Raw genomic sequence first — 144179 nt, 5'->3', positions numbered from 1 at the left:
CATATACATACTGTATACAGTACAGTTTGCATACGGTAATATGTTTATGTTACACGATTAAAAAATAAATAAATAAAAATGAAAATTCCAGCACCAGCTGGAATCAAACACACAAGCTGCCAGTTGGTAGTCACACACCTAGACCAGTAGGCTACAAGACAGCTCACGTGATCAGGCAGGTGAAACAGCCCTACACAGCCCTGCCGCAGTACACGGATATAATCATACCGTTATTAAATTCTTTAGATACGCGATTCCATATTATATTCCCTTTTAATCAAGTTCTAAAAGTATGCTTGTTGACTCCGGTATCACGTTAGTTAAAGACTTCGAAGCTTACAATGTTTAGGGAGAAATGGAATACCAGTGTGTATTTTTCCTTGTGATATTTTAAGCTCTAGTTGAATGATAGGTGTCGCATTTTAAATCATTTTTGTAGCTAGAAATTATGAAACGCCCTGTTAAAAGCAAGGAAGTTTTTATGCCCGTTGAAGTAAAACAAAATGCCTGACAAAGTATGGCTTGGACAGATTCCAAGTGCTTGTACAAATGTGCTAAAGAAATTATACTTTGAGTATACAGCTTGTCCAAAGTCATCCATTATTAATACTATTAGTAATATCTTCAGTAAAGGCTTTGATGCATAAATATTTCTGATAAAGGTAGGTTGTGTACTTTTGTCCAACTGAGCAATCTTGCTTTCATAAAATATACCAACATTTTAATGACTGATGATTAACATGCTGTAATACACAGTTCAAAATTAAAGGCTCAAATGCTGTACATGAGAGGTTAAGCTCCCCCTGGCGGTTTTACAAGGCGACGCCGGATAGTTAGTCACGTGACACACGTGAAATGCGTGATACCGCGTGATGCCCTGACACGCCCACCGGGGTATGCCGTGAAATACCTCACCCATTTTGAATGGCTGCATCTGTAGTAATGGCGGCGAAGTTCATTTTTTATCCTCTTTAAAAGAATAAGGACGGGCTGGGGCGAGCTCCATTTACCACTCTTTCAGCTAACCACCGAACTCGCGAACTGATTACACTGCAGAGCCACAGGCGCCTCGCTTTTCTCCATTCTCTGGGTAAGGGTGAAAAAAAAACTTTGCTGGTATTAGCTGGCCTGCTGGGAGTACCTCTTCTTCACTGATAAGCACGATTTGTGTTTCATCTTTCGCAAGCTGTATAGATTTCTTTCAAAACAAGTTGTTCCAGAAAGGAAACGAACACTTGCATTCACCTGAATTAAAAGGCATGGGATTTGCCCGTAAGGATAAATTCTGTACAGTAAGACAGGAAGAGAGGCACCGCTGGGAATCGGACCCAGGATCTCTTGTTTACTAGATAGGCACTTTAGCCAACTATTCACAGTGCCAGCAAAGTGCTGTCCTTTGACAGCCACTTGGACACTTCTCAACTGTGGGAAGTTCCATAGTTAATGATCAAATTCACTTGCATCCTAATCAAAAGAAATATTAAGAAACTTTTTCTGATACCAGTTTCATAGTGACTTTGTAGGTGACATGTTCTTTATGAGAATAATGTTTTGTATGCGATCAATAACAGCACCAGAAAAAAATACCGGAAAGAAATGATCTGTCACTAAGGAAATTCATTAAATGAAGCCAAGACATAATCAGAAAATCTATATCAAGGAAATGTTAATCACTTTACATGTTCTTTAGCGTTTATATATATACATACTGATAGACTGTCACGATTATAGTCCCCCCTCCTTAAGGGTGCTACATCCCTTTCACTTGTCTTCATTCTGTGCACCTGCTCCCTATCCCCAGCCCACCTTAAAAGCCAGGTGCTGACGCTCATCCGGGCTCTGCTCTGATTTCCATGTCGTGCGAGTCCGGGACCAGGAAGCGCCTGGTCCCGTTAAGGTTTTAACCTCTGTTCCCGTTCCTGTTCTCCGTCCGCCGGTTCCGACCCGGCCTTCGTGGTTTTTAATCCTTCTTCTGATGGATCTCCTGGTTTTGGACTTACCCTTGTGTTTTGGATTTTCCCTAAGGAGTACTCTCGGATTGTTCGCCTCGGCCACACCTCCCCCGTGCACCAGCGCACCTTGGACACGCCCCCTTGTCTTCAGCCCCGTTTTCCTGCATGACGTTTCCCTAGTGTCTCCCCACTCCGTCGGACTGTCCTCCGCATAGGGTCCGGAAAGAACTGTTCGTTACATAGACATTCAAGGCATTCTAGTCGCTGTACTCTAAATGAAATCACAGTACAGTACAGGACATGCAGTGAGGAGCTCACGCAACGAATACTCTTGAACGCAACAAAAGTAATGGCACACGGCACATCACGTCCGAGTTTAGTGACAACTACCTCAGAGATTGAAAGCTGGGTAGTTTCAGATCACTTTCGATCTTAGTATCGAAGTGCCGTCTCCCACATAACCGATCCACAGAAGAACTGTATCCAGAGGTGTTAAAGAAGTCGAGATCTCACCATGAGAGGGGAAGCATCTCAGGAAAAGCAGGTGCATTCGGTTCCATAGTCATAGCGCCACTGTCGGACAAGAGCAAAAGCCACCCGGCTTCCTCTGGGAAAGTAATGAGACAAAGAGACAGGGCATAGTGGGTTGTGTGGCTGAGTGGTCTAAGGTGCTGGATTAAGGCTCCAGTCTCGTTGGAGGTGTGGGTTTGAATCCCACTGCTGCTAGAAGTTTTTGTGTTACAACCACCAAGTGGAGCAAAAAGCTACTTTATCAGCTTAACATCAAAGCAGGGAGAAAAAAGTGTTTCTTCTTCTCAACACAAATTCTTGTTTCCACCTTCAGCAGGGAAGTTTGTCTACCAAGATCACTTTTGAGTCAGTGCAAATCACAATGCGCCCTCAATTTTAATGTCGGTTGTGCTCCTATTATCTGTGAAACGTTAATGTTCTGCATTTTCAAGTCGAGTCATCCTCAGGGGTAGAGCTGATTAAGTCTTTCCGCATAGCGCTCCATCAGAAATAACTTGTCTAAGTTCCAAAGAGATTGTGGGTTTCACTTCAAGCAATCACAAAGCATACCTCACATGTCAGATCTAAATGGGGAATTTGTTGGTTACAAAGCTGAACGTTTTTCCATGTTCTGCTAGAGTATCCACTGGCTTGCCTTTATCAGCTGTCTTGGAAAGATAAGCTGTGCTTCGTCTCAGGAAAAATCATTAGTACTGTCATTTTATTCTGTGCATATGGCCGATATTTAAAGTATATAAAAATCACGAGTTCATAGATTTATCCAAATATCAACGGCACCTTGTAAACCTGTGATAAGAATTCCTTCAATCCAATAGTTTCACTCCAGGGAAAAGGCAGGGAAACATAGAGAATTCTTATTTAAAGACAACATCCGTATTGGATTGCATGTCAGCAGGCATCACTCAGAATTCCTAATATGATTTTGAATTCAGTTTTGCAGTTCTTTAGTGTTTTACTACTTTCAGAGAGTCCTTTATTGACCTTGCTGAAGCAAAGAAGCGACATAATCACAAATGTGACCAGTTTTTCTGCTGTTTCTGGTTAATAATGATTATTATTTTGTATTTTGATTAGTATTTTTCATAGCGTTCTTCCTCAGCTTTTAAGTTATTTGGTGAGCAAGAACCACTGCGAACGAGTCTCAATCAATCAAGAACACATACGGTACTGCTGTCCTGTGTACAACTGCTTCGTCCTAATTGAGCTTTTCAGTGTTGAAGAAGACGTTTCCAATTTCGATTGCTGGTTTCAGAGGATGTGCTACAAGATCACAGATTCATTTGAAAAGATTTGGAGATGTATTGGCTGGGATTCAAACCTGGCTCAATTGCATGAAGGCACCTATACTCAGCAACGAGAGGAAAGGAGAAGGGGCCAGAGGTAGTGTGGCTGAATTGTCTAATATGCTGGATTTTAGGCTCCACTCTCTCAGGGGCGTGGGTTTAAATCCCACTACTGCCTAATGTTTTAAGACCTTACTTCCTGAGATTTGTAATATGGTCAGTAAAAGCACTTTATGTAAGTATCTCTTATGTCAGCGCTACAAGTCACTTACTGCTCCACAGGTCCGGGGTTCAATCCCTGGCATCTTCAGGTGTTTTATATTACTGTACTCACATCGCAATCTTCTGTTGAGTGAGAACTCTTTGCTCGTATTCATAGAGAGCCAGGTATACCTTTTGAATCTCACCCGGGATTTCCTGAGAGATCATTCAGCGAGCGAGTCCTCCCTCTGGACACGGGACTGAGCTGAAAGCTGCACGAATTCCTCACTGCGCGTCCTCTACTGTTACAGGTGGTCCAGAGTTAATGTGCAGCACAGTGACATGAACACTTTGAACTTTTTCTGTATGTGAAGGAAAATGCAAAAGAGCATGTAAAGTATTGATCACATAAAATATCCATGGTACAACTCGAGAAAAAACTGAAGCACAAAACAACGACTTTTGATGATTACAAGAGATTCAAGAAACACAACCGTCCACAGATGGGTTCGGAATCTGAACGCATAAGTCAAAAGAACAAAAGCGAAGTAAACTCTCTTCATTGTCTTATAGTTTATGTAATAAAACAATGTTTTTCTTTCTTTATAATTTCTTACTGTTGATAGACGATTTATTGACTTTTAACAGAATCACAACTACAAACATTTGGGGTTCAACTGTTATTCACATACTCCAACAAAGAGAAATGTTAGTGTCTTCCAGTGTGTGAGACAATTTCTAAAAAAATTAAAAAATAAGTTATAGAAATTAAATTGTTCTACTTTTTAGGCTTGCATAGTCTTATTCATATTTCAGTTAAGCCTTTTCTTCTGTAGTAATTTCATTTGATATTAAAATTAGTCCTGATTTACAAGAATTTTGTAATAAGTTTCAATTTAGGAAAATTGTGCCCAAAAGCTACCAAAACTGGTAATGTTCACATAATGTGTAATGCAAAAGCAGCAGTTGGGGTGGGAAACAAAAGGCATTTCTTGGTATGAATCCTAAAACTTCATAGATGGCGTTCTAGGACTTCTCGCTTCAGATAAAGCTGTTAATACATCATAGATTTCTACTCAATCAATATCTGCAGTGTTATCACTACCGAACGATAATTATAGATCCAGGCAATAATTCATGAGTTGTTTGTTAGAAAATTGTTTATGGTTTTTTTTAAACATATTTTCAATACCAGACAAAAAGTCGAAAGTTTCAATTTCATGCAACTGATGAAATCTCTCTTCGATGGAAGTTATAAGTACAGTACATCCAAAATACTGCGGAATCAATCAGATTTACATGTTTCTTGTGGATCCAGAAGATCATTTTGAGACTCAAAACATGCCTGTCTTTTCTTTTTTCGAGGACGAAGGAGTAGCAGCAGGAGTAGCAGTAATGGCAAGAACGTGTTTAGAGTTCAGCACTTCTCATTTCTAATGCAGAGCCATCGACTCGGAAAGTACCGCACGCGATAAAAGAAATTGCAGAATTGGTCTGTTCATGCTGCCTACACGCTTTGAATTGCTGGCATTTTCTGCAAGCGTTCCTTTCTGAGGGTTCATGAAATTCCTCACATTTGAGCCAACACTAAAATATTTCATTCGGGGTCGCCTAATTCATAGTGCAAACCGAATCTACAGGGGAATGCTGTGGCACATGAAGCCGTTTGTTATTCTGTTGTGAGGTGTGAGGGGCGGAATGCAAATCGAGTTGGTGAATAGAAAATGAAACAGGAGTCACTTCTTGAGCTACGAATTCCAAAAAGTATGAAAACCTGTGCATTTTAACAGTGCAGAATACTCACAAATTGCACTGAGTTGCTTGCTTTCTTCTGCTGCTTTTATATTTCAGTCATTCACTGTCAGCTAGCACTGGAACAATTCAAGAGAGGTAAAAATGGAAGCTGTCAGGGGTGGGATTTGAACCCACACCTCCATTTGGAGACCAGAACACCCAAGCCAGCTGGAAAGACACATGTCCTTGAGTCTGGCGCCTTAGACCACTCGGCCACCCTGACAATCGAAAGCAAGTGGTGTGCTGAATGCACCAGTAGTTGACTAAACTGAGTTTCTTCCCTGAAATGATTTGCTTGCGAAGACCCAAGTTGCCTTGAATGGATCTTGGAAATCAAATATACGGATGGATTGTTATTCGGTTGTGAGTTTTGAGGGGCGTATTATAAATTGAGTTGGTGAAAAGGCGCTTTTTGTTAGTCTGTCGGGAGGCTGCACAAGGTGTTTAGAGGGAGAACTTCTAAAAGGCAGGCTCTCTATGTTTAACATCAAGAAAGATTTTTTTTTCTCAATGGAAATGCTCTTTGGCGCTTTCAGCTTTATGTAGGGAACAACGTCTGCCGAGACCACTTTTGAGCCAGTGCATATGGTAATGTGCCACCAAGTACATTTAATATTGGCTGTGGTAGCGAGCTGCTTTTGTTTGTGAAGCTTTTACTTCTTTAAGCTGAATCATCGGCAGGAGTAGTTCATTAAATCGTTGCTCATTGCGCTCCATCAGAAATACCTTGTCCATGTTCAAAAGAGATCAGGGGATTTACTTCATGCTTTCACATGGCATACCTTACACGAAAGATTTAAATGGGGAATTGATTGTGCTTCTTGATGTTGTTCCTGTGGTTGCCTTGGTTACAATGGTGAACGTTCTTCCACGTTCTGCTAGAGTATCCACTGGGTGGGCCTTATCAATTGGCTCGGATAGGTCATCAGTGCTCCGTCTCCAGAAAAATAATCAGCACTGTCTTTTTTCTGTGCGCATGACCGTATTTTAAAACATATAAAATCACGAGTTCATTGATTTCTCCAAATAACAACAATACATTTTAACCCTTCAATCCAATAGTTTTACTCCAAGTGAAAAGCAGCGCAATATATAGAGAGATGATATTCAAAGATTTCAACGTTCTTGTTGGATTGCCTGTATGCAGATATCGCTCAGAATTGCTAATATGATTTTAATTCAGTTTTTCTCTACTACTTTCAGAGTCTTTTATTGACCTTGCTGAAGCAGAGAAGTGACATAATCACAAATGCGACCAGTTGTGCAGCTGTTTCTGGTTAATAATGATGAATGCGAAATAAAAAACAGCTCCTTGCACTAAGAGCAAGAGCAACCAACGCGCTCGCTTGTTGAGTTGGGTATTTTCCGAGCTACTCTTCCTTAGCTGTGTAGAGGTTTGATGGGTTTACTGAGACAATTATTCATTGTAGCAGTAATCACGAGGTGGTTCGCTGTGGTTTTTAGAAAATCAATCGTCAGAACAACTAACAACGCACACATACATGTTCAATACACGAGATACAGTTATTAATATAAATTGTGCACCAAACATATACCAGTCTGCCTGGATACAAGCGGCAGACCTTACTGTGAGGATTATCAATATACAAGGAATATAATCTCGAAGAGATGCAAACACAAAGAGATACACAACAGAGAATATATGTCAATATATATCGTTCGGTTACCAAATCGCTAATCAGTGTTATTTCCCCTGTTACTCTAAACTCGGAAGTAAATGCAATACTCGTGAATTAAATTGATAACAACTTGTGTTGAGGTACAATTGAATTCTCGAGACGCAATGTAGGACATGGGGTTTACTTATCCACTGTGTATGGATTTGGAATTTCCCGGCACGAACACCAAACCAGCTGACAGGCTCTGTTGCAGCCTTGGTTCCAGTGGTTGTCCAATGGGCGTTGTCCCGGCATCCTCTGGCTACCGGCCAACCAGTAGAGGTGCAGCTCGGAGTTGGACGGGCGGAGGAATCTAACTGCGATGCGCAGGGCAGTCGTTGCTCCGAGGGGATCTACCAGCAGTCCGGCTGGCTAGTAGAAAGTATCTATGCACAGAGTGTGACCGCAAGTCCGCACAAGTCACTCTTTTGCCCGGGAAGAAGCTGGTTCGTTCCCGGACCAGCGCTGCTACTGAATAAGCTATTCAGGTTGTCGACGAGGGTCCAACTGTAGGCTGCCGTTGATCAAGCGGAGCATTCACGTTGGTAGAATTCTGAGTACGTACGGGATCCTCGGCCTCGCGCTTAGAACAAAGTCCAAGTCCCAGTGCAGACAACAGCAGTTATCATGTGATTGTCTCTGAGGATGTGCGAAAATGGCCAAGGAGAGCCCCGATCTGAGGTTGCGCTCCCTTTTTAACCAAGACACAGATGTGTGCTGATTGGTTGAGATTTTGGCGGGCATTGGAGACCCACGTGGTGTTACCACGCCCTGCCAATCCCTGATTGGTTGATCACGGTGAGATATGAGTCACTTACTCTTGACACTTAGGAATGCAGTCCAGATGTCCATTCGGCACTCCCTAGACAGATAGGCACCAATGGATGACCATTGATCATAATAGCCAGGCTAAGCTAAGTGCATCCCCGTTTGGGAGCTGTCCCTTATCAAAAGAAAATATCTTAAATCAGCCTGCATGAATACTTTCTCTGTGGCTGCACCACAGAGATGGAGAGTGAGATGGGGCCTCATTTAGGAAAGCACAGCAACGCTTAATTCTGTCTTATTACCAAGTATTGCTGCTACAACTGCTTAAATTCAAACTAAACAGGACTATGGGAATGAGATTTGATTTCGAACTGGGATTTAAATAAATAGGACCACTGCACTACATTGTGCTTTATGTAAGACAAAAGGTGGGCTTCCTGTGTTTTCGATAACTCAGTTGTACGAGCGGAGGAATATAGTGGAAACAGCTGGGAACTCTTTGCTCTCTGGTTTGAATCTGGCTGGAAGAAAGGTGTTTTTTATGTTCTTTAATCAAAAAGTGAAAATGTATCTTTCACTTAGTTGTCTTATTTTCTAGGCCTGTAGACTCCTCACTCTTCCTAAAAGAAAATGCTGCAGATAATGATACAGTAGTTGTCAGAAGTTTAGTTCAGTGGTAGAGCACATACAGGCTGTATGTGGTTGTTTTCAATCGCCGGCGTCTCCACTCTGGATTTCTTCCTAAGCGCGATATCTTTCCTTACTTGTGTGTGAATTTCAGCGCGACACATAAACCCTTTGTCTGTTTTATAAAGATTATATTTTAAATCAGTTAAAACAAAAAAAGTACCAATTACATACATGTAGAAAACACATGTATCTAATTTGAAAATTTGGGCAATGTATTACTAGTAGTGGAGCTGAGCTCACAGAAGAGCAGTTGATATTGTTAAACCACGTATTATTTTTAAATGACGCTACTAAGCACTGGCACGGTGTTTGTGCAGTCCTACCCAAGCTTTCTATCGACTGGATGAGTCTCCTGTTCCATCTCCAATTCTTTCCGCACATTTCACCTGTTTCACCACCGTTATCATTAGACTATAGCCACTAATACGAGAATACTGTTCTGAAAGACTGTCTTAAATAATAATGTTGAAAAGGTTAATGATAAGAGTTTTTTTCATTAAGGTAACCATACATTTGCCTGTATAGTACAACTTATTATCTGTATCCGCAAATCCCCAATATTAATGCTGTCTCCTGAGAAACAGAAGTGTAGAGTCAAATAATATTACAACAAATCTATTCAATTAACACCCCTATGTGAACGAACACATTTAAGACTTACACCCCTTTTAAATATGTATTTCCTTCATTTCAGTTCTCTCCCCGGGATACCTGAAAATTCATTATAGTATAATAAAGTCTGTGCATGCATTACCTGTAATACAGCTACTAATATAGATAACTTTAAACTTCATTATTAAGATATTACACTTTTATTAATAAAATATGTATTGATAAAATTCCTTGTGAATAATTGTAGTGTCTGGAAAGCAATTGTTCATTACTTAATGACGATATTATTTCCACTACATTCAGGACAGTTCCAATGTAATCTATTGTTCCACTTCGTCTGCTTAGTCTCCTACTTTAGTAACATCTAATGGGGAGCAGCTGTTATTTTAGGTTTGTTGCAATTGAGAACAGGTTTGCTACAGAGCTGCTGACAAATTTCAGCAGCCAGTTTGTTGCAACTGACCCGTTGTAGCTACCAATCAGAAAAAAAACCAAACGCATCAACTTCAAAAGAGAAAGAACATTAAAAACAAATCTGGGGAACAACATAAACACAGAATCTAATGCAGAACTTTATCAAGTCTTCAGTGCTCCTCTTGTCTCAGTAGACCTCTCTCATATATTTGTGTACAGGTCAACTGGAGGTACACAGCTGTAATTTAAGTAGGGAGCTGCATCACAGCATGCGTGGGCTGCAAATGGAAAAGTATAGGTTTATTCCATGCTGAAAATAGAAGTAAACACAACGTTTCAGCTGTGGAGCCTTCTTTGATTGTGACTCGAAATAAATCTTTACTTGTTCGTTTGATGTTAATTTATCTCCATCAAATACCTAAGAGTATCTAAACTCGACAGTTGCTCTCAGTAGCTAAAGACACTGCTCCAGGTGAGGCTTGAACTCACAACCTCGGCATGACTGTGCTGTGCACTGCTGTATAAGTACCACGCACTGACCGATTGTGCCACTGGAGCTGTGCATCTTGTGTTCTTCATACAGACTGACGCTGCAGAAACACAGGGTGAAAACGGTTTCGGTTGTGGATCCATCTATACATGGGGAACACTAAAATAGCAAGGAAAATACAAGAAAAGAAACTGAAAGAATTGTGCTAACAGCAAAGGGGAACTGAGGGAGGTGGTCAGACAAGTAAATCAGCCTGGCAGATTATTTGTATCGACAGTTTTTGAGTCAATCAGCAAACAGATTTATCTTCATGTGCCTTAAACTGTGCAGTTTGTATCTTCGCTGTAGATAGGTTTCTTCAGAAGTCCGGTAAACTGACAATAATGGAGAACTAGCTGACGCACCCCGTCGTGAAGACCCTCTGTAAGGTGATTACACGTTTCAATTTCAAGTCGCCTCCTTTACACTCAATTGCAGCCCCGAAACTGAGAGAAAGCATGAGAAATGGCTTCAATTTCAATGTGAAAGTGCAGTACAGGCTCGATGGCTTCACATCTCCAATCAATCAAATAAAATTGTAGTAAAGCGATCTAAATATGACTCTGAAGTACTAGGAAAGATGATTATTTTGAGCGTGCCTCCAAGGGTCTGCTACGAGGCTTAAGTTGGCTTCTTATTCGCCAGCTTCTTATGCGTGTTTTTCGTTCCACCTTAAATGGTGCTGCTGTGATGTTATGTCGCCTTTCGCCTGTAGATGGCTCTCTTCGATCAGTACTAATCCGGCTGGAATACTGTAGACATCTTTACTGAAAAGGAATATCCAAATAAATAGCGACTGTCCAAATTATATTTTTGTATGGAATAGATTTCAGAAAATCGCAAACCAATTTTAAAAACTCACCACAACACGGACTTACACTGGGAAAAGGTGACTGTACTTTCTGCTTATTGCTACGGCCTTCCCCCCGATTATGAAAATGTCTCACAGTTCTGACACCGATGTGTGAAAGACAATGTAACAGACTATCAAAATCCTGAAGTACAAGAAATTTTAATGCACCAGTTTTTTAAATATGACCCTCTGATCCTGGGATGTCAGGATACATTTCGAAAAAGTATGGCACGAATTGCAAGAATTGCAATGGCACAAATTGTTGAGAATATCACTGACCTTGCCGATATTTGCAGGGGATACGAATGTTTTGCACATGTTGAACTACAACACGTAAAAATTGAGCTTCTTAGTCAATATCACCGGGAATGTCCAATAATGACGAACATCAGTAGCTTCAAGGAAACTTAGACTCGCACATGGAGTTTTATCTTCGAATGGAGGGTGGGAGAATTCATTTATACTCTCGTTGCTCATTAGCTAAACTATTTTAAAAATATGACACAGATTTGTTTGAGAAACTTGTAATCGCCTTAAAGAGAGTCTTCTTGAAGATGTGCACCAGCTAGCTCTCCACTGTCAATTGACAGGACTTTAGAAGAAACTGTTCTCATACAACCAACATACAAATTACACATCTTAAGGAACAAATCCGTGTACTAAATAACATAAAACTGTCGCTGCAAATTATCACCAAGCTGTTTTATGTGTCTGACCACCTCTTTCCTACTTTGCAGCGAGCACAAATCTTTTTGTTTCTTCATCGCTATTTTACTGTCTCTTTCCCCCATGTGGAGATGGATCCACAGCCGAAACTTTAGGTCAATTCCTGTTACTCTGTCTGATTGAAAGAGCTGTATTAAAGGCACTCCCATCTCTGCAGGAAAGTTATTGCTGCTCTCAACACAATATACTGCAGCCAAATATAGCGATACTGTCACTGCCTGTGGGCCACGTGTTCCTACTGTCAGTCTATTATGTCATGTTCATCCACACCCAGAAACATTACTGCTGGAGCATAAGAGTTATATAGGCGCAGTCCATAGAGCAAGAATCTCTTAATCTCAGAACTGTGGGTTCAGCCCCCACATCGGGTCCCTCTGTGTCAATTTGATCCCCCAATCCTTCTAGCATGACCTGATGGCGTAACAGTGATACCCAGTACCCAGCGAAATTCAGCTTTCTTTCCACATCGGCCGAACAAGAGTTTGTCTAAATCGAGGGAGATCTGCTCACAAGCAAGTATTAAACACTTCAGCATTTACTGTTCGAATACCACACTTTGTCAAAACACTGCCGCTTCTTAAGCTAATAAGTAACGGTTTTTGAGCACGCATTGTATTGTTAATGCTTATATTAAAAAAAGCATAAATTCACATAATGGAATTTTGATGGAACAAAGTAGTCCAGCCCCTTTACAACATTACATACCCACTGATTAAAGCTTAAAACTACAGCAGCAGGAGTAACAATAATGGCAACAACATGTTTGGAGTTCGGCATTTCATTTATTCTGCGGAAACATCGTATCGGAATGAACTGCCCGAGATAAAAGAGTAATTGCTGCTTCAGATCGTTTTTACAGAGCATTGCGTTGTTCTGTTCATGCTGACTACACGCTTTAAATTTGTCATTTACTACAAGCGTTGCTTTTCCGGGTTTTTCTGAAATTCCTCGCATTTGAGCCAGCACTAAAATATTTCATTCCCGTCGCTGAATACATCGTGGAAACGGTATTTGCAACCGAATGCTGTCACACATGAAACCTTTTTGTTATTCGGTTCTGAAGTTTGAAAATGAAAATAAAAAGGGGGTCAGTTCATAGGCTTGAAAGAAGACAGGGGTAAAGTTAGCTCGAAGTTCGAAAACGATTTTGGCACGCCTGTAGCGCTTTCACGAAACCTCTTAGAGTTGCGAGAATGCTTGTTTTGTGTATAAAATACATTGTGGATGCTTTCTCAGCCTTTACTTTTTCGTTTTTATGACATTTTTTTGACCAAGCACGAATATTCTTTTATCCATATCTTCGCAATGGAAGCACAGAACGCCGTCAAACCAAAAGCATTTTAAAGACCACGACTTGTGGATATTTCCACACTCTTTACATCAAACTATCAGTGAGCTAATTATCTTTTTTTACACCTCCGGTTTTTCATCGATGCGTAATTACGCACGAACTGGAACCCGGGGGACCGCTGTGTGCACACGTTCACAACGCGAGAAATACTGTTCAATACGGCTTCGTGCGAAAAACCCGTATATGACCATAGGAAGCAGAACAGCGCAGTCTCCCATTACCCAGACTGTAAGCACGGGAATAAAGCTTTGTTTGATTTCTGAAACCCTTCCTTTACGCCCTGTTTTCATTCAGGTAAGGGTCAACTATATTGAAAATACTACTGACAGCAGGAAGATTAAAATATTCTTTACTCAGCAGCTTATTAAAAACAGCTCCCATGATGTTCAAACCGAGTTTTTACACAGAACACTGACACAGCTTTGCATTCTGAATCTCTTTTTCTCATGCTTTTATTTAATATGGCACAATGCACTGGGATATGGGTATTCTGTTCACAAACCAATAGCATTTAAACCACAGCACCCACAATGCTGCAAGTGTTTTGCACACTAAGCAGGTCCTCTGACTTTTCCCAGCTTTGTTTTGGGTTGTGGAACCTTTCTTTATATTTTTTAGGATTTTCTGAAGATAACACTACAGGTAATACACTGGGACAGGTGGGTCAACTTCATGGCTCAATAGCATTTCAAATACAGCACCCACACTGCTGTACCCAAGTGTTTTACACATCAGACAGGCCCCCGAACCTCGTACAACCTTGCTGTGGCTGTGGCCCCTTTCTTTAATTTTTTTATGATTTTTTGAAGATAACACTACAGGTAATACACTGGGATAGGTGGGTCGTCTTCATGGCTCAATAGCATTTCAAATACAGCACCCACACTGCTGAAACCAAGTGTTTTACACACCAGACAGGCCCCCGAACCTCGTACAACCTTGCTGTGGCTGTGGCCCCTTTCTTAAATTTTTTATGATTTTTTGAAGATAACACTACAGGTAATACACTGGGATAGGTGGGTCGTCTTCATGGCTCAATAGCATTTCAAATACAGCACCCACACTGCTGAAACCAAGTGTTTTACACACCAGACAGGCCCCCGAACCTCGTACAACCTTGCTGTGGCTGTGGCCCCTTTCTTAAATTTTTTATGATTTTTTGAAGATAACACTACAGGTAATACACTGGGATAGGTGGGTCGTCTTCATGGCTCAATAGCATTTCAAATACAGCACCCACACTGCTGAAACCAAGTGTTTTACACACCAGACAGCCCCCAGAACCTTATACAACCTTTCTGTGGTTGTGGCCCCTTTCTTTATTTTTTTAATAAGAATTTTAGTTTTTTAATATGGCACCATTAGGGCACCATTACAGGCGGTACATGGGGATTGGGGGGTGCTATTCATGAGTCAATAGCTCTTCAAGCACAACAGCCACAGTGCTGCAACCAGGTGTTTTACACACCAGACAGCTCCCCTAACCTTATACAACCTCGCTTTGAGTTGTTTAACATTTCTTTCAAATCACTTGGGTTCATCAATCATTTGATCATTTTTCAGCGTGGAATAAACCTATTACTTGTTCCTTGGAGATTACCATCTGCTGATAAGATATGATCGCTATATTGACCATATACAATTTCTTGCATAAGGAATTCATATTTTGCATACACCGATCCCCCCGGAGTCCCAAGTGATTCTGGTTTTGGAAAGCTAAAGGACAATGAGCTTCACGATACCAGGGGGACAGTGGGTGGTCAAGTCTCCCCTAAACAATGGATCTTGTCAGATTATGATGTCAGTGCATTTAATAAATGTTGTTGAACTCTCTTTAGCCCAAATACAGAGGAGCCCAGACCCAGAATGTTACACATACTGACAGAGAGTGATCTCATTATGTGTGTTTGGATTTTAACAACTATTTTTATTGTTTGCTAGAACCAAAACAATCTATGTTAGACATTTTCATCTTCAGCCAAAAATACAAACCTGTGTACGTAGTGTGGTGCAGGTTCTTGTCCCATCCTGCTCTTGGTCCAGGTTGGAGGGTTGCACCGATTCTGAATCTTGTTAGCTGGTATGGATGGGTTTGGGGGTGTTGATACCAGAGTGGTCCAGGAGGGGGATTCAGGTGTCTCGGGGGCATTCTTGTTTTTCTATGAGTTCAGGTTGATTCTGTTGGTTCTGTCATGAATCTCCCCCACGCAGGCAAGCGCTCCCGCATTCCCTCGAGCTCTCCCCATACCAAACGTGCACATGTCAATCAGTCCTCTACTTAAACCCTCATCTGTCCCCCGGTCATTGCTCACGATTGAGATTCTCTCCTGGAGCTTACCTTCTAACTACGCCTTTGCCTTACTATGACTTCTCCCCTGGACCTCGACCCCGGTTTTCCGACAACTGCTTTAGCCACTCGATTTTGTACCTTCGCCTGTTTTACGCTTTCTCGGATCCTGACCCCAGCCTGTCTCTTCATTTACGCCTCTGCCTACCGACGCAACTTCTACGCCTTCCCGGACTCGGGCCCCTGCCTGTTTATTCCGACTACGCCTGCGTCTCGCGCCAACCCTACCAAGGGCACCGCATTGGATCCCTATCCTCAGCAGTCAGCCCCTGCGTGACAGGTTCTGAGTGTCTTGGTTACATCCGTTTGTGTGTATAGATGAAAAAGCTATTGAAGAGCACCCCCACACCCCCCACCCGTCTCGGTGGAAGTTGCCATGTTCAAAAAATCCTAAAAAGATAATTAAAGTTGCACACAACAAAGCATGACTGTGAAAGGTCAGGAGGCCTGCCTAGTGAGCACAACACTTGATTACAGTCAAAAAAACAATTAAAAAATAAATAAATGTTCCACAACTCAAAGCGAGGTTGTATAAGGTTAGGGGAAATGTCTGGTGTAAAACACCTGGTTGCAGCACTGTGGCTGTTGTGCTTGAAGGGCTATTGACTCGTGAAGAGCACGATGTACTATCCCCATGTACCGCCTGTCTAATGGTGCCATATTGAAAAACTCATAAAAAAATAAAGAAAGGGGCCACAACCACAGCAAGGTTGTATAAGGTTCTGGGGGCTGTCTGGTGTGTAAAACACCTGGTTTCAGCAGTGTGGCTGTTGTATTTGAAATGCTATTGAGCCATGAAGATGACCCACCTGTCCCAGTGTATTACATGTAGTGTTATTGTCACGACCACCAGCCAGCGGAGATCAACACGTAAGCGAGCCAATCAGCACCAGCAGCGGATTACTACTAACAAGCGCCGCCGCACGAGTTAACACACCTGCAATTGCTCTACCGTGCGGCACGCCGGGTTATTTATACCATTCGTACCTGATTCCCGTTGCTCGGTATTGAGTTCTCTACTTGTTGCTCAGCCTAGCGTTCTTACCCCTCTTTTGCCTTCCTGGAATTCTGCCTGCACCTTTTGCCTTCGGACTTCGGATCTCGTCTCGCCCCTTGGATTGTTTGCTATCATTGCCTGTTTTGGATTTGACCCTGTAGCTCTCTTTTCGACTACGATTCTGTCTCACGTTTTGGATTGTTCGCCACCAGTGCCTTTACCGGTTCTCGACTCACCTTCGCCTTCGGACTACGACTCAGCTCCTGGATTTGCTCGGTACGTTTACTTACCTCCCTGCGACTCCTGCATCTGCATTGGATCCTTTTCACCTCTACAGAGCAGCGTTACAGTTATCTTCAGAAAATCATAAAAAAATAAAGAAAGGGGCCACAGCCACAGCAAGGTTATATAAAGTTAGGGGGCCTGTCTGGTGTGTAAAACACTTGGTTTCAGCAGAGTGGGTGCTGTATTTGAAATGCTATTGAGCCATGAAGACGACCCATCTGTCCCAGTGTATTACCTGTAGTGTAATCTTCAGAAAATCATAAAAAATTAAAGAAAGGGGCCACAGCCACAGCAAGGTTGTACGAGGTCCGGGGGCCTGTCTGGTGTGTAAAACACTTGGTTTCAGCAGAGTGGGTGCTGTATTTGAAATGCTATTGAGCCATGAAGACGACCCACCTGTCCCAGTGTATTACCTGTAGTGTAATCTTCAGAAAATCATAAAAAAATTAAAGAAAGGGGCCACAGCCACAGCAAGGTTGTACGAGGTCCGGGGGCCTGTCTGGTGTGTAAAACACTTGGTTTCAGCAGAGTGGGTGCTGTATTTGAAATGCTATTGAGCCATGAAGACGACCCACCCGTCCCAGTGTATTACCTGTAGTGTTATCTTCAGAAACTCATTACAAAATAAAGAAAGGGGCCACAGCCACAGTAAGGTTGTATGAGGTTCGGGGGCCTGTCTGGTGTGTAAAACACTTGGTTTCAGCAGTGTGGGTGCTGTATTTGAAATGCTATTGAGCCATGAAGACAACCCACCCATCCCACCTGTAGTGTTATCTTCAGAAAATCATAAAAAAATAAAGGTTCCATAACCCAAAACAAAGCTGGGAATAGTCAGATGACCTGCTTAGTGTGCAAAACACTTACCTGCAGCATTGTGGGTGCTGTGGTTTAAATGCTATTGGTTTGTGAACCAGTGCATTGTGCCACATTAAATAAAAGCAAGAGAAAAAGAGATTCAGAACACAAAGCTGTCAGTGTTCTGTGTAAAAAATCGGTTTGAACATCATGGGAGCTGTTTTTAATAAGCTGCTGAGAAAAGAATATTTTAATCTTCCTGCTGTCAGTAGTATTGTGAATATAGTTGACCCTTACCTGAATGAAAACAGGGCGTAAAGGAAGGGTTTCAGAAATCAAACAAAGCTTTATTCCCGTGCTTACAGTCTGGGTAATGGGAGACTGCGCTGTTCTGCTTCCTATGGTCATATACGGGTTTTTCGCATGAAGCCGTATTGAACAGTATTTCTCGCGTTGTGAACGTGTGCACACAGCGGTCCCCCGGGTTCCAGTTCGTGCGTAATTACGCATCGATGAAAAACAGGAGGTTTAAAAAAAGATAATTAGCTCACCGATAGTTTGATGTAAAGGCTGTGGAAATATCCACAAGTCGTGGTCTTTAAAATGCTTTTGGTTTGAAGGCGTTCTGTGCTTCCATTGCGGAGATATGGACAAAAGCATATTCGTGCTTGGTCAAAAAAATGTCATAAAAACGAAAAAGTAAAGGCTGAGAAAGCATCCACAATGTATTTTATACACAAAGCAAGTGTTTTTGTAACTCTAAGAGATTTCGTGAAAGCGCTACAGGCGTGCCAAAATCGTTTTCGAACTTCAAGTTAACTTTACCCCGGTGTTTCCGCCAGGGAGTAAAAAAAAAAAACGCACTATGGTATCTCAGAATTGTGACTTAGAATCTCAGAATTGCGACCTAAAAACTCAGAATTTTGACTTTATATCTCACATTTGCGACTTTGAAATAGCCCATATTTCATTGTCTGTCCTTTTGTTACTGTAACGGATTCTTGTGCCCTCGCCGCTCCCACCCTGCTTCGTGCCTCACTGTATTGGCTCGAACCCAGGCCTTGCTAGCTGAGGTAAAGAGGAGTTTATTTTTTATAAGTTTCAGATTTAATAATTGTGAATTCCTCTGGATGTGAAGTGTCTATTTCTGTATCTTATTTCATATTCTGTCTCCGTTTTTGTATTTCTGGTGTTTCAATATATTTTTTTAAAAAAGCCCACCGGCCACTATTCCATCCGGGTACTATGGAAGCCTCACTGGCGAAAATGGGATTCCATACAAAATAATGTAATTATTATTATTATTTCTTTTTTTCATCATGGAATAAACCTATTACTTGTTCCTTTGCGACATACAATTTGTACGATCTGGTTGCAGTGATGAGGGCACCGCTCTCCCCTGCGCATAACAGGGATGCTGGCCGCCGGGACTAAAGAAAGTGTTCTTTAGCTCAGCTGGCAAGACCTGGGCTCGAGCCAATGCAGTAAGGCACGAGCTAGAGTGGGAGCAGCGAGGGTACAAACCCTAGAACCCGAATCCGTCACAATAACAAAATGACAGACAATTAAATATGGGCTATTTCGAAGTTGCAAATGTGAGATATGAAGTCGGAGTTGTGAGTTACTAAGTCGCAATTCTGAGTTACTTAGTTGGAATTCTGCGATACCATAGCACGTTTTTTTGTAACTCCCTGGCGGAAACGGGCTTTCATACATTTCAATTAGTCTGATCAGTGTAGGACAAGTTAATGTAGAATCATTACTATGTCTGTCTCTTGTTTGTATATAAATGAATGTCTTTGACAACTTAATGTTAGCTTTTAATTTAGTTTTAGTTTTACGATGTAGGTCAGGCGTTGACATATGCACGAGCATACGAAATGTCTCACTCCTGATTCAGCTCATGCTCCATAGGAGAGAAGAGATTCCTCCTGCTTCTCGTACAATCATATCAGAACAGAAGCCCGTGTCGCCCAGCTCTGATTCAAGAGCGACTCGCATCTTCAGCCCTCTTTTTATTCGTGATCCTAATTGTCTTTAGTTATGATCAATATTGAACTTTTCCTAAATAAAACGACAATAATCAAACATGCAGGCAGACGTTTAAAAAGTATTAGGAGCTGACAGGGTGCCCCTTTGGAATAGTTGTCAGAAAATGTGAGAAAAGGAAAGGTATGTACAGTAAGCTCTCACACACAGCATTAGAGATTGGCATCTGATTGGAAAAAAAACTACCTGTCTCCCCAGCATTTAACGGTGTTGTTGTTTTGATTTTACATATTGTTAGCATTTTAATGAATTGTTAAAAGATTGATACACAAATCGCTAAATAAGAAAACGTAAAAACCCTAGCTGTAAGCAATTGGCCATTCATATTCCTGAATTTTAAATCCCTGTGTTTTTCTGTATCCGAATGCCTGGTGCAGCTAATTTGAAAGCGGAGTCTACGATTTACTGTATTGCAGAAGCGTATTGTTGCCACCAAGGAAAAAAAATCCTGAGTTTACAGGAGTAAAAGAGGAAACAAATGCAAACACCGTTTAGAAAAAACACACGTCTCAGGCCTTAACCATGACAAGGACGGGATTTGAACCAAGACGAGCAGAGCACAATGGATTAACAATCCATAAAGTGACTCCTGATTAATTTTCTTTTCGCTTCCTCGATTTGTAGTACGCTCCTCAGTCCTTACAACCGATAAACAAAACGACTTCATGTGCCACAGCATCCTGCTGCAGGTACTGTTTGCACCGTGCATTAGGCGAACCCGAATTAAATATTTCAAATATGTGAAGAATTTCATGAAAAAGATCACAGCCAATGTCAGCAAATCGGAGCCTGTAGGCAGCTTCAACAGAACAAAACGATCTGAAGCCGCAATTCTTTCATAGAGTGTATTGTGACACTCTAACCACGTTGTTGCTATTACTGCTACTTCTGCTGCCGTTGCTTTTAACTCTACTCAGCGGGCAAGTAAAGTTGTACAAGGAATAGACTACTTTGAGCCGTCCAAATTCCATAATGTGAATTTAAGCTTTTTTTTAAATTAATAACAGCATTAGTAATACAATGCGTGCTCAGAAACGTTACTTATTAGCTTATGAAGCAATATTGTTTCGACAATTTGCGGTCTTCAAAACGTAAACGCTGAAGTTTTTATACTTCCTTGTGAGCAGATCACCTTTGATTTAGAAAAGGAAAACTTACTCCCCTGTTGCTTTCATTGCAATATCTGAATCGAGACCCAAGCGCTAAGAAAGCTGAAAAACGCAGAAGTAATAAACCCGATTTTAATTTAGATACACATTTTCTAATGCAGCCTTCATTACAAGACAGTTTATTTCTCGAAAGCGTGTTATGTAAAAAAGAGAAAAACGAAAATATATGGATGACAATATTTAAAAGATGAAGATTTTACTTTTGAGAAATTGTCATTTTATGTATCTAGACGCTTTTCAACCACTGGTTTTAGACCTTTGCTATGCTTCCTGAATCATTTTCAGTGTTATAAACTGGGTGTGGAGATAGCGATCACTTTGTAGAGCAGTTGATAGGCTGGAGCTGTTCAGACTACTCGTTATTTCTCAAACGCTTCCATCATTTTTCTTTCACGCTAGGACGCGAGTGTGTTCATGTGTTTGGTTTTCGTTTCACTGATTCTCATTGAAGATTTGGGAATTAACGAAGAAAGAATCAGTAGCCAGGAAGGCAGAAGCTTTGGTTCTCAACGATCTTGAAGACACGCCCATGTAGAGCAGCGTGTGATGATTTGTACTACAAAAGACCAAGTGCTCAGTGACGTCTGCGTTTACCGTTGAAACTTTTCATCTCAGGTGCAAAAGCAGTTCTGTTAAACAAAGCTGAGTGGCGCAGCAGAAGCGTGCCGGGCCCATAACCCAAAGATCGATGGATCAAAGCCATCTTCTGCTATACACGTTTTATGCACGATTGATAAGCATACCATCAGTTTAATGACGTGCATTGAAACTGATTTCTTCTCTCGTGTGTGCAAACTTCACACTTACGGTGCTCTTTAATCTTTACAAATATGCAGATGCCCAAATGTTTCTTTGGTTGTTCTCAGATCCTTTATAGATTCCTCAAATCCTTCAAATAAACATCCATATCAGCACAATTATGTTTATATATTTTAAAATTAAGGGACATACAACAAAAATATCAATGTACATTTGTACTGTGCTCATTTAATAATGATTGTCAAGGATTGTCAAGCTCTCCAACAACTCTGTGTTATAATTTTAAAATATTTATGCTAAGGATACACAACGGGTGTATAAGGCATTCTAACTACAGCCAGCTGAAGATAAAATTCCACACGTGAAAATGGTTTAAAACACGCACATTTCCTGCAAAGTTCAAGAGGGCTTTTAGCGGAGATTATGTTTACATCGAAACAATCCGAAGCGCGTCCCTGACCACCAGCCCTTTGTTTAACAGCTGTACAAAGACACACTCTCGTGTACAAGGAAATGTTGTGTTTAGCAGAAGTGAGTTAACATGATCCGCGACCTAATTTACCAGAGCAAATACTCACCCAGCAAGGTCTGCTTTACTACAAAAGAGAAGTAGAGTGAAAGACGTGATAATTTCACGGCATTGTGGAAGAAAACACTTTTTTCTTTGAATTCTAAATCAATCAGAATTTCAGAGCGACACATAAACGTTTTCTCTGTTTAAAAGTGAGATTTTTTAAAACTGATAAAAATGTAAAAAACGTTTCTCACTTAGAAATTTTAGATGGGGTGGTGTATTACTAGTAGCGGCGCTGAACTCACCATGTGCAATTCAGTTATGTGACGGGCAAATGGTTTAATGGATAACGTGTCTGATTTCGGTTTATACGATTGTCGATTCGACTTCTATCGGTGTTGTGTGATTTTAAATCAGGCTCCTCAGAAATAGATGTCCGTTATGTAAATGAACCGCACCTGAAAGCAAACGTTGGGTCTGGTTTCCTTTTTTTCCTGCATGCAATAGCAAATCATTACAAAACAAGGACGCTAATGTCCAATAGCGTTAGTCATTTAAGTAAACATGAATATACTGTAAGGTGTTAGTACATGGGAGTTTCAACCACAATAAAAAAGGGCAAATTATAATTACAGGCTTCAGACAATTTTTCATACAAATGTGACCAAACACTCCCTAACTTTTAGGTTTGCTTGAACCTGTAATAATAAAGAGGTCTGAAACTTCCATTCTCTGATGTTACTGTCTCTAAAGCCAGACGTGATGTTTTGCGGATATGCAGTGTGTCTTTCCTCTTGTCGTGTTCAAGATGATTCGCTGCATAAGCTCCTGACTGGGTGTTCTGTACTGCGCTGTTATTTCATTCAGATTACCTATGTGGTGTACAGATAAAACCCGACTACGTGGTGTAATCTCCAGGGTCGGCACCAGCAGCACCTGCAAACTCCTCAGCTGACCTCGACGTGATTTGAACACGCAACCTTCTGATCTGGAGTCAGACGCCCTACTGTTGCACCACGAGGTCACTTGTGACAAGTGCTTTTAATTCACCCAAAGAGAACAATCAGCGTCCCTGAAAACGATTTTATTCATTCTCTCTTGTGAGGAGCGCCACTCTTCCAACGAGGGTCTCTTCTTCCCAGACCACAGATTATTCTTTCCGCCCGGCTCTCTCACAGAGAGCAGACACACCGTCTCCACTGATGTATTTACTACATCTATAGATCTGACCCCCTACAGCCCCGGTATTCCTGGACAGGATATTTACCACCAGCCTCGTGAACTTCTCATCTTGACCTCTCCCAGGAGGAGCACAATTAACACAGAATCCTCTCTCCATTTAGCAAATAACACAAAACACTGTTTACCTGTCAAGACAGAAAACCGGGCTGCTCCAGGTGAGGCTTGAACTCACAACCGTGGCATGACTCCACTGATCATGTCATTTTACAAAGCCTGAACCAGGAAAGCGACTGTAAGTCGAGCAGTTATGGCGTTGTTTTAATACTTGCCTACTCTTTCAATTTTTCGGTCAAATCTTTTATTTGGGAGTACTTTCAATTGATGTTAATCCTTGTCCCGATGCACGATTCTGGGCCATGGTGCATCTTGAATAATGTTCTTATAGGCTTCAGTTTGGAAAAGTGCGCTCTTCAGAAGCTCCCGAAACCGCTAATGGTTACATAACACTTAATGCAAAAGCAACGTTCGGGTTTGAAAAAGAATATTACTTGCTATGAATACAAACACTGTTACAGGAGGCGTGTTAGGGCTAATTTATCTTAGATCATCAATTCATCTTACATTTCTTCTCCATCTATATCAACAGCGTAATCCCTACTGAGCGCTAAAGGCAGGTCCTGGCAATACAATCTTCTTTAGAAAACATTTTTCAAACTATTTCCACTACCATACGTAAAGTGAAAGATACTGATTGCATGCAACTAATAAAATCTCTCTTCCAGGGATGTTGCAGCTAGATACAAATTACAATCCAAAATGTATCAGCTTTAAAATTTTCTTTTGGATCCATAAGACGATCAGCATAAGACTCAAAATATACCTGTGTTTGATTGTACAGCATAGATTGTACAGCATTTATGTTTATATTTATGTTAAAATCAAGGTAAATATATCAAAATATCAACATCCAACTTCACAGTGCTAACGTAACAATGCTTCTCAAACAATTCCGCGTTGTATTTCTAAACTCTTTAAGCAGAGGACGCAACAGGAGTATAAATGATATCTCCCGCCAGTCAAAGATAGTTTTCCATGGGTGAATATGGTTTTCTGGGAGTTGCGATGTTGGTCACTATTGGACTTCCCCAGTGATATTGACTCAGGCACTCAACTGTTTAAGTGTTGTTGTTGGACACAAGCAAAAGACTCGCATTTTCTGCAAATATAGAGGGTTAAGGTTTCGGTTTTAGCGGAGACAGTGTTTACATCGACAATAATAACAAGATCATCCCTGGGTGGGTTCAAACCACCAACCTTTCAGTTAACAGCTGAACATGCTCACTGATTGCACCACAGAGACTGTTGAGAGAGGCTTTTCTCCATTCACATGCAATTGCTTGCATTTTCATGCCAACCGGCAAGATTTCTTCTGCACTGATAGCCAAGAATTAAATTTCATTTTTCACAAGCTGTATGAATTTTTTGAAAAACAAGTTGTTGCAGAAAGGAAATGCATTCATGCATTAAACTAAATCAAGCCCTATGTGGTTGTGTCACAGTAAAGTGAACCCTATGGGCGAGGAATGTTCCTGCTTCATGTCCGACTATGCCACCTAGCAATACAAACGGGGTGCTAGGGCCCCTCTACATTACCACAGGTTCTTTTTATCTCCCAGAATCACCAATGCTCACACAGACCAGCGACAAGCATTTGTATTGTATAAGTGCCCTTTTTATTTTCCAACTACATTCACATTCACTGTCACCCAAAAACACAATGAAAACTGTATTCACAGCAGCAAAAGGTCCTTCCCAGGGGCAGCAATCTTTCCTGTAAAATACTGAAGAGAGGCTACTCGAACGTTTCTACTTAGTACCTGTAGTCTCTGATGGCCCACTTGAAGGAGACGGGTATCGCCTAGTCCTGTTCCCCAGTCTCCATTCAGATAATGATAGAAATCCTCTGCGGGCTGTATTACATTCCCCTCAGTTTGAATCGGCTAGCTGTGCCAGTTTCCTTGTTCCTCACCTTCAGGTGTTAAATGTCTCTGTACAGTACCTCTGTTTCAATGCCAATGTCTCTTGTTGTCGTCAGTTACTGAACCAGTAGATCCTTGCCTCCAGGTATTAGAAGTCTCTGCAGAGTACCTCCGGGGTCTTGCACTCTGCAGCTTCCCTTGTGCTGCCTGTGTCGTGTCCAGGGTCCAGTGGGAATCGGGAGCCCCCTCTGTTCTGTCTCAGGTGTTTGTATCCCACTCCTTAGCCAATCCCTTTCAGGGAGTTTTCCAATGTCCCTGACAGAATCGGATTTGCCCAGTATTTTTCCAGGAGGAAGCTTGTGTTGTTTGAGGGGTGTGGGTGTGCCGAGCTAGGTGTCATGGGACCTTATCAGTTCACCCCTTGGTCTGGCTAAAACTGGCTCAGCGACTCCTCACACCTCCAAGTCTCGATACCTAATTGTACCTGCTAGGCGGTATTCATTAGGACAACTGCAGTCGCCTCCCTTGAGTGAGAGGCAACATTGACACCATTATGGAAATCAACATAACCTAATCAACCCCAGCCTGTTACTGCCTCAATGACCCACATCCTGTAACACTAATCAACATAACCCACTCAATCCCAGCCCGTGACTGCCTCAATGACCCACATCCTGCAACACAAGCTTCACCTGGAGCACAATGGCTGTGTTTTCAGCTATGGAAACTTACCGTTGACTTTAAGTCGGTGTTTGTGTTGCTTTTTCTGCTCGATGGATCTATATTAATGCAGGCACACATGCTTCCACGGCAAGTTATTTTATTGCTGTTCACAAACCAACACACTGCAGACACCTCTGATACTCTCACTGCTTGTGGACCACGTGTTCCTGCTGTCAGCCTACTATACCAAGTTCATGCAGATCTACAAACATTACTGCTCTAGTACAGGAGTGAAAGATGAAACGAGAGGTCACCCACTTTAAAAAAGCACATTTGTCAAAACTTAAAATCGACAACGATGGGATTCAAACCCACATGTGCAGAGTATAATAGATTAGCACTCTATCGCCTTAACCACTCCATCACCTGGTCACAGAAGTTAGCCTCCTGACATGAGTTAGTGCTCAAGATGGTCGTCTTTCCTCTACTCAAGGATCATTTTCCTCTTCCACCTGCGATTTCACCATTTTCCTTGAAGATGTCAAACATAAAAAGCGCATTGAGGTCCTTGGACTTAAAAAAAAAGAAAAAAAAACATAATTGAGTAGTAGTTTATGTGGTAATTTCAGGTACAATGTAAGAACTTAGTTAACTAGTCCCACAGTAATGTAATGATAGGGGTCCTATCAATAGAAAAAAAAATACATGTAACCCGAAAACACGACAGCCACAATGCGAGAAGCCTTCCGGGAACCTAGGTAAATCACTGTAGTAGTCTAACTACTACAGAAAATACAATTTAAAAAAAATAATTAACGGAACAATTTCAAAACAAAAAGAACATTACAAACAAATCTGGGGAACAACAAAAACACAGATTCTAATGTGAGAGCTTTTTCAAGTCTTCGGTACCCCATCGTGCTCCCTTAGTCCCAGTAGACCTCATTTATCTGTATACAGCAGGGGGTCCACAGCTGATGGGAAATTAAGTAGGAAGCTGAGTCAGCATGCGTGGGCTGCAAAGGAAAAAGTATAGGTTTATTCCATGCTGAAAAGAGAAGGAAATACGACGTGGACCCTTCTTCGGGTGTGACATGGAATAAACCCTTTACCTGTTACACTGATGTTAATTTAGACCGGAACTCCAGCAAATACCTAAAAGACTACAATCCCACTACATAAGGTGTTAAGGACAACCTATACGTAGCAGCATCTAAACTGGTTGCTTTCAAAAGCTAAAGACCTGCGCAGGCTGACGTTGCACAAACACAGGGTGAAACACGGTTTTGGCATGTTTTCCGTCTCTGCCTGGGGGGGAAGGGACAGTAAAATAGCAAGGAAAATACAAGGGAAGAAAATGAAAAAACAGTGCTCACTGCAAAACAAAATTAAAAAGAACATTAAAAACATATCTGGGGAACAACAAAAACACATAATCTAACTGCGAGAGCTTTTTCAAGTTTTCGGTACTCCATCGTGCTCTTCTCGTCTAAGAAGATATCTCTCATCTACCTGTGTACAGGCCAGCTGAGGGTCCACAGCTGATGGTAATTTAAGTAAGTAGCTGTGTCAGCATGCATGGGCTGCAAAGGAACGAGTAAAGGTTTATCCCATGCTAAACAACGTTTCGGGCAGTGGAGCCTTCTTTGGGTTTGGTACAGAGTAAACCTTTACTTGTTTCATTCATGTTAATTTAGACCTGATCTCCAGCAAATACCTAAGAGCACCTAAACTCAAGAGTTGCTTTCAGTAGCTAAAGACACAGGCTACACTGCTCCAGGTAAAGCTCAAACCTCAGCATAACTCCGCTGGGCGCTGCCGTATAAGCACCACGCACTGACTGATTGCGCCACTGCAGTTGCATGATTTATTTTCCATGCACAGACTGACGTTGCACAAACACAGGGTGAAACAGGGTTTCGGCATGTTTTCCATCTCTGCGTGGGGGGAAAGGGACAGTAAGATAGCAAGGAAAATACAAGGGAAGAAAAAGAAAAAAATACTGCTCACTGCAAAGTAGGGAGAAGATCCTGGGTTTCGGTATTTTGTTTTATCGCGCCCTTTGTTCCTCTCTCCAGTGCCCCCTGCCTAAAGTGACGCTTCCCTTTCTCAGCCTGAAACACAAGCGAGGCACAAGCAATGATCCCTCCAGGTTTCTGTAGTGTTGCGGTTATCACGGTTGCATAACACGCAAAAGGTCCCTGGTTCGAGACTGGGTGGAAACAGACTCTTCTTGCAAGCCCCTGTACTTCATTGAGGTCTTGAGCCACCAGTCATTGGTTCCCAATGTATTTCCGGTGCCTTCATGCACTCTTGTACCAAACGCACGTTTCTTCTGTACGCGGAGCCGATCATTTGCAATTTGGCTGTGCCGACAGACCAAGACAAGCTCTGTCGGCTCAAAAGCAACAGAAAGATTAGCATCCAGCGGGGGCCTCTTAGTGAGCCCAAGATATCATCAAGAATCGGCTCCAGCAACAGGGCTGGGCGCATTGTTCCATTCTCCGACCACTCTCGGTGTAAACAAGTCCCTCCTGCTCTCTGCTTGAAATGCACTTTCCTGCGTTTGCTTTGGTGTAACTGGCTTCCCCTGCATGGGTGAATGTGCAGAAGATCCTTAGTAAGTCATTGAAGAAAACCGAGAAGAGGTCGGAGTGGCCTCTGTCATTCATCAACGATCCAGTCAGGCAGTACTCCTCTGTAAAGCGCCGTTCTTTCACATCGATTGGCTTTTTTTTGCCTTCATTCGTGCAAGTAGTAAAAGCAGACGCCCCTATTCTACCGTGACCCGGATTCGAACCAGGGTTGTTGCGGCCACAACACAAAGTACTGACCACTATACGATCACGGCGAGTTACCAAGACACACGGGGCAGGTGGAAAAGGCTGTGTTTTCTTCGTGTGACATAATTCGGAAAAGTCCTGACTTTGCATTTCAAGTGAGCCCCAGTATACATCGACCCTTGAGTGACAACTCTCTTGCGTGTTTTCTCATCTTTATGTAGATTGGACATTTCAGCATTTCGCGTCTGAACGGAATACACAAACGACCAACTCGGAATGACTTGCCTTTGACGCTTATCAAAGCATTCTTTGTGCATCGAACAGACCCACTCACCTCTTAGTGTGGCGGGATCTGCACAGTGCATGTCGCAGCGCTTCCTGCTTTCACTTCAATGTGCTTCCTGATGTCGAGTCGTGTGCCGTGCGGAGGCTCTGAAAGCGAGAGCAATGAAAAGGTGCACGACGCTGTGAAAGAAAACAGAAGTGAAAGGCAGTCCTTTCTCTAAGGAGGTGAAAGAAAAGCTACTCCCCGTCGGGGAATCAAACCCCGGTCTCCCGCGTGACAGGCGGGGATACTTGCCACTATACTAACGAGGAAGACATCGCACGCTCCGACACCCGGAATCGTGTCCCGACCCAGCGTGCTGGAAGGCGACGCGTGCTGTGATTCCTTTACGGAGCAGAAATGACAACCGTGGAGCCGAGAGATCATTTCAGCATTTCGCGTCTGAACGGAAAACACAAACGACCAACTCGGAATGACTTGCCTTTGACGCTTTTCAAAGCCTTCTTTGTGGACGACGACTGCGCCGCCTAGGAGATACAAATGGGTTGTATAACTTTGAACTAGCAAATGGAAGAGGGCTAAGCCCCCTCTCTTTTAGTCCAGGTTCGATCTGTCTCCCAGAATCACCAGGGCGCACGCACACACACACACCCTTGCCGTTGAAGTGCTCTGCTTCATTTCTAAGAGCAACTCAACATTCACTCCTACCCCGAGTGCAGAAAAGACAGCGTCCGCAGCAACAACAGCTCAGGTCTCTGCACAGGAGCTAAGCTGCCCCCATCTCCTCTGCTCTGCGGCTCCTGCAGAGTGGAGTCCTGCCTGGAGCCGTGTTTGCAGGCGGCGGCTCCCCGCGCCCTGTCTGTGCGTTGTGTCCAAGAGCTCCTGGGAGGAAGAGAGAGCCCTCCCACTCGGGGGCTTTTCCACGGTCTGTGTGAGGAGGGGCGGGTGTGTCCAGTAGCTTATCGAGCGGAAGCCTGGGGCGGCGGAGAGCTGTGATCGTGCAGACCTTGAGGTGTCACCTCTTTGTATGCTTTCCCGCCCCCCCTCCGCCCAAGCTCTGCTCCAAAGTAGCCCGGCAACCCCTCACACCTGCACGTGTCACAACCTAAGGTGTGGTCATGAGACGCCCATGGGGTGTCGTTCTGTTCTTGCTAATTGTTTCCTGCCCGTCGCAGGCAGGAGTCCATGCGAGGAAGATGCGCTGGACAGAGCTCAGAGGGCGCAGCTGGGTGGCTTTCCTTCTGAGTGACGTTCCTGCAACACTCTCCCGCTACTCTTGGTGCGCTCATGCCGCAACACAGGAAGGCTGGAGCAGGTGGCTGTGGGCTCGGCGCACCGCCGAAATAGCTCAGTTGGGAGAGCGTTAGACTGAAGATCTAAAGATCCCGGGTTTCGGCATTTTGTTTCATCGCGCCCTTTGTTCCTCTCTCCAGCGCCCCCTGCCTAAAGTGACGCGTCCCTTTCTCAGCCCGAAACCCAAGTGAGACACCAGCAGCGGTCCCTGCAGGTTTCCGTAGTGTAGCGGCTATCACGTTCGCCTAACACGCGAAAGGTCCCCGGTTCGAGACCGGGTGGAAACAGCCTTGTTTTGCATGCTCCTATACTTCACAGAGGTCTTGAGTGACCGGTCATTTGTTCCCAATGTATTTCCGGTGCCTTCGTGCACTCTTGTACCAAACGCACGTTCCTTCTGTACGCGGAGCCGATCATTTGCAATTGGGCTGTGCCGACAGACCAGGACGAGCTCTGTCGGCTCAAAAGCAGCGCATCACCTGCAAAAACAACAGAAAGATTAGCATCCAGCGGGGGACTCTTAGTGAGCCCAAGATCTCATCAAGAATCGGCTCCAGCAACAGGGCTGGGCGCATTGTTCCATTCTCCGACCACTCTCGGTGTAAACAAGTCCCTCCTGCTCTCTGCTTGAAATGCACTTTCCTGCGTTTGCTTTGGTGTAACTGGCTTCCCCTGCATGGGCGAATGTGCAGAAGATCCTTAGTAAGTCATTGAAGAAAACCGAGAAGAGGTCGGAGTGGCCTCTGTCATTCATCAACGATCCAGTCAGGCAGTACTCCTCTGTAAAGCACCGTTCGTTCACATCGAGTGGCTTTTTTTTGCCTTCATTCGTGCAAGTAGTAAAAGCAGACGCCCCCATTCTGCCGTGACCCAGATTCGAACCGGGGTGTGGTGCGGCCACAACACAAAGTACTGACCACTATACGATCACAGCGAGTTACCGATACACACGTGGCAGGGCGGAAAAGGCTGTGCTCTCTTCGTGTGACATAATTCGGAAAAGTCCTGACGTTGCATTTCAACTGAGCCCCAGTATACATCGACCCTTCGACACTCTGAGTGACAACTCTCTTGCGTGTTTTCTCATATTTATGTAGTTTGCTTGCATGATGCCGGGAACAGTGCGGTTGTTCGCACCCATATGGTCTAACGGTTAGGATTCCTGGTTTCTACCCAGGCGGCCTGGGTTTGACTCCCGGTATGAGAATGTGTCGGCTTTGCCTCCTGCTTCCCAAAAGATCAGCACCGTGTATGAAGGAACTGCATTAAAACTACTTGAACGTGCAAAACGTGAGCAGGGTAAAGTTAGCTTGAAGTTAGAAAACGATTTTGGCACGCCTGTAGGGCTTTCGCAAAATCTCTTAGAATTACAAAAACACATGCTTTGTGTATAAAATACATTGTGAATGCTTTCTCAGCCTTCACTTCTTTCGTTTTTATGACGTTTTTTTGACCACACTCAAATATTCTTTTGTCCATATCTTCGCAATGGAAGCACAGAACGCCTTAAAACCAAATGCATTTTAAAGACCACGACTTGTGGATATTTCCACAGCCTCTTGTAGTGGTTTGATGGGTTTACTGAGACAATTATTAATTGTAGCAGTAATCACGAGGTTGCTCATTGGGGCTTTTAGAAAATCAATCGTCAGAACAACTAACAACGCACACACACGGGTTCAATACATTTATTAATATAAACTGTGCACCAAACATATACTAGTCTGCCTGGATACGAGCGGCAGACCTTACTGTGAGGGTTATCAATATACAAGGTATATAATCTCGAAGAGATGCAAACACAAAGAGATATACAACAGAGAATATATGTCAATATATATCGTTCGGTTACCAAATCGCTAATCAGTGTTATTACCCACTGTTACTCTACTCGGAAGTAAATACATTACTCATGAATTAAATTGATAACAACCTGTGTTGAGGTACAATTGAATTCTCGAGACGCAATGTAGAACATGGGGTTTACTTATCCACTGTGTATGGATTTGGAATTTCCCGGCACGAACACCAACAGCTGACAGGCTCTGTTGCAGCCTCTGTTCCAGCGGTTGTCCAATGGGCATTGTGTCGGCGTCCTCTGGCTACCGGCCAACCAGTCGAGGTGCAGCTCGGTGTAGGATGGGCGGAGGAATCTGACTGCGGCGCACAGGGCAGTTGTTGCTCCGAGGGGATCTACCAGCAGTCCGGCTGGCTAGTATAAAGTCTCTATGCACAGAGTGTGACCGCGAGTCCTCACAAGTCACTCTTTTGCCTGGGAAGAGGCTGGTTCGTTCCCGGTCCAGCGCTGCTTCTGAATAAGCTATTCAGGTTGTCGACGAGGGTCCAACTGTAGGCTGCCGTTGATCAAGCGGAGCATTCACGTTGGTAGAATTCTGAGTACGTACGGGATCCTCGGCCTCGCGCTTAGAACAAAGTCCAAGTCCTTTTGCAGACAACAGCAGTTGTCACGTGTCCCGATCTGAGCTTGCGCTCCCTTTTTGATCAAGACCCAGATGTGTGCTGATTGGTTGAGAGTTTGGCGGGCATTGGAGACCCACGTGGTATTACCACGCCCTGCCAGTACCTGATTGGTTGGTCAAGGTGAGATATAAGTCACTTACTCTTGACACTTAGGAATGCAGTCCAGATGTCCATTCGGCACTCCCTAGACTGATAGGCGCCAATGGATGACCATTGATCATGATAGCCAGGCTTAGCTAAGTGCATCCCCGTCTGGGAGCTTGTTCCTTATCAAAAGAAAACATCTTAAATCAGCCTGCATAAATACTTTCTCTGTGGCAGCACCACAGAGATGGAGGGTGAGATGGGGCCTCCTTTAGGACAGCATACCAACGCTTAATTCTGTCTTATTAACAAGAATTGCCGCTACACTCTACACCAAACTATCAGTGAGCTAATTATCTTTTTTTAAACCTCCGGTTTTTCATCGATGCGTAATTACACAAGAACTGGAACCCGGGGACCACTGTGTGCACACATTCACAACGTGAGAAATACTGTTCAATACGGTCAATATGACCATAGGAAGCAGAACAGCGCAGTCTCCAATTACCCAGACTGTAAGCACAGGAATAAAGCTTTGTTTGATTTCTGAAACCCTTCCTTTACGTCCTGTTTTCATTCAGGTAAGGGTCAACTATATTGACAATACTACTGACAGCAGGAAGATTAAAATATTCTTTACTCAGCGGCTTATTAAAAACAGCTCCCATGATGTTCATACCGACTTTTTACACAGAACACTGACACAGCTTTGTGTTCTGAATCTCTTTTTCTCGTGCTTTTATTTAATGTGGCACAATGCACTGGGATAGGGGTATTCTGTTCACAAACCAATAGCATTTAAATCACAGCACCCACAATGCTGCATGTAAGTGTTTTGCACACTAAGCAGGTCCTCTGACTTTTCCCAGCTTTGTTTTGGGTTGTGGCCCCTTTATTTTTTTATGATTTTCCGAAGATAACACTAAAGGTAATACACTGGCATAGGTGGGTCTTTTTCATGGCTCAATAGCAATTCAAATACAACAGCCACACTTCTGAAACCAAGTGTTTTACACACCAGACAGGCCCCCGAACCTCATACAACCTTGCTGTGGCTGTGGCCCCTTTCTTTATTTTTTATGATTTTCTGAAGATAACACTACAGGTAATACACTGGGACAGGTGGGTCTTCTTCATGGCTTCATGATTTTTTTACTGTAATCAAGTGTTGTGCACACAAGGCAGGCCTCCTGACCTTTCACAGTCATGCTTTGTTGTGTGAAACTTTAATTCTCTTTTTAGGATTTTTTGAACATGGCAACTTCCACCGAGATGAATGGGGTGCTCTTCAATAGCTTTTTCATCTATACACACAAGCGTATATAACCAAGACGCTCAGAACCAACAGAATCAACCTGAAGTCATAGAAAATCAAGAATGCCCCCGAGACACCTGCACCCCCCTCCTGGACCACTCTGGTATCAACACCCCCAAACCAATCCATACCAGCTAACAAGACTCAGAATCGGTGCAACCCTCCAACCTGGACCAAGAGCAGGATGGGACAAGAACCTGCACCACACTACGCACCCCTCAGACCTGTGGTCAAGGGCTGGTGGAGTAGGGAATATGATCAACGAATTTCTGAGGTTTTCTAAACTCTAAAAAAAAATGAGTTGGAATGACAATATGTGGTCAACACTGTCAAACAGAGTCCTTGGAGAGGATTGCCCCAGCAACAAGAAATGGTTATCAGTGATTTGGCATGAAGATAGAAAAAAAGTAAGAACCCAAGTGCTTAGGGTGCAGAAAGAGGAGAGTATTGGTAGGGATTCCAAACCAGATGACAGTACACAATCTATAGTCAGTATTTCAAGTCAAAGTGAGGGACATAGTTTGGAAGGCAACACAGAGCTCAGAAGTTCATCAGAAGATACAAAAGATGCATGGGCAGGACACGGCAGCACAGACAGTGGTGACATGTTAGAGGGAGAAAAAAATTCTGTGTAGAATCAGAAAAAAAGCCTGAAGAGCACAGTGAATATTCCCAGGGGGCAAGCTCGTCTGGGACGTCACCTCAGGATAAAAGGGGATTAAGAAAGATTATGTCTCTGCCTAAAACTTTCAAAGTATGTCTAAAGGCTGAACAATGGAGAAAAATAGCACCTCTAAAAGGTACATCTAAACGAAGACGACCATGGACCCAGATGTTATATAGCGAGTTCAGGAAGATAAATCCTTGCTGCCCAATAGCCTTCAAATACCAATACATCAGGAAAGAGAACAGCAGAAAAAAAAACTTTCTGATGATAAAAGCAGTCTGTACCTTCAGGTCCTGCAATGTAAAATACATAATGACAACAAGACACAAACCAATGGGCAATGATGACATCACAATTGATGTTGTGCAAGTAGGGCAAATACAGCACAGTAAAAGGGAAACAATTTCAACAAGCACGTCAGCCTTATCGTCGAAAGATTGCCAGTGCCCTCACAAAAAGAATCAGCAATGTATACTACAGGAACCTGAGCAGAACTCCGCTTGCTGAAATTGCAGCAGGCAATTTATCTAAACCACTAACACAGAATGTCCTGAAAGTCATTTCATCAGAGTTCAGGAACAGTAAACGCATTCACTATGATCCAGTGATTGAATTACATATGGCACAAAAATATATGAAAGCATGCGACTTCAACACTGTCCATTTTTCAGGATATATACAGATTTTGCAGTTAGACACATTTGCTGCCTATCTTTACACAGAACAGAGTATGTGAATTCTTATTGCCCATCTAAAGATGAAGGAGAAAGTCAGCCTTTACCTGGATGCGACAGGAGGGGTAGTCAGAAAAATTCCATCGGAGAACAAAATAATTTTGTAATACAGTCTTACGTTACCTGGAGGTGGAAAAGAAAGCCTCCATTACCAGTGTCTGAAATGTTGACAACTGACCACACCATTGTCAGTATAGAACGTTGGCTACGTAAATTCATGTTTGACATCTCAACATGTACTACCAAGAGAGTGCAGCATGTAGAAACTGACTACAGCTGGGCCCTGATTCATAGTGGTTTTTTTGCCTTCAATGGGGACACCAGTATACCATGCATACTTAAATCGTGCAATGAAAGTCTGCCAAGGCAAACTTAAGTACACAGAACTTCAGATGTTCACTGTTCTGCACCCTTGCTCTGCCCAGGTCATAAAGGCTGTCTCTCAAGCAATTAGTAAAAAAACAACAGACAAAGCACTGCGAGACTTTGCAACATTTTCCTTTGCCATCCTGCAAAACAGCACAACTTTGAGTGTCTCCAGAAATGTTTTCAAACACATGTGTATTGTACTCTCAAGCAGGAGGTTCACAACTGAAGTCCAATCTAGTGTCTGCCTCCTTAACGCTTACATTTCTCAAACAACCACACCAGACCAGATGGAAAAGGAAGCAGAAGTCAAAGACACAGATGAGGTACTGTACCCAAACATGAGAGGCAGCCTGGGCTGCTCTCCTTTCGCTGTGGAGTTCAAAGGTATTTATGAAGACAGCATATCAGCTCAAGGACATGATGACTATGGGACACAACACAATGTGAACCCCTATTTCTGTGAAGACATAATTAGATTTCTGTTGCAAAGATACATGGCATTATTTCCACTGTGGAGTGGAATTTTGTTGGGTGACCTGACAAGATATGCTTCAGACAGCAAAAAAGACATATCAATGTCAGAGGTAGCACAAACAAGACCCACTAACTGTCATGTTGAGACCTGGTTTGGCATTGTCAAGCAATCAATACTTCAGCACAGGAGGAAACTGAGGCCAGCAGAGTTTATTACGATAATGAGAAAATCCCTCTAGGGTGGTACAGAGAACATATAATCCAAAATGATCTCCCCAAAAAGGTTTTGATGGCACCATTGATCACCACTAAGACACGTCATGAACATGCACAGGAACAATGGGCAAAGAGAGCACCAGGTGTAGGCAAAGAAACAAAAAATAAATTCAACAGCGCAACACAGAAAATTCCAATCCCCCAAAAAATGAGAAAACAGGAAAAAAAAAGTTAGCAATAGAAATATTGAAACAAGTGAAAATTCGCCAGATGACAGCAATGGCCTGCAAGTACAGCAGGGGAAAGCAGGAACCACAGAATGTAAAGAATGGCAGCACAAAGAAGAAGGGAAAGTGTCACCCAAGCAAGCTGCCGTGGGCATGACTGAAGTGATCACACCACACTGTGATGCATGCCCCATCTCAAAACTTATAAAAGAGAAAACAGATTTCAGAAAGAAGGTAGGATTTGTATTTCAAATATTTCTCTGTGTGGACATTCACTTCTTTTTCAGAGCTTATGAATGTCATCTTCTACTACTGTAGGTGTTCTTTGTCATTTCTCTCTAACTTGTTATACTTGTTGACAGTGGTGTATAATCTCAATTTTCGTTATGTTAGCTCCTGTGATCTCTTGTGTATGCTTTTGGCTTGGTTCACGCCCTTTGGAACATCAATCCGAGTGAATTAGTGGTTGCAGTTTTGCCATCCATGCGCAGTGCAGACACATATATTCTCAGACACTCGGAGTTTGTGTCTCTGAAACCAGATGAGTGGCTCATAGGCGAGGTAAGATGAAAGTGTTTGATTGCATGCATTTGTTAAGGTTTCTGAGCTTTTGTGTAATCAAATGTGTGTGAGTGCATGAAATCACATCTTCTTCAATTGTGTTTGCTTTTTCCATAAGACCATTGAGTGTTACTTTCAAGTAGCGAAAGAATCCATGGACTTGGGGAAGAAGGTTTTCCTAATGAACCACTACACAACTGGTGTAATCATGAGTGGGAATAGAGAGCGCATGGCTAGACAACGTTTGTCCAAGGTAAGGACATCAAACACAAATGTTGATGGATTACATTAGTGAGGGGCAAACATGGTTTTTCACTAACTGATGATTGTTTTATCAATAGAGAAACAAGGGGAGCTACAAGCAATCAAAACAGGTCACAACTGTGCCCATGGTGCTGCCTAAAGAAACTACCTTTATAGTCAGAAATCAAAATTCAAAGGTAGCACACCATCCCTGTGAGGCAGCCTGTTGTACTAATCTTGTCATTCTTTTCATTACAGGTCAACTTTGAAAACTATGAAGCCATTATTACCTTTTTTAACACTGGTGTCCACTGGAAATTGTTGGTAAGTGTGGTGCAGGTAATCCAAAACAGCGTAGGTTTATAATTACACCTGGAACCATTACAGTTCAAGTGATTATCCTTGTTGCATCTAAAAAAATTACAAAGTCACAATGTATGTGTTCCTCTCCTGTTAAAAAAGGTGGACATTGATAGTGAGTGTCTAAGGCAATGGTGACAGTGCACTTTTCCTAAATTACAGTGCCTTGCGAAAGTATTCGGCCCCCTTGAACTTTTCAACCTTTTGCCACATTTCAGGCTTCAAACATAAAGATATACATTTTTTATTTTATGTGAAGAATCACCAACAAGTGGGACACAATTGTGAAGTGGAACGAAATCTATTGGATTTTTGAAACTTTTTTAACTAATAAAAAAATGAAAAGTGGGGCGTGCAAAATTATTCGGCCCCTTTACTTTCAGTGCAGCAAACTCACTCCAGAAGTTCAGCGAGGATCTCTGAATGATCCAATGTTGTCCTAAATGACTGATGGTGATAAATAGAATCCACCTGTGTGTAATCAAGTCTCTGTATAAATGCACCTGCTCTGTGATAGTCTCAAGGTTCTGTTGAAAGCGCAGAGAGCATCATGAAGACCAAGGAACACACCAGGCAGGTCCGTAATACTGTTGTGGAGAAGTTTAAAGCCGGATTTGGATACAAAAAGATTTCCCAAGCTTCAAACATCCCAAGGAGCACTGTGCAAGCGATCATCTTGAAATGGAAGGAGTATCAGACCACTGCAAATCTACCAAGACCTGGCCGTCCCTCTAAACTTTCAGCTCAGACAAGGAGAAGACTGATCAGAGATGCAGCCAAGAGGCCCATGATCACTCTGGATGAACTGCAGAGAACTACAGCTGAGGTGGGAGAGTCTGTCCATAGGACAACAATCAGTCTTACACTGCACAAATCTGGCCTTTATGGAAGAGTGGCAAGAAGAAAGCCATTTCTCAAAGATATCCATAAAAAGTCTCGTCTAAAGTTTGCCACAAGCCACCTGGGAGACACCCCAAACATGTGGAAGAAGGTGCTCTGGTCAGATGAAACCAAAATCGAACTTTTTGGCCACACTGCAAAACGATATGTTTGGCGTAAAAGCAACACAGCTCATCACCCTCAACACACCATCCCCACTGTCAAACATGGTGGTGGCAGCATCATGGTTTGGGCCTGCTTTTCTTCAGCAGGGACAGGGAAGATGGTTAAAATTGAGGGGAAGATGGATGCAGCCAAATACAGGACCATTCTGGATGAAAACCTGTTGGAGTCTGCAAAAGACCTGAAACTGGGACGGAGATTTATCTTCCAACAAGACAATGATCCCAAACATACAGCAAAATCTACAAAGGAATGGTTCACAAATAAACGTATCCAGGTGTTTGAATGGCCAAGTCAAAGTCCAGACATGAATCCAATCGAGAATCTGTGGAAAGAGCTGAAAGCTGCTGTTCACAAACGCTCTCCATCCAACCTCACTGAGCTCGAGCTGTTTTGCAAGGAAGAATGGGCAAGAATTTCAGTCTCTCGATGTGCAAAACTGATAGAGACATACCCCAAGCGACTTGCAGCTGTAATCGCAGCAAAAGGTGGCTCTACAAAGTATTAACGCAAGGGGGCCGAATAATTTTGCACGCCCCACTTTTCATTTTTTTATTAGTTAAAAAAGTTTCAAAAATCCAATAGATTTCGTTCCACTTCACAATTGTGTCCCACTTGTTGGTGATTCTTCACATAAAATAAAAAATTTATATCTTTATGTTTGAAGCCTGAAATGTGGCAAAAGGTTGAAAAGTTCAAGGGGGCCGAATACTTTCGCAAGGCACTGTATTATTGTGAATACTGCTGTGTAATGAACAGACAACCAAACAAGTCAAAGTGTCATGTAGGAAAAAAAGTACTGTTAGGTCATTTCCTGACTGTCTTTGCCGAGGTTTGCAAAATATTAAATGTTAAATAATATATAAATATAAATATTATATATATAAAATATTCAAATATTAAAAACCTTTGTTTAAACAACATAAAACTCCTGAAACTGCCTGTGTGTCTGGCCCCACATTAAATGCAACTTCATGTCTGATGATGGGCCCTTTGTTTCTTGCAGTATCTGTATGCTCCATCCCAGAAAGTCTTTGTGGTCGACCCTATGGGGAGTGACGAGATGGGAGACTCCACTGCAGCAGCAAAAAGGTTCAGGTAAGAAATCAAGCATTGGTTTCGTGGTGAAATTCTGCAGGGGCACACATACATTTCAGGTTCAAGTTCAGCATGACAAATATTTCCTCATTTATCAATAACCTATTGTTTTGATTCACAGGGACTTTTTTAAGATGCGAAGGAATGTCCTAGGAAAAGAAGACTGGTTGAATATCAACTGGCACCCAAGCGTGATTGGTCACACCAGGCAAGCAGATGCCTCAAGCTGTGGGGTCTTTGTGATGCAGGTCAGCATAACCTTTCCACGCCGAAATTTTGGACTTAAAACTATTGTATGAGAGATTTTTAGGGAAATAATTGCAACAAACTTTTGTCTGTTAGATGGGCGCAGACATCATTAACAATTTCCCGGATATTCCAACATATATCAAAATAAACAGCAGTGCCAAAGAAATGAGAAAGTTGAGGGAAGACCTGTCAATCAGAATTCTTGAGGCTTCAGGTATTGTACCATTTGATCCTCATTGCCTACTTTTCTTGGTGTATATTATTTTCCTGAAGCATGTTCTCTCTCTGTAACAAGTCTGGATGAAAAAGATTCTCAATTTATTTATATGCAGAACTCATTTGGGTGTTCTTTTTGTACTATATAACACAGTGATGAAAAGTTAATTAAATCACATTTCACACAGTTAAAATTCAATGACACTTTGGCCTTCGTCGTGGTTGACACAACCATTGTCTGGGAAAAGTGTGGGTCTAAATTGCCCATAGTGAAGCAAAGCAAACTGAAACATGATAGCTGTGTGATCATGTGCCCCCTTAAAATCATAGCAACACACGCTGACACAAAAAAGGGTAACAGGTGTTGACAGGAGTATTCTGAGACATGACAATGTGCGGTTTAAGAAGCAGTAGAACACCTAATCAGGAAAGTGCATACGAAAAGGTCTCTATCAAACTGTCTTCAATTATGCAACAATGATCTGTAGATAACATTGGAAAAATCAGTCTATTTGGCATGTTTATTATAGCTCCTCTCCAGGACATGTGCCTGATGTATGGAGAAACACCGGTGCGGCAGACAAACTGGGTAAGTGAACATCATCTCTATCTGTATGTGTAATGTACACACATACTAACAAAACATACCATTGAAATGTGATAGCTGAACTGATATAAGGTTTACTGTCCGTGTAGATTCAGTGTGACAGTTGTGAAAACTGGTTCCATGAATTGTGCATCTCAAAAGAAGAGTATGAAAGCGCAAAGAATGAAGTAACATGGATATGTACATTTTGCCAACCCCAGTTTGGTGAGTATGCTCTGCATGCAAACTATCACTATGAAAGGGTTTTTTAAGCAGGACATGTAGTTTTAGATTCAGCAGAAACATACAGTAGGATGACATATTTCAGTGGACGTTATAATTGTTTGCAAAGGAACAAGTAATAGGTTTATTCCATGCTGAAAAAAAGAAGAAAGAGAACACAACGTTTCGGCCGTGGAGCCTTCTTCAGGTGTGAGAGAGACAGGGCAGTAGGCAAAGGTAAAGTAGCGGGAGAACAAAGGTTGGGAGGGAGGAGGAGTGAGAGGCGGGAGCAGGGGACAGAAAGAGAGGCCAATCAAGAGGTGTGAAGTCAGAATGGGTGCAGAGAGGTGTGAAATGAAACTTCCAATGAATGGAGAAAATTTAAAAGAACAGTAATCTGTCGTTAAGGGAAGGGAGAATGTGTGATCCTAACTGCAGAATAATTTTAGTTTCGGTGGTCTTTCTGATGTATGAGTTCGGAAAACCGTCTTTGAGAACACAGACGGAGAGATTAGTGTGGTCGTGGCCGTCAGAGGTGAAATGAGAAACAATGGGTTTGGAGAGATCTTTAATCTTCACAGCCCTGACGTGTTCTCTGAAGCGGTCTCCGAGTCTCCTTCCTGTTTCTCCAATGTAGATGGCTGGGCACTTACTGCAAGAGATACAGTAAATTATAATTTATAAGTAAGTTATAATTGTTTGTTATTGTTAAGAAGTTTGGATTGCAGGCTTGTCTTCTGGCATTAATGGTTCTATAAATTAGAGATAACTTTTCAAAAAACACACCAAAGAAGGCACACATAAAAGATTACTGATAATCTGTGCAATTTATTACATGACACAGGCATCTCAAAAATAGAATTACTGTGTCAGATTAATGATTAGACATGGATGCATCAAATCACTTACTAGGTTTCTTTCCAATAGTATAGAAACAAAGACACAACCATGAACACCTAAAAGAGCTTGCCATTTAGCACAGAAAAAATATAATGTCTTGCTGTAAAAACACAAAGTAAGAAAAAAGGAGTTTGATTAAGAGAGATCTGGCAAATTGTGCAAATACCTAGATCTTGATCTGTGACCCATGTATACTCCTTGGATCCTTTGCAGTTCGTAACCCTTCTTACGGTTTTATATTTCAAGCACTGTTGATGAGTGAGCATCCACCCCCTACTCCCGAGCATTACATAAAAGACATGCTGGAAACTCAAGAAGACTGTCAACGTGTTCTCAGCAGAATTCACCTCCAAAAGACACGTAAGTACAAGTTTCAATATCTCCCCCAAAATTTATCTTGGGTAAGAGTAAACTTTCGTACACTTTGCCAAACAATAATGAAAAACACTAGAACACAAAATCAGTAGAAACCATTTGTTATCTATTGCCAGAAACCAAACAAAGTCTGTATGAAAACAGTAAAAAAGTTAATCATGACACAACACAGTCCCTTTTAAATATGATCACTACACACTGTTAACATCACTGTAGTAGTGCAAAGAAATGTAAATCGACAGTATGTCACTGTCACGATATTAGTCCCCCCTCCTTAAGGGTGCTCCAGCCCTTTCACTCAAGACTTTATTCTGTGCACCTGTTTCCCATTCCCAGCCCACCTTAAAAGCCAGGCGCTGACGCTCATCCGTGCTCTGCATCCGATTTCCATATCGTGCGAGTCCGGGACCTGGAAGCGCCTGGTCTCGTTAAGGTTTTAAACTCTGTTCCCGTTCCCGTTCCTGTTCCCCATCCGCCGGTTCCGACCCGGCCTTCGTGGTTTTTAATTCTTTGTTCTGATGGATCTCCTGGTTTTGGACTTACTCGTGTGTTTTGGATATTCCCTAAGGACTATTTTTTTGGATTGTTCGCCTCGGCCACACCTCCCCCGTGCACCAGCGCACCTTGGACACGCCCCCCTGTCTTCAGCCCCGTATTCCTGCATGACGTTTCCCTAGTGTTTCCCCACTCCGTTGGATTGTGTCGTCTGCATAGGGTCTGGAAAGAACTGTTCGTTACAGTCACCATGACATGATTTATGTGAAAGATTTCCAGATAAAATTGTATCCATCCTAGTAAGATAGATTAATCAAGAAATTCCACTCCGTTGTGAGAAAGATCAAAGAAAAATGGCTTCTATCAAATAGAAGTGTATCTAGGGTGATTCCTTTTTATTAGGTTTCCAAAACAGTACCCTATCTACCTTCAGACAGGGCACAGTGCTAAAAGGATTCTAACCGGAACAATAAAACACAATTGCATCATCGAAGTCCGAACCCCACTGGCTTTCAATATCGTACCATGTACATCTCCAGGAGTGGAGACCCATGAAAAAGAACAGCCTAGACACCAAAGTGATACTTTTCTTACAGTAAGGTTAAGGTAGTTGTAGGATGCTGTCTAGATCAATGAACAGATTACGTTAACAATAGCAAGCACGTAGCAGAGCATTTAGGCACACAGCCCCTAAATTGTGGAAATATATGTCAGACCTTTTTAAGGATGCCCCATACCTACAAGCATATTTAACAATGCTGTAGTCTTCTACATCGTCTCTGTAGTCTTCTTTATCCCAAGTGATCTAATTCTTTAGGAGGTGCAGAAACATAGATATCAAGTGGGTAAGTAGACAACCACGTTGCAATTGTTTTTTCTGTGTCTTTATTCCCGTGCTTACAGTCTGGGTAATTGGAGACTGCGCTGTTCTGCTTCCTATGGTCATATTGACCGTATTGAACAGTATTTCTCGGGTTGTGAACAGCGGTCCCCCGGGTTCCAGTTCGTGCGTAATTACGCATCGATGAAAAACCGGAGGTTTAAAAAAAGATAATTAGCTCACCGATAGTTTGATGTAAAGGCTGTGGAAATATCCACAAGTCATGGTCTTTAAAATGCTTTTGGTTTTAAGGCGTTCTGTGCTTCCATTGCGGAGATATGGACAAAAGAATATTCATGCTTGGTCAAAAAAATGTCATAAAAACGAAAAAGTAAAGGCTGAGAAATCATCCACAATGTATTTTATACACAAAGCAAGTGTTTTTGTAACTCTAACAGATTTCGTGAAAGCGCTACAGGCGTGCCAAAATTGTTTTTGAACTTCAAGCTAACTTTACCCCGGTGGTCCAACATGATCTGTCCCTCCCTGATCTCCTGCTCCCGACTCCTTCTCCCACAGCTGCAATCACACTTTAAAGGTCTCGTTTTCCTTCATTCGCGTTATTTCTGTCCCGAAACTGTCCTCCACACACTGTGTGATATTAATCACGGCCCGACTCACCAGGATCTGGGAGACGCTGCGGAGTTTGTCTTGAAACGAGTCCTGGGAGTCAGACATTGTGTTTCGGAAAACTTCTGAAACTTCAGACACGAACGATTTGAGCAAAACCTCCATGAAACAGTGAAGCTCGTTTTCCTGCTTCATTTGCGCGATTTCGGCCCCAAAAACATTGTCGACAGACATAATTTTAATCAAGACCCGTCTCGCCAGAACCTGGGAGATACGGTGGAGTTTTTCTTCAATCGACTTCTCTGAATCATCTGTCCGGTTTTGGAAAACTACCGAAACTTCTTGCACGATCGATTTAAGAACAATCTCCATGAAAGAGTGCGCCCCAGTTTCCAGATTAGGCAGTAGATTTTCCATTTTTTTCAGAGTCGATCTGAAAAACACAAACTATTTCTGCAGCTGCAGTGGCTGTAAACACGAGGGTTTGAACACAAAAAGCGAAACGTGGTCAAACAGAGGACTTCCGGGTTATCAAATGAACTTCCTTAGTGACCGTTGCTATGAACCAAAAAAATATTAGTCAAATAATAATAATCTGAAAAAAATAGTCCAGAATACATGTTTGCGTTATATTATAGTGTAACGTATACGACCGACATTTTTATTTTATTTTTATTAAATGTGTAAATAATTTTCAAATACAACTACAGGAGCCGAAATGGATACAAGAAAAAAAAAAACACGAACAGAAAAAAAAATTAACTGCCAGAGGTAACGAAGTAAATTATATTTTTTACATATATCAAATGTTTTCCTTGCTTTATTTGATTGATTTTTATAGAATTTAAATAATATTTCAACTCCATCTGAAAAGTACTAAAAAGGGTAGTATTATTGTACCATTTTGATTTTATGAATGTGAAATTTACTAAGAATGACTAATAAATTTGCTATAAATAAATGCTTTTTTAAAAAAGTTATCTTACACAGTACAATATCAAAGTCCTTAAACCTAAAAAAACACCTTTAAATGCCTACAAACAAAATTCTGCAAGTCCGTCCAAAACAACTTCACAAACACACACCTTACAACTAAATGTACCAAAGGTTCCCTTTCAGCCCGACAAAAAATGCACAAATCATCCTGCTCATGCTTAAATAAGTACTTTAGAGAGTACTTATTTAACTGGATAAAACCTATGAACAATTTTGAAAGATATCTTTTTAACTTCATTTGTAATACAATATCCATCAGGAGTTATCCAAACTAACTTCCAATTTATATTTTCAAATGGTGCACTCCGAAAAGATCAACTTGACACGCACACCTTTCCTGTATAAAATAAAAATCATCTCTCATTTTTTTACAAAACAAATTGCTTTTCTTTTTACATTTCGAATACCGTTAATTTAATAGAAACATCTACCTTAATTTCTTATTTATTCCGCACATCTGCAGTCACTGTTTACATGTCTGCATTGTTTACTTGTACGTTGTCTACTGTTTGTACAGTATATTGTCTTGATGCACTGTCTGTACTTTGTGTAAAGTATCTATATCTATGTTCTCGCAGTCTCCTTCCTCACCGCTCCTGCTCGCTCGACACTCAGTCTCTATGCCTGGGCTCGTTGAATCTCTGTCCAAGTCTTTTGGATCTTAATGACTATATGAATAAAAAATAATTTCAGGTTTACAAATTTGACACCCACTCAATTCAGAGTGCACATGTTTCTTGTTACAGAGGGGAAAAAATGCACATTAAATTTCTCATGCTCACCTATAAGGCTCTGCATGGCTTGGCACCGCAGTACCTGTCTGAACTATTATCGCCCTACTCCTCACCTCGCAACCTTCTCTCTTCTAATTCTGCTCTCCTAACTGTTTCCCAAGCCCATCTACATTCTGTGGGTGACAGGGCCTTCTCCTGTTATGTCCCCAAGCCCTGGAACTCTCTCCCCAAGGATATCACAGAGTCACCTTTTCTAAACTACTTCAAATCCAGACTCAAAACCCTCTTCTTTAGAAAAGCCTTTACTGAACTGGTTCCATTCTTCACCCCTCTGTTTTTCTTAGTACCACCATCCACGGTCTCCTCTATATATTGTAATTGTGTTTTATCTTGTGTATTTTTATTTATTGTTGTTGTCATTCTGTAAAGAGCTTTGAGAAGCCACCTTTTAAGGCGCTATCCCCATGTACCCCATGTATTAAGAAGACCCCCCTATTCCAGTATATTACCTGTAGTGTTATATTAAAAAAATCATAAAAAATAAAGAACACTTTCACAACCCAAAGCAAGGCTGGGAAAGGTCAGGGGACCTGCTTAGTGTGTAAAACACTTGCAGCATTGTGGGTGCTGTGGTTTAAATGCTATTGGCTTGTGAACAGCATCCCCCTATCCTAGTGCACAGTGCCACATTCAATAAAACCAAGAAGAAGAAGAGATTCACAACCCAAAGCTCTGCCAGTCTTCTGTGTAAACAATCATGGACATCATGATTTGAACATCATGGGTGCTGTTTTTAAAAAGCTGTTGAGTAAAGAATAGGAATTTTCATGCAGAATGAAAACAGGAAATAAAGAAAGGGTTTCAGAAATAAAACAAAGCTTTATTCCCGTGCTGACAGTCTGGGTAATTGGAAACTGCTGTTCTGTTTCCTATGGTCATATATGGGTTTTTCACATGAAACTCTATTGAGCAGTATTTCTGTGTTGTGAATGTATGTGTCACGATCGCTAACCCCTCCTCTTACGGGAGCCCCAGCTCTTCCTCGTTCCCTCCCATTGTTTGCACCTGATCCCTATTCCCGTTCCCCCTTAAAAGCCAGGCGCTGACGCTCATCCGGACTCTGCATCCGATTTCCATATCGTGCGAGTCCGGGACCTGGAAGCGCCTGGTCCTGTTAAGGTTTTAACCTCCGTTCCCGTTCCTGTTCCCCGTCCGCCGGTTCCGACCCGGCCTTCGTGGTTTTTAATTCCTTGATCTGATGGATCTTCTGGTTTTGGACTTACCCTTCTGTTTTGCATATTCCCAAAGGACTACTCTCTTGGATTGTTCGCCTCGGCCACACCTCCCCCGTGCACCAGCGCACCTTGGACACGCCCCCTTGTCTTCAGCCCCGTTTTCCTGCATGACGTTTCCCTAGTGTTTCCCCACTCCGTCGGACTGTGTCGTCCGCATAGGGTCCGGAAAGAACTGTCCGTTACAGTATGTATGTAAACAGCGGTCCCCCAGTGTTCCAGATGGTGCGTAATTGCGCATCAATTAAAACCCCGAGTGTCAGAAAAGAATAATTAGCTTACTGATATGTTTATGGAGGGGTTGTGAAAATTTCCAAAGTCGTGGTCTTTAAAATGCATTTGGTTTGAAGGCGTTCTGTGTTATATGATATGTGATATGGACACAAGAATATTCGTACGTGGAATAAAAAGACAAACTGAAGGCTGTGAGAACATTCACAATGTACTTTATACACAGAGCAATTGTATATACAAAGCAATTGTTTCATAAAAACGCTACAGGCGTGCCAAAATCGTTTTCGAACTTCAAGCTAACTTTACCCCGGTGAAAGTGATGAAGACACAGACATTCAATGAAAACGAATTTGATTCACTCAAGGCTCTGCTCTTTTGTTGTGATGTCATTTTAATTAATGTTAGCTGTGATTAGGTGTCATTTTTGTCTCTTTTAACTTAAGAGTTAAAGAGTTTAAGAGTCTGCTCCTTTCTTCCTGGTATAGAAATAACATGTTCCATGTTTACAACCACCACTATAAATTATTTGTTCAGCTCTAACGCCTGTCTGCGTTGACAAGGCATCTCAAAATGACATATTAAATTAGAACACGATCCTTCTGGTTACCATTCCTGTGGTTGGAGCGTTGTTTCGCCCTTTTTCGTTCTTCTACAATATTTACAGACAGGGCTTTATCACTGGAGTTGTACAGAAGAAGTGTGCATCGGTCCATGAAAATCATCAGTACTGCTGTTGTTCTATGCGTAGTTTAACCGAGAGCACTTAAAAGATGCAAAAAGCTTTCAAAGAAAACAGAATTGAAAGACAGTAGAATAAGGAGGTAAAAAAGCACTCCCCCGCTGAGGAATTAACCACCGTCGCCCGTGTGACTGGATATAAAAATAACTGATTCGTTTTTGCCCAGTCTCTGGAAGCTTCAATGCGATTATTTTTCCTTCCTTATTTCTTCATTCCCATGAATTTACTCTGTAGTAGAGGAAACACGAAAGTGGGAAATTGCAGGCATTCTCCATGAGCACCCACCACTGGGGATGTAGCTCAGGGGTAGAGCGCATGCTTCGCATGTATGAGGTCCCGGGTTCAATCCCTGGCATCTCCACGTGCTTTATATTATTGTGCTCACATCGCAATCTTCTGTTGAGTGAGAACTCTTTGTCGGTGTTCATAGAGAGCCAGGTTTACACAATTAAGTTCAGTCACACACGAAGTGCTACAGTGTTGCTCTGCTGTTTTAGATGTACCTCCAAAGCATTTAGTTCTGTTAACTACAACAAATGATTTGAACTAATTTAACGTCATATTCAGGAAATCCAGAGAACGTCTCCACACTTGTCGTGGCTGTTGAAGAAATCACCTGTTAAATCTCACCCGGGATTTCTTGAGAAATCATTCAGCGAGCGAGTCCTCCCTCTGGACTCCGCACTAAACTGAAAGCTGCGCGAACTCCTCACTGCGTGTCCTGTACTGTTACAGGTGCTCTCGTGTAGATGTGGAGCACAGCCATAAGGACACTTTTTCCGTATGTGAAGGAAAAGGCAAAAGAGCATGAATAGTATTAATCGTTTAAAATATCCATGGTACAACTCGAGAAAGTACTGAAGGACTAAACAACGACTTTTGATGATTACAAGAGATTCAAGAAACACAACCATCCACACACGGGCTTGGATCCTGAACGCTTAAGTTAAGACAAAGCGAAGGATACGAACTGTAAACTCTCTTCACGTCTTACCGTTTGTGAAATAAAAAAAATTCTTACTTTCTTAATAATTTCTTACTGCTGATAGACGATTTATTGCATTTTAACAAAATCACAATTACAAACATTTTGGGTTAAACTGTTATTCACACACTCTAACAAAGATAAACGTTAGTGTCTTCCGGTGTGTGAGCCCATTTCTAATAAGAATAAAAAATAAGTTATATAAATTTAATTGTTCTACTTTTTATACTTACAGGTCTTATTGATATTTCAGTTAAATATTTTCTTCTGTAGTAATACTAGTCTCGATTTACAATTTTTGGACATGGTGCATCTTAAATAATTTTGTTATTAGTTTCGGTTTTGGAAAATCACGCCCAGAAGCTACCAAAACTGGTAATCTTCACAAGATGTGTAATGCAATAGCAGCCTTCTGGGTGGAAAACAAAAAGTATTTCTTGGTATGAATCCTAGCTCATTTATAGGCGGCATTCTAGGACTTCTCGCTTCAGAAATCCTGTCAACGCATCGTACGTTTCTACCCTATCAATATCAGCAGTGTTATCACTACCAAACGCTAAGAATAGATCCTGGCAATACTTCATGAGATCTTCTTTGGAAAATTGTTTATTTTATTTTTAAAAAATATTTTCAATACCATCCAAAAAGTCAAAAGTTTCAATTGCATGCAACTGATGAGATCTCTCTTTGATGGAAGTTATAAGTACATCCAAAACACGTTTCTTGTGGATCCAGAAGAGGATCATTATGAGGCTCAAAACATGCCTGTCTCTTCTTTTTTTGAGGACGAATTGATTATTGAGGTGTAATCATTGGTTCAAAACCCAAACATCTGCTATTGCTGTTGCTTCTTTGATAGTTTCTTCAAATCCTTCAATTGGTCTTCGATATCGAGAGATAATATCATACAAGTTGTGGTTTTCTTTTAATCACCAATTTTATTAAAATGTCACCTTCTTTTACAGATGTCTTGCATGTATCACAAGATATAACAGTCCCCTTGCGTCCTCAGGTAAAATATTTTAAAAAGTACAACAAAAGTACAATATACTATACAGCATTTATGGTTACATGTATATTAAAATGAAGGTACATATACCGAGATATTAAAATACAATTGTACAGTCCAAACCTAATAATGCTTGTGAAGTTCTCCACCAAATCTGCACTGTAATTTTGAAGTATGATAGCTGAGAATGCAAGGTGAGTATGAAATTCAAATTAATTTCTTGGAAGCTGCTGATGTTGGTCGTTATTGAGCATTCCAGATCATATTCACTTAAGTACTAAATTGATTACTTCTTGTAGCTTGAAACGTGCACAATATTTGCATTTCTTGCAAATATCAAGATGTTTTAGGTGTCACTGAGAACAATAATCGAGTTTGAGCAGATATTATGCTTACATGGGAATCACAAGACGTGCTCCTCTAGGTGGGCTTGAACTACCAATCTTCCGCTTAAGAGAAAGAGTAACAAGAACCAATGTTTTGCCAAGTAATTTGAAGACCTAGATAAAGAAACGTGGTGCAGAATGAAGAAGCACGGACAGGGTTTGAACCCTCATAGCCAAGATGTCCACCTACTATACGATGTTAATGGAGGCATACATGTTTCCATGGGATATTTACTCCTGCTTCCAAACCAATATGCTGCAGCGATATCTGATAATGGTTCTGTCACTGCTTGTGAGCCATGTGTTTCAGCTGTCAGCCTACTATACCATGTTCAACCAACGCTAGTAATATTACTGTTGTAGTAGAGGAGCAAGAGAGGTGCAGTCGGTAGAGCTGGTGACCCTTAAGTTCAGAATTGTGGATGCAAGGTTTGTTTGTGTCCTTTCTGATCCCTCTAATCTTTTAGTAGGACAGTGCAAGCAAAACATGATAGCGTACAGTGACAACCCAATGTCTTATGTGCTTTGTGTAATTCAGCTTTCTTACCACTTTGGGGCTCGATTCAGATATCGTTGTTATAGCAAGGGGCGAGCAAAGGCTTTCCTAAATCAAGGTTGGTCTGCTCACAAGTAAATATAAACACTTGAGCGTTTGCTGTTTGAAGACCGCACTTTGTCAAAAATACTGCGGTTTCTTAATTTCACATAATGGTATTTAGACAGGGCAAAGTAGTGTAGCCCTTGTGCAACTTTGATTAGCGTTTGTTATTCAGTTTTGAGGTTTGAGGAGCGTAATGCAAATCGAACTGGTGAATAGAAAATGAAACAGGAATCACTTCTTGGGCTAAGAAATCCAAGAAGCATGGAAACCTGTGGATTTTAACACTACAGAACACTCACAAATCGCAGTGTTGCTGCTTTTATATTTCGGTCTTTGACTTTTGAATGCACACCTTACCGGAAATCTTTCTTTACTTACAGACAGCTCAAAAAGTTCTTAAGGCAGAAATTGGAGCCCATCTAAAAGTTCCTTTCTGCTAATCACATTTAAGTGTTGACGAAGCATTTTCCTGCCCATCATGTTCTTGATAAGCGGTTTCTCTGTTTTCCTCCTATTGTCATTGTCAGCACAATAAGACAGGAACAATACACAAAAAATAAAAAAGTAGCTGTCAGAAGTGGAATTTAATCCCATGTTTCCATTTGGAGACCAGAACACCCAACCAAGATGAAAGATATCAGTTCTCAAGTCTGACACCTTAGACAACTCAGCCATCCTAACAAGTGATGACAAAACTTGTGCTGAATTCACCAGTAGTTCACTAAACTGAGTTTCTTCCTTGAACAGATTTGCTTGTCTACAGAGTAAATTGCAAAGTCCAGGTGTGCAAAGCTCATGGAGACTTATTCACAAACACTTACTGCTGTAATAAATGTAAAAGGATCTTCCACAAAGTATTAGTTGGGGGAGTTCACACTTATGCAACCAGGGTGTTGTAGGTTTATTAGTTTCAATTTTTCCAAAATTTTTCTCTTGAATTTTGTTGGTGGCAAGGTCACATTAAGGATGGAAAGACATCTGACATGATTTATCTTGATTTCTGGGTTAACATCACAAAAACCTGCAATTTCAATAAGAGTGTGTAGACTTTTTATATCCACTGTACAGTCACTTCCTTTGTTAAGCGCCATGGGGCAACCTAGTTATTGTGAAAGGCGCTATATAAAAATAAATTTAATTTAATTTAATTAATCCAGAGCATCAAGGCACTTTACAAAACATGCATAGAAAAGTAGAGTATAAATTTGTAAAACCTTAGTTTCTGAAGTAACTGCTTGGATAATCCAACTGCCACTGTTGTTACTGCTTCTGCTGCTAATACTACTACTGTTACTACTACTACCACCATGACTTCAGATTCTAATACTAATTTTGATACTAATACTCCTGCTACTACTACTGCTGTCATTACTAGTAATAGTGATAAAAACAGGGCACTCACAGATCTGTGGATGTGGGTCTGGACTCTAGAAAGTGGTTCCATTCGCAAACAGCTCTGGACCTCAACACCTGTTGATGGATCACTTCTGTTAGACACACCAGTGGAGCACAAGTCCACCTACACACACACTCACACACACTGACAGACACACATCCAAACACTCACACACAGACACTACACAGACTCACAGACACACACATAGACACTACGAATACTTATAGACACACATCCACACACTCACAAACACAAATTCACACACTGACAGACACCACACACTCCTCACAAACACATACACTCATAACTACAAATACACTATAAATAACACTAATACAAATACCAATTATATCGCAACAGTAACACTATCACTAAGACTTACACTATCATCATCACCAACACTGACACAAAATACTACTACACTTATAATACTAATAATAACAGTAATGCTATCACTAAAACTAACATGACTACTAGTGTAAATAATCTAACCTTATCTATATAATTATCATTAATATTAACAGGAAAACTAGTATTAAAACAATCAGTAGCACTATCATCATTAATACTCACATGAACACTAGCATTAATGTTAAAACTACCGATTGTACTTACACTAATATTAACATGAAGACAATATTAGTATTAGTTGCTATCCGTGACGTCACACCGCTCTTTGTGACGAAGGCGAGACACCTAGCAGTGCACAGTGACTTGGCGCCTGTCGCCGTGGTTACCATACTTATGATTTGTAAACAGTGGAAAAATGCATTTCAGCTTTTACTTACACAAATTTATCAACTTGGAATACAGTTTTTAAGAATTTATCAACTTGGAATATAATTTTTAAGCTCTAGCATACAATTCCTAAACAATCATTTGAATAATAATTCTTTAATTTCTGATTGAACATTATTAACACTAAAGGCGCTATTGTAATTGATCGATAGAGGCTGTATTGACTGTTTTCTAGATATTTAAAACAGGGTCAGTACTCACCAATCAGTGAAGTTAATCAATTATTCTACGGTTCTTCAGTTGAATTAATTGGTTGTCGATAGATAAGTGATCAATAAGTCTCCTCCGTGCGCTCTGCGCGCCTCCCGCGGTCTCGCTCTCTGATCCCGGCGCTCTGGCTGCTGTCTGTGACGTCACAGCGCTCTTTCTGACAGAGCAGAGCGCGTCTCCGTTGGAGGAGACTCCTGTCCGGAGCCCGGGGGGCTTTTCTTACACATATAACATCTCCAAAAATAAAGGCGACTCATAACAGCTGGAAATGGAGAGCGACAAACCGAGGAATACAATTTATGAAACAAAAAAAATAGTTTACTTCACAGACTAATGCGTTGTATAGCATACTCCCGTAGAGCAGAAGAGAAAGGCCACAAGTCCCTGTAATGAGCGGTTTTAAGCGTTTTACACAAATCTCCACAGAACAGAATCCAGGAGGATCAGACTCCTTATCCTGGAGGTTGAAGAGCATCTCCTGGTTTTATTTCCACTCAAGCTCTCAGTTCCTCAGCCAGTTTGATGATTTAATTAACTGTATAACTGTTATCAGACTCTGTTTAACTGTATATTTATAAGACTCTCCGTGAGAGACGTGTGGGAGACGCTGTATCCCAGGGCTGGTGTGGAATCACACACAGACAGGTCTTCTGTGTGATCTGAGTCCCACTGCTGAGAGGTACAGACTGGTCAACTGGTCACTATTGTAGACAAGACCATTGGTCTGCTGCTGCTGATAATCATATTACACTTATAAGAGTAGCAATACTGCTGTTCATTAAATCAGTAAAAATAATAATAAGAGATAATCACATATTGCTCAATTTTCAGTCAAACACTTCTGTCTCTAAAAGGCTGTGAGGAAGGAGAAAAGGGGGAGATGTGACCTGAGTCCAGTCTGTTCTGTCTAATATTATTCATGTAGCAGCACTGATTGTCACAATGTTCTCTGGTTCTGAATTGTCGGGATAAAGAGAAGGATGGAGATGAGCTTCTGTCTGTTCAGGAGGGAGGAGTTTGGGTAAAGTACTGAGGGACCCAGAGCTCTGTGTGTGAGTCTGAGCTGTGAATCTGACTGAGAGGAGATACTTTTTTTTATTCTAACTCTGAGAAGTCTTTTCCTTTGCCAAGCAATGTTACATCCCCTTCAGATACTCTGCACAGACTGTCAGAGTGAGAGAAGAGAAGAGAGAGATGGACAGATAAGAGCACACGCAGCGAGAGAGACAGGAAAGGGGAGAGAGAAGAGAAGGAGCAGGAAGACAGTGCAGGTGTTCAACCACACTGTGACCACAAGAGACAGGAGGCTTTTCTCAGCTGCTGAGGAGCTCAGTGCTCATGGACACTCAGGCTCAGAGGCTCTGGCAGCAGTCAGGTCTGAGAGCTTCTCCTCATACTGACATTGGAGCTCTGAGAGTCAGCCTCCATTCTGACAGGAACAGTCCCACCTGTTCAGCCCTGAGAGACACACTGAGAGAGCTGTGTGGGGAGAGGACCTGTCACCCTGTAGAGCTCTGAACATTGGACTCTCCTGTGTCTCCCTGTGCAACACTAGAGCTCTGAACACTGGGCTCTCCTGTGTCTCCCTGTGCAGCACTGGAGCTCTGAATACTGGGCTCCCTGTGTGTCTCTCTGTACAGCTCAGCTCTCAGCTGCCTCATCACACTGACACCCACAGCCTCACAGTACAGCCTGACTTCCTGTGCTGGAAGAGCTCGGAGGAGCACAAACCACAGACTCACTGCAGGGTCTGACCTGAGGCTCCAGCTGTATTAACAAGGACTGAACTTTTTTTTTCATAATTTTGTTGCTTTTTCTAATTTGAAACTGACTCCTGCTCTGTGGCTCCTGCTGCTGCAGCTATTATGGTGAAGCTGTAACACAAGACCTCTGCTATATTGAACAGGAGAGTTTAAATACTGCATAACTGCTAATACTACTATTGCTACCACAACTGCTGCCACTGATACTACTGCTGCTACTAATATTTTACTGCTGCTCCTACTGCTGCTCCTACTACCTATAATAATAAGGAAGAGGATGTGAGCTGTGCCCTCACACTGTTCAGACTGGGGGTGTATCAGTCTATCAGTATCAGTTCCACTGTGCTGTTAGAAAGTCTCAGTCATGCAGTCGGCTCCACGCAGAGAGACACTGGGGTCACAACTGGAGGGGTTGGAACATCTTTTTGGACTGTAGCTGCACAGAGACAGGCTCAGGGTCTAAGGGAGTCAACTGGAAGAGTTGCTGTCCAACAGGCTCAGTACAGAGGGAACAGACACTGCTTGGCTATTCTTGTTCGTTTACATTATTGATCACAGTCACAGGACAGCCAGTTCTTATTCAGTCCACCTTGTCTCTGTATTCCTGTGCTGACCTGAATGACCTCACTGCCACCTTGAGCACAGGCTCTCCTCACACTGCCCTTGAAGAGGACCAGAAGACATTACTGTCTGGAGACACAACAACTCTGTGAGTCACTGCAGGACACCAGTCATTGGACACTGCCTGACACAGACAGCAAGACACACAGGACCATATTCAGGACACCAGTCACTGGACACTGCCTGACACAGACAACAGGACAGGACCACATTCTGGACACCAGTCACTAGACACTTCCTGATACAGACAGCAAGAATTACAGGACCATATATACATAATTGATTATCTTGATACTGATTTAAAAATATAATACTTGTCTACAATTTTTTTAGTTTCATATCTGATCTCTTCCTGCCCCTGCAGCACCTGCAGCCCTGCTGTCTGTATCTGTATCTGTGTTTCCTCCAGTGAGACACAGAGCTGCTCCTGTCTCTCCTCTCCTCCGCACTGCTGGGAGTGTCTTCAGGGAGAGGAAACAGTGATGTGTCTCTGATATATATGGAGAAGACTGAAAGGGCCCTGTGTGATTGGCGTCCCGCCTGTGTGAGAGGTTCCTGCTGTCAGTCTGAAAAGGCAGTGCTGTGTGTGATTGGCGGGGCGGGGGGCTGTGTTGTTACTGGGGGTCCGGGGTGTGGAGCAGCAGCTCAGTTGCCCTGTGGGCTCAGGGGTGAAGACAGAGGTCTCAGCTGCGATCTGTGCTGATGACAATGGAGAGCTGCCTGTCCATCTTCTCTCTCGCTGTCCTGGTGCTGCACAGCTCAGCCAGTAAGTGACCAGTCTTCTGCTTTCCAGACAGACAGAAAACAAGAATTAAAGTTAAGATGGAAAAGCTGCACAACATAATTTGTAAATGAGCTCGGGATAAGAGGTTTTAATGTTTTATTTTAAATCCAGGACTATGGGTATTCATAAGAAAACATTAAAACTATTTTGATTGGTCTGTAAGTCAGGTAAAATAATTAGCTGCTTAGAACAACTTTATATTTTTAATAGCATCACCTCTGCCAATCTACTGCTACTTATTATTATCTTCAGTTTATGTCTCCAGTATAATTATCTGTATGCAATATTCTTATTCTTAAAACAGATAAGAGCGTTATTAAAGACAGGAGTATATTTTATTATTACAGGTTGTGGCTTTATTACAGATGGAACTTTTATATAAATCATTTCTTGAGAAGGTGATATTTAAGCTTGAAGAATTATTAAGGCCAGGTATAATAATAGATTTAAATGCATGTTTAAACACTAGAAAATGTCTGAGGAAGTAATGTTTTCCCACTAAATAATTATAAGAAACCGAGGTAGCATTGTAGGTAAATGAATTATTAAAGATGTGTATTTTTTTCATTATGTGATACTTTCAGTGTTAAAGCTCATTAGATAGTTCAATGTTATTTGAGGTAAATCTGTGTTTGAAGTTTGGAACAGTTTTAAGCCAGTAATAGTTTTAGAGAAATTAATTAAAAGAGACTGAGGTACTATTTATTGGAGGTCAATATATTAAAAAAAATGAATATTGGAGGTAAATATGATGTGAAACTATTTTGGACCCATAGCTGTTTCCAGATAGGAGTATATATTTTTGAGACTGTGGTAGTTTTATTACAGAAACATATTTTTCTGTATGGTTCATGCAGGTTTGCTGTGTTTAGGCATTGAAAAGAACAGGCTGTACTGTAGGAAAAATATTTACTGCTCAGATAATAGTGAAATATGATTTTTTTATTATTAGAAACCAGGGTTACAGTTGCTTTATTGAATGAAGAGTCCCGGGGAAGCTGGAGTCAATCCCAGCAAGCAACGGACACAATGCAGGCGACACACTGGAAAGCACACCAGTCCATCACAGGGCACACACACAGACACAGACATGCACACACTTTTGATAGTATCTGGGAGGAAACCAGAGAACCCAGAGAAAAAGAAAAAGATGTGAGCTCAGGTAGAACATACAAACTCCACACAGATAGCAAAGAGGGTCTGGAACTGAACTGGAAGACAGCAATTATATTGACTTTGCACATTTGAGTAAAATTTGACAGATAAATGAGTTGGTCTTCTACAGTTAAGATTCAGATAATAAGGACTATTTTTCTTTTTGATAATGTGGAGATTTAATAAGAATGGTTTACTGCAATCTGGTTGGTGTTCATTTGAATGCTAGTTTTTAAGCATGGATAATGAAAATCAAATAATTACTTAAATAATATTGTACAAGTTACATAAATACTTCTCCTGCCTCCATCAGTTGGAGATTCATGATCAGAGCACTCAGGCTTGAGGCATCGTTTAGGACAACTTTACAATAACACAGAGGGTTAATGAATTTACTAGTTAGCTGAAAGAAAGGGGTACCCCTCTTTTTTGTTCATTTAAATTTATTATTTTTTATTTTTCTTCATGATTATACACAACATGAAAACTCCTAAGAGGATGAGAACAAGCTTCAATGCTGTTTAATAGTTTATCCTGTAAATAGCGTTTTGCCACTGGCAGTGATAAGGAAACCGCGGTTCTGGCAAGAGTGAAAAGGCAAAGTAATTAAAGGCACCGCCAGAACATTCTGCACACTAATTCGTGTCTGGTCTTCTCATCATTTTGCAGATTGGTAAAACTCTTTAAAACCTCATAAATATACAATAAAGTGAGCACAACGTGAATGATTGGATGTTGTGGCTAATGTATAGAGTTTTTGTATCAATCGCTGGTCAGAATGATTACGTTGTCTTGACTATTTTTCAGGTAAGCTACCAGCCATGGTCCTTATTGTCACTCCCGCCGCGGAGGAGTAAAAGCACCTATTTCCATTTTAGGTGATTTTGTGTGATTTGTGTTATTTAACTGCATTCTTTGTAATGGTGCTTGTATTGTTGAGTGGGCAGTGGTTGAGTCTGTAGTGCTGGGAATAATGTAGGAATGCGCTGTGTGTCTGTTGAGAAGACCGTCTGTGGTGGTGTTAAAAGCAGTTTTAAGGGGCTGAAATTCGAAAGTAGCTTCTGTATATGTGTATGTAGGGCCAAGGAGGCTTTTTGCAACTGTAAGACTAAATTACTCTTTAGTTTTGATTCTAACTTATCTTAAGCTCTGTTTTTTACAACGTTTTGAACAAGATTTGAACTTTAAATGTAGTGTATGGCAAAGTTGTGTAGTGCACAGTTGTGTTTGTTGATTGGGAGTGATGTGAGTGATGTGAGTTGGAGTGATGTGGAGCCCCCTGAAAGTCTATAGCCCTGAGGCCTATGATAGTCTTAATGTTGCCCTGGGTATACAGGATGTATAGGATGTACAGGATTATCACACACAGAAATGTGGTGTTATGTTTGAGTTGTGGAAATAACTAGACATTGGTTTAGCATTTATGTAGAAGCCACACGAGGTAAAGATGTGTTGTTAAGAGTAAACATTGATTGGAGCAAGATGGTGAACTCCATTGTAAGAAACATGGTAAAGCAAATGGTGACATGAAAGGAGTTGATGATAATAGTGGAAGTGTGAATCTGTAGTGCTTCAATCTGAATGAGAACTTGATAAGGTGGGTGCTAAACTTCCTAACTAACAGGTCTCAACAGGTCAAGTTGGGGGAAGTGCTTGTCTGACATTCGCTACACTTCAATTTGATCACCACAGGGCTGTGTCTTGTCCCCTCTGCTGTACATTTTGTACACTAACGATTGCATAAGCAAACACACAGATACACATATCTTAAGTTTGCAAAGGAACAAGTAATAGGTTTATTCTATACTGAAAAAAAAGAAGAAAGTATACACAATGTTTCGGCCTTGGAGCCTTCTTCAGGTGGCTGAACCTGAACCTGAGCAGTAATGCTCGGTGTGTTAAATGAAACTGTGTAGTTCAACAGTTATTGAATTGTTTAAACAGTGGAAATCTGGAAAAATTGTGTATTGAAACAGTGAAAATGTCATGACCGCTAGCCAGTGGAGATCAACCCATAAGAGAACTAATCAGCACCAGCAGCGGGTTACTAATAACAAGTGCCGCCGCACGTGTTAATCTACCGTGCAGCACACAGTGCTATTTAAACCATCCAGACCCGCTTCCCGCTGCTCGGTATTGAGTCTTTTCTCAGAGAGCTCTACCCTGCCTTTGTTTGTACCTCACTTTCTATACTTAAATCAGTTCTTAAATCTCATACCGTGTACAGACCAGTATTCAGTTTCCATTCTTATTTTGCAGTTATTACATGAGGCCTCATACATAGATACAAACAAGCATCAGTGATTCAGACTTCTGACACTGGCACTGAAAACTCTACTGACCACAGCTCCTAGAAAAAGAGAAATACAAGTCCCAGCCCTCTGAATTCATAGAATTACTACATGTATGCTGGTAGTCTCTCCAGTATCTCACACATAGAGTCACTGTGCTGCTAAACTCTCCAGTATCTCACGCAAAGTCAGGATCAGGATCTGAAAAGGCAGATAGTGGGCGTCAATGTTTTACAGAAGTTGAGTTAGTATACTTAGTATGCTTTCTGTGTTGGTTTCTGCATGTAATCTGTTTCACCAGGGAATGGAGTAGCAGTCCAGTAACACAGAAAACTAAACTATCAGAAATATTTTCAATATGTATATGTACATATATAGAATTTTTCCTCCAAACATGGTAATATTATTTTCTCTGTCTCCAGGTAGTGCTGATGTGAGGCTGGTGAATGGAGCCAGTCCCTGTGAGGGGACAGTGGAGGTGTATCATGGTGGAGAGTGGGGGACAGTAGCTGACTTTGGCTGGGATCTGGATGATGCTGCAGTGGTGTGCAGACAGCTGGGCTGTGGATCTGCGGTTTCACCACCAGGAGGAGCTCACTTTGGACCAGGGTCTGGATCAATTCTGCTGAGCTGGGTCCTTTGCAAGGGGTCAGAGTCTGCACTGAGGGACTGTGGAAAACAAGAAATGAAACAGTATAGCATTTCTCATGGCTTTGATGCTGGAGTGAGGTGTTCAGGTAGGAGACACTGATCTAGAGTTTATCATCATGATCCATCAGTCCATCCTCTCATTTCCACAGTTGAGAGCTGTGACAACACTCTTCACTGTAATAACTGTATGTGTCTCTCTACCTGTGGGGAAATCAGAGGAACAAACATTGGCAGGAGACCCTGTCTGAGTGTCACGTCCTGTACACCTAGAGGGTGCTGCTCTTCTGTCTTGTTCCTAGATCCCTATGATTATTCATGTCTTTCCGGTGTGTCTTGTTGTATAGCCTATTTACTTCCTTTGTCTGCTCTGCTCCTTGCTCAGCATTAAGGGTTCGGATGTCTTGAGACCGCCTAGCACCTGGTCCTCTCCTCTGCGGCCTGTGGGCATAGGTTTCTACACGACATCGTCTGACCTCCTGAGTTAATCCCTGTTTTTCCGCTACGGATAGGGTCTATTTGCTCTCCTGCCATTTCATGGCATTTCACTTTTGCTTGCCACTGCTGGCAAATGGAGCAGCAATGTTTTCCTGTTGCTGTTTCAGTTTTAACAGGACAAAGTTGTTAGACTTGCGCCCTTGGCACCCCACATGGGACCCACTGCCCTGAAATTATGAGTTTCATGCTTTCAAAAGAGCTAGCCAGGGCCAAGGTGATTATTATAGTTTGGGAAAATATCACATGATATTAATTACAGTATTATAAGTGTAAGTAATAATTATATGTTGTGAATAATATTTATTATTATTAAATATCTATTGTAATTAACTGTGGAAGAAGTGTAAATTTGGGTATTAAATTTAGGAAAAGTCTTCACCTGTATTTGTGTGTTTTTGCAGCTGGACAACAGGAAGTGTCTCTGTCTCTCTGAACATGTAGTTTATCCTGTCTGTCCAGGAACTTTAGTGTTAGTTTAATCAGCCAGACTGTGGTCTGTGAGTATCAGTGCCCAGGTGATATTGTACTGCTCCAGCAGTGCCAGGCTGTGACAGTCCTGGTGTTGTCTAGTGTTTTTCTGTGCCCAGGTCAGACAGTCCTGCACCAGCAGTGCCAGCCTGTGACAGTCCTGGTGCTGTCCAAAGTGTCAGTCAGTGCTCAGGTCAGACAGTCCTGCTCCAGCAGTGCCAGCCTGTGACAGTCCTGGTGCTGTCCAAAGTGTCAGTCAGTGCCCAGGTCAGACAGTCCTGCTCCAGCAGTACCAGGCTGTGACAGTCCTGGTGTTGTCCAAAGTGTCAGTTAGTGCCCAGGTCAGACAGTCCTGCTCCAGCAGTGCCAGGCTGTGACTGTACTGTTCTCTGGGCTCTATGAGTGATGTAGTTTAAATGATTCATAAATGTTCATGAGTTTTCAGTTTCTCTGTTGTTGAGACAACAGGAGCTGCTCCGGCTGACTGTCTAGATGTCAGTCCTCCTTTATTCTCTTTTAAGGCCTCGGTGCAGTATGATTTTTTCACTGTCCTTCTGCACCTCTACCCTGCAGTATTATTGCCCTCTTTATATTAAATTCAAAACTGAGTTTCTAATTTTTCCTTTTTTTTCCTAACATGACCGAGCATATTAATACTTCAGAAACGTTTAGATTAAATGCAAGTGACGATTTTAAGATCTTTTAAATTGAGGATTACAATGATTTAATACAGGTAATCTAAAGAATATAATTTATCTGATTTTATTTTACTTTGACGTACTGTATTATACACACTGTTAATGTGCTCTAATACTGTTAAAATGTGTACAAATATTTTGTTACATGTCAGGAGTGCGGTTAATAGGAGGCAGGAATCTCTGCTCTGGCAGAGTCGAGGTTTTGCGAGGGACGTCCTGGAGTACAATCTGTGAGGCCGACTTTGACATGAAAGATGCGGAGGTTGTCTGTCGTGAACTAGACTGTGGATTTCCAGCACAGCTGCTGAGAGGGGCTCATTTCAGAGAGGGACAGGGGCTGATCAGGACAGAGGAGATCCAGTGTCGGGGAAATGAGACCAGAATCCAAGACTGTCCCACCTCAACCAGGGAGAACCAGAGCTGCACTCCCAGCAATGACATCGGCCTGGTCTGTACAGGTGAGAGCACTACTGTCTGTACTGATCCTCAGCAGTACAAGCACTTCAATATCTTGAAGAAAAATCAAAAGAAAAGATGTGCACAGTTGTTGTCAGTCAATATTTATATATTCTTACATGTACAGTAATAATTATGGTATTAGAAGAGAGTATAGTATTAGAAGATGGAGTAAGTGTGATGTTAGAATTTCACACCCTAGCAAACTTCTTAAGCAAGATTATTTAAAAAAATATTATTACTATTTTTAAAACATTATGTTCAGACACAATAAACTGTGGTGTATCAAGTTAATTTTACAAAAAATATTTATGATAACCCGTCTACGGGTTTGTTTTATTTTACTGATGTGCGACTGAAAATAAACATGACTATTGATTTTTATAGGTTCATCCTTGTCAGCTCTAGATGGTGGAGTCTGGCTTTCAGGAAGAGAGAGTCACTGTGATGGCAGGGTCGAGATTTACTACAACAGCACCTGGGGAAGACTCCTCCAGCACTCCTGGGGCTACAGAGAGGCCTCTGTGGTCTGCAGACAGCTGGGCTGTGGCTCAGTGGTGCAAATATACAACTCCTCTGTGTATGAGACAGGCGACAGTGCTGTGTGTGTGACAGGTATTCAGTGTACTGTAGTACAAGTCTATAACTCCTCTCTGTATGGGAAATGGTAACACTGCTGTGTGTTACAAATGATGTGTCCACGAGTTAGAGGAAGAACACTGTGCGTTATTCTGAGAGTTTCGGAGGGTCGGAGAGAGGGGTAAAAAGGGAAGGAGATCGATGGCTACTTACCCTAGATGCTTGGCTGTAGTTGAAGTCAAGGGACGAAGGTTGAGTATCGAAGGGCAGAGGTTCAGTCAGGAAGAGTATTTCTCAGTAAAGAATGGTGAGGTAGGAGCTCCTAGAAAAGAGTCTAGTACCAAGCACAGACTTGAAGGTTAGAATATCCCAGCAGTTGAGGGTGCGGACATTAGTGTGGTGTCATTGCTGGTAATTTGATCAGCTAGCGCTTGCTGGAATTACCTGTAGATGTGGCCTCATTAGAGAGAGGTCGATTGCTGGATAGAATGCACTTGCTGGTGGACGTGACACTGTGTATCTGCCAGGTATTCAGTGCTCTGTAGTACAAGTCTAAATCTCCTCTCTGTATGGGACAGTGACAGTGCACTGTGTCTCACAGGTATTCAGTGCTCCGGGGACGAGACTCATCTGGTGAACTGCAGTTCTCCACAGACAGTCAACTGTAGTGATGGACAGGAAGTGTCCCTGATTTGCTCAGGTAGGAGCCACTTGGTCTATTTGATCTTTTTTTATTAGTTTAACTAAATACATATATTTTGATACCTGCTGCACTGATCTGGTAGAAGAAGATTGAAGCCAAGATGTCTGACTAAAGCAGGCTGAGCAGACAGACAAAAGTGAAAATAAACGTGGACAGAATTAAACAATTCACTTTCTCTACCCAAACACACAGGTCCTTCTGTAAAAACTTTCCTGGAGAGTTTGTCTCGGGTTGACTTCTTTGGCATCCTTTCCTCTCTTCAGTGAGAATCACGGTTGTCATGACCGCCAGCCAGCGGAGATCAACCCATAAGTGAACTAATCAGCACCAGCAGTGGGTTAATAATAGCAAGCGCCGCCGCACGAGTTAACACACCTGCACATGCTTTACCGTGCGGCACCCTGTGCTATTTATACCATCATAACACACTTCCCGCTGCTCAGTATTGAGTTATCTCCCTTAGAGCTCTACCTGGCGTACCCTAACCTTATGACACATGGATTTTGGACTTCCCCTTTTGCCATTTGACTTCATACCTCGCCTCTCGACTTGCATTGTTTGCCTCCAGTGTCTGTCCTGGATTTCGACCCTCCTTACTTCCTTACTTCCATTGACCACAAACTCGCCTCTCGATTCGGATAGTTTGTTGCCTTGTCTACCGGCTACTCCTGCGGCTGCACAGGATCCATATCTCTACATTTGGGTATCCTCATAACAGTTTGCACTACAATTTCAGCTGACATCTTGCCCTCTTTTTAAAAAGAATTTAAAAGGGTAAAAAATCACCTCAGCCCCTAAACATCTCCTATAAAGACCCCCCTTCTTTCCAAAACCCAGTCAACAAACCTGTTCTACATAATAATAAATTTAGACTTTTAGGAGACTTTTTTTCACACAACATACTAAATGATAACTAATTTAGATTAAAATCATAATATCAAAAACATCTGACTTGTTGTGTAATTTGGAAGGTAAATAGTTACATCAGCACAACTTTACAATTGCTTTTACTAAAGGGTATATGATGTTATCCTACCAATTTTTCCAGGGCTTTAATATATAATTACTTCAAGGGGAGAAGCAGGGGTTGGTAAAGTAGAGAAAAGTAGCACCCGGACCGCAGGGGGGAACCCAGGTGGATTGGCTGACTTGGCAGCCTCTGAAGCATGAAAACAAACACCCATGACTCCTGGAGTGTCGGCAGAGAGGCGCTGCCTCACGACTTGGAGCTAGGCCCTCAGGCAAGGAAGACTCCCCTGACTCTTTGAGAGTCACTTTGAGAGGTGCTGCCTTGCAACCAGGCTCCTGCCTTGCTATCAGGGGATAGAAAAAAGGGGATAGCCCCTTGAGTTGCATGAGAGGTGCTGCTTTGTGACTGGGAACGAATCCCTTAAGAGGGGAAGAGAAAGAGTGTCCCGACTTGAGGAAATATATTGAAAGGTGCCGGCTGAGGGGTTGAGAATGAAGGGAAAGCTGCTTGAGAAGGAAACAAAAGAAGTTCCCTGAGTTGCTGAGAGTCGGATTTGAGGCGGCGCCCTGCAATTGGGATAAGCCCTCAGGGGACCGAGAATAATGTGGCTGGGGCCCCCTCTGGCTCACTTTTTGAGAACCTCCCCAGAAAGGGTCAAGGTGGTGCTGCCATCCAGAGGTTGGGGAAGCGAGCTTCACTTACCGCCCAGAGATGGAGCCCCAGCCCAACATTTTCTCTCCCAACACCTGTGAGGACAAACAAAGTGTGTGCCAAAGCATAAGAAAATAAAGAAGCAAGAGAAAAGAACAGGAAAGAAATGCGTAGAGGCTAAGTGTGAGTCTGACTGCACAGTGGAGAGGAAAAAACCCTTGGAAAAAACCCTTGGAGAGGAAAAAACCCAGTGGAGAGGGAAAACCTCTGGCGGTCCGGAGGAACAGACGCCCCCACTCCGGGCATTCTATCGCATCCACTCCGGGATAATGAGTAGCTGAAATGCCTGAGAGAATGTAAAGGTCAACTGCAGAGGAGGGAGGACAGCTGAGTGTCTTAATTGAATATCCGAGTGAGCTCGGGCAGTGTAGGTGGCAGCTTCAATTCAGATTACTGAAGGATCCACAGTGAACTGGATTGGGTTGGAAGAGCATAGAAATGAAAGTTAAAGTTTGGGATATGAGACAGGTCACAGAATTAAACACGTGATTCTTGAAAACAGAATATGGAGAAACTGGTGAATTCTGTGGCTCTTTGAATCTACAGCAGTTAGAAGCATCCTAGAAGGGGGTAAGATGCAGAGGTTGTTGGAGGAGATACAGTATGTTTCCTAGAAGATGCTTTTGGTGGTCCTGTCTCTGGATTCCACGAACTGCGAGATGGAGTGCTGCAATATAAAGCCGTTAGGACATTGAAAAGACTGAAGCCTGAGGTGGAATTGAATCCCGGAGGTAAGATCTTGTAGCACTTGGAAAAAAACATTCAGAATAGCGAGGTTAAAATGGAGATGAAGGTGGCTGGTGGAATGTGCAGAAGGTAGTGCATGTAGTTCAGGCAGAAGAGTAGGCTGTGTGGGTAGATCATGAAGATGGTGGAACTCAGGAACTTGAAGAGGAAGAGAGCTTTAATGGACATCAGCAAGAAGAGTTTAGGTTACTGTGAACTAGAAAGAGCATTGGCTACAGCTTTGGAAAGACCAGGGAGGTGTTCCTTGCCAGATACAAAGTATGGGTAACAGAAAACTGTATGAGATGTTGAAGGAGGCTTGTAATTAGAACAGGAAGAATGGTTAAATTAAAAATCCATAGACTGAATTTAATTGGGCATAAACAAAAAACTTAAACAAATATCAGCAGTGTTTGTCCACTTCTGGCACCTGGAAGAGTGGAAGAACAGATGACATCCCTGAAAATAGAAAGCCAGAATAAATTCGCCCAGAGTTAAACCTGTGAAGACATGAATCCCAGGATTTAGAGCAACAACAAGTTCTCCAGAACCCGCTACTCGGTAACCAAATTCAGAGCTGTCTAATAGGAAAAAAACACAATTGATATATTTACCTTCAAGAATCTGGCAGCGCAAATGAGGATCAAAAAGCTTGAAATTGGGGGGAAGAAGATCATCCTTTATCGGTAATGAAAATGGTGGATTTGTTATCAGCATGAAATAAGAATGTTCTATTTCTATTTCTTCCCCCCATCCTCTGATTTCCCCTGACATGGATGGCAACAACAAGGTAGAGTTCCAGAAGGGCTGATGATCATGCATGTAGAGAGAGCTCCTGGATTTGAGAGGTTGGAAATTAGAAAAACCATTGAGCATTGAATATTACTATTAGACTGAGAGGAGAAGCATCAATCAAGGACAGGTAGTGCAGAGTGGGACACCAGTTCTTGCAAAACAAAGTGGCAGTTCCAGTGGGGGAGAAATATCCACATTCTAATATCTTTCTGAGCATCAGTTGATAACGTGGGCATTGAGAGAGGCTGACAGTAGCTGACAGAAGTTGAGAAAAAGATTTGCCTTGAGGTATAATGTGGATAACACAATTGCAAAGCCCCAACTAGGATATCGAGTTGTGTTTATTGATAAATTTCAAAATCTGAAAACAAAAGTGGAGGGAGCGATTTAAACTCTAAATATTTAAGATCTAAAGTGATATTTCAGCAATAGAGGGAGGAAGACAGGACAAAATGATGGAATTGATGGCGCAAAAAAAATAATTCAGAGGCCATCAAGAAAGTCGTTAACGAGAGGGGAGAGAAGATCATGAAGGGAGTGTTCCAGGGTGGAAATACTGATGGGTGTATGAACTTGGAAGAAAGTAGAGAATCATTTTGTAGCATAAAATAAAGAACCACCTTAACACACAAGGATCAACAGTAGTAGTCCACTCCTTGCACTTGAGGGTGTTCGTCAACCTGCTCAGTTCCTCATCGTCATCTCCCCGTGTCTCACTCCCTTCCGGATTCTTCCATCTGCAAAGGGTCCTGATCTATGCTTCGTTACACCTTGACTATAAAGCAGCATAATGCAGCAGGTTGGAAAGGAGAGGAAGAAATGTCGGCATGGTAGATTAATTTGAATCCAAGGAGGTCAACGAAAGAGCGTTGGAGAATCATCAAGGTGCTGGAGGAAAGACAGACAATTTGTGGATAGCTATTAAGTCATTATGCTGCTTGTATCTCCAGTATCTCACACATAGAGTCACTGTGCTGCTAGACTCTCCAGTATCTCACACACAGTCACTGTGCTGCTAGACTCTCCAGTATCTCACACACAATCACTGTGCTGGTAGACTCTCCGGTAACTCACACGCAGTCACTGTGCTGGTTGACTCTCCAGTATCTCACACACAGTCATTATGCTGCTTGTATCTCCAATATCTCACACAGTCGCTGTGCTGCTACACTCTCCAGAATCTCACACACAGTCACTGTGCTGCTAGACTCTCCAGTATCTCACACACAGTCACTGTGCTGCAAGACTCTCCAGTATCTTACACAAAGTAAGGATCTGAAATGGCAGATAGTGGACTTTCTGTGTTTAATAGAAGTTGACTTTGTGGAATTAGTAGGTGGTTAACTTTCTGCATGTCCCCTGTTTCCAGTTCACAGGGATATGGAGTATCAATCCAGTCAAGAACTTTAAGTAAAATTTAACTAACTGAAATATTTTCAGTATGTATATATACATATATAGAATATTTCCTCCAGACATGGAAATAATATGTTCTCTGTCTCCAGGCAGTTCTGATGTGAGACTAGTGAATGGTGCCAGTCCCTGTGAGGGGACAGTGGAAGTGTATCATGATGGAGAGTGGGGGACAGTTGACGACTTAAACTGGGATCTGAATGACGCTACGGTGGTGTGCAGACAGCTGGGCTGTGGATCTGCTTTTTCAGCACCAAATGGAGCTCACTTTGGACCAGGGTCTGGATCAGTCCTGCTGAGTTTGATGTCCTGTAGTGGGTCAGAATCTTCTTTGAGAGGCTGTGGAAAACAAGATGTGAAACACCATAATATACCTCACACTAGAGATGCTGGAGTGAGATGTTCAGGTAGGTAAGACTGATGTGTCAGTAATGTTGATGGTGCTGGAGTAATGTGTCAGACAGGAGTCTAACTCTCTCCAGTCTCCAGCACTGAGGACAATTACAACTCCTCCACTGATCTTGAGTTGATCATCAGGGTCAATCAGTCCATCTTCCCATTCCCACTGTTCTTGTCCTGCTGAGAGCTGTGACGACACTCCCCACTGTCACTTTGTGTCTTTCTACCTGTGTGGAGTAAGAGGTATAAACACAGACAGGACACTCTAAAAGCAGTAGCAGTTGGCCCAGGGGCTGATTCTCTCTCTCTGTCTCTGTCAGCCTGGATCAGAAGAGCTCAGATTTAATTGAGAGATGAGATCTCAACACAACATTGGATACAAATAAATCTGAATTAGAATAGTTCTGGGCTCATTAGGGTAATTCAATCATTTCAGGTTTGTTGTTTAATCAGTGCCCAGGTCAGACAGTCCTGGTTTGTCAAGAGTGTCTGTCAGTGCCCAGGTCAGACAGTCCTGCTCCAGCAGTGCCAAGCTGTGACAGTCCTGGTTTTGTCAAGAGTGTCTGTCAGTGCCCAGGTCAGACAGTCCTGCTTCAGCAGTGCCAGGCTCTGACAGTCCTGGTGTTGTCAAGAGTGTCTGTCAGTGCCCAGGTCAGACAGTCCTGCTCCAGCAGTGCCAGTCTGTGACAGTCCTGGTCTTGTCCAGAGTGTGTGTCAGTGCCCAGGTCAGACAGTCCTGCTCCAGCAGTGCCAGGCTGTGACAGTACTGTTCTCTGGGCTCTATGAGTGATGTAGTTTAAATGATTCATAAATGTTCATGAGTTTTCAGTTTCTCTGACTGTTGTTGAGACTACAGGAGCTGCTCCTGCTGACTTTCTAGATGTCAGTCCTCCTTTATTCTCTTTTAAGGCCTCGGTGCTGTATGATTTTTTCACCATCCTTCTGCACCTCTACCCTGCAGTATTATTGCCCTCTTTATATTAAATTCAAAACTGAGTTTCTAATTTTTCCTTTTTTTTCCTAATGTGACCGAGCATATTAATACCTCAGAAACGTTTAGATTAAATGCAAGTGATGATTTTAAGATCTTTTAAATTGAGGATTACAATGATTTAATACAGGTAATCTAAAGAATATAATTTATCTGATTTTATTTTACTTTGACGTACTGTATTATACACACTGTTAATGTGCTCTAATACTGTTAAAATGTGTACAAATGTTTTGTTACATGTCAGGGGTGCAGTTAATAGGAGGCAGGAGTCTCTGCTCTGGCAGAGTTGAGGTTCTGCGAGGGACATCCTGGAGTACAATCTGTGAGGCTGACTTTGACATGAAGGATGCGGAGGTCGTCTGTCGTGAACTAGACTGCGGATTTCCAGCAGACTTGCTGAGAGGGGCTCATTTCGGAGAGGGACAGGGGCTGATCAGGACAGAGGAGATCCAGTGTCGGGGAAATGAGACCAGAATCCAAGACTGTCCCACCTCAACCAGGGAGAACCAGAGCTGCACTCACAGCAGTGACATCGGCCTGGTCTGTACAGGTGAGAGCACTGCTGTCTGTACTGATTCCCAGCTGTATAAACTCTTCAATATCACATTCTGAGCAGTATGGGATAATTACTTTTCTTCCTCATAGCTTTCCCACTGATCTTTGAGAGCATTGTTTCTACTGTGTCATCATCTAGTTTAATTAAATATCTAAAGAAAAAATGGTGTAAAGTCCTGATTTTTTTTGTCCTTGCTTTTTAGAAAGTGTTTCATCACTTTAAAAAAAATATTTGCCTAAGTTTAATATGCTTGTATTTTGCATTTCAGAGCACTGCATATTGAACCAAAAAACTAATTTCTTTGGATCAGTCAGTGAGCTGCAGCAAGCAGTGGTCTTGTGGTCATGTGATTTCAACTTTTCATGATTCATTTTTATTTCTCACAGTGCGATAGATAATTGGTCTTGTGTTTTGAAGTTAAATATTCAATAATTATGCGTATGTATGAGACGTTTGTTGTACAATCTACCTTCTGTAAAATCAACCTTAATAACATTTCATACTGTATAGCTCCTGACTCTCCTGTCCTTTGTATAAAGTCTAGTGATGTTAATGCTTACGGATCCTGACATGTCCTCTCTGCAGAATACAGTGACTACAGGCTGATGGGCGGCCCTGACTCCTGTTCTGGCCGGGTGGAGCTGCAGTACCGCGGTGAATACAGGACAGTGTGTGACCAGTACTGGGACCTGAGAGATGCCACTGTTCTCTGCCAGCAGCTGGGCTGTGGGGAAGCTGTAGCAGTTCCAGGACAGGCCTGGTTTGGACAAGGCAGTGGATCAAGAGGGGTTGATGTGTTTGAGTGCTGGGGCAATGAGACTCATCTCACCTGGTGCGCTGTCTCTTCATGGGGCAGAGCTGCTTGCTCTCATGGGCAGGATGCTGGAGTCATTTGTTCTAGTAAGAATCAATGCATATTCACATTTTCAGAATTAAGAAAGCTTTAAATAACAGATCAGTAGGATGTCTAATCCAAATTTCTGCCACTTGCTCATGAAGCAACCAAATCCATTTACATGGTCTTGGTCTCCAAGTCAGGCATATCAGACCAACTGTTCAAAATCCCAGTAAAAGCAATCTTCTTACCAGAATCACTAAATATTTCTCACTTTTCAAACTGGCCTAACCTCCAAAGAGCTCCAGCACATCTGTTGTCACCTCTCACCCAGCTGTCTTTCCCACAGTCCACAGTACAACCATGATCACCTCTCTCTCCGCCTTCTGTTCCCATAATCCTCTCTCATCTCCACAGAGCTCCAGCACAACTGTGTTCCCAAGATCCATCCACTTTATCTATCCACATCTGCTTTCTATTTAGCTTCCATTACCCACATTCATGCTGTTCTATAGGACACTACTCAGCTGCTAATTCCAGCTGCACCCACCCTGTGTAACTGAACAAACAAGCCAGTTCACATTCACATTCCTCATTCACAAGCTCTCTGCCAAAGATGTCCACACTACAGGTTGTGCTCCTTTTAGTGTCCCAGTGAGCTGAGCTCACCTGCCCAGTGCTGTCATAACCTTTAATGTGCTGTCATAACCTTCCTAATGAGTGAACTCTTTAGATCACTCATTAGGAATGATCTAAAGAGCTTCTGCAAGAAGGCAGTTGAGGTGAAGGAGGGCAAAAAGAAAAGATGTGCACAGTTGTCATCAGCCAGTGAATATTTATATATTCATATATGTAATAATTACAGTATTAGAAGAGAGTATAGTATTAGAAGAGAGAGTAAGTGTCATATTAGAATTTCACACCGTAGCAAACGTCTTAAGCAAGAATATTTAAAAAAAATAGTATGACTATTTTTAAAACACTATGTTCAGACATAATAAGCTGTGTTGTATCAAGATAATTTTACAAAATAATATTCTGGATAACCCCTCTGTGAGTTTGTTTTGTTTTACTGATGTATGACTGAAAATAATCTTGATTATCATTTTTTTAGATTCCTCCCTGTCAGCTCTAGACGGTGGAGTCCGGCTGTCAGGAGGAGAGAGTCACTGTGATGGCCGGGTGGAGGTTCACTACAACAGCACCTGGGGGAGACTCCTCCAGCACTCCTGGGGCTACAGAGAGGCCTCTGTGGTCTGCAGACAGCTGGGCTGTGGATCTGTAGTGGAAATGTATTTCCCCTCTGTATATGGGACAGGCGATAGTGCTGTGTGTCTGACAGGTATTCAGTGCTCTGTAGTACAAGTCTATAACTCCTCTCTGTATGGGACAGTGACAGTGTTGTGTGTCTGACAACTATTCAGTGCTCTGTAGTACAAGCCTATAACTCCTCTCTGTATGGGACAGTGACAGTGCTGTGTGTCTGACAGGTATTCAGTGCTCTGTAGTACAAGTCTATAACTCCTCTCTGTATGGGACACTGACAGTACTGTGTGTCTGACAGGTATTCAGTGCTCTGTAGGACAAGTCTATAACTCCTCTCTGTATGGGACAGTGACAGTACTGTGTGTCTGACAGGTATTCAGTGCTCTATAGTACAAGTCTATAAAACCTCTCTGTATGGGACAGTGACAGCCCTGTGTATCTGACAGGTATTCAGTGCTCTGGGGATGAGACTCATCTGGTGAACTGCAGTTCTCCACAGAAAGTCAACTGTAGTGATGGACAAGAAGTGTCCCTGCTTTGCTCAGGTAGGAGCCATTTGGTCTATTTGATCTTTTTTTATGAGTTTAACTAAATACATATATTTTGATACCTGTTGCACTGACCTGGTAGAAGGATACTGGAGCCAAGAGCTCTGAGTAAAGCAGGCTGAGCAGACAGACAAAAGTTAAAATAAATGTGGGCAGAATTAAACAATTCACTTTCACTACCGAAACACTCAGGTCCTTCTGTAAAAACATTCCTGGAGAGATTGTCTCAGGTTGACTTCTTTGGCATCTGTTACTCTCTTCAGTGAGAATCACAGTTCTCACTCCGGCTTCAGCTTACATCTTGCCCTCTTTTTAAAAAGAATTACAAAGTCACCTCAAACCCTAAACATCTCCTATAAAGACCCTTCTTTCTTTCCAAAACCCAGTCAACAAACCTATTCTACAAAATAATATATTTAGTACAAGAGCTCCGTACGTTCCCAGTCCTAGTCTTATGATTTCTACTCTCCCGGCAATTCAACTCTTCACTTGTCCTCGACTACGACTCCGCCTCCCGTTTTTGTACCTTCTGCTCTCGGAACCTTCCCGGCTTTTTGACCTCCTAGCTTTTGTCCAAGACCATGTCTTCGTCCCTCATTTTGGCACTGAACCACAGATACCTGAATTGCCACGCACAGGGTCCTACCTCCCCTAGCCTGGTGTTACGTGACACAGTCACTGTGACACAGTCACTGTGCTGCTAAACTCTCCAGAATCTCTTCCTTCTTATAGTCACTGTGCTAGTAGATTATCTACTATCTCATACAGTCTGAAATGATATTAGATTTTCTGTGTTCCACCTCCTGTGTGTCCCCAGTTTCTAGTTCACAGGAAGATGGACTAGCAATCCAGTCAAACAGGTTAAAGTAAATTTCAATGTCTGACACATTTTGAGTATGTGCAGTATAAATATACAAAATATCCTGTAAACATGGTAATGATACTTTTCTCTCTCTCCGCAGGCAGTGCTGATGTGAGGCTGGCTAATGGTGCCAGTCCCTGTGAGGGGACAGTGGAGATTCACTATAAAGGAGAGTGGGGGGCAGTTCGCAGTATTATCTGGGATCTGGATGATGCTACAGTGGTGTGCAGACAGCTAGGCTGTGGATCTGCTATTTCAGCACCAGGAAGATCTCACTTCGGACCAGGATCTGGATCAGTCCTGCTAGGCTTGGTCTCCTGCAGAGGTTCAGAGTCTGCGCTGAGGCACTGCAGAACAACTGAAGTGAAACACTATGGCGCTTCCCATGACTCTGATGCTGGAGTGATCTGTTCAGGTAGGAGACATAGAATCTTTTCATCTTTTCAGCCTCCAGCACTGAGGACAATTAAAACTCCTTCACTGATCTAGAGTCCATCATCATGATCCATCTGTCCATCATCCCATTCCCACTGCTCCTGTCCTGCTGAGACCTGCTCACTGAGAACACTCCACACTGTCACTGTGTGCCTTTATTTATAAATCCAAACCATATAAATTATCAACCAGCTCTCACTAACTTTTTCCCTACAGTTATTCCTCCTGCTCTCTTACTGTCTACTATTAGCTAGGAATATTCTTAATAAACATAAAAATAAATCCTTTAAAACACAAATCATATAGTATTTATAAATATAAGCAATAAATATATGTCATACATAAATTATAATTTACTGATAATTATATTCTATAACTATATGAAGGATAAAGTGTAAATTCAGCACATGACTCTTCAGTTTGGGAAAACTCATTTTTCTCATTCATGTGTTTGTACAGCAGGATAACTGGAAGTGTCTGAGACTATCTGAGCATGTAGTTCACCTTGTCTTCCCTGGACATTGGGTGTTGGTCAGTTTAAACAGCCAGACTGTGGTCAGTGAGTCTATATTTAGTTATCTGTCTGCCCTTACTGTTTAAACACTGGAGAGGCTAGTGTATGCTGGGGTTCTGGTGTGCTGTGGGGTGAATTGCCTTCTCTCCAGGTGTCAGTGGATCTGGTCAATATCAGGTGTGTTTTAATGGTGTTTCAGTGTCAGTGATCTGGCCAGTTTAAGGTGTGTTTTAATGTGTTTTCATGATATTTTGGACTCAGTGTTCTAGAGCTTGGTGCTACAGTGTGTTCTGTGTTCAGGTGCTGTATCAGCTGGCCAAAGGGCAGACTTTTGGTGGTTGAGTAACTGTCAGTCTGATACAAATGAGCCCAGAATTGATTTGTGCAATGAGCTCAAATCAATTCTATATTTATACTTATATACAACTGAATTGTATATAAGTATAAATGAACAAGATCAAGTTCTGTTGGCTCAGTCCAGTTGTTCAATGATTTTGCTATTGAAGATTGGACGTCTAACCTCTTACCTCCTCTGTCATATTGGAAAATAGGTTGGGTTATACTGAACCATACTCATGATGATGAATTAAAGTTTAAAGATTGGCACTTAAAGAGCCTTTAAAGGCCTCTATGGGTATCTGATGTTCCTGAATTTTCTTGCAATGAACTATAGCCAGGAGCTGACTGCTAGACCCTGGTGTGTGTGAATAGTGCTGAATTAAATTACAGTGTGTCTTTCACTGAGATCTGCTTTCATGTGAAGAAACACAATCCAGGTCATGTCCACATTGTCTGTCAGTGCCCAGGTCAGTCAGTCCTGCTCCATCACTGCTGGGCTGTGACAGTCCTGGTCTTGTCCAGAGTGTCTGTCAGTGCCCAGGTTAGACAGTCCTGCTCCAGCAGAACCAGGCTGTGACAGTCTTGGTCTTTTCTAGAGTGCATGTAAGGGGTCAGACTGGTCAAGGACAGTGAGCTGTTTCTTTGTTCTGATATCCCTGCTCATTGAGGTGTCACACTGGTTAGTGACAGTGATCTCTGTTATTGTTCTGATATTCCAGCTCATCGAGCTGGTCAGGGACAGTGATCTCTGTTATTGTTCTGATATTCCAGCTCATCGAGGGGTCAGGTTGGTTGAAGGCAATAATCTCTGCTCTGGAAGAGTGGAAGTGCAGCACGGAGAGACCTGGGGCTCAGTGTGTGACTCTGACTTTGACTGGCAGGACGCAGAAGTTGTCTGTCGACAGCTGGGCTGTGGGATTCCCTCACAGGTGCTGAAGGGGGCTCATTTTGGGAAAGGGGGGAGACAGGTCTGGACAGAGGAATTCCAGTGCCAGGGCAACGAATCTCAGATTTTCTCCTGTCCAAAGTCATCCACAAAATCACAGAACTGCACGCATGAGAACAACGTGGGACTGGTATGTTTTGGTAAGAGCAGGATAATTGATTCCATTTATTTTTAATGTAGTTCCTAAGTGAAATAAGAGAAGTTTAGGAAAGACAGACAACACTCAACTCCTGCCAGTCACCTGCTCACTGCAACATAAATCTGCAGCATGTCCTTCCCAGTAGTCTTTGCTCTATAACCCCTCCCCTGATTCAATGTCAATACAACAGCAGCAGCAGCCCTGTGTCTTTTGATACAGGGGCTCTGAGTGTCTCATCCAGTTTTTTTTTTTTCTTGAAGTGTAAAATTAAGGCTGACTAATGGTAATTATATGTAAAACGGTTTAGATTTGTTCTCTAAAAGAAAAACAGAAATAACAAATATAACTTAGACCTGCTCTGTTCTGCCCTTGAATTCACACAGCTTTTTAATTAGTAAATAGTTGAATAAGCCTCATTCATCAGTGTTAGTATAACTCTGTCTGAGTCAGTACTGTGGATTTAATCAGTGAAGAGCTCTAGAGTTCCATTCATCAGTGATGTTATGTTGAGGGTTTACTGTATACTTGAAGGTGAGTTGAGGATAACTGCTAGATGTTGCAGGATATTGTTGTGTTATGACACTGTGTCTGCTCTCTCTCCCCTTGTCCTGTCTGCAGGATACACAGGGTACAAGCTGGTTAATGGCTCAGATTCCTGCTCTGGCCGAGTGGAGTTACAGTGGCTCTTCAGCGACTGGGGGACAGTGTGTGACCAATACTGGGACCTGAGAGATGCCAGTGTTCTCTGCCAGCAGCTGGGCTGTGGGGAGGCTGTAGCAGCACCAGGACAGGCCTGGTTTGGACAGGGCAGTGGACCAGTAAGGGCTGATGTGTTTGAGTGCCGGGGCAATGAGAGTCGTCTCTCACACTGTGCTGTCTCTTCATGGGGCAGAGCAGGGTGCTCTCATGGACAGGACGCAGCAGTCATCTGCTCTGGTGAGAATCAAGTTTTTAAAAATCATGTGTTTACACACAGCAGCACACTGTCTTCATGACTGACCAAATAACTGCTCTGTTACATACAGCCAGTAAAATGATAGAGATGCCCAAATGTTATTTGTTAATGCATTTCAGTGTATTTTCACTAAAAATACAGAATGTTTTTTGTTATTCACATCACCGATGAAAGAATGTCCTGGAACTCAGTATACTGTAATTATATTATATTATATTATATTATATTATATTATATTATATTATATTATATTATATTATATTATATTATATTATATTATATTATATTATATTATATTATATGTAATTGCCTGATATCTGTAATAATCCATTAATTAACCCAGAGCACAAGTAAGCAGGGTACTGCACAAAAGAGAAAGTGAGAATCCGGAGCTCAAGGTTAATAGAAGTAATTTTTGTGCCACACACACAACTGACACGACACTCCACTGGTGAAAGATCAATCCTGTGGACAGTAATGAGCTCCTTCCTTCTCTTTTACAGACTCGAAAAGTAGCAACGATTCACTTGGAAATGGTAAAGTGAGAATGATGACTCATTTTGTCATTAGTCAGTTCTGTTTTATTGTAGTTTCATTGCTGGTGTTAAATTGCTCCTCTCACACACAGCTCACACTCCACTTTCTCTCTCTGTGTGTTTGATAGGTATCCCATCTTCCTCTGTTCCTTCCTCAGTAACACCAGGTATGAACCGGTCCTTGTTCTGTATCTCCAGGGCTCTCAGTGTGTGTTGGCATCTCTGTTACTCATCTCAGACTGTGGCTTTGTGAGGCAGCATTTGTGTGTGGAGGTTTTCAACACTGTTCCACTCAACCTCTCTAACACACACAGTCAGGCAGCAGGACATAAAAGCTGCTTGCACTGCATCTGCTGTCCCTTAGCTGATGTTCAGCAAATTATCTCCCACTAGAGGTCACAGTGATCTCTTAGATCTACTGCATTGACCTCTGACTCTCTGCTCCTAGACCAGCACTCCCTCAGGCTAGTTGGAGGAGGAAGCGACTGTGCTGGGAGGCTAGAGGTTTATCACAATGGATCCTGGGGGACAGTCTGCGATGACTCCTGGGACCTGGCAGACTCTCAGGTGGTGTGCAGGCAGCTCCAGTGTGGGGCGGCCCTCAGTGCCCCAGTGCCGGCCTCCTTCAGCCAGGGAACTGGACCCATCTGGCTGGACAAGTTGGGCTGTCTGGGGAACGAGTCATCTCTGTGGGAGTGTCCCTCAGCAGGGTGGGGACAGCATGAGTGTGGACACAAGGAGGACGTGGGAGTGGTGTGTTCAGGTACAGGTCTCCAATCACACCAAGACTGTATTCATACAACAGCGTGTTTGGTGCCAGGAGCAAGTACAGTATCCCCAGTTCAAGACAAGAGCAGGGACAGTAATGTGAAAACAAATTGTTGTTGTTTTGCACATTGCCTGTTGCTGTTTTTGCATACAGCCTGTTGTCTCTGTCTTTCTTTTATTACACAATTGTACGGTTGTTTTTTTTGTACTCCGTATTGTCTGAGAGCTAGCTAAACAGCATTCCGTTATACCATATACCTGTATATAAGTATAATGACAATAAACTTGAACTTGAATTTGAAATAGTATTGTAATTGTAATTGTATTTGTAATGGGGTGCTTAATAATAATTAATAATAATAATAATAATTGCTTGCACTTATATAACTTTTTTCTGGACACTTCACTCAAAGCGCTTTACGGGTAATGGGGACTCCCCTCCACCATCACCAATGTGCAGCATCCACCTGGATGATGCAAGTCTTAACATAATCAAAAGATTCTCAATTTTGGATTGTAATTTACAGAAAATTTACAAACTGATGTTGGCACTAATTTTAACAAATATCACCATTGCATTGTTTTTTATTGAAAAACAACATTCCATTACATTACATTAATATGATTTTGGGAAAAAAAGATTATGATATCCTAATGTCACAGTAGTTCGCAGACACACTGTTTCTATCTGAGGTCTTTAATCCAGAAAGTCTGTGTCAGTTCAGAGCAGGGTTCTCTCAGTCTGTCCACTTGTGTGTCCCCAGAGTTCAAAGAGCTGAGACTGGCTGAGGGCTGTTCTGGTCAGCTGGAGGTGTTCTACAATGGCACCTGGGGCAACGTGTGCTCAAATAGCATGAGTGAGGACACAGTGAGTCTGATCTGTCAGGAGCTGAACTGTGGGAAGAGTGGGCGTGTCGTCGATTCAGCCCCCAGACGGGACTCCGCTCCTCACTGGCTTGATGAATTTAAATGTCGCCCTCACGACTCCACGCTATGGCACTGCCCCTCCTCTGCCTGGAATCAGAACCAGTGCACAGACTCTGAAGTGGCTCTGATCACTTGCTCAGGTAAGAACTCCATCTTCCACCTGTCTGAGGGTCGTCAGGGGCTGGATGTGTGTGTATATGAAGAAGAGGGTGAAGGGGAAGGAGATCATGACTGACAAATGAAATAGACAGCCCAGTGTTACACTGTATTTGACCACACCCTGTGTTGGACAGTAAGACTCCTGTCTTACTGAAGGTCAGAATTATGGTGGGATGGCCCAGAAGCTAATTTGACATAAATCTGTCTTCAGGTGGGGAAAACATTGACATCTAAACACGTCAATGATTGATTTGTTTCATAAACACTACTCCTAGTAGCTTTTATTGCAATCTAAAAATGATGTGTGTGACTAACATGCTTTTCATTATTATCAGAAAAAACAGGGGAAAGAGATCATGACTAGATTACAGACAGCCCAGTGTTTCACTGTATTTGACCACAGTCTGTTGTGGACAGTAAAATTGTGAAGGTTAGGATTATGATGGGATGGCCCAGAAGCTAATTTAACATAAATCTGCACAAAACAGGGGGGGAAACATTGGCACCTAAACACCTAAACACATCAACAATTGATTAGTTTCACAAAAACTGTACCTAGTGGCTCTTATTACAATCTAAAAATGATGTTTGAGACTAACATGCTTGTCATTATTATCATTATTATCAAAGACAAAAACAAATACAATATTTTGAGTTTCAAGGGAATTTTAAATGTCTTAATTGAAGAGAAAGTAATGTTCGATCTGTACACAACAGGTAGCGGTTGCCAAAGAGCACTAGTTGTAAAAGTGTAAAAGTGATTTAATATTGTTTATCCCTAGCAAATAATGTTCTGTATTTGTGGTGTTTATCTTGAGTCACACAATATCTGTTTAGCCTTGCCCATTACTGATGTAGCAGCAAGGCTTATTAAAAATACAGGAATTAAGTTTGCTGCTCCCTTGCCTGATAAGGAACAACTCCAAAGGCTGAGACACATCAACCACCCTAACAAATGGTCATCTCTGGCACCTTACTGTCTGTGAGATTCCAAGGGAGTCTCATCCAAAGTTGTTTACAACTCTAAGGTCAGAGTGCATTGTTACTCATCATCAGCTAATCAGGACCTGGTAGGGCAGGTTAACCCCACGTGGGTCTCTGATGCCCATGAAACTTTCATCCAATGAACGACTGTAGTTCCTCCAGGTAAAACAAGCAGCACAGGGCTTCCTCAGCGAGCCTTCTGGACATTCTCAGACTCAGCTCCTCCTGGAAATTCTCAGACTCGGCTCTGACCACCACGTAACGGCCAGTGTGTCCGAGTGCAGGACTTTCCTTTGTTCTAAGAGTCGAGAACAGAGGTTGCCAACGCATAACCAAAGGATCCACCCAAGGTTAGCCCAGCAGCAAGGCTCGTGAACCCACTGCGAAAGCTCACCTGATCAACAAGTGAACTACGGTCGGAACTGTGGACAGCTGAATCAGTATTCAGAACTAGGGCTACATCAGGAACGAACCGGTCTTCTTCCTGTCTAAAGAGTGTGACCTTCTTGGACCTGCAGTCACTTTTCTTCTGTGCACAAACTCGCTAGTTCAGGCAACACTAACTAGCCGGTCTTCGGAGAGCATCAGCAGTGCACCGCAGCAGAAATCTCTCCCTCCTTATCTGTCACGCCCTCTGCAGCCAGAGGGCGCTCCTTCTCTGTCCTGTCCCTAGTTTCCGGTCTGCTGTCCTTCCTGTCCCTCTCTTTCCTTTGGGCTATATATTTCCGGGTCTTGCACTCTGTCCTCGCTCAGCATTGACGTTCGGATGTCCTGAGACCCGCCTAGCACCAGGGCGCCCCACGTCCGCTCCCTGAGGGCATAGGTTTCTATACGGCATTCCTGAACACTTTGCACTGTCTTAGCCCGTTTCGCCGCTACGCATATGGGTCTTTTTCCGCTCTCCTGCTCCCCACGGTTAGTCCCTTTTGACCTCCGTGACATTATCCTTCTCTCATGTCGAACCAGCACTGCCTGGCACCGGGCCAGAGAGCACCGATTGGACACAGCAACAAAGCCTGACACTGCTTCTTTGTGTCTGCAGGAGATCTGAATCCACACAGATTGGATCGGTATTCAACTTCACTGCATTACAGCTCGATAATTCAATTGTTATCCTAACCAGTTGATATAAATTTAATTCCTAAGAGTTATGTACTTGTTTGAGTATCTAGTGTAGAATTTGTAACCAAGTTCATTTACTAAACGGTCTAAATGAATGATATACTGAATGTATGTCCCTCTTGGTTTGTAACTCTTCGTGATTGAATATACCTTTTGTATTCTGCTAACCCTCACTATAAGATCTGTTATATTTATTTGCACATTTTATGCATTAATAAATATATTCTCATGTAATAGTATGTAAACCGTGCGTGTGCGTTGTTTGAGTTATCCCGCAAGGTTGATTCTAATAGCCATCAAAGAATCATTTTGTGACTTACTGCTACAATTAATAATTGTCCCAGTAAATACACAAAACCCCTACATTTATTGGTGCCTCGTGAGAGGATGCCTACACTGATTAGAATATTTCCCACTTCTGAGACTGAACAATCTGCTAAATAGGAAATAAGGTGAGCTGTCACTTGTCAAAAGTGATGAATGTTAGTTTTATCAGACCCCTGAACAGAGTTTAGTGTTTCTAATCCCTAATCCCACAGTGTGTAAAACATTAAATCCAGTGGTTTACCAAGTGGTATGCATGCAAGTGTCTTACAAATGTATTCAGACCTTCACACAGTTTCCATATTTTGTAGCTTTACAGCTGGCAGTCACAGCATTTTCAAGTTGCAATTAATATTTGTTATATACACAATCCATACATTAAAAATTAAAGTAAATAAATATCTAATACAAAAGAAAAAAGAAGACGTAATGACTCCACGAGTACTTATTCCTGCAGCTAACATATTCTGACATGATACTCATTAATGTCAGAATGTCCAGTATAAAAGTTATTAATCTGAAATTAACAGGGTTTTCCTTCTTTTAGATGAAGAGAAGAATTCTTTTAAATCCTGTTCCACAGCCTCAGGCCAGGAAACATGTTCAAGTGAGTTTACAAAATGTGTCTGTATGTTGATAAAATAATTCAATTCTTAAATTTTATTTCACAAATAACAAATACAGTCAGTGCACTGAATTAGACAGTAGGCTAGCTGTATTTTGTTTTGATGTTTATTAAATGTGTCAAACCAGGAAGGAGGAACATAGAATGGAACACAGGCTGGTGGAGTTTGTGTCTCTGTGTCTGTTAATCAGGTTTATTTAGTTCCCTAGACTATTGGCCATTCAGGCTGGTTGGAGGAGGAGGTGTTCTTCAATTTTGTTTCACAAATAACAAATAGTCTGTGCACAAACCAGACAGTAGCCGAGATGTATTTTGCTTTGATGTGGATAAGATGTGTCAAACCAATCTCTAGACTACTGGCCCCTCAGGCTGATGAGGTTTGTGTCTCTGTCTGTTAATCAGTTTTATTTTGTTCACTAGACCAGTGGCCCCTCAGGCTGGTCGGAGGAGGAGGTGCCTGCTCTGGGAGGGTGGAGGTTTATCACAATAGCTCCTGGGGGACAGTCTGTGACGACTCCTGGGACCTGCAAGATGCCCAGGTGGTCTGCAGACAGCTGGGCTGTGGAGACGCAGTGAGCGCAGTGGGAAACGGATCATTCGGACCAGGAAACAGCACCATCTGGCTGGATGAGGTGAACTGCAGGGGCAGTGAGCTCCACTTGTGGGATTGCTGGCACCCTCCCCTGGGACAGAGCGACTGTCGGCACAAGGAGGACGCTGGGGTCATCTGTACAGGTGAGTGGGAGCTGCTGGAGGCCCCAGGGTATTTGGGGCTGCTCTCAGTACAGGAATACAAATGTAAATAATAATGAAGATGCAAATACAAATTCTGCCTATTAGAAAAACAATTAGTATGAGCCCTTGTGGCCATTAAATACTCTATATTAGTGCAGTGTGTGTTTGTCTTGGCTCATCATCTCTCTTTCATACTCTCTGAATCTCGACCCATCCCTTTTCTTTTTTTTTCAGGTTGGGAATCTCAAAGCCATCCAGTGAGAACAGGTAATGCAGTTAACAGAAGGGAATAAAATACATTTTGGTTTGTCTAAATGATGCTGCTGGCAGATTGCATGATTTTCAGAAGTACTGCTCTCTCTGTGAACTGTGGCCTCTCTGTTTAATTTTTGTCAAGAAATACAGAAGAATTGTTGTGAATCTTGTCATCAAAAAACATTTTATCTTCTATTATAGCTCTTCCTACTTCCACCAGCACTTCTTCAGTGAAAACAGGTAAATCCCCAGTTTCTAATCTCTGTCCAGATTAGATCACTACTGAGATTGAAGATTAAGACACAGAAGATCATTTTCTGATCTGTGTCCCTCTCCCTCAGGCACCACCAGGACAACACCCCAGACACAGCTTCTGGGAGGCCTCTCCGTCTTGCTCCCGGTCCTCCTGCCACTGGGGGCTCTGCTTTTTGTGATGTTGGCCCTGTTAGTGTGGCAGCTGATCCACAACAGGAAGCTGAGGAAAGGTAGGGAGGGAACTAGTGACCTCTGGTGGTCACTACTATCACTCACATGAAACTGATATGTGGACTTTACTCTAAGATCGAGATCTGCAGAAATTTGCAGATGTGAAGAATTATAATATTTATGTGGACAGATGCCCAAGACAAAGTTTAGCACTGAACTGAATACCTTCTATTCCCCTCACTGCATGTTAATCCTGAGTGTTTGTTTCCAAACACAGCCCTATCTAAGGGAGCACACACCCCCTATCATGATGCTGTCTACGAGCTAATAGAGTACAAACTGGCCAGAGAGGGAACCTACAACATCTCAGGGAGAGGTGAGTGGAGAGAGTGTTCAGGTGTGATTGGCCTTCACCCTCTGAGGAGGATCTGAAGACTTACACTTGTAGAATATCTCACCACACTGGTTTCAGATAGTAGTTCTTTCTCAAGAGGTATGTCAACATGAGTAAAGAAAATCAGCACAGCACTGTGCCTGATCTAAAAACAAACTCTGTGTTACTTTTCACACGCTGGCTTCTCACACAGTGGGAACAGCCAGTAGAGGACAGTGAGGCTGCTGTCTGACTGCAGGTATTATTGATCTGTCCTCCTGTTCACAGGGAGATTCCTCTCTGACGAGCTGCCCTCTGGATACAATGATGTGGAGGATAGTGAGGGAGACCCAGTACCAGGTGAGGGGAGATGGAGTCAGGGGGATCAGTGTGGGAGTGGGGCATCTGCAGTCCAGTACTCACTCTCATCCCAAACCAGGCTGAAATCTAGAGAACTTGTGTAGAAAATCCTGAATCTTACAAATATAACCTCTGGTGTTTGACACCTTATTAACTCTGCTCTTCAGTGTTGCCTAATGCTGGCCTGATCTTAACAGATTACAGAGGCTAAGACAAAACAAAACTAGACTTTATCAGTAGAGGGAGAGGATACCTTTAAAGAATAGTTAGGCTGCAGCTCTAACTAGTGTTGATGCAACAGTTACTGTTTCCCTCAGGAGCAGAAATCAGGATCGTTGTCCCACTATGATGATTGGGAAACTAAAGGCAATAGACACTGCCTTTCAGATGAGATATTAACACCAGCATCCTGACCTAATTATTAAAGATTCTGTTGATTGCTGTTTATAAGACTCACCCTGGAGTTTTGCCTTACTTTTATCTCACAAAGCATTTAGAATTGCACTTTACTATAACTACATAGAAAACATATTTTACTTACTTTGCAGTTCATATGAACATCAGTTTGTTATTAATGTTAAAAGTGATTGCAGCACTGTGGTTAAGTGAGTCAGAGTCCTGAAGTGTATATTCTCTGTGTCTCTGTGTGGTTCAGGAGACTCGATAACGTCTCTGAAAGAAGAGATCCCAGAGCACTATGATGATGCTGTAACTGTACCTCAGAGACCAGACGCTTTGTCAGGTTGGTTATTTCAGTCCAGTCCCAAAGAGAAACCCTGCACCAATCCCAGTGAGTCTGACTTTCTACTCTCCCTTTTATCTCAGCCTCTGAATACTGGGTTTTCAGTTACTCCGCAAGAGTCACATTAAACTGACTCTCTATGGTCTCAGCTCTGCGCTATCAGTCTGGGTCACTGTGCTGCCAGTGTCCAGCTCCTCTTCAGTATCTCATAGGTTTCACATCTTCACCCCGCCCAAATAAGTTAAAATCTAGGAGTAGTTTTATATTTATTATGGAAGTGAATAGGATTAGAAATCAGGTTCCCTGATCTCCCGTATTTAGTCTAGAATTTTAATTCTAGTGTGATGTTCAGTTAATCAGTGTATTCTGAGGAGCTCCAGGAGTCCTGTGCTCTAGATGAGATGTGTTCTGCTGTGTGACAGTGAAGCTGTGCTCTGTGTGCTTTAGGAGAGCTGATGTCCTCTGTGAAAGAAGAGGCCCCAGAGTACTATGATGATGCTGTAACTATACCTCACAGTCCAGATGCCTTGTCAGGTGGGTTATTTCAGTCCAATCCTACAGAGAATTCCTGCACTAATCCCAGTGAGTCTGACTCTCTTTACTCTCTCTTTGCACTGCACAGAACATCACACTGAGTATGGATTATTCTCTGGGTTGTTCTGCTGCCAGTGTCCAGCTCTTCTTCAGATATTTAACAATGATTCACACCATTGCTTTTTGTTCTGATACAGGCTACTCTGTTGTCATTCACCATTTTAATTTAAACAAAATAGAGCTATGTGAAATTTATTATATAACCATGTTCCCAGGTCTCCAACTACTTATTAACATTGACATATTTAGACAATTTCCGCCTGGAATTTCCTCCCCCTAAAACATTTGTTATATCTCTGCAGCAGAACATAGCAGATCTAAAATTGAAGCTAACCCCCTTGGCTTTGAGTGTGAATAGTCAAATTTCTTATATTTCTTAATGTGTCCACTCAGCAGACAAACATATGAAAAAAAAACCTCCTTCTCTGTCCTGTCCCTAGTTTCCTGCCTGCTGTCCTTCCGGTCCCTCTCTTTCCCTTGGGCTATATATTTCCGGGTCTTGCACTCTGCCCTCGCTCAGCATTGATGTTTGGATGTCCTGAGACCCGCCTAGCACCAGGGCGCCCCACGTCCGCTCCTTGAGGGCATAGGTTTCTATACAGCATTCCTGAACTCTTTGCACTATCGAGCCCGGGCCTTTTTCCCGTCTCGCTGCTACGCATATGGGTCTTTTTCCGCTCTCCTGCTCCCCACGGTTAGTCCCTTCGGACATCCGTGACAGAATACTTAGCCACCTTCTGACCCCGCGAGCGGCGCTTTTTGTCTTGCCGCAGTTTTTTTTTTCTCTTGCTCTGGGCTATTTTTTTTTTGTTTATTATTAGTCGGTTCCTCTATTCTAATCGCTGGATATCACTCCGATCTTCCGTGCCTGTGAGCTGGTCCTGCACCTGGCTTTCCTCGGGTAGATCACTCCGATATCAGTGATTGAATGTTGAGCTGGCTCTCCCATTCTGATTGCTGGATATCACTCCGGGCATCCGTGTCTGTGAGCGGACTGCGGTCTGGCTTTCCTCGGGTTGTCCACTCCGATATCAGCATCAGCTTGGTGAGTTCTGCCGTTCCTCCATTCTTTTCGCTGGATATCACTCCGGGAATCTGTGTCTGTGAGCGACTACGGTCTGGCTTTCCTCAGATTGTCCACTCCTATATCAGCGTTAGAATGTGAACGTGCCCATTGCCCAGTCTGCGGTATTTTTCCCCGGGGTTTTTTGTTGTTTTTTCTTGTTTTTTGCCTTTTGTTTTGATTTTTTTTCTTCCTGGTTTCCCTTCCTTTTTGGTCTGCTATCTGTTTTTTGTGGTTTGTCTCCCTGGTCTTTCCCAGGATTTGTCTGTTGTGTTTGTGCTTGTGTACTTTTTTGTTTTAAGTCTCCGGAGCTCTACTCGACCCCCTTCCTCCACCCAATAAAGGTTTTTACCCCGGAGGAGGGGGTAGCTCCCAGCCGTGGACTCCCGCAGGTTTCTTTTCAGTTAAATGAGGTTTTTCCTCCCCCCAGTGCTGTGCAGCTTATTTATTTGTATGGGCGTCAGGAGCCGCCCATGAAGGGGGGGGTACTGTCACGCCCTCTGCAGCCAGAGGGTGCTCCTTCTCTGTCCTGTCCCTAGTTTCCTGCCTGCTGTCCTTCCGGTCCCTCTCTTTCCCTTGGGCTATATATTTCCGGGTCTTGCACTCTGCCCTCGCTCAGGTGGTGATATTGGAGAATACGTGCATGTGAGAAAATTTGTGGAGTGGTTTCAAACAAACATTGTTTATCTCGCATTTATCTTAATAATATAAAGTGTCATCTGGGGAGACAGGAGTGCCCCTCGGTTACCGTGATCCGGACTAACAGGTTAAATCTGATTTGTAACAGTGAACCTGTCTCTGTGTGGTTCAGGAGAGATGTGCTCTGTGAAAGAAGAGGCTCCAGAGCACTATGATGATGCTGTAACTTCGCCCCAGAGCCCAGACACTGTGACAGGTGAGTTATTATAAATAAGACTTATGAGTATGCCCTGTATCAGCCTGCACTAACCTTTGTCATTAGAAATTAGTTACAACCTAATTTCACACCAGCAAATAAACACTAACTGGAAGAGAAGAGCTCTCTTACAGGCCAGTTTGTGTCAGAATGACAGAGCCATTACTGACCTGCTCTTCGTTTCACAGGGAGACTCCTCTCTGACGAGACACCCTCTGGATACAGTGATGTGGGGGACAGTGAGGGAGGCACCACTTTAGGTAAAGGGGCTACAGCCAGTGTGGGTGATGTAGTTCAGGGATGGGAAGATAACCCCCAGTAATCCATCTCTGTGCCACTCTCATCCAAGACAAGGGGGCTTCAGGCATTTTTCAGTAGTAGTGGCTTCACTCTGCTCTGTCCCGCAGGGATCAATATTAGCCAATACAGGCTGAGAGACTGTACTGCTACAGTGTCAGATCTCATAGATCAGAGTCTCTTTGAAACCTACCTACTGTCACACCTAGCCAATCAGATGATTTAAATTGATCAGCAGCCAATCAATTCTGAGAGAGTGAGGTCTGGGCAGAACAAAGCTTCAGAATCCCCAAGACCAGGAAGAAATACTGCAGGGAGAAATAATAAATCCAGAAAATACTGTCAAAGTATTTCCTCACTGTATTTAGAGAATTAGTACTTCATGAGCATAAGTCAAATCTGCACTAAATCATCAATTCTTCCTAATTTTATATGGAAAATTACTAACTTACTTCAAGGCTTTTGACTACAATATTGTAACAACTATTCTGTTTACTCCAACCATTACTCCACTAACAGCCATTTGTATCACTGTAGATCATGTCATGCTTCTATCAATAAATTGTATATTATTTAGATTGGTTCATAAAATCAGCAAATACTCTCACAATGTACTGTTCCAATCTCTGATTATTACAACAACTTAAAACATCCATTCACTATACTATTGTGACTATGGAAGTGTTTTCAAAAATCTAGATACGCATGGCTATTGTCAACATTTCCAATTCTCAGGGCCTTCAAAGTAAGGAGATGTATGCTAAGATGTAGGGATGTGTGATTCAGTGATCAAAGCAACCATAACGTTTACCTCAATTTACTTTAGTTGTTTCTAGAAACTTTAATTGTTCTGAGATTCCCTTGGCTAAAAACAGCCTCTCCTGGCCAGTGGGAACATTTTTAGAACAGGGAGATAGATTGCCATTCATTTTGTAACATCCAGGTTCACAAAGAGAGAAATGTAACTGTAGGTCGTATTCTGTATTCAGCAGCTTTATCTCTTCAGCGGGGACAGGCAGAGGACAGCTGATGGACAGGAATGACTCTATATCAACTAAAATATCTGTGTCTCTCGGTCAGGTGTCACCCACACTGGCCCTGGAGTGGACAGGGTCCTGCACACACTGCCCTCTGAAGAAGGAGCCCCTGCCCCTGACAGTACTAACTACGATGATGTTGGGGACGAGTTTCAGGGAGAGGATGGGTGCTGTGAGACTGACAGGGCTGTCTGAGAGAAGCTCCTCCTGCAGGTCTAGACACAGAAGAGCTTCACCAACAGAGTCACACAGTCTTAGACCTGCTCTTAGCACTGAGACTGTCTGACATTGTCTGTGACCTGAGTCCACTTCACTCCACTGTTTCCACACTGAGACTGTCTGTGTCCTGAGTCCACTTCACTCCACTGTTTCCACACTGAGACAGTCTGTGTCCTGAGTCCACTTCACTCCACTGTTTCCACACTGAGACTGTCTGTGTCCTGAGTCCACTTCACTGTTTCCATACAGTCCTCAGTGTCTGTGTCTACAGCTTGTGTTTTACAAAACGGAGGCTTGAACATCCCATTTCTGCTCAGTCTTTCTTCTTTTTTATAATTTGATGTTTCAGAAATTAGAAAAAAAACATTAATTGATGTATAATTCTGAATGTACCACTTTTGATTGTAACTGATTTGATTGTTATCAAAATTTTGCTCTGCAATAAAGTTTTTAAAACCATTTTTGTTATCTGCATGTAATTTCTAAAGTATGATTTTGTTACGAATTCCGCACGCACTCACACGGTCACGCATTCCACCCGCTCTAACAAACGCCTTCACATTCCCACGCACACCCACTTAAACAGATACTCACGCCGCAACTAATATTCCTATCGCCTTTCACTCCCGTTACTACTTTAACCCTCCTCTTTTCCCGCACTAAATCAGATTCTCTTTGGAGCTTCCTAGTGCGCGTACTCTTCTTCTTTTGGTTTGAACTCATTGTTGCTTCCTGGACTCTCACTTGTTTCTGACCTCATTTGTGCCTTTGCAATGTGGATTTGTTGTCTCAATTGTAGTGTTCCAGCCTGGTTTTTGACTTTTGCCCGCCCATCTACTTTTTGAGTATAAGGACTTGCGTTGTTGTAACATTTTCAATAAGGACTTCCTGCAACAGTGTGATTATATCATCAACCTGAGCACAGGGTTTTTATTTTTTAGCATAATGATTGCTAAAAGATATTAAAAGTATCAATAAAAAATAAGGAGTCTTTGACCACTTCATCAGCACAATGATAATATCAACCCCAGAGGAGGAGGAAATTTTAAATGTTTGTTATCAACTTATTTGTATAAGTTGATCCACACAAAGGACAAAAAAACACTGTAGACAAAATCAGGCACAATATGAGACAACCTGCCAGGAATTTAACACAGGGCTACAGCACTGAGTGGTAGCAATGTTAACCACTGTGCCACCTATAAAATAAACAAACTTTGCAAAACACTAGGAGATTGTGTAAAACAATATTATATATGCTTTCACTCTGGACCTTTATGAATGCGTTTAAGCTTTTGTCTGCTGGAAATATTATGCTGGCTGCTTTGGGGAACGGAAAGAGCAATTATTAACATAATACAATATATAACATATAAACACAATGGTAATGAAATATCCTTAAATGGCATGAGTTCTAAAATACTGATAGTTATTTTGTTTGAACAAGGTGTTTTCAGTCCTGTTACTGTGTTACAGATGTTTTCAGCACCAAAACCAAACAACAGCAGTTCAGTTTCCAGTTTCCAGTAAAGAATCTCACCGCTACATCACACAAATCTTTCCCACTTCAATCTGCATCTCTCCACTATATTCCCACCAGTGTGGAAGTTAAAGACACTATTTTTAAACGCACACACACTGACCTAACAGCACCAGTTAAGTGTCGGTTTTCTTCTTTTTTTTCTCCAGTCACTTCACGGGGAAGCAACACACAAGTGCAAGGGTTTCAATTCTTAGTAAAAAATGCTCTAAATACCTAATATGCTGCACAGTCCTCTTCCAAGATGACTTGAAAATCGGTGACTTGGACCTTTTTTGTCCACTTTCAGAAAGCCTGGAATTCAGATTAGAAAACAAAAAAAAAAACATCTCTAAATTCAACTTTTATGCTGCACAGAGAGCACTACCAGCCCTGCTGCTGGTCAGCTCAGTTGGTTAGTGTGGTCCCACTAATGCCAGGGTTGCTGGTTCAATCCCCATAGGGGCCAGGAGATTTCCTTATCCTCTGCCGACACTGTTTGATCTTTTCGTGGTGGAATCTGATGCAAAGATGCCATATACGTGTACTTCAGACGAAACGAGGGAGTTGCAGGTTAAAAGGAAAGTGCGAGGCAGCGGACTGCCGCTATTGCGCCCAGTGGGAGCAGCGTGAGGAGGCCTCCCACAGCCACGTCCCTGAACCTCGACATTGGGCAGGTGCTGCGCTGGAAGGTGGAGCTGAAAGGACACCAAGTCCGTGAAGGCGCTCTGTCTCAGCACTGTGCGCACTGTGGGAGGCCTTGGAGGTGAGGGAGGGGGTGCTGCGCCTGGGCTGGCGGGTGCCCTCCAGCGGCGAGTTAAGGTGGCAGTTTGTGGTGCCGCGGCCAGGAACTGCGCGCCCCGGTGGATTTGGCCGCTGGGAGAAGTGCTGGTACAGCCAGCAGGGACGGATTATGAGCGGGACCTGCAGCAGTGGATGCTGCAAGTACACAGCTTCGCTTGAAGCAGCCTGACTCAGGCGGGGGTACAGCAGAAGCGATACTACTGTATGATCTGCACTGCAGGGGGACCCCTCTTAGACCTGGGGACCTCATCTGGGTCTACAACCCACGGTACCGCAAGGGCCTCAGCCCGAAGCTGGTTCTGGCCTGGAAGGTACCCTGGGAGGTCCTAGAGGTCGTGGGGGAGGTCTGCTACTGTGTCTGGTTTGGGAAGCAGGGGAGGGTGGTGGACCTGCACCGAGACCACCTGGCACCCTTCAGGTCTCTCGAGGGGGCGCTGGAACCTGGAACAGGAGGACGCAAAGGAGCCTTGGGAGCAGCCAGGTCCAGATTTCACCGGGCCGGGGGGGGCTGAGGGGCCAGACCACCAGACTCCACCTCAACGCAGTGGATGCACTCGCTGGGTGCCACAAAGGCTGCAGGATTGTATGCTTGATGTAGACGGGCTATAATCATTAATAAGTCGATATTACCATGAATCTTTAATAATGACTAACAGCTCCAACTTCCAAGAAAATTATTTTCACCTGTAAAATTTTATCTTCGAATGGGTGGCAGGATAATTCATTTATAGACCTGTTACATCCTCAGTTAAAATATTTCCAAAATACAAAAGAGATTATTTGGAGAATTCAGAAGTAAAACAGACAGATTGCAGGCATTATTAGTTTAATGTAATGCAACAGGGTTCAGGTGGGCACCCTTGCCACATTAGGTCGGCCCCGCACCGCCGGGGGCTCGAACCCAGGACTCCCACATCGCTCAGCAGGGACCCACACCGGTGAGCCAAAGGGAAACCTCTCTACAGCCCAGTAGCTGTAGTCCTGCTATCACAGGGAAGGGCGGCAACGTCACCGCTCTGGTAAGCCGGCTCTTACACAGTGCCTGTCGGCCATATGCGTTACATTAACATCTGATTGCGCCGCAGGGTCTCTGACACATCACTTTTCTTAAGTCAGGTTTTTTGGTTGAAGAATAAAATAAATGCTGGATTTGTTTTGCCAATTGGCAGTATGTCTTCTGTATTGATAAGGAAGATTTGTTTTTCATCTTTGCAAGTTGTATGAATTTCTTTAAAATTAATGAGTGCTTGCGTTAATCTAAACCAAGACAACTGCCCTTAGCAATGAACTCTGTACCATGAAACACAAAGAAAGGCTAGGATAGCATTCGGACCCACGATTTCCTGTCTACACCAAGAGAAAAAAATGAGAAATGGCTTTTATCTGGCACTTTTCATGTGCAAGGAGTTCAATGTGCTTGACATCTCCCGAGGGTGACAGACCTGTGGGTTATTTGCGAAACTGCCTTTCCCTCCATTCGAACATCAGCAAATGTTGTGTTAAGAAGAAATGAGTTAACATGGTATGTGATCTAATTTACCAGAGCAAATGTGTTTTTCTATTGGCATTGTAAACTCTTGTGAATGTGTGCATAGATACCGTTAGTGGTTTCAATATAAGACTATAAAATGTCTTCTTTGTGTTATTCTGTATTAATTTGTGAGAAGATAATAAAGTTCTGCATTCTGTTATGGCTATAACAGATAACTTTGTGCTTCAATTTTGAGAAAGAGTAACAATAAGAGACATTTTGCAAGTTACTTGAAGATCTAGATAAAAAAAAAACATGACGGTGAATGGAGGCATAAACAGGGCTCAAACCCTCAACAGACAAGTTATGAGACAGATGCCTTACCACTTGGCCATCATGCCATCATCTCTAGCTAGCAGCCAACTATACTATGTTGAATCAACGCGAGTAATATTATTGTTGTAATAGAGGAGCTAGAGAGGCACAATCGGTAGAGCTCGCAACCCTTAAGTTCAAGATCAGGGATTCAAGGGTCCTTGTGTTTGTGTCCTTTCTGATCCCTTTTAATAGGACAGTGCAGGCAGGACGTGATAGCGTACAGTGACCCCCAATGTCTTATGACTTTGCGGGATTCAGCTTTCTTTCCACTTTGAGCCTCGATTCAGATATTTTTCTGAAATCATCGGGCGAGCAGGAGTTTGTCTAAATTGAGGGAGATCTGCTCAAAAGTATTAAACACTTCAGCGTTTATTGTTCAAACACCACACTTTGTCAAAACACTTCTACTTCTTAAGCTAATAAGTAACGGTTTTTGAGCACGCATTGTAATTTTAATGCTGTTATTAAAAAAAACTTAAATTCACATAATGGAATTTGGACGGCGCAAAGTAGTCTAGCCCCTGTACAACTGTACATGCCCACTGATACGAGCTTAAAACTAAAGTAGCATGAGTAGCACTAATAGCAACAATGTGTTCAACATTTCTCATGTCTTCTGCAGAGCCATCTTATCGGAAAGCGCTGACCGAGATTAAAGAGGACTTGTGGCTTCAGATCTGTTTTACAGACCGCTGCGTTGCTCTGTTCATGCAGACTATACGCTTTAAATTTATGTCATTTACTGCGAGCGTTCCTTTTCCAGGTTTTTCTGAAATTCCTCGCATTTGAGCCAGCACTGAAATATTTCATTCAGGTTCGCCGAATACATCATGGAAATGGTATTTCCAACGGAATGCTGTCACACATGAAACCTTTTTGTTATTTGGTTCTGCAAGTTTGAAAATTAGAATGAAATAGCAGCATCAAACCCGCTAATTCTCACAAATTGCATTGTGCTGCACCTTTCTTCTGCTGCTTTTATAATTCGGGCTTCAACATTTGAATGCATACCTTACTTTTGCTACTCACATTCAAGTGTTCATGAAGCTTTTTCCTGTCCATTGTGTTCTTGCTAAACAGTTTCTCTGTTTTCCTCCTATTGTGATTGTCAGTGAGCACAACAAGAGCAGTGTCAAGACAATTAAAAAAGACAGGGTAAAACACTTGACTGTGGGGAGTGGGATTTGAACCTGCACCTCTATTTGTGGTTCACTGTGGTTCACTGGAGTCCCAAAGCTTTAGAAATGGCTTTATAACCTATCCAGACTGATAAATCTCAATCACTCTGTTTCTCATTTGTTCCTGAATTTCTTTGGATCGCAGCATGATGTCTAGCTTTTGAGGATCTTTTGGTCTAATTCACTTTGTCAGGCAGGTCCTATTTAAGCGATTTCTTGATTGAGAACAGGTGTGGCAGAAATCAGGCCTGGGTGTGGCTAGAAAAATTGAACTTTCCAAAGATGTGATAAACCACGGTTGATTTATGTTTTAACAGGGGGGCAATCACTTTTTCACACAGGGCCATGTAGGTTTTGATTTTTTTTTCCCTTAATAATAAAAACCTTCATTTAAAAACTGCATTTTGTGTTTACTTGTGTTATCTTTGTCTAATATTTCAATTTGTTTGATGATCTGAAACATTTCAGTGTGACAAACATGCAAAAAAATAAGAAATCAGGAAGGGGGTGTAGCGGCAATGCTTGTTAATAAGACAGAATTAAGTGTTGCTGTGCTTTCCTAAATGAGGCCCCATCTCTCTCTTCATCTCTGTGGTGCAGCCACGGAGAAGCTATTCATGCAGGCTGATTTAAGATGTTTTCTTTTGATAAGGGACAGCTCCCAAGTGGGGATGCACTTAGCTAAGCCTGGCTATCATGATCAATGGTCATCCATTGGCGCCTATCTGTCTAGGGAGTGCCAGATGGACATCTGGACTGCATTCCTAAGTGTCAGGAGTAAGTGACTCATATCTCACCTTGATCAACCAATCAGGGACTGGTAGGGCCGAGTAACCCACGTGGGACTCTGGTGCCCATGGAACTTTCAGCCAATCAACGAGCTGATGTTCCTCCAGGTAAAAACAGGCAACACAGAGAGCCTGGGAGATTCAGAAGAGATTCAGTGGAGAATTCTGTGGACTTTTCTAAAGGGAATTCAAAGGAGAATTCTAGGGTAGGATGGCCCAGGAGCAGAAGGCTCCCAAGGGCAGGACATTCTCGCAGCGCGCCTCCTGACCATCCTGAGACTCAGCCCGGACAACCACGGAACAGCCAGTGTGTCCGAGTGCCAGAACTTTCCTTTGTTCGAAGAGTCTAGAGCGGAGGTTGCCAGAGAGTAACCAGAGGATCCACCCGAGGTTAGCACCAGCAGCAAGCCTCGTGGACAGGTCGGAAATGTGGACAGCTGAATCACTATTCAGAACTAGCTCTTCATCAGGAACGAACCGGTCCTCTTCCTGACTTGCTGGGACCCACAGTCATCTTTTCTCCTGTGCACAAACTGTGTTAGTTAAAGCCAACACTAACTAGCCGGTCAGTGAGCATCAGCAGCGCACCGTCGCAAACAGCACAGCCTGGCACCGAGCCAGACAGCGGGGATTGGACAGCAACAAGCCTGCAACTGTTTCTTTGTGCCCGCAGGAGATCTGAATCCCCAGAGATTGGATGAGTATTCAACTTCAATGCATTACAGCTCAAGAATTCAATTGTTATCCCAACCAGTTGATATCAATTTAATTCCTAAGAGTTATGTACTTGTTTTGAGTATCTAATCTAGAAGTTATAACCAAGTTCATTTACGAAACGGTCTAAATGAATGATATACTGAACGTATGTCCTCTTGATATATGTAACACTTCGTAACTGACTGAATATATACCTTTTGTATTCTGATAACCCTCTCGATAAGATCTGTTAGGTTTACATGCATATTCTATGTATTAATAAATGTATCCTCATGTATTAGTACCTATCTGTGTGTGCGTTGTTTGAGTTATATCGCATGGTTGGATTCTAAAGCCATCAAAAGAATCAATTTTGTGATTTACTGCTACACTTAATAATTGTCCCAGTAACTGCCCAAATCCTACAGAACTGGTGCCTTCAGAGAGCACACTACACTAGCATTAAACTGTGTGTTGGATGCACATGAATTGAAGGAATGGGCAAACATAGGTGATGCGGATCCACAGTTCCAACATATTAAGATGTTTATAATTAGAGGCAATTTGTTTAAATAATTGGGTATGGATACTGATATGCAACAGAGTTGGAAAGGCTGTTTCCTTAAGCCAGCACTATAAAATATTTAATTCTCAGTGAGATGCTGCCATTTCATAGTGGGTTTCAAACACTGTGTATAGTTCCATCCACACAGTGCCTTTACTTCCATCCGTTTCTAATCTCTTTATCCAGTACAGAGGATTCGGAGCCTATCCCAGTAAGCAACGGACACAAGGCAGAATACACCCTGGACATAGTGCCAGTCCATCACAGGACAGACAGATACAAACACACACACCAGGGCCAGTTTTCCCATTAACCAATTAACTTACCAGTATGTTTTGGAGTGCGAGAGGGAGTCATATCACACATATGGAGAAAAACCATGTAACCCAGAGAGAACATGCAAACCCCATACACACAGGATGGCAGGAATTGAACCTAGGACCCCAGTGCTCCAAGATAGCAATGCTAACCACTTTGCCACCATTATAAATGGATGGATACCTTAGTTATCTTTCTAGTTCACAGGTTTGCATGCATAATTTAATTTTGAAAGCCACTGAGACATCAGGTACTACTGTTGTATTTATGAAAAAGAAACAAAACAAAAAGCATACTAACAACTGTGCCATCCTACTCTTTAGTTAATACAATTTATTATTTATAAACAGTTAACATTGTTAGCAAAATATTTTGAATTATATTTAACCCTATTTTTTCTTTAGTGCAACAACTTATTACAGTGCTAAATTTAATATTGATTGCTAATAGTTTATGCTAACACCTAACATTCTTAATTAGATGTATTTAACACAGTGAACTAAGTGTAACATACCATTCAGAAATACAATCGAGAATAGTTTTGTGGTGTTTGTATGGATGAAACGTTTCTAAAATGTATAACGTAACAAAATTAAAGACGATTAAAATCTGTAATCTTTCCACTTGTAATGTCATTAGACAGAACAAGAAGTTTCTGCTTTGTCTAAGGATGGTATCAAAAAGTAGTCTAAGTGGTGAGAAAGCTGTGCTTAATGATAATTAAGTGACTTAAAAGTAAAAAGAGATGCTTCATATTGCTTGATTATTTTAAAAACTAAGTTATAAATGCAGACGCGATTGCTGCCATAAGCACTCCAGGCAGGAGAACGTTCGTTTTGTACTGGTGCGCTCCACACCTCTTCCTTCTCTCGGTGCCGCGCCCCTCTCTGACGGAGCGCAGTGGGCGGTACGCTATTTTCAGAGCCTCCGATTGGGAAAAAAAGACCTGCTGATCACTTTCACACAACAGGAAGAGAAAAGAATGGGATTTTTTCTTTTCGAAACGTGTGTTGTCTTTATGAAATTCGTGTATTTTAAACGTTTAATTAAGAAGTAAAAACCTTACAGCGTACACAAAGATTCTGAGCTGATCACGAGGAAGAAAAATCACCCATTTTTCGCGCATATAAAGTGGTTTTTAACTCTCGAAACCTGTTTTTATATGTTTTAAAGTCGTGCAATGTCTAAGTTAAGCAGGAACACATCATTATATCTCATTTTTTATTTTTTTTTTAAAAAATTTAAAAATCGTTTGCCCAGCCTACTATAAGAAGGGTCCCAGCGAGCCTTGCTCTCACTTACGGCCACACCCCCTTGAGCACGCCTGATCTCGTCTGATCTCGGAAGCTAAACAGGGATGGGCCTGGTTAGTACTTGGATGGGAAACTGCCTGGGAATACCAGGTGCTGTAAGCTTTTAAACGCAGGAGGCGCCCTATCCCCGCTCGCTCGCTCATTCCCCTGTTCACACGTGCAGTGCGGCTTTTCTGTCTGTTTATTTGTCAGCTTTGGCGAGACACGAGTGCTTGTTTGGAGACTTGTTCGGCTGGCGTTCGGGGAGTCGCGGTTTTCAGAATTGTATTGAGATCGTTTTCCACAGAGCTCAGATGTCAAAGCACAGCAGCAGCTCTCCACAGCGATCCTCTATAGCGCCCTTTCTCCCGCAGCTCCGTCCTCATTGGAAGGAAGCAAGAGTGAAAGGCTGAAGTGAAATAGAGCGGGGACGACTGCAGTGAAGAGAGAGAACGTGGGAAGAAGAGAAAAACGCAAGGGAAAAAAAGCAGCGTTGTAAAAGAGGTGACGGAGCTGTCCTCTCAATAAGAAGGGTGCCAGCGAGCCTTGCTCTCGCTTATGGCCACACCCCCTTGAGCACGCCTGATCTCGTCTGATCTCGGAAGCTAAACAGGGATGGGCCTGGTTAGTACTTGGATGGGAGGCCGCCTGGGAATACCAGGTGGTGTAAGCTTTTAAGCACAGGAGGCGCCCTATCCCCGCTCGCTTGCTCATTCCCCTGTTCACACGTGCAGTGCGGCTTTTCCGTCTGTTTATTTGTCAGCTTTGGCGAGACACGGGTGCTTGTGTATTAGCGTGAGCGTTTTTTATTCTGATCATGAACAGTTTTACAAGTCCGCAAAGGATCGAGGAAAGGTTTATCGCCAGCTGAAAAGAGACACAGCGCTTCTGCTGTGGAGACTTGTTCGGCTGGCGTTTGGGGAGTCGCATTTTTCAGAATTGTATTGAGATCGTTAGCAGTATAAAGCGACACCTTTCGTCAAACTTTTGACAGGTACCACGCCCCCTTTTCCAGCCAATGGTCGTCCGCAGTGTTTGGTTGTCCCGCCCCCCAGCCATCCAATGGCGTGTTGTTATTTGTGCATGTCCTGCCCCCTCAGGAGCCAATGGTGTGGGTCGGAACCCCCACCGGCCGGTCGCCCCGGCGCCTCAGGGTCCCAAAGCCCCAAGTCGGCGCATCCCTCGCTTTAGGTGTGTGCAAGTGTGTATTGGTTTGGAAGGGAGCCATGTCTGCCGCGGGGTTGAGTGCGCTCTATTATAAAGCTAGGAAATCGGGCAGTTACTGCGGCACGGGGAGTCTGTTGCAGGCCGCGAGATCCCGGGGTGTGAGCGGCGCCAGCCGCGGCCGGGTGGTCGAGTGGTTGTCCGGCCAGGCTGCTTATACGCTGCACAAGCCGGCGCGCGTACGTTTTAAGAGAAACAGGACGCTGGTGTCCGAAATGGACTGGCAGTGGCAGGCCGACTTGGTGGACATGAGAGAACACCACGAGTTCAACGACGGTTTCTGTTACATCTTAATGTGTATAGACATGCAGTCTAAATATGCTTGGGCCGTGCCGCTGAAAACCAAGACTGGTGGGGCCGTGACAGACGCCTTCCGAAATATACTGCAAGAGGGGCGTGCTCCTAAAAAGCTACAAACGGACGTGGGTAAAGAATTTCTTAACAGGACCTTCCAAAATTTTCTCAAACGTGAGAATATTGAACATTTCGTTACGGCCAGCGATGTGAAGGCTAGTGTGGTCGAGAGGTTTAACAGAACTATTAAAACAAAAATGTGGAGGTACCTGACACACAAAAACACCTTTCGATATGTCGACGTCCTTTCAGATCTTATTTACGCTTATAACCATAGTTACCACACGACTATTAAACGAACCCTGGCTTCTGTTACGCCCGACAACTCCCTTGAGGTGTGGAGAACGTTCTATGACGAGCACTTTAAGAGAAAACCGTCAAAGTTTTCATTTAATGTGGGTGATTGCGTGCGGGTGTCCAAAATAAGGGGAGTGTTTGAGAAGGGATATGAACAGACCTTCACAGATGAAATTTTCATTGTCAAAGAGCGGACCGCGGCTCTGAGACCCTATTACAAACTGCAGGACTACGCAGCCGACGACATTAAGGGCTCCTTCTATGCCGACACTAAACACTTTTGATGAAGATGAAGTTTTTCTGTTCGTCAGCGAGGAGCTCAAGACTATCTGGACCCGTACCTTACCGAGAGGGTACTACAGCAACATTGAGCAGCTCTTGCATGAAATGAAACGGGCTGCTGAAAAATCCAAGTTAACGGCTGTAAGTCTTAAATACAACCCCATTAGCCGGTTGGTAAGGATTGTTAGTGATAAACGGTTTGTTATGCAGGTGCGTAACCGCCTAGCGCGGATGTTGGGTTTCAATTCGGGTGTCGCGGGTGTAAAATCACCGCACCCCGTCGATATGACTGGCGGTTTTAACACCATGTATATATACACCGATATCATAGAACACCAGTTAATAGGTGACGTCTACGCACCGCTTTTGCGTTGTGTGCCCTTCAGAGGCATGGATGGTGAATTCGTCACAGTATTGTACGACAAACCCCATTACGTGCCGGTGAGCATCGACCATTTTAACAACATCACTATTGAAATAAAGACAGATCAAAACGAACACGTGTCATTTGCATTTGGAAAGGTCATCATCAAGCTGCATTTCAGACCTGTGAAAGCGACAAACATCTAAAAGGATGACGGTCATCAAGAGCTACGGGGATCCTTCTCTGTATACGCACTACTACAAACAACAGGCTGGTTATGGATTACCAGGATTTTCAGGGCTACCGGTTCAGTACGGCGCTGGTATCGGGGGTATTTTCAGAGCGCTATTTAGAAAAGCTGTGCCTTTTCTGAAACGCGGGTTAGAAATAGCTAAGCCGCACATGGCATCGGCAGCTAAAAACATCGCCAAAGACGTGGTCGGCAACGATACAAGCGCGGTCATGTCTAAGGTGGCTGCACATCAGCAGGAAGGTTCGGGTCTAGCATACATCCGCAGGGTTGTCAAGAGAAAAAGACAGACGTCATCATCTCACCGTCGGGGGCCTCCGAAACCTGATAAAAGAACGGCTAAGCGCAGACAGGCAACTCATAAAAGCTTCAGGTCGACCAAGAAGAGCGTGACACACCGCAATCAACGAGACACGAAACAAGACATATTTTAAACATGGCTTTTGTTCATGGCGGGTCTGCAGAATGCGCCAAGTCGGAGCTGGACATATTTAAATCAGCACCTACCCAAACAAGCGTCGAGAAAAGCTTGTACATAGAAGTTCCACCCCTCACAGCCCTAACGGAAAACGCACCTCTGGAGTTCTACGTCGCAGGCAACGGAGAAGATTATTTAGATTTAAACAACACCCTGCTCTATTTGACCTGTAAAATAATGGAAGAAGACGGTCAGGACATTGATGCGGCAGCCCGTGTGAGCCTGGTGAAGTACCCCATCGCAGCCATCTTCAGCCAGGTTGACATCACTGTAGGAGACCGATTGATCAGCCAGACTAACAACTGCTATCCTTACAGAGCCTTTATAGAGTCGGTCCTGAACTACAGTGAAGAGACGCTGAAGACCAGTATTCAACAGGGCTCTTTTACAAAGACACAGCCGGGGAACACGAGTCCACAATTTTGGATGGTCCCAATCAGGGGTTCCGAAAAAGAGCATCATACACGACGCAAAGCCGAAAACTGGAGCTCCTGGATCACATTCACGCCGACCTGTTTTTTCAGGACAAACTACTACTGAATGGCGTAGACCTGAAAATAAAACTCACACGAAACAGAGATGCTTTCTGCTTAATGAACAACGCCAGAGAACACAAACTGAGCGTACTCTCTGCATCTTTGTTTGTGAAAAGAGTCAGAGTGTCACCCGTGGTCAGACTGGGACACGCCGAAGCACTCCTGAAGGCCAACGCTAAATACCCCATAGACCGCGTACAGATGAAAGTCTTCAGCCTGCCTGGCGGGAGCCGTGTGTGTAACCAAGAAAACCTCTTTCTCGGACAGTTACCCAAAGTGGTCATTTTGGGGTTTTTGGACAACGCGGCATTCAGCGGCAGTTTTACCCAAAACCCCTTCAATTTTAAACACTACAACGTTAACTTTCTGGCTCTCTACGCGGACGGTGAACAAATCCCCACTAAACCGCTTCAACCAGACTTCCAGAATGGACATTGCGTCCGTGAATATTTTAATCTGGTGGAAACAGCCGGGAAGCGTCTGAAAGACAAACCACTTCTGGTGGACCGCGAGGAGTACGCGCGCGGTTACACATTGTTCGCTTTCAACCTCAGCCCCGACGACGAGTGCACAGGACATTATTCACTTATCAAAACGGGTAATCTGAGAGCTGAAATACGCTTCGCGCTACCGCTACCCACTACAGTTAACATGGTTGTGTACATGCTGTTCGACAACGTGATAGAGCTAGATATGAGACGTCAAGTCATTTACGACTTCAGCTAAAAAGCACTGGAGGCCACACAACCTGCACATAAAGATGAACACCAAACAGCTGGAAGACATTCTAACCCGAGACCGCTACACCCGAGACAGTTTTCTAGGCGTGTTCCCCAGTGATGCCCTACCACGCGAAAGCCTGGCGTGGCGCCCTCTGAGTTTAATAGTTAATACTCACCCACACGACCGCCCCGGTGAACACTGGCTGGCTATTTACTTACCCGACGTCGAGGGCGCAGAATTTTTCGACTCCTACGGATTTTCACCCGAAGCCTTTCTTTCCCAAGAACATTATTGATTTCTTAAACAGAAATGCTAATTCCATATTTTACAACAACAGACAATTGCAAGATTCTTTTGCGGTGACCTGCGGTCTACATCGCGTCTTTTTTCTATACCATAGATGTAAAGGTTTATCTTTTAGAAACATTTTAGAACTTTATTCTACGAAAGCAATCCAGAATGACCGCATGGTGGAAATGTTTCTGAAAAACCGACGCCGTGTGAGACGGAGACCCCGATACCCTTTTAAGCCATTTGAAAATACGAATGTTCAATTATGCGGGTGTTTACGACAATTTAAAACGTCATAAATGTTAATCGACCGTCTAAAATAAAAATGAAATCGAACCATTTCGATGTCTGTGTGGTTATTATTTAAAAAGAACACAAAACATGAATTAAAATCAATACAATATTTTTATTATACATTCGCTGTTATAGCGCTCAAGCTTTTTTTAATACGTTACATCCAAGCCATTTTCTTACAAACATTTTTAACTATATTGCTCATGCTTTTTAATATACATTTCAAGTCATTTATCACAAACACACATACCCAGAGAAAAAATGTTACAAAGACAACCATGTGAGTCTAGGTATTAATGATCGTCTCCTTTCAGCGGTTATCTTAGAGACCGGGTCGACCGTCGACAACTCTACTGGTTGTTTTAAAGTTTTGACTGACGCTGCACACCCCAGCGGGTCAGCCTTGAGTTTTTCAAGTAGCTCTCGGTTACCAGCGTTGGCTAGCAAGGTGCCCGGCACGTTGGTTTCTGCCATAGCCTCCATGAACACATCCCAACCTTTTGGCTTCTTACCGACCGCAACTGCTTGCTGCTGCGTGACAGCCCTGACAAGACCAATCATGTGAGAGCCCTCAACGGGTGCCCCCTTGTACACAAATTCCCCCTTTTTCATTCCAGGCTATTAATGGTTCATTGCGGGCCATGGTCTTTAACAATATCTTGGCATTTCTCCGGAACCGCTGAGACACTCTGTCCAAAATATACCCAAAGTCACTGTCGCTCGATGTTGGCGGTTGTGCTAACGTGAGTGATAGCTCGGCGGGTGCATTTTCCGGTAGTACAACAGTTAAAGTCCCCTTTTCGGAAGTCTCCTGGCGTACTAATGTCAAATACCGTTGTAACACCTGACTGTACAATTTCACTTTTTCATATTCGGCCAGATGCGAGTTCTGAAGAATGTCTCGCATTTCATCATCCAACCGACGGGTTGTTATTTTTTCGAACCCAGACCGCTCTCGGAGTCGATCGAGCTGTTTCTGAGGTACCAGGTACATTTTTTCAGCGTGCTCCAATATTGACGTTGTAGAAGCCCCGTAATCAATGGTACTGCAATACTCAACAGGGTCCCGATAAAACCGCCGGACTGGTTCACCAAGAGTCTCTTTCTTTTAAGAGAAAGACCCTTTTGACTCAAAGTCTTTATAAGCTTACGCTTTCTCTTCAGGGTCCCAAACTGCTTAGCAGATAACGGTATGTTCCCTTTCAAGGTATTCAAGGCGATTTCAGCTATGGCCTGTACAAGATCATTTGTAGCCCTGCAGAGAATAGCTTTCCACTGCTTGGGGGCGGCTTTTACCAGAAAATGTAAGAGAGTCAGGTTTCTCCGAACGCGTGAAGACATGATGACGCCCCGAACGTGTTTTTTCGACTGAGTCTGTGGTTGCGAGATCACCGACTTTTAGATTTTTTAAATACATAAGCCGTGGGTACATCTGGGGGGAAAAGACCTGTTCGCAAGCGATAGTCATCTGGGGTGTCGGCACTTAAATCCACCAACAAGTAACCGAAAGGTTTTTTAGTAGCGTCATCGAACGCTTCCAAAAAAAATTTGGCTTTACTGGGGTACATCTGCCGGGACAGGGTTGTAATCTGTAGTTTATCTCTAGGGTTTTTAAACAGCACCATGTACTTTGTATTTAACGTGATGGTTCTACTTTTCCAGCCTTGACAAAACACATTTTGGACGATATACATGATGCTGAGGTTTCGGTGGTGTACGTATTTGGTAAAAGCTTTTTCTATCTCCATCAGACTCCATCAAATCATCAACTACAATCAAATTTACTCTACCCGGCGGCAGTAGCTGGTCATCGGAAAACGACGTCGGTAGTCCTTCTATAAACTGAATGTATGGAAATTTCACAAGCAACTCAGCGTATAGAGGTTGCCAGCAGCTGTAACACCAGACTGTGTTTTCGGGTTTAAGAGTCATAATGGTATCACCGTTCTCCAAGAGCTGTTTTATAAAATAACTTTTACCGCAATTCGAGGGTCCGGACAAAATGCATGAAAAAGGGTGTTTTAACCTGACATCCATCGTGTTAATATCCGTAGGGCAACGATGTCAAATTTTCTTGCAGCACCCGCTTGTCGTACACCACCTTCTGGGTTTTCTTTAAGGTCCGGGTCTCACTGCGCCAATCCTTTTTAACACGCACGATCATCGGCTGTTGAATAGAAATGTGTTTAAATTCCCGGCACTCTGCATAAGGATTAATGCCATAGTCAAAAACCAAGTCCCGCAGACTCTCAAAGTTAACTTTTTCACAATTGTTCACATTGAGCGTAATGCCTTTCACCTTTAAACAGGCTTTCTCGCCAGACAGCTTGTACCCGTACGACTTGGGTCCTGTTGTTACAAACTCGGTGATGTGTTGGCCAGCAGCGATCTCGCTGGTCAGCTCACCCAAGTAGTCACCCAGTTCCGGATTCCACTCACCCTCCCGGCTCACAAAGATAATGGAATCTGTGTCGTGGTACAGACAGCAGCCTTGCAAAGCATTTAGCAGATTGTATAACTCCAAGCGGGCATAGGCGGTTGTAAAGCTAGCGATGAAAATGTTAGTGTTTGAATGGCCTGTATAGTGGTGTTTAGTGTTTCCACGTAACACAGGCTGTGTTTTCATTGATAAACTCGCAGGCTGACACCTCATGATATGGCGTAAATAAGTACCTGAACAATTCATCGGGGTTTCTCACAATGGTGGTCTGTGGTAAATTGTCTCTTTGTCCATACTTCCCCCACAAACTGTTCAAGGCAATTTTTGAAAGCTGTCTTTTGGCCGGATTCTTTTTAATGTTGCCGGGGTCCAGCCGGACACCCTCTTTTTCATAATATTCGCTGATATATCTTTGTTGTTTCGCGACATCTGTACACCCCTCTGGAAACCCCAAAGCTTCCTGTTTCCCTTTCAGATGCAGTTTGATGTAGTCGGTAAAAAGATCGTGTGAGGCCTTTTCGAAATGCCAAATTTTGTAAATTTTACACACTCAATACCCCAGATCTAAGGCCATCTGTAATTCAGGGGTGCACCAGACACCAGTCAAGGCGCGATCTTCATCACCGTGCTCACAGGGGGTGGTCTGTTTTGTTTCAGCACACGTACGACACAGTGTGAAAAACAGTTTTTTGTCAATTTTGGTTAGAAGAACTGGAAAGTATAAACGTCTGGGTGGGTAAACTTTCACCTTTGCTAAACCGAAATACCGTTTTAAATCTCCAAAGTTATTATAAATTATTCGGGGGTGCCCCAGTGGGTATTTTTTAGTTTTGTTCACAAACGGAAACAGACTGGTGAAATCATAGTAATGAATTTTTTCACCGGGCTGCGCTGTGTAATGCAAACAAATCTCATTTGTTCTCCCCCCCAAAAAGCGACTCGCGCGGTTGCAGAGGCTCTGGTAACTGAGCAGCTGTTAGAAATTTACCCTGAACTCGTGCTCCCACAAAACATGCACGTTAAAACCTCTCATTTTGAGAAAATTAATTTTAACCACCGTCTTTCTGTACAACCAGCCAAAAGTAGTGTTTGTCAGCGGATTAAAATCGTTTTCACAATAACAAACGCTACAACCGTGAAAAAAGCAACCGTTGAACTCAAAGGCTGTCGGCACTCCATCAATTACAGCATAACCATCCAGAAAATATGGGCCAACCTTGAACTCACCGGCCGTGGTTAACGCGTGTTGGATTTTAACGGGCTCTGTGTGTTCGATGTACATAAGCCATTGAATGCTGGGTGTAGAAAATCGTTTTTGCTGGCGGTGGTAATTTTCATGGGGTAGCAACGCAATCGTCTCTTCCTGTAAAAACATAAGTCTGAACATGGCCATGCAGACACTAGCGATGGTCACAAACTGAAAGGGGTCGATGCAGACAACGCAGGCGGCCCCTGACTCAGTCACGCGTGTCTGTCTGGTCATATTCATGACCTCGTCCCGAAACCTGATACAGCCTTCTCTTAGAATTGTCACATCCAACTGGCAGTAACGTTTCAACTCTCTCTGTAAGTTAAACACACTTCCCCTGCATTCTTCTTACCAAACCAAAAACTCGGCTTTCTTGCTCGGCAGCATGTAGTTAACGCCGTAAAGTTCTGGCGGCGGCATCGGTCCGACATAATTTTGGTTTTCTGAAGTGTTCATCAAGTGTGGAAAATTCCCCTTAGCCCCAGGGAACCCCATGGCGGCCGGCAGTTTGCTTAATTTCATAGGTAGAACGTTTAAAGAATCGATAAATCTGATGTTCAGAGCTTTTACAGTCATACACATTATCTTGCCACCCTGATTAATTAGTTCAACGTCCATCTTTTCAGCTAACAACTGTCTGATCACTAGGTAATTGTCATATCCCTTGCCATTGTGCGATATGAACGTATGGTTTTTAAAACGTCTATCGATAAATTTACACACAAAATCCTTTAGACAAGTTTCACCATAAAATTCCCAGCTTCGTTTGTCAATATGAAGGGGATGGACGTAATTTGGTATGTGTGTCCCTGTTTCTTGCATGCATTCAAAGTCGAAAAAAATGTACTTGTTTGAAATTTTGGGGTTGTCCAAAGGCGGTATGTAGCACAAATGTGTGTCTGGGGTGTCGATCACGTTGTTACAACGCGAGCAGTTTCTCTTTACATTTGTGACTTGCGAGGTTATAAACCCGACATTTCTCACAAAAGACCCTGCGCTCACACTTACTCACACCTGTCGCCGCATTCCGCAAGTGTCTCGCCAACCCCTGAGAGCTACGACAAAAGACCTTACAGGCCGGGCAATTCTGAATTTTGGCATCAATTTTGCAACACTGGGGATCTAAACAGGTTTTACAAGCTTTAACACAGGCGTGTGCGTTCTTGTGGCTATACGCCACATGGCAGTTAGTGCAAAAATACGCCGCCCCCTCAAAAGCTTTAATATTTAAAACCCCATAAAAATGCTATTCATGCAGTAGAACAAAAAGTATTTTAGAAATTTGGTGGTGTGGGTCCCGTTGTAAAATATTTCCAATCACCCTGGTCGTGGTACAAAATTTTAATGACCACCTTTAAATGTTTTTCAAAAGCGGTAATGTCTGACAAACTAATTTTCCGATTCTCTGGAAAACCCAACTCTTTGTGCATTCGTTTAGCGCCCTGTAACATTTCCCCATCGGTACAACCCTCATTCAACAAACCGTACACACTCCCGGCGAAACACAGATTACCGCCCGTGTAATGTAAGTCGATAAGGTGCGCTTTTTTCTGAGCAATTACCCGGCTGTACAGAACTTCGGCGGGCACCCACCTGCATATTCCTAACTATCGTCACCACTAAGCGGTGGCTGTCATTGGTGAGAACCTCTGTGTGGCTCTGTAAGAGGTCCGAGATGTGGCTTAAAAAATCGGCAGCATTTAATTCTCCTGGGTGTCTCCTGCGTGAGAACAAGGGCTTGTTAAAACCACCCGCAGTCAAACGCAGCTGTACAAAATCATTCGCCCCGATGTTTGGAGAAAGTTCATCCAATATTCTCTGGACTGCACCATGCACAGCGTCTATAGCCTGTACATACGAGGTTATTCTGTCGAGATTAACAAAACGAAATTCTTCATGGTGCTCTGTTGCTCTAAAATTATTATAAGACCTGTTATAACTACGTATACGGTCCAGGAAAACTAAGGGGTCTCTATTCGCCCCTGCACCGCTACCAACCTGATTCAGATCGTTCAGTACAACCGGTTCTCGGTTACCGACATCCTGTTCTGCTACAACAACCTCGGGCCTTAAGTTATTTTCTACCACGGCATTCTCATTGCGTGGTTCGGGCGGCCCTTGGGAAATCTGATGCCTCTCTCTGAATCTTTGACGACGCAACAAACATGCTTTTGCCAGTTTAATTCTTTTATTTATGTACAAACGCTTGCTGTTGGCAAGCGCTCGGTCTTTTAAACACTTTTTAGACCGCATGTTTAGTCATTTATCACCGGGGTTTTGCACCAATGAAGCATGAAATATCATCATCATGGTCTGAAATCCTGAGCTTAGAGCTGCATCTTCTGTAGAAATTATATCTAAGAGGTTAGCGGTGAAAACCTGGATCTGTTTTGGAAACAAGGTTTGTACACCGGCTAAAACCGCTCTTAGATGCTCTAAAGCTCGTTTTTTGGCCACCTCATTACTGATCGCCGTTGATAGTGACTGTGTAATACCGCGCACTGAATCTAGCACATCACCCAACACCAAGTCTTTAGGCGCGTTATGATTTCTCTCCGCAGGCTTGACACGTCTGGCTTTGGTCAGGGTCTTAACAGCCGTCTCCGATGCAGTCACCACCTTAGGGTCCGACGTTTCCGCCACATTTGTTTCGCCGCTCGTCGATACAGCGGCTGTGTGAAAAAATAAAAGACTTTTTATTACCACGCCAATGCTCCACATCTCAAAATCAGAAAACTACACGGTGTTAAAATTAAAGACTTTTCAACACAACAATCAATGAAATCTAAACTGTCAAAATCAGAAAACTACGATAACTATGATAAAAACGCCACACATGTGGCGCATCCTTACACACAGGGCTGCAGGTGAATGGAACAAGTTACACGGACATGTTGTTACACCGGTTTCCTTTACAGCTGTGGTGGCGCTACTGGGTCAAGCGGCGTGGTTAACGGCCTATAGACCCGCGCACAGACCAGTCGCTTTTAACTTTAAAAGCTAAGCAGTTTTAAAATAAGGTTTTTTAACACTCCCAAACAGAAAAAAACACTGGGGGGTTCTACAGTGTGTATTCCAAAATACAGCGTCTTTTGCACAGAACCTGTGGTAACTGATTACGCAGGCAAATTTTTTTGCCCTGCTAGATCAGATCGCCCAGTGTGGTTCGCATGGCTTTAGACACGGGGAGCGGAAGGGGTTTATGAATGCTTTTTCAGATGCCGCAAAGTTTCTCAGCAATGTTGGGGTGGTGGTTACGTGTACCGAACTAATTTTCCGCACCAACATTTAATTGTTGAATGCAAACAGGAGCCGGTAACGCGTGTGTGCTGCGTTGTTTCAGTGTTTGAAAACCCCCACTTGAAATAAAGCGGTTCACATTTCACATACTTGCAAACTGGAGTCTGTAACTTGTGTAAAAAGTGCTGCTGCGCTGTTTCTGTGTTTGAAAACCCCCTGTTGAAATAAAGCGGTTCACATTTCACATGGTGTTTGTCCTGCGAATTCTTTCCGTGAGACTTTACGCAGTCAGTGTGTGTGTGTGTGTGCTTGCACCCCTGCTGCTTTTGAGACTCAGCTTGTGCAGCGTATAAGCAGCCTGGCCGGACAACCACTCGGCCACCCGACCGCGGCTAGCGCCGCTCACACCCCGGGATCTCGCGGCCCGCACCAGACTCCCCGCGCCGCCGTAACTACCCGATTTCCTAGGGTTATAATAGAGCGCACTCAACCCCACGGCAGACATGGTCCCCTTACAAACCAATACACACTTTCACACACCTAAAGCGAGGGATGCACTGCCTTGGGGCTTTGGGACCCTGAGGCTCCGGACCGACCGGCCGGGGGGGGGGGAGGCGGGAGTTCCAAAAACGACACACCATTGGCTCCTGAGGGGGTGGGACATGCACAAATAACAACACGCCATTGGCTGGCAAGGGGGCGGGACAGCCAACCACCGCAGACGACCATTGGCTGGAAAAGGGGGCGTGGTACCTGTCAAAAGTTTGACGAAAGGTGTCGCTTTATACTACTAACAGGTCTGTTTTGAGTCTCATGATGATTCTCTTCTGGATCTGAAAAAAAACAAGCAAATTTGTTTCCAATGTATTTTTCAATTTTATCAGATTTTATCAGGTGAATGCAGTCGATACGTTCAAGTTTTTATATGATGACAGGACCCACACTTAGGGCTCAGTACTGATAACACTGCTGATATTGATGGAGTAGAAATAAGTGATGTATTGGCAGCTTTATCTGAAACGAGAAGTCCTAGAACACCTACAAAAATGTTAGGATTCAGAGGAAGAAATATTTTTCTACCTCACCCAATCCTATTGCATTAACGAGGCTGAAGTTGGCTGCTTATTCGCCAGCTTCTTATTCGCGTTTTTTGTTCCACCTTAAGTGCTGCTGCTGTGATGTTATGCCGCCTTTCGCCTGTAGATGGATCTCTATAGTCATTTTTAAAAATACTAATCCGAGTGGATTACTGCACATATCCTCAGTAAAGTGGAATATGTAAGTAATGATTATCCAAATTGCATTTTTGTATGAAACACATTTCAGAAAATCGAAAACCAATTTTTAAAACTCACAATAACACAAACTGGCATGTTAGACAACAAGTAAATAAGACAAAGGCAAAACGTGAATTCTCAAAGTCTCAAAATCTTGCATTTTGCAAGAAATGTTATTATAGCAGTTTACAATGGGACATTTAGAACATGGCATATGAGAATATATGGTTAACGGAGGATGAGCAAAGGGTGATGACACTTTCTGCTGAATTGCTATGACCCTCCCTCCTGATTATAAAATCGTCTCACAATTCTGCCACTGAGGTGTGAGACACAATGTAACAGACTCTCAAAATCCTGAACTTCAGGAAATGTTGCTGTACCATTTTTAAAATATGACCCTCTGAATGTGGCATGAGAGAAATTATAGGGAAAAGCTAATTGCTCTTTCTGTTGTATTGTGATGGCCCCTGTTTAGAAAAAAAACATCTCAGAATTCTGACACAAAGGTGTGAGACACAATGTAACAAATTATGAAAATCATGAAGCATAAGAAAATTTACTGTACCATTTTTTTAATATGACCCTCTGAACATGGCATGTGAGGATTTATAGTCAACAAAATAGCACCCCTTCTGCTGAATTACTTTTTCCCTCCTTCCTCGTTACAAAAACATCTTAGTATTCCGACACTAAGGTAAGAGAGACAAAATCACTCATCACGAACATTTGTAATTACAAAACTTCACTGTTGCATTTCTGTGTTGTGACATTCTGAACATGGCATGTTAAAGTATATAGAAAACCTAGATCAGAACAGGTTAAATGTAATTCATAGTGATTTATATTTTTTAATTCTTTCTAAATGAAAAAATATGTTTTTCAGTGATTATGACACTTCGGTATTACATAAAATATGCTTCAATGCCAAAATAAATAATAATGGAAAAAATACCCACAGTGGACATTCATAGTTGCGATTATAGGAATGTTATATATCAGGTGAGTAGCTGTGTCAGCATGCGTAGGCTGCAAAGGAACAAGTAAAGGATTATTCCATGCTGAAAAGAGAAGAAAGGAAACATAACGTGTTGGCCGTAGAGCCTTCTTCAGGTGTGGAAAGACAGGGCAGTAAGCAAAGATAATTTTCTTTATCTTTGCTTACTGCAGTTTATCTTTGATGACAACATCAAAGACGTTAGGACGTTTTACGGCTAACAGCTCCACATCAACTTCCTTTTATAACTAACCTCATCAGATCCCTCAACTCCCAACTCTTCCAATTTCTCACTTCAGAGAAGGATAAAAACCTCAATCATCCTCTACAGAGAAAAACCATCAACACCCCTACCACCTCCACTAATCCTAACCTCGTTTTTACTATACCTTCTGACCTTTCCCTTTCACCCCTTTGCATCCTCAGCTAACATATTTTAAAATTACAATAGACTGTATAGTATTTATGTTTAAAATTAAGGTAAATATGTCAAAATATCAAAATCCAACTGCACAGTGCCATCTTAACAATGCTTGTCAAGTTCTCAAACAAACCTGCATTGTATTTTTAAAATATTTCAGCAGAGGATTCAACTGGAGTATAAATGAAGATTCAACGATAATATTTTTGGGGTGAATATGGTTTTCTGGGGAGTTGCAATGTTGGGCATTATTGGACATTTCCCGGTGACCCTGACACGTGTTAAACACTCGCATTTCCTGCAAATATTAAAATGGTTATGGTTTCGCTGAGAAATCCAATCGACTGACGACAACGTTTACATCGCAAAAGAACCCCGTCCCTGGGTGGACTCGAACCACCAACCTTTCGGTTAACAGCCGAACGCGCTAACCGATTGCGCCACAGAGAATGACTAGGTGGGTCTTCTTTCGAATCACAAGTTTTAGGTTTTAAAAAAATCTCTTACCGTTTATTTTGCCAGACGGTAATATTTCTTCTGCACTGATAACCAAGAATTGAATTTCATTTTTCGCAAGCTGTGTGAATTTAATCAAAAACAAGTTTTCCAGAAAGGAAATGAACACATGCATTTAACGAAATCAAGCCCTTTGTGATTGCCCGAAATGATACGTTCTGTACTGCAAGATAGGAAGAAGGACACGGCTGGGATTTGAATCTCGGTTCTTTTGTTTGATAGAAAAGCGCTTTAACCAACTAGGCTACGGTGACAGGACAGCCGTCACCGTTTACAGCCACTTGGACACACCACTCTGAGACATCTGCGTTCAGTAAGCGCTGAACATGCACTCAGAGCAAATTGCCTCTTTTACATAGCAGCCCCGACACTGAGAAACGAAGAGAACTGGCTTTTATCTGGCATTTTCATGTCCAATGCGTATGACATCTCCCAAGGGCGACAGAGTTATTTTGCGACACTATTTCTTCTTTTTTATTTCTGTACGCTTTGATAAAAAAAAAAACGAGAAATCGTGCAAGGGTAAAATTTCTTTTTTTTCATAGAGAAAACGTGCACCAGGAAATGTTGTGTTGAGAAGAAATGATTTAACATGATACGTGACCTAATTTATCGAAGCAATTGCTCAACCAGCAAGGTCTGGAGAGGTTGGAGAGTCTGGTGGATGTGATAATTATACGGTGTTGTGGAAAAAAACAGTCTTTCTGTCAATCTTTCTGACAATTCTCAGTCAATCGGAATTTCAGTGCGAAACACCCCTTGTCTGATTTAAAGAGATTATATTTTAAAACTCATAAAAAATCAGAAAACACATGTTTCTCACTTTGAAATTTTAGACGGAGCTGTGCATTACTAGTAACGGCGCTGAGCACACTATGGGACAATTCAGGTTATGTGAAATACCAGCGGCTTAATAAACAACGCGTCTGATTTCGGATCATAAGATTGTAGCTTCGACTTCTACCTGGCTCGTGTAAATTTTATTCAAGCTCCTCAGTAATAGATGTATATTATGTAATGAACTGCACCTGAAAGCAAACGTTGGATCTGTTTCCTTTGTTTTCCAGCATGAAATAGCAAATCGTTACAAAAAGCACCTGCTAATGTCCAATAGCGTTTTTTTTTTTTCAAATTACATTTTCAGGCTTCAGACACTTTTTAATAAAACAAAAGTGTCCGGAAACTCATTAACTTTCAGGTTTGCTTGAACCTGTATTAAAAAAAAGTTATCTGAAACTTCCGTGATTCCATTATCTGATGTAGCTGTCTCTAAAGTTGGACGTGATGTTAAGCAGATGTGAACTGTGCCTTTTCTCTTAAAAAAAACTAAGTTATTTTTTTCCTCTTCACTCCAATACTGGAGACTGTAAGCCTGTGTGAGCTTCACACTGCGTGTCCTGTACTGCTCGATTTTGTTCAGATTATCTATGTGGTGTATATATAGATAGAACTCAACTGCATGGTGTGAATTCCGTGTTCAGGACCAGCAGAACCTGAAAAAGTAACAGCCGACCTCGACGTGATTTGAACACGCAGCCTTTTGATCTGGAATCAGACGCACTACCGTTGCGCCACGAAGTCACAGCTGCCCGGGCCTTTGAATTCCCCAAAGGAGACAAATCAGCTTCACAAAAAAAAAAAATCTCCTGTGAAGAGCGCAGCTCTTCCGAAGAGAGTCTCTTCTTCCCAGACCACATTTTATTCTTCCTGCGCAGCTCTTGTGCAGGTGTTGTTCTCAATTACAGATCCAGGAACACTGATTGTTTTTTCTAATTTTTTTTAATTGAGTACCCCATGGTGCAACGGTAGCACGTCTGACTTTAAATTTCGAAGTTTATTTTCAAAGTATATCGGAGTCAACTGATACTGATCAGGTTTTGCTGCTACTGAACCCGCAGTCCTCACCTTAAAGTTCAATTCCCCAAGCCTTTTGACCTTATATGTCCATCCCGTCTCGTCAAAACTTGTATTTTCACAGGGTACCCTTCAGAAATCGCAGTATAGAATGAAAAAACTCCAGTAGATCTCGGCCGCTGTTGGTGATTTTCCTTTTAAAATAAATGAATCTCTGGAAATTTTACGGAGTGTATCACTTTCACTGAGACCGAGAAGTGTTAAGCTGTACATGCGTCTTTGTGGTTCGGTTGTTAACCAAAAGGGAGGTGGTTTGAGCCCTTCCAGGGACGCTATGAGCCTTTTAATGTACACACCCTCCTCACTTCATTTCTCCACAGCCGGTCTTGTATCGCTAACAAATACAGAGCCCGTAGGAGGCAGTAAGCTCGCATATATGGCTCACTGTTTATATAATGAAGAAGCAGAGGTTAGTTTCTCATCTGCGCGTTACAGAGCCTTACGCAACTCGTAGTGTACCAACAGCTAGGGTTTGATCCCTGCACGTGCTATTAGTTGAAAGGCCACTGTAAATAACGTATAAGAGATTTATAGATAGATACTTTATTGATCCCGTGAGGGAAATTAATAAAGCTTATCCAGCTGGCTTTTATTTTTCACACTAAATTGCGATCTTGAAACCAAAATTAAATTGACATTTGTACTGTATGTTTTTTTTTTAATTACAAAGCAAACAGAGTATTCCCTACAATCCTCCGCTCTACTAACTGAGCTATCGAAGGGATGTCAAGCAATGCTCCCTAGCACATACTGCCCAATGTAGTGAAATGTTCCGGGTGATTTAAATCCCAGTTCGACATCAAGTTTCCAACTCGTTTCCTTAGTCTTGTTTACCTTGAATTAAAGCCACGAACCAGGATTCTACTGTATAAACTTCCGGGGATATTACAAAATGTTTGATGGGGCATCAATCATTCCAGGCGGAAATTGACTCCTTTTTGTTTCTCGAGGGATCATATTAAACATTTCATTAGTATCGAGAGGAGGATCACCATGAAACACAAAACAAACAGTTTCATTCTGTCTTTTTTAGAAAGTAGCGTTTGTGCTACATTAATTATATTTTGGTGGAAATATAGAAGTTGTAAATGTTAAAATTTATATTTGAATCGAAATGTGGTTTTGAGTTAAATATTAGCGGGATCATGTAATTAGTTTGTTTGTCATTACTATATATATTGCCATGTTACTAGAATTTGTAACTGAAGTTTACTAGTTGTGTTTTTATGATGATTAGCCATTTGTTGATTACAATATTGTATATAATGTATAATTTGAACTACATATTTTTCTAAAACAAATCATTGGCTTTATTTACTAGTTTATACACCTATAAAATATGTATTTGATGTATAATAGACCTTTAACTATATATGTATATTAGTCCTCTAAATGTATCCGTATAATAGAACTCCAACCATTTATGTATAATAAACATATAATCATAGATGTCTAATTGACGTATAACGATATACGTATATTAGAATTTCATTCTAGACCAGTTACGGAGCACATTTATACGTCTAAAGTATGCGTTTAATAGTTGTATATTCTACATCTTTTGTCCACTGGGATGTGCCGATTTTAATTGAACAAAGCTAGATACACATTTTCTAATGCAGCCTTCATTACAAGACAGTTTGTTTCTCGAAAGCGTGTTATGTAAAAAAGAGAAAAACGAAAATATATAGATGACAATCTTTCAAAGCTGAAGATTTTACTTTTGAAAAATTGACATTTTATGTATGCAGATGCATTCACTGGTTTTAGAACTTTACTGTGCTTCCTGAATCATTTTCAGCGTTATAAACTGGGTGTAGAGGGAGCGATCTCTGTGAAAAGCAGTTGACAGGCTGGAGATGTTCAGACTACTCTCGTTATTTCTCAAATGCTTACATCATTTTTCTTTCACACTAGGACGCGAGTGTGTACATGGGCTTGGTTTTCGTTTCACTGATTCTCATTGAAGATTTGGGAATTAACGACGAAAGATTCAGTTTGGCAGAAGGTTTGGTTCACAACGATCTTGAAGACACGCCCATGTAGAGCAGCATGTGATGATTTGTACTATAAAAGACCAAGAGCTCAAAGTGACGTCTGCGTTTACCGTTTAGACTTTTGCATCTCGGGCACACTTTTAGAAAGCAAAGATAGAGTAGTTGTGTTGAATCACACAAAGACATCTGTTAGCAGAGTGGCGCAGCGGAACCGTGCTGGGCCTGTAACACAGAGATCGACTGATTGAAACCATCCTTAGCTATGTACATTTTATGCACGATTGATAAGCACACCATCAGTTTAATGAAGTACATTAAAACTGATTTTTCTCTCGTGTGTGTGCAAGCTTCACACTTACAGTACTCTTTCATCTTTACCAATAGCAGATGCCCAAATGTATCTTTGGTTGTTCAGAGATCCTTGATAGTTCCCTTAACCCCAACTGCTCCAGGGGCGCCGTACAATGGCAGACCCTGCGCTCTGACCCCAAACATTAACATTAACATTAACAAATCCTTCAAATGAACATCCATATCAAAGCAATTATGTTTAATTTTATTACAATTAAGGTACATATACAAAATATCAACGCACATTTGTATAATGCTCATTTAATAATGATTGTCAAGGATTGTCAAGTTCTCCAACAAATCTGTGTTCTAATTTTAAAATATTTTTGCTAAGGATACAACGGGTGTATAAATGAATTCTCCTGACAGCCAGTTGAAGATAAAATTCCACATGTGAAAATGGTTTTCTTGGACATTGACAGGTACTTAATTGTTAACTTGTAGTTCCACATGAGTAAAATACATATTTCCTGCAAATTTCAAGAGGGCTTGTGAAGAAATCCCATCAAGTTTTAGCAGAGATTATGGTTACAGCGGAACAGTCTGAAGCTCGTCCCTTAGTGGGTTTGAACCACCAGCCCTTTATTTACCAGCTCCACAGAGACACACTCCCGTTGCTTTTTGCCATTCACACGTTTGTAGTTAAAGAATTATAAAATACTGACATTTTCCTGCCAGCCGGCAGTATTTCTTCTGCACTGACCATGAATAACCAATAACTTTATTTCATCTTTCGCAGTCTGTAAGCCACAGAAAAGGAAGTGAATACTTGTATTAAGCTAAATTAAGATGACGGAGATGCACTGCCGTTGTTTTTCTCCACTTTTTGTTAAAAGGAGAAAAATCACTGACATTTTCTTGCGGTATTTCTTCTGTCCTGATTAGCAAGACTTATATTTTATCGTTCAGAAGTTGTATGAATTTCTTGAAGTTCAGAAACAACTTGTTCCACAAAGGAAATGAACACTTGTTTCAAAGTAAATAAAGACGTATGTCTCCCTCGCTGTGTGTGCTCTTATCTGTCCATCTCTCTACTTTTCTCTCACTCTGACAGTCTGTGCAGAGTGTCTGAAGGGGATGTAACACCACTTGGCAAAGAGAAAAATTATCAGAGGCAGAATAAAAAATCATTATTCTCTTCTTAGTCAGATTCACAGCTCAGAGACAATCGGACAGAAGCTCCATACTTCTTTTTATCCGTCAATCCAGAACCAGAGGACATTCAGACAATCAGTGCTGCTACATGAATAATATCAGACAGAACAGCCTGAATTCAGGTCACATCTCCCCATTTTCGCCTTCCTCACAGCCACTTAGAGACAGAGAAGAGCTCCTGGTTCTCCTCTCTGTGAACTGGGCTCAAGACTCACTGATCTGTCAGCTGTGGACTCTGTTCCAGGTCAGAAGCAAGAAGCTTCTATTAACTCTTTCCAGGACCTCCAGCCCTTCAGTATTACCTTCTTTACTGTATGTCAATCTCCAAACATGTTTTATAAATGTTTTCTAACACACGTGAGTGTGGAATTATCTTTTAATGTAATAAACACAAGTAGTGACACTCTGGTCAGTACACTGTATATTGATTATTAGTAGCCGATGGGCCAATGGCCGTGTCTACAGTAGTGACCAGTTCACCAGTCTGTAGCTCTCAGCAGTGGGACTAAGATCACACAGAAGAAGACCTGTCTGTGTGTGATTACACACCAGCCCAGGGAATCACCAGCTCTCATATGTCTCTCACAGGTGTCTCACAGTCTTATAAATTTACAATTAGATGAATTATTGTAACAGTTATACATTTAATTTAAATAATCAGACTACCTATGGAACTAAGAGCAGGCTGAAAATAAAACCAGGATACACATTTTAACCTCCAGGATCAGGTTCCCGATCCTCCTGGCTTCTCTGATGAATTAAATGATTCGTTTAAAACATTTAAAAGCACTTATTACAGGGACTTGTGCTCGTTCTCTACTGCTCCACACGGGTACGCCTTGTAACACATTAATCTGCGAAGTAAACTATTTTTTTTTCCTGTTTAATGAATTTCATTCCTTGGTTTGTCGCTCTCCTTTTACAACTGTTATGATTCGCTTCTCTTCACAGCCTGGTGTGTTCTTTTTTGGGGGGGATGTTATATCTGTAAGAAAAGAACCCCGGGCTCCGGACAGGAGTCTCCTCCAGCGGAGACTCGCTCTGCTCTGTTAGAAAAAGCGCTGTGATGTCACAGACACCAGCCTGAGCACCTGGATCAGAGAGCAAGACCGCGGGAGGCGCAGGGCGCGCACAGAGGAGAGTTATTGATCACTTATCTATCGAAAACCAATTAATTCAATTGAAAAACCGTAGAATAAACGATTAACTTCACCGATTGGTGAGTACTGGTTCTTTTTCTGTTTTTGATCCTGTTTTAAATATCTAGAAAACAGTCAATAAAGACTGTATCGATCAATTACCACAGTGCGTTTAGTGTAAAAAATGTTCAAACCGAAATTAAACAATGATAATTCTTATTATTATTTAGGTAACTGTATCCTAGAGCTAAAAAAATATATTCCAAGTTGATAAATGTATGTAAGTAACAGTTGTAACACAGTTTCCTGTGTTTATAAATCATAAGTATGGTTACACGGGGACAGGCGCCACGTCACTGTGTGCGTCTAGGTGTATCGTGTTCATCACAAAGAGCGATGTAACGTCATGGGTAGCAACAAATACTAATACTAGTGTATTCATATTAATATTAATGAGAGTACAACTGGTTGTTTTAATGCTAGTGTTCATGTGAGTATTAATGATGATAGCGCTACTGATAGTTTTAGTTTTAATGTTCATATTCATGTAAATATTATTTATAATTATAGTGTTACTGTTAGAGAATTAACAGTAGTAGTATTAGTTTTAATACTAGTTATTCTAGCATTACTGTTATTCTCTTTGGGGGAATTAAAAGGACTTGTCACGAGTGACCTCGTGGCGCAACGGTAGCGCGTCTGACTCCAGATCAGAAGGTTGTGTGTTCAAATCACATCGAGGTCAGCTGGTCTGTTTGCAGGTGCTGCTGGTGCTGAACCTGGAAATTATACCATGCAGTTACGTTTTCTCTGTACACCACATAGGTAATCTGAATGAAATAACAGTGCAGTACAGAACACCCAGATAGGAGCTTATGCAGCAGGTCATCTTGAGTTCAGTTCCGCTACTAGTAATACACCATTTTTCATGTTAACTCACTTCTTCTAAACACAACATTTCCCGGTGCATGTTTTCCTTTACATGTAAAGGAGGCAGCTTGCTCAGCCAGCAGACTCAGGGCTTACTGAATGCAGATGGCTCAGAGCGGTGTGTCCAAGCGGCTATAAAAGAGGAGAATTCTGCCGGCACCGTAGCTGAGTTGGTTTAAGTACCTGTCTCGTTGACTGTAGATCCTAGCTCCACATCCCAGCTGTGCCTTTCTTCCTGTCTTTTTGTGCAGAAACTACCATCTTGGACAACCGCATAGGGCTTGATTTAGTTTAAAGCATGAATGTATTTCCTTTTTGCAACAACTTGTTTTTCAAGAAATTCATACAGCTTGTGAAAAATGAAATGTAATTCTTTGCTATCAGAGCAGTAGGAATATTGCCAACTGGCAAGAAAATGCAAGCAATGTTTATTTTTTGACCGGAAAGGTGCGAATGGAGAAAAGCTTCTCTCATCAGTCTCTGTGGCGCAATTGGCGAGCGCGTTCGGCTGTTAACTGAAAGGTTGGTGGTTTAAACCCACCCAGGGACGATCTTCTTATTATTGTCAATGTAAACACTGTCTCCGCTAAAGCTGAAACCTTAACCCTCTTTATATTTGCAGAAAATGCGAGTCTTTTGCCCGTGTCCAACAACAACACTTGAGACCGGGGAAGTCCAATAGTGATCAACACCGCAACTCCCCAGAAATCCATATTCACTCTTGGAAAAGTATCTTTGAATGGCTTGCAGGAGATATCATTTATACTCCTGTTGCGTCCTCTGCTAAAAGAGTTTAGAAATACAACGCAGATTTTTTTGAGAATTTGACAAGCACTGTTACAGATAGATAGATAGATAGATAGATAGATAGATACTTTATTGATCCCGTGAGGGAAATTGCAGTGCAACAGCAGCTTAACACACACAACACAGCCACAGTGTAACGAATTATATACTAATAGTACAATACATACAATACAATACAAGAGTTACTCACAGTCCGGACACACAAGAGGAAACTAGAACAGAACAGTACACAGAAAATCGTATCACACGTATGAATATAAATATAGATGTAACCATAGATATAAATATAAATATAAATACAGCTTGTGAAAAATGAAATGTAATTCTTTGCTATCAGAGCAGTAGGAATATTGCCAACTGGCAAGAAAATGCAAGCAATGTTTATTTTTTGACCGGAAAGGTGCGAATGGAGAAAAGCTTCTCTCATCAGTCTCTGTGGCGCAATTGGCGAGCGTTAGCACTGTGAAGTTGGATGTTGATATTTTGATATATTTACCTTAATTGTAACATAAATGTAAACATAAATGCTGTACAATCTATGCTGTACAATCAAACACAGGTATATTTTGAGTCTCATGCTGATCGTCCTGTGGATCCAAAAGAAAATTTTAAAGCTGATACATTTTCGATTGGAATTTGCATCTAGCTACAACGTCCCTGGATAAGAGATTTTATTAGGTGCGTGCAATCGGTATCTTTTACTTAATGTATGGTAGTGGAAATAGTTTTAAAAATGTTTTCTAAAGAAGATTGTATTGCCAGGACCTGCCTTTAGCGCTCAGTAGCGATGACGCTGTTGATATAGATGGAGAAGAAATGTAAGATGAATTGATGATCTAAGCTAAAATAGCCCTAACACGCCTCCTGTAACAGTGTTTGTATTCATAGCAAGTAATATATTTTTTCAAACCCGAACGTTGCTTTTGCATTAAGTGTTATGTAACCATTAGCGGTTCCGGTAGCTTCTGAAGAGCGCACTTTTCCAAACTGAAGCCTATAAGAACATTATTCAAGACACACCATGGCCCAGAATCGTGCATCGGGACAAAGATTAACATCCATTGAAAGTACTCCCAAATAAAAGATTTGACCGAAAAATTAAAAGAGTAGGCAAGTATTAAAACAAAACCATAACTTCTTGACTTCCAATCTCTTTCCTGGTTCAGGCCATGTAAAATGACATATTCAGTGGACTCATGCCGAGGTTGTGAGTTTAAGCCTCACCTGGAGCAGCCTGGTTTTCTGTCTTGACAGGTAAACAGTGTTTTGTGTTATTTGCTAAATGGAGAGAGGATTGTGTGTTAATTGTGCTCCTCCTGGGAGAGGTCAAGATGAGAAGTTCACCAGGCTGGTGGTAAATATCCTGTCCAGGAATATCGGGGCTGTAGGGGGTCAGATCTATAGATGTAGTAAACACATTAGTGGAGACAGTGTGTCTGCTCTCCGTGAGAGAGCCGGGCGGGAGGAATAATCTGTGGTCTGGGATGAAGAGACCCTCGTTGGAAGAGCGGCGCTCCTCACAGGAGAGAATGAAAACAATCTTTTTCAGGGACGCTGATATTTCTCTTTGGGTGAATTAAAAGCACATGTCGCAAGTGACCTCGTGGCGCAACGGTAGCGCGTCTGACTCCAGATCAGAAGGTCGCGTGTTCAAATCACGTCGAGGTCAGCTGATGTGTTTGCAGGTGCTGCTGGTGCCAAACCTGGAATTCACACCATGCAGTTGGGTTTTAGCTGTACACCACCTAGGTAATCTGAACAGTACAGAACACCCAGTCAGGAGCTTATGCAGCATTTCATCTTGAACACGACAAGAGAAAAGGCACACTGCACATCCGCGAAACATCACATCCGACTTTAGAGACAGTGACATCAGAGAATGGAAGTTTCAAACCGCTTTTCTGTTACAGGTTCAAGCAAACCTGAAAGTTAGGGAGTGTTTGGTCACTTTTGTATGAAAAAGTGTCTGAAGCCTGTAATTATAATTTGCCCTTCTTTTAATTGTGGTTGAAATCCACTCCCATGTACCAAGACCTTACAGTATATTCATGTTTACTTAAATGACTAACTATTGGACTATTGGACATTAGTTGGTGTTTTTTTTTTTGTAACGATTTGCTATTTCATGCAGGAAAGAAAGGAACCCAGACCCAACGTTTGCTTTCAGGTGCGGTTCATTTACATAACGTACATCTATTTCTGAGGAGCCTGATTTGAATCACACAACCCCGGTAGAAGTTGAATCGACAATCTTATAAACCGAAATCAGACGCGTTATCCATTAAACCACTAGCCCGTCACGTAAATTAATTGCACCATGGTGAGTTCAGTGCCGTTACTAGTAATACCCCACCCCCATCTTAAATTTCTAAGTGAGAAACGTGTTTTCTACATTTTTTTTAGTTTTAAAAAATCATCACTTTTAAGCAGACAAAGCCTTTATGTGTCGCTCTGAATTTCTAATTGATTTAGAATTCCAAGACAAAAGCGTTTCGTTCCACAGCGGCGTGAAATGATCACGTCTTTCACTCTACTTCTCTCTAGTAGTAAAGCAGATCTTGCTTGGTGAGCATTTGAAACAAAAAACGTATTGTCAACGTGATTTTTTAAGACATTTGTTCGGAATAGTGTATCTTCTCGTGTCTGTGGCTGTTGTCCTACAATAACGGTGGTGAAATAGCAGGAATGTGCGGAAAGAATCGGAGATTGAACAGAAGACTCATCCAGTCGATAGTAAGGTTGTGTAGGACCGCACACCCTACGATGTCAGTGTTGAGTAGTGTGGTTTAAAAGCTTTTTCACGAACCAGGAAGGAGTACAAACCTACAGTCTTCTGATCCGTAATCAGACACATTATCCATTGTGCCATTGGCGTTTGTATTGCATTCCCATCCAGCACCACATTGAGTTCAGAGCCGCTACTATTCATGTGTTTTGTAGGTGTGTCTAGTTACTACGTCTTTCATTATGTCTGGTTTAAAATAATGTATCGAGGGATATTGACGGTAATATCATACGGATTTTGGTTTTCTTTTGATGGAAAATTGTATTAAAATACAACCCTCTTTCACATTTGTATAATACTTTCCCTTGCATCCTCAGATAAAAATTCTAAATACCAAAAAGTTACAATATATGGAATAGCATTTATTTTAAAATGTATTTTAAAATTTGCATTTATTTAGAGCTTAGTAAAGATAACATTGCTAATATTGATGGAGTAGAAATGTAAGATGAATTGATAGCTTTTTCTGAGCTTAAAAAGTCCTACAACGCCTCCTGTAACAGATAAGGACTCATAGCAAGACAGGACATGCTATTGCATTGCGCATTTTGCAGATACGACCAGTTTCTGGTTCTGGTGAGTGCATTTTTTCCAAACTGAAATTAACAAGAACATTTTCAAGATGCGCCATGTCCCTAAATCGTTCATCAGGACTACTATTAATATCAGGTGAAAGCAGTACAAAGCATAAATTTAACCTAAATATTAAGAGACTATATCTGTCAGCTACTGCTGTTGTCACGACCACCAGGCAGTCAAGACCAAAGCATAAGCGAGCTAATCAGCCCCAGCAGCGGGTGATTATTAACAAACACCGCCGTACGAGTTAAACCACCTGCCCACACTCACTGTGCGGTGCGCACTGCTATTTAAACCATCTTCACCTGCTTCCCTCTGCTCGGTATTGAGTCTACTCCTTGAGAGCTCTACCTGGCGTTTTTCCCCGTACCTCGTTTATTCTGGATTTTGGATTCCCCTTCTGCCTTTTCGACTTTGCACCTCGCCTCTCGCCTCGGACTGTCTGCTACCGGAGAACTTCCTGGATTACGACTTGCCTTTCGCCTTTTGACTACGACCTTGCCTCTCGTTTTGGTTTGTTCGCCTGCCTCATCTATCACCCGTGCCTGCGTCTGCACAGGATCCGTGTATCTTCCCACCAGGGATTCCTAACAGCTGTAAGCCATGTTCAGCCAACGCTAGAAATATTACTGCTCTACTACAGTAGCTAAAGAAAGCAAGTACAACTTAGAAACAGATCATAAACCGACAAGGATGGGATTCGAACCCACGCGTACAAAGCACAACGGATTAGCAGTCCATCACCTTAACCACTCGGCAACCACATCATGAAAGCTGCCTCCCCCGGGCATGATTTTGCTTGGCGACCAGGCTCAGCACATCGACCTCAGATGTCTCAGAGCGGTGTGTCCAAGCGGCTGTATAAGAATAGGTAATAGGTTTATTCCATGCTGAAAAAAAGAAGAAAGAGAGCACAACGTTTCGGCCGTGGAGCCTTCTTCAGGTGTGAGAGAGACAGGGCAGTATTCAAAGGTAAAGTAGCAGGAGAACAAAGGTTTGAGGGTGGGTACCCACCTGTATAAGAATAGTGTTCTGCCGGTGCTGTGGTAAAGCTGGTTAAAACACCTATTTCATAAAGAGGAGATCCTGGATCCGAATTCCAGCGGTACCTTTTTTTCCTGTCTTGTTTTACAGAACATGTAATTTGGGACACTCAAAGAGGTCTTGATTTGGTTTAATGCGTTTATTCATTTCCTTTGAAGAACAACTTGTTTTTTTTAAATCATATAGCTTGCGAAAGATGAAATGCGAGTGAATTTTTTTGTTCACCAAAAGTATGTAAATGAAAAAAATCAAGGTGTAAGCATTTCTGTGGTGCAATCGGTTAGCGTATTTAGCTATTAACCCCAAGGTGGGTTTTTTGATCCCACCCAGGGACGCACTTCTTCCTATAGTAAACATCATCACCGCAAAAATTTAATTGTTCCGCAAAACCTGAACTATTTTGATATTTGTAGTAGTAAACAATTGAGTACCAGAGTCAACATTACCGGGAATTTCCAATAATTTCCGATATTGGCAACTTGCGAGAAAGTTAGTATTCACCCATGGAATTATATGTTCCAGTGGGTGGCGGGAGAATTCACTTATGCTCCCGTTGCATCTTCAGCTAAAGTAATTTAAAATACAACGCAAAATTGTTTGAGAACTTGACAAGCAAAAACGACAGATCGCCGAAGTTGTATTTTAATATTTTCGTATATTTACTTTAATTTGAATATAAATGTTAACATAAATGCTGTTCAATATAATGTAATTTTGTTGTACTTTTGAAATATTTTAGCTGAGGATGCGAGGGGGGCTATTACACCTTGCCAAACATCTAAATAATTGTAAAAGAGGCTGGCATTTTAATAAAACGGGCGATCAAAAGAAAGCTACAAATAGTACGGTATTATGCTCAATATCCCTCAATATTGAAGGTCAAATGAAGAACTTGAAGAAACTCTCAAAGAATCAACGGCAATAGCAGAGGATGTTGATTTTGAACCAATGTTTTCACCTCAGTTATCCAGCAGTCATTGCTTGACAGACTTCCTCAAGATATTCGGTGTTCTATACAGAAAATCGAAAATTAAAGGGCTAATGTGCCAAGAGGGGTGGTCCGAGGCAAAGACTGCGTTAGAGGAAGACTAAGCTCCGCACGATAACACGTGTCTAATACTCGGCCCCTGAAAAGCATCATATTCGTTGAACTGCCTACCAGCTGTGACTCTTGCACGAATTTCGCAGTACGTGGGTACGAGCTTATAATTCAGGAATAACAATGGTCAGACGTTTATGGTGGGTTTGTGTTTTGTATTATTTAATGAATGGAAAAAAACATTTTCAAAACTACAGCTCGAATGGAATAATAAAAAAAGTTTATTTGCCTGTTTGTTGTAACAGCTGTGCCAAAAATATTCATCTACAGATGCAGCCATTCAAAGTGCGCGGTACAGACACGTACTGGAGGTAATTGGCTACGGCGTCACGCATCGTGACACAAGATGACGCGGGGTACCGCGGTATGTGATTGGTTGACTGACAGGGGCACTCGTGGTCCGTTGGTCTGTCGTAGAAAGATTTACAGTAAACGTCTTTACTGTGTCCATTGTAGTATTTAATATTTATATGGAATTTTACCTCTGAAGGGAAATCTTAGTGCCTGAGCATAAAAAGAATAGGAGCATACTGCAACGAGTGTGAAGTCCATAAACGATATTAATTTTGGAACTTAAACATACAGTATATGGCTGGTCTCGGTACTTTAAAGAAAACATACACACCAGTATTCCATTTCTCCCTAAACATTTTAAGCATCGAAGACTTTAACTAACGTGATACCGGAGACAACAAGCATACTTTTAGAATTTGATTAAAAGGGAATATAATATGGAATCGCGTATCTCAAGAAATTAATAACGATATAATTATATTCATGTTGCAAAAAAACTGCAGCGGACATAAAAACTCCCTTGCTTTTAACAGAGCGTTCCATAATTTCTAATTACGAAAATGATTTAAACTGCGACACTTATCATTCACCAAGAGCTCGAAATATCACAAGGATCCTGTAGAGCACAGCAAAGACTGTATCAAAAGAATCACGTATCTCAAGAAATTAATAAGATATAATTATATTTGTGTACTGCAACAGGGCTGTGTAGGGCTGTTTCACCTCTGTCTTCATGTGACTCGATTCAAAAGCCATTTAGCAAAGAGGGGATGAGAAGAGTGACAAACTAGTATACGGTACAGTACTTCAGATCTTTTTTTCTGAACCGGGGAAAATCTGATCATGTTTCTCTATAACAATAATAAAAAAACATTGCCACACCCGGACTGTTAAACCAACGCATTAGCACGTCGAAGCCCATTGAGGAGCCGGGCGCAATAACTGTTTTGTCGTCCCCTGATTTACTGATCGGCATTAATTACAGAAATCGAGTTCCTCCTCTTTGCAGAGGAACTGGTCCTGCTGTCGCCCACAGAACAGAGGCTGGAGCAGCACTGTCAGACCTGGGCGCTGACAGTCAATCTGGACAAGACCAGAGTTATGGTTTTCCAGAAAAAAAGCCAGACCCCCATTAGTCTTCCTGAGATCGTCGGGTTATGAACGAATAAAAGCATCTTATTAAAAACGCGTTTGCTTTTGTCTGGGTATTTACTTTGTAATCTGTGGTTTACATCTACTGTATTATTTTGAGATGCCACTTTTAAAGGTGATATGTAAAATAAAGTTTTTTATTATTGTTATAGAGAAACATGATCAGATTTTCCCTGGTTCAGAAAAAAGACGATTAAAATCTGTAATCTTTCCAAGAAGTTTCTGCTTTGTGCTAAGACATTAACAAGTACAACCCCCCTCTCTGCGGGAGGGCTGGCTGTGATGAATTAAACCGGTTTCACAGGTATTTTCAAAGTAGGAAGTACAGTAGGACAGCACAAAAAAAACAGACATTGTGTGGTACAGCACGGAGCTCAGTCAATTCAAACAAGTTCAGTTTCAAAAGAACTGCAACGGACATAAAAACTCCCTTGCTTTTAACAGAGTGTTTCATAATTGCCAACTACAAAATTTATTTAAACTGCGACACTTATCATTCAACTAGAGCTCGACTATCACAAGGATCCTCTAGAGCACAGCAAAGACTGTATTAAAAGAATCGCGTATCTCAAGAAATTAATAAGATATAATTATATTTGTGTAATTCGCATAATTATATAATGCCAGCAAACTCTTGTTTTTATGTCCACTATAACTACGCTGGGCAAACGTTCCGAGGTCAAATTCTTCCAGCACGGGGGTACCTTTAAAGCGGAGACGACGGCACCGAAATCTTTTGGCGCGCCTTCTCTTTAAAGCCCTGGCCAAATATGAAGACAGTACGTACAGTTATAATTCAAACGGAATTAAAAACTATACATCCCAGTTACCATGGTGGTGCTTGTGATCATTGCGTTTAACCAACGAAACAGGGTGAAAAATCAGTCACATGACTTTGGGGCAGAGTTTCGAAATCTTAACCTATCAGCAACAAAGCGAAATTTACACGATAGGCTACCTCAAACTGTCAGTTACACGACTGTGTATGTCGACATTATGAAAAAAATGTTTCAGGCATTGATGTGAAGGACAAGAGAGCTTTCACTGGCCGATTATCAATATTATCATTATAATCATTATTATTAATAATGATATTAATTTAAGGGTCTAAATATCTAAACATATGTATCTGTATAGCAGGTAGTATCACTGTATTCCACTTTCTTTGGAAAAACAGATTCACAACGCAAAGCTGTATTGCTGTGTAAAAAAACCCGGTTTGTAATGAGCTGCTGAGCTAAGAATAGGAATGTTCCTGCTGGCAGAGGGGGTGGAAAGTGCCTGCGGTCATTTAATTAGTATTGCAATTCGCACTGATTCCCTTGCAAAGATATGGACTTAAGAATATTCGTGCCTGGTCAAAAAATGGCATTAAGCACTTAAAATTAATATGGTTAATAATAGTAAACTGTAACATGCTGTAACAAGATCGGCTAAACTGCGAAGAAAATGCTTTCAGAGAAAATGTTTCAGGTGTGAAGAACATAGATCTCCAATGCAATTTCAACCAAACCTGTTCCCACACACCCTGCCCCCACTACCATTAGAATATACACAAAGCACTCAAATCTTTCGAGCTAATGATCAGGTGACCCGAGAGAGAGCGAGAGAAACACCAAGGGGTGCAGAACCAGGGAACTATTTACATGGAAAACGGGCGATCTCCCCAGACTGTCTGCCCGTTTCACTGTTACCTGGATACCTCTTTATTTAACTCACTAACACTGATTTTTAGTTTAGAAGGATTCAAGTAGGGTTTTAGATGAAAGGCAGCGACCTTAATCTCTGACCAAGGTAAACGTTTCATTTTTTCAAAGAAATGTTTGTTAAAAAATAAAGTCATAGTTCCAAGGGATTCAATCACAGACCATGTGACATGGGAGTCAGGAAACTAACACACAGCGCCACCGGATTTAATAACGCTATAAAAACACTATAAAATAATGTGACTAGGCACAAAACAAGTTTACAGCACAGTACAATAATAAATGCTGACCATGACTTTAGAAGCATAAATTGCCTTACACTCAATTTAAACACAAGCTGTCTTTAGCCCTCTAAGCTGGTTCATACAGAAATGTAGAGATCCAGGCTCAGAACACACAGCTTCATTAGCGAATACATATGCAGGACAACTAGAGAAGACGCTTTACAGAGGATGGATTTTTAGAAACATCCCATCAGTGACATCACTGAAGTCAACTCCTAGGTACTGTAACTGTCATGTGGATAGTTTCACAAGAATCAGACAAAGGTTTAAGCATCGCTTGTTCTAGATAAAACTGCAAAAAAAAAAAAACAACAACCCATAATGTACTTCTTTGCGGCTCTGTTTGCCCAAATCATATATTCACAACGTGAAATCTAAAATCCGCAAAATCAGCAATATGGAAACAGAACCTGTGTAATTGTTGATAGATGATGTACTCGTAACATTTTTACAAGACGAACTACAACATTTAAAAAATGACTTGTATGTACTTGATATCTCTAATCAATCCACGGCGACATTGTTAAAAGCAGAGTCCCAGCACAAAACGAAACTAAAACGCATACCGTTTTGCGCTTCTTATTAGTTGCTCAAAAGTAATTTGACCGTATGAAATACATAATATAAACCTAGAAACATATACGTGAGCAGTATTTACGCACTGTAGTATCGGTGTTAAGACATACCTCTCAAATACTGTAAATCAAGTTAAAAATATCTCAAGACCGATTCTGGTCATAATGAAACCATGTTTCGTGAATGTTTTCTTTAAAGTACCGAGACCAGCCATGTACTGTATGTTTATGTTCCAAAATTAATATCGTTTATGGCCTTCACACGCGTTGCAGTATGCTCCTATTCTTTTTATGCTCAGCTACTAAGATTTCCCTTCAGTGGTAAAATTAGATATGAATATTCAATACTTAAACGGCCACAGTTAAGACATTAAATATACATATACATACTGTATACAGTACAGTTTTCATACTGTAATATGTTTACGTTCCTAAATCAATCTCTTTTATGAGCATGTGAAAGGCATGGTGAATCGGAGATTCTCAAAAATTACTGTACTTTGCATGATTGGAAACAAATGCGTGATTGCGAAATGCTGTGGTGTTACTTTTAACAAGACGGTCAATGAAAAAAAGAATGTTGACCAGGGCAATACTTTGAGTTTACACTTACAGCTTGTCCAAGGTCATTCATTATTAATACTATTAGTAATATCTTCTTTAAAGACTTTAATGGCCACAGCTCAAACATGAGAGGTTGAGCTTTATTAGCTCCACCTTGCCGAAATTCCGGATACTATTATTTTGCTTGTCATATTATAGGAGAATTTACGGTAACTCGCGGTATTTACCAGTAGCTTGCGGTAGACTGCGTACAGCGTACCGCAAAATAATGCGGTATCCCCCGCGCATTTTGAATGGCTGCATCTGTACATGCGAAGCATGCGCTCTACCACTGAGCTACATCCCCGATGGAAAAGGTAATGGAACAGACTTGTCCAGATGCTCACTGATCACAATCCACCACTCACGAAGAATGCCTGCACTTTCCCACTTTCGCGTTTCCTCTACTACAGAGTAAATTCATGGGAATGAAGAAATAAGGAAGGAAAAATAATCGCATTAAAGCTTCAAGAGACTGGGAACAAATTAATCTATTATTTTTGTATCCAGTCACACGTGCGACGGTGGTTAATTCCCAGACGGGGAAGTGCTTTTTTTCTACCTCCTTACTCGACTGTCTTTCAATTCTGTTTTATTTGAAAGCTTTTTGCATCTTTTAAGTGCTCTTGATTAAACTATGCATAGAAAAACAGCACTACTGATGATTTTCATGGACCGATGCACACTTGTTCTGTACAACTCGAGTGATAAAGCCCTGTCTGCAAGTAATGTAGAAGAAAATAAAAGGGTGAAACAATGCCCCAGCCACAGGAATGGTAACAGGAAGGATCGTGTTCTTATTTGATAAGTCCTTTTGAGATGTCTTGTCAATGCACACAGGCGTTAGAGCTGAATAATTTACTTTTAGTGGTGTTTTTAAACAAAGATGGAACATGTTATTTCTATACCAGGAAGAAAGGAGCAGACTTTAACTTTAAGAGGCAAAAATGACACCTTATCAAAGCTAATATTAATTAAAATGACATCACAACAAAAGTGGAGCCTTGAGTGAATAAGATTAGTTTTCATTGGAGGTCTGTGTCTCCATAACTTTGTAGGTGAGAGAGAGGATTGTGATAATTTGCAGGTGCTTCTCGGAAGTGCGTTGGTGGTACAGGCGCCTTCCAAATAATTGAGTCGGGTTTGAATCCCAGCCAGTACAAACCCAAATCTTTTCAAGATAATTTGTGGTCCACTAACACATCTTTTGAAACACTACAACAGGTAACACCCCGTGTGAAACATCATGAACATCTGTTAAAGCCTGAGTTTTACATACTCTAACGTAAATAAACGTTAGTGTCTTCCGGTGTGTGAGCCAATTTCTCCAAAAAAATATTTGTTAGTCTGCTGGGAGGCTGTGCAAGGTGTTATAAAATAGAATTTCCAAAAGACAGGCTTCCTAAGCTTAACATCAAGGCAGAAAAAATGCTGTTTTCTCTACAGAAATGATCTTTACATTTCAGCAATGTTGCAACTCCCTTTATAAACGTATACAACCAAGGCATTGAAAGTTTTTTTTTTAATTATTGTTCCAAAAAATGTTCCATTTGTTTTCTTTTTAATGTTGTTGATTAAAAGATTTTATTAAATGTGAAAAAAATCTGAATGTGAAAAAAGGTCAAAATGCTATTGAAAAAAATCAGTAATGTGAGGAAAGATGGATTGTGGGAGCCCCTTAACTACCCATGTCATGCTGTATTTCTCACTCATTCTACTGGGAGTGGTGCCGTCGCTTCATGATAAAGTCTGTCAGTGGTCATTCCAGACGGGTCAGGTATGACTGCTCTTCGGCACAAGAGACACGTGACTTGCGAGGATCCCGACAGTGTCGGCGTCCTTTCAGAGCCCGGATAGCTCAGTCGGTAGAGCATCAGACTTTTAATCTGAGGTCCCAGGGTTCAAGTCCCTGTTCGGGCGGCTGTGCCGTTTTTAATTCTATTGTGAATGTCATTCTAAATAGTCTTTTATCTTTCACTCTTCTAGCTTTACTGTGGTTATTTTAAATGTCCATTACTTGTATTTACAGTAGTGTATTTAGTGTTTCATTTCACAAACAGAAAATGTTCAAGTAGATCTTGTCACTCTACTCCACGTAATCATCTAAATTAAATCACAGTAGAGCACAGAACACGCAGTGAGGAACTCACACAGTGAGTACTCTTGAATACGACAAGAGGAAAGGCACACTGCACATCTGCAGAACATCACGTCCGAGTTTACAGTGACAGCAGAGGTTGGAAGCGACGTAGTGTTTTAATACTCGCTCGCTGAACGATCTCTCAAGAAACCTCGGTGGAGATTTAACGGGTGTCTAATAATCACGTTCAAAAAGATGACGATAAGTTTTTTTTTAACTAGGTAGCCTTAATGGCAACACGGTGTGAGTAGATCTTAAAGCAGCTACAGACAGAATACCCGTAATGGCAACACACTGCTTTGAGTTCGGCTTTTCTTATTTCTTCTGCAGAACCAGTGGTATCGGAATATACTGATCCGCATAAGAAGCGCTTTCGGTTTCTGATCATTTTTAATGAGCGCTGCTCTAAGTACCACAGGCAAGATGGCTGGTGGTCTAAGGCGTTGCGTTCAGGTCGCAGTTAACCCTGGAGACGTTTGTTAAAATCTCACTTCTAATAAAGAGGTCTTTCTCGTTAGAGTAGAAACGGTAGAAGCCTTTCTCGCATTTCACGTGTTTAATGTTAACTGTCTCATTGGTTGCCTCAGTGATTGATGGCTCTTCTCCCTCGCAGGGTGACGGCAAACTTCTTCAGAGAGGGAGTCTCCCACGCACGGCTTTTCTTTATCAAGAGCTGAGACAACAGAAACAGACTTCAAACTGACATGAATTACTTCTTGAGCGTTTATGACCGTCTTTAAAAGCTGAGAGCAGGTGAAAAAGTATTTGGAAATGAGGAAATGACTGCTGACAGTAAACAGAGCTGATGCTCAGCTGCAGACAAGCGCTCCTCGTTAGTATAGTGCTGAGTACCCCCGCTTGTTGCGCGGGAGACTGGGGTACGTTTCTGTGACAGGGCACTGGTTTAATTTTTTAACAACCTGAGTTCACTTAAAAAGTGTGTACTGTGTACTACGTTTCGGACTAGTTACTGCGGTAAAATATGGAGATCATCTCCAGCTTTGAGCTCAACGGCAACAAGAAGTCATGCTAAATGTAGTATAGTGAGTAGACATCGCGAGACAACAGAACGAGAGAGTAGAAGGCGGGAATATATGGTGTAAGGGCGTGATCTGTGTAGTTAACAAAATAGTTAAAATAATATAAAAACATCTCTTTATTAAGATACACAACATTTATGGCGACGAGAGATGAGTGCTTGACGGACTCAAAGCGAGCAGAACACTGCAGATTTTAGTTCTCTTGCTGGTAAAACGAACTTCTGAATTTTCGGACTTTGCGTTTAGCTTGCGCATTGGAAGATATGGCCGCCGCGCCGAGAAGCTTTGCTTATGCCCGGCTTTTTCCACCGCTTCTACTGAACCTCGGAGCTCCGGATTTGTATACGGAATACAAGATATGGATGGAGTCGTACAGATTTTTTTTAAATAGCCGGTGGATCTACAGATGGATGCCGTGAGACGTGCTACATTACTGCACTGTATCGGGGCTTCCGTGCAGCGGATTTTTGCCAACCTCCCTGGAGAAAAAGACTGTAGCTGCCTTAGACGCTTCCTTTACACCGCGGAGAAATGTGGTTTTGGAACGGCATAAATTTAGGCAGAGAACTTAGTCTCAGGACGAATCTGTTGATGCTTTTGTGACTGCACTAAGAGAACTGTCTAAATCTTGTGACTTTGGAGTATTGGAAACTGACATGTTAAGAGATCAACTTGTGGAAAAATGTGCACATAAGAGACTATAAATTGCTGCAGGAGGAAGGGCTGACTTTAAAAAGAGCTCTTACAGTCGCTAGAATTCATGAAGCAGCTCAAGCAGAATCAAGAATGCTTTCTGACCACAGTGACAAAGTGACACTGAATGGGGCGCTCGCTCAAACTTTACAAACAAAAGCCGAGCAGCAGGACACAGTCATGCTAGAGAAATAGAAGAACAGGGGACGGCTGACATTACATGTTACAGGTGCGGACTAACAACGCACAAAGCAGATGAATGCGGATCGTGAACAGCAAAATGTCTACACCGCAAGAAAACAGGACATTGTGCACATGTCTGCAGAACATCACGTCCAAGTTTAAGGACAAGTATCCTTTTTATTGTTGTTGCTGCCTCCGGTTTACATTTGGCGATGTAAACCAGATTCAGAAAAAAATAATTTGAACAACCTTATTCCCATACTTACTCGAAGGCGAGGTGGCCAAGTGGTAAGGCGTCGGTCTCGTAAACCAAAGAGCGTGGGTTCAAACCCCACCCGTGCCTGTTTCATTTGTCACCGCTTTCCTTTAGTTTCAAAGTCTTAAAAAAACTCGCAATGTAGGGATCTCAATAGTAAGAGAACATAACTTTCGCCAATGATTAGTATTCTTGCATATCCTGCCTTGTTTTTTAGTCGACAAAGCTTATCTCTCTTCACACCCATCTTCCGAATGATCGCCTCAGCATTGGGAAGGAACGTGCGCTTGGTACAGCCCCCGACTCCATGGTCTGATCACAAACAGATCTGGTGAGCTGTCAGTCCAGGTTGGAAGTAACGTTCGAAAGCACTAAAAATCTGACTTAGGAACGAGAAGACCGTGTTTTTTTATACGAGTAAACGATAAAATAATATACTGCCTGCAAGACTATGTCAAGTTCAAGTTCAAGTCCAAGTTTATTGTCATTATACTCATACACAGGTATATGGTATAACGAAATGGTATTTAGCTAGCTCTCGGACATAAGTAGTACAAAGAAAAAACACAACAACAATACAATTGTATAACAAAAGAAAGACAACAGCCGATGTGCAAAAAACAACAACAGGCAGTGTGCAAAACAACAAAAAGGTAACAGGTTATGTGCAAAAACATGCATCAAAAGAATTAAATAAAGGGATAGAAATGATGGGGAGTGAGCTTTTGACATGTATGGTAGAGATAGATTTTCAATGTGTGTTTGGGTTTTTGGTAAGAAAGAAGGCACTGTGAGGTTCAGATCATAGGTGAGAGGTGAGGAGAGAGTGGGAGAGGCTGGGAGTTTAATAGTTTGATAGTGCGGGGGTAAAAACTGTTTCTGAGTCTGGTAGTCCGGACCCGAATGCTCCGGTACCGTTTTCCATGTCATGCTAAACGCCATAAATTGTGTTCGTCCAGTCGTATCAATCGTTCTAAAGTTACGGAAAATCGGATGCAACTGGTGCAATAAGTACCCATTTTTTCAGGATAGTCAAGCGGTTTAAAACAGCAAATTCACAGCTTCGTGTCTTTTAAGCTTTGTGTTTCGATCTCCAAATAGAGGCACGGGTTCAAATCCCACTCCCGTGCCTCTATTTGGAGATCGAAACACAAAGCTTAAAAGCTTTCTATTTTACCTGCCTTTACACTGTTTCAGTCTTGTTGTGCTCGCTGACAATCACAGTACGAGGAAAATGGAGAAACTGCTTAGCAAAAACATAACGGACAGAAAAAAGCTTCGTAAACACGTGAATGTGATTAGCAGCAGTAAGGTATGCATTCAAATGTTTAAGGCTGATTTAAAAAAGCAGCAGAAGAAAGGTGCAGCACAATGCAGCACAATTTGTGAGAATTCGTGGGTTTTTATGCTCCTTGGACTTCTTTCAAGCCTATGAGGTGACCCCCGTTTTATTTTCATTTTCAAACTTCAGAACCGAATAACAAAAAGGTTTCATGTGTGACAGCATTCCGTTGCAAATACCATTTCCACGATGTATTCAAGCGACGGGAATGAAATATTTTAGTGCTGGCTCAAATGCGAGGAATTTCAGAAAAAACTGGAAAAGCAACGCTTGCAGTAAATGACAAATTTAAAGCGTGTAGTCACCATGAACAGAACAACGCAATGCTCTAGAAAATATGATCTGAAGCCGCACTTACTCTTTTATCGCGGGCAGTTCATTCCGATACGATGTTTCCGCAGAATAAATGAAATGCCTAACTCCAAACATGTTGTTGCCATTATTATTAGTCCTGCTACTGTAGTTTTAAGCTTTAATCAGAGGGTATGTAATGTTGTAAAGGGCCTGGACTACTTTGTTCAGTCCAAATTCCATTATATGAATTTATGCTTTTTTAATATAAGCATTAACAATACAATGCGTGCTCAAAAACCGTTACTTATTAGCTTAAGAAGCGGCAGTGTTTTGACAAAGTGTGGTATTCCAACATTAAATGCTGAAGTGTTTAATACTTGCTTGTGAGCAGATCTCCCTCGATTTAGACAAACTCTTGTTCGGCCGATGATTTCAGATCAAAATCTGAATCAAGTGGAAAGAAAGCTGAATTACGCTGGGTACTGGGTATCACTGTTACGCCATCAGGTCATGCTAGAAGGATTGGGGGGATCAAATTGACACAGAGGGACCCAATGTGGGGGCTGAACCCACAATTCTGAGATTAAGAGATTCTTGCTCTATGGACTGCGCCTATATAACTCTTGTGCTACAGCAGTAATGTTTCTGGGTGTGGATGAACATGACATAATAGGCTGACAGCAGGAACACGTGGCCCACAGGCAGTGACAGTATCGCTATCACATTTGGCTGCAGTATATTGTGTTGAGAGCAGCAATAACTTTCCTGTAGAGATGGGAGTGCCTTTAATACAGCGCTTTCAATCGGACAGAGTAACAGGAACTGACCTAAAGTTTCAGCTGTGGATCCATCTCCACATAGGGGAAGGAGACAGTAAAATAGCGATGAAGAAACAGAAAGATTTGTGCTCGCTGCAAAGTAGGAAAGAGGTGGTCAGACACATAAAACAGCTTGGTGATAATTTGCAGCGACAGTTTTATGTTATTTAGTACACGGATTTCTCTTCATGTTCCTTAAGATGTGTAATTTGTATGTTGGTTGTATGAGAACAGTTTCTTCTAAAGTCCTTTCAATTGACAGTGGAGAGCTAGCTGGTGCACATCTTCAAGAAGACTCTCTTTAAGGCGATTACAAGTTTCTCGAACAAATCTGTGTCATATTTTTAAAATAGTTTAGCTAATGAGCAACGAGAGTATAAATGAATTCTCCCACCCTCCATTCGAAGATAAAACTCCATGTGCGAGTCTAAGTTTCCTTGAAGCTACTGATGTTCGTCATTATTGGACATTCCCGGTGATATTGACTAAGGAGCTCAATTTTTACTTCTTGTAGTTCAACATGAGCAAAACATTCGTATCCCCTGCAAATATCGGCAAGGTCAGTGATATTCTCAACAATTTGTGCCATTGCAATTCGTGCAATTCGTGCCATACTTTTTCGAAATGTATTCTGACATGCCAGGATCAGAGGGTCATATTTAAAAAACTGGTGCATTAAAGTTTCTTGTACTTCAGGATTTTGATAGTCTGTAACATTGTCTTTCACACGTCGGTGTCAGAACTGTGAGACATTTTCATAATCGGGGGGAAGGCTGTAGCAATAAGCAGAAAGTGCAATCACCTTTTCCCAGTGTAAGTCCGTGTTGTGGTGAGTTTTTAAAATTGGTTTGCGATTTTCTGAAATATATTCCATACAAAAATATAATTTGGACAGTTGCTATTTATTTAGATATTCCCTTTCAGTGAAGATGTCTGCAGTATTCCAGCCGGATTAGTACTGATCGAAGAGAGCCATCTACAGGCGAAAGGCGACATAACATCACAGCAGCACCATTTAAGGTGGAACGAAAAACACGCATAAGAAGCTGGCGAATAAGAAGCTACTGTAACTTCAGCCTCGTAGCAGAACCTGGGAGGCACACTCAAAATAATCATCTTTCCCAGTACTTCAGAGTCATATTTAGATCGCTTTACTGCAATTTTATTTGATTGATGGGAGATGTGAAGCCATCGAGCCTGTACTGCGCTTTCACATTGAAATTGAAGCCATTTCTCATACTTTCTCTCAGTGTCCAGGCTGCAATTGCGTGTAAAGGAGGCGACTTGAAAATGAAACGTGTAATCATCTTACAGAGTGATTACAGAAGAAACCTATCTACAACGAAGATACAAACTGCACAGTTTAAGGCACATGAAGAGAAATCTGTTTGCTGATTGACTCAAAAAATGTCGATACAAATAATCTGCCAGGTTGATTTACTTGTCCGACCACCTCCCTCCGTCCCCCTTTGCTGTTAGCACAATTCTTTCAGTTTCTTTTCTTGTATTTTCCTTGCTATTTTAGTGTTCCCCATGTATAGATGGATCCACAACCGAAACCGTTTTCACCCTGTTCCTGCGCACTTTGCACAGTTCCAGTGGCGCAATCGGTTCGCGTGCGGCACTTATACAGCAGTGCACAGCAGAGTCATGCCGAGGTTGTGAGTTCAAGCCTCACCTAGAGTAGTGTCTTTAGCTACTGAAAGCAACTGTTAAGTTTAGATACTATCAGGTATCCGATGGAGATAAATTAACATCAAACGAAGAAGTAAAGGTTTACTTCGAGTCACAATCAAATAAGGCTCCACAGCTGAAACATTGTGTTTCCTTCTCTTTTCAGCATGGAATAAACCATGACTTTTTCCTTTGAAGCCCATGCGTGCTGACGCAGCTCCCTACTTAAATTACCATCAGCTGTGTACCTCCAGCTGACCTGTACACAAATATATGAGAAAGGTCTACTGAGACGAGAGGAGCACTGAAGACTTGAAAAAGCTCTCGTATTAGACTCAGTGTTTTTGTTGTTCCCCAGATTTGTTTTTAATGTTCTTTTTCTTTTGAAGTTGTTGCGTTTGGTTTTTTTTTCGTAGTTGTTAGACTACTACAGGGATTTACCTAGGTTCCTGGAAGACTTCTTGTTTTGTGTTTGTTGTGTTTTCAGGTTACAACAATTTTTTTTTCTATTGATAGGACCCCACGCATTACTATGGGAGTAGTTAACATTAGTTCTTACATTGTACAGTACCTGAAATTACCACATAAACTACTACTCTGTTTCCTTTTTTTTAAAAGGCACAAGTGAAGTTTGTTTTTCCTTGCTGCTGATTGGTAGCTACAATGGAGATGGAACAGGAGGCTTATTCAGTCAATAGAAAGGTTGTGTAGGACTGAACACACTATGGTTATGGTATTGGGTTTAAAAGCATTACGATCCTACAGTCTCCTGATCCGTAATCAGATGCGTTATCCAATGCACCACTGGCCCTTGTACCGCATTCCTCAAGTGCACCACTGTGAGCTTGTGCCGCTACAATAATAAATCGCCCCAGTCCAAATTTTCTCAATTAGGTGCACGTTTTCTACGTGTATTTAGTTAATAAGTCTTTCATTTTGTCTGTTTTAAAAATTGCATCTCTTTAAAACAGACAAACAAGTTTATGTCGCACTGAAATTCACATGAGGGAATTCAAATGAAAGAAATCGCAGAAAAGATATCGCGCTTAAAAAGAAATCCAGAGTGGAGACGCTGGTGATAAAAAACAGAGCTTCATATGATGCATGAGATGCTTTACCTCTGAACTAAACTCGGCTCTTTAATCGTGTTAGGAAGAGTGTATAGTCAACAGTGTACATTTTAAAAATCAAAGCAAGACAATGAGACACGAAGTGAATTCGGAACACGAGCCTCTCCTTCATTGTTTAATAAGCTTTTGATAAACATCTAAGTGAAAGACAAATTCACTATTTTCACTTTGTGATTAAAAAACACTTTTATCACATGTTAAGCACTCCTGATGGTGTCGAATAGTTCTCTTTTCTACCCTCATCATTTGAGGATCCCCAGCTAAAATATCTTTTTAAACTACAACAAAATTGCAATATTTTGAATACTATTTAAGTTTACATAGTCACATTCCCGGTGATATTGATATTGCTCAACTATTAACTTCTTGTAGTTTGACTTTAGCCAAAAGTTTGAAATCTCTGCAACTATCAGGATGCTTAAGGACATCCAAAGAAACCCCATCACATTTAGGGGAGACGGTGTTGAGGTCGGATTAATTTGAAATGCGTCTCTGGGGACTTTTGATTTACCAACGTTATGTTTAACTGAAGGATACGCTGACTGACTGTGCCATAGAAACTAACGCACATCACCTTTCTTCTACATTCACAGGTTTTTGGCTAAAGACAAAAAATCTTTTTCGTTTCTTTGCCAGCTGGCAGTAATTCCTCTGCACTGACAAAACAGATGAGAATTTTATCTTTCGCAATTTGTATTATTTTTTTAAAAAACAAGTTGTTCCAAAAATTAAATGAACACTTCCATTAAATTTAATGTAGAAGCATGTTGCTGTCCATAATGATAAACTGTGTGGCAAGACAGGCACCACTGAGACTCAACCCCAGGATCTCCTGTTTAATAAACAGGCACCTTAACCAACTACACCACAGCATTCTCTTAGCCTAGTGTTAATCCCGCATCAGCAGGGTCAGCTTGTCGGCACGCCTGTCTCCATTTGGTGGTTTGAGCTGACGCTGCCATGACGTTGCCATTAAAGGCGACCGAGAATACTCCAACCGGCGCGCCGCTATGCCTGCCGTCGGAGAACTAAGCCATGGCACTGGCATCAGATATCCCTTTTACAGCCACTTGGACACATCTCAATTGCTCTGAGACACCTGCATTCAGTGTGCGCTGAGCAAGTGACGAGAAATGGCTTATGTCCAAGGAGTTCAATATGCTTTTTATGTTCAATGGGGTGTCCACTACAGCTAAC

The 144179-nt window shown here is 42.1% G+C and overlaps 3 protein-coding genes, 2 long non-coding RNA genes, 11 other non-coding genes and 2 pseudogenes across 16 annotated transcripts; 14 read left to right on the top strand and 4 right to left on the bottom strand.

Annotated features, from left to right (window-relative positions):
* Positions 1–5871: 5871 nt before the first annotated feature.
* Positions 5872–5984, bottom strand: trnal-caa (transfer RNA leucine (anticodon CAA)). Its single transcript has 2 exons — positions 5947–5984; positions 5872–5917 (listed from the first exon to the last, which is right to left on the bottom strand). It is a non-coding gene; the product is annotated as a tRNA-Leu (tRNA).
* A 4404-nt stretch (positions 5985–10388) lies between these two features.
* On the bottom strand, positions 10389–10482 carry trnai-uau (transfer RNA isoleucine (anticodon UAU)). Its single transcript has 2 exons — positions 10445–10482; positions 10389–10424 (listed from the first exon to the last, which is right to left on the bottom strand). It is a non-coding gene; the product is annotated as a tRNA-Ile (tRNA).
* Positions 10483–30698: 20216 nt separating this feature from the next.
* Positions 30699–30771, top strand: trnav-aac (transfer RNA valine (anticodon AAC)). Its single transcript has one exon. It is a non-coding gene; the product is annotated as a tRNA-Val (tRNA).
* An 18381-nt stretch (positions 30772–49152) lies between these two features.
* Positions 49153–49224, top strand: trnaa-cgc (transfer RNA alanine (anticodon CGC)). The gene has a single exon. It is a non-coding gene; the product is annotated as a tRNA-Ala (tRNA).
* Positions 49225–57292: 8068 nt separating this feature from the next.
* LOC148668146 (uncharacterized) lies at positions 57293–63456 on the top strand. The gene is made up of 3 exons (XR_015937068.1): positions 57293–57398; positions 61285–61599; positions 63327–63456. It is a non-coding gene; the product is annotated as an uncharacterized LOC148668146 (long non-coding RNA).
* A 954-nt stretch (positions 63457–64410) lies between these two features.
* Positions 64411–74969, top strand: LOC148668145 (scavenger receptor cysteine-rich type 1 protein M130-like). Its single transcript, XM_088630994.1, has 7 exons — positions 64411–64516; positions 64811–64909; positions 69620–69934; positions 71165–71470; positions 72062–72376; positions 73426–73653; positions 74950–74969. The coding sequence occupies exons 1-7, from the start codon at positions 64411–64413 to the stop codon at positions 74967–74969; spliced, it is 1389 nt and encodes a 462-aa protein (XP_088487120.1).
* Positions 74970–75056: 87 nt separating this feature from the next.
* LOC148668144 (scavenger receptor cysteine-rich type 1 protein M130-like) lies at positions 75057–80781 on the top strand. Its single transcript, XM_088630992.1, has 7 exons — positions 75057–75402; positions 77047–77361; positions 77979–78296; positions 78819–78851; positions 78980–79018; positions 79300–79614; positions 80384–80781. Exons 1-7 carry the CDS (start codon positions 75057–75059, stop codon positions 80779–80781), a joined length of 1764 nt encoding a protein of 587 aa, XP_088487118.1.
* A 2901-nt stretch (positions 80782–83682) lies between these two features.
* LOC148668143 (uncharacterized) lies at positions 83683–84991 on the top strand. Its single transcript, XR_015937041.1, has 4 exons — positions 83683–83742; positions 84181–84495; positions 84730–84762; positions 84952–84991. It is a non-coding gene; the product is annotated as an uncharacterized LOC148668143 (long non-coding RNA).
* Positions 84992–87102: 2111 nt separating this feature from the next.
* On the top strand, positions 87103–91172 carry LOC148668142 (uncharacterized). Its single transcript, XM_088632639.1, has 4 exons — positions 87103–87185; positions 89120–89203; positions 89392–89463; positions 90581–91172. The coding sequence occupies exons 1-4, from the start codon at positions 87107–87109 to the stop codon at positions 90730–90732; spliced, it is 387 nt and encodes a 128-aa protein (XP_088488765.1). The 5' UTR covers positions 87103–87106; the 3' UTR covers positions 90733–91172.
* Positions 91173–99769: 8597 nt separating this feature from the next.
* LOC148668141 (5S ribosomal RNA) lies at positions 99770–99888 on the top strand (annotated as a pseudogene).
* Positions 99889–100319: 431 nt separating this feature from the next.
* LOC148668140 (5S ribosomal RNA) lies at positions 100320–100438 on the top strand (annotated as a pseudogene).
* A 14420-nt stretch (positions 100439–114858) lies between these two features.
* trnan-guu (transfer RNA asparagine (anticodon GUU)) lies at positions 114859–114932 on the bottom strand. The gene has a single exon. It is a non-coding gene; the product is annotated as a tRNA-Asn (tRNA).
* Positions 114933–116507: 1575 nt separating this feature from the next.
* On the bottom strand, positions 116508–116579 carry trnaw-cca (transfer RNA tryptophan (anticodon CCA)). Its single transcript has one exon. It is a non-coding gene; the product is annotated as a tRNA-Trp (tRNA).
* Positions 116580–122227: 5648 nt separating this feature from the next.
* Positions 122228–122299, top strand: trnaw-cca (transfer RNA tryptophan (anticodon CCA)). Its single transcript has one exon. It is a non-coding gene; the product is annotated as a tRNA-Trp (tRNA).
* Positions 122300–122960: 661 nt separating this feature from the next.
* trnan-guu (transfer RNA asparagine (anticodon GUU)) lies at positions 122961–123034 on the top strand. Its single transcript has one exon. It is a non-coding gene; the product is annotated as a tRNA-Asn (tRNA).
* A 1854-nt stretch (positions 123035–124888) lies between these two features.
* Positions 124889–124960, top strand: trnaw-cca (transfer RNA tryptophan (anticodon CCA)). The gene has a single exon. It is a non-coding gene; the product is annotated as a tRNA-Trp (tRNA).
* Positions 124961–135259: 10299 nt separating this feature from the next.
* On the top strand, positions 135260–135332 carry trnak-uuu (transfer RNA lysine (anticodon UUU)). Its single transcript has one exon. It is a non-coding gene; the product is annotated as a tRNA-Lys (tRNA).
* A 2407-nt stretch (positions 135333–137739) lies between these two features.
* On the top strand, positions 137740–137811 carry trnat-cgu (transfer RNA threonine (anticodon CGU)). Its single transcript has one exon. It is a non-coding gene; the product is annotated as a tRNA-Thr (tRNA).
* The last annotated feature ends 6368 nt before the right edge of the window (positions 137812–144179 follow it).

The sequence above is a fragment of the Lepisosteus platostomus genome, chromosome 5, assembly GCF_059453375.1.
Source record: "Lepisosteus platostomus isolate fLepPlt1 chromosome 5, fLepPlt1.hap1, whole genome shotgun sequence".
In the NCBI taxonomy this organism is placed as follows: Eukaryota; Metazoa; Chordata; class Actinopteri; order Semionotiformes; family Lepisosteidae; genus Lepisosteus; species Lepisosteus platostomus.
Note: the sequence above shows the minus strand (reverse complement) of the source record. Positions and strands in the feature narration are given on the sequence as shown.

Excerpts from the sequence above, each read along its gene's own strand:
- LOC148668145 (XM_088630994.1), top strand. The coding sequence starts at position 64,411 with ATGGCTACTTACCCTAGATGCTTGGCTGTAGTTGAAGTCAAGGGACGA. Across the intron at positions 69,935-71,164 it reads TGCTGGAGTGAGATGTTCAG|GGGTGCAGTTAATAGGAGGC; the intron begins GTAGGTAAGACT and ends GTTACATGTCAG. Across the intron at positions 73,654-74,949 it reads TAGTGCTGTGTGTCTGACAG|TTCACAGGAAGATGGACTAG; the intron begins GTATTCAGTGCT and ends CCCAGTTTCTAG.
- LOC148668144 (XM_088630992.1), top strand. The coding sequence starts at position 75,057 with ATGGTAATGATACTTTTCTCTCTCTCCGCAGGCAGTGCTGATGTGAGG. Across the intron at positions 79,019-79,299 it reads TCCTTCCTCAGTAACACCAG|ACCAGCACTCCCTCAGGCTA; the intron begins GTATGAACCGGT and ends CTCTGCTCCTAG. Across the intron at positions 79,615-80,383 it reads CGTGGGAGTGGTGTGTTCAG|AGTTCAAAGAGCTGAGACTG; the intron begins GTACAGGTCTCC and ends GTGTGTCCCCAG.
- LOC148668142 (XM_088632639.1), top strand. The coding sequence starts at position 87,107 with ATGTCCTCTGTGAAAGAAGAGGCCCCAGAGTACTATGATGATGCTGTA. Across the intron at positions 87,186-89,119 it reads CAGTCCAGATGCCTTGTCAG|GAGAGATGTGCTCTGTGAAA; the intron begins GTGGGTTATTTC and ends TGTGTGGTTCAG. Across the intron at positions 89,204-89,391 it reads GAGCCCAGACACTGTGACAG|GGAGACTCCTCTCTGACGAG; the intron begins GTGAGTTATTAT and ends TTCGTTTCACAG.